The following is a 129,503-nucleotide window of genomic DNA, read 5'->3' as shown; positions in this document are numbered from 1 at the left end:
TTTTCTGTAACATTAAGATGTTCAAGAACACTAAATCTATTTTTCAAGGCCAGAAAATTAACATGATCTTTCTTCAGTACAGAATTGCATTTTTTTGTGATAGTAACAATGTCTCTCTGTCTTTGTAAACTGTCCTTTGGCCTACATTGATTATTTACTTGTGAGGAAATTTTTACTGAACTAACCTTATCTTCAGAAAGTTTTTTGATGAGTTCCAAGTCAATCACTGCATATTCCTTTATCAGTTTCTCGTTTTCTTTAGCCAAAGCTAAGTTCTCCTTCATAACAGCAGATAAAATAACTTGTAGGGTATCATAGTTTGTGTTTACCTGACGTTTATTTTCTTCCAGCAGCGCCATATTGTCTTTACCCTCCAGGCGAACTTTGCAACGCCATTCACTATTTTCGTCTGGAAGATCGTCTTCTTTTAACTTTGCACATCGAAAATGTATCCAACGCTCACACTCGTCGCAAAGAATTCCGTTTTTCACATTTTTTATTACACTTTATACACATCATAATTCTACTTTTGATGGGAGCTGACTCAGTTGTAAAAATACTACTTGTCGCCATCTTAACACAAATAGTTGCCGTAAGGAATTCGAGCCTGATACGCGATCAGGGCGCCCTCTGTGGACTGCAGCCACTCTCTAAACTGGTTTACAAAGGCTGGACCGCTTCCCCCGGCATAAACGCCACCACTGATGGTACTGTTTCTCATCTGGCCTGCTTGCCTGGAACGACTTGCGATCATCTCAACACTCTGAGATTACAAGAACATATGTAATTTCACACAGTTAGCCAGAATATCACACCACCTACGCAATAGTTGTCTAAATCAAGTGTATAGTAGTATGCTACCGATCGCTTCCACAGTATAATTCTGAAGATAAAGAGTGAAAACTATATCTCTAGAAATCCTGAGTTTTAGCGAGGTCATTATGTTGGATGTGTTGCAAACCACTGAGTAACTTGAAACTTACCTCATCTCGAAAAAGCGAATGAAAATAAGCAAAGTAGACTAATTTTCGTGTCGAAAGATCGCTTACTTCAGATACCATTCGAATATTAAAAATGACAGGATTAAGCCTTTGAACAAGATCCTGAACATGGGCTTTCCACAACAGTTTACTATCTATCTGAATACCTAGAAATTTACACTGTTCGGTTTCGCTAATCATATGCCCATTCTCTGAATTTAAAATGTCGGGTTTTGTTGAATTGTGTGTTAGAAAATCTAAAAACTGAGTCTTACTGTGATTTCACGGCAGTTTTTTTTCTACAACTTATGTCATCAACTGCTCTAATTGAAACAGAGCCAATGTTGCACACGACATCCTTTACTACCAAGCTAGTGTCATCAGCAAACAGAAATATTTTAGAACTACCTTAATACTAGGGGGCATGCCGTTTATATAAATAAGGAAAATGAGTGGCCCCAACACTGACCCTTGGGACATCTCGATTTGACAGTACCCCACTCAGACTCCATTCCACAACCATTCTCAGCACTGTGAATAATGACCTTTTGCTGTCTGTTGTTAAAGTATGAGATGAATCAATTGTAGCTACTCCCTGTGTTCCATAATTGTCCAACTTCTGGAACAATATTTTGTGATCAACACAAACGCCTTAGTTAAATACAAAAATATGCTACCTACCACTCGAAACCTTTTGTTTAATCCATCCAGTACCTCACAGAGAAACGAGAATAGAGCATTTTCAGTTGTTAAACGACTTCTAAAGCTGTACTGTACATTTGATAGCAAATTATGTGATATAAAATAATCAATTATCCTTACATACCAAGCCTTTTCAATAACTTTAGCAAACACTGATGGCATAGAAATAGGTCTAAAATTGTCTACATTATCCCTTTCTCCCCTTTTATAAAGCAGCTTTACTATTGAGTACTTTAATTATTCAGCAAACTGACTATTCTTAAAGGAAAAATTACAAATATGGCTAAGTACAGGGCTAAAATGTGCAGCACAGTACTTTAGTATTCTGTTAGGCTCTCAAATCATATGCATGGGAGCCCCTAGTCTTCAGTGATTTAATTATTGACTCAATCTCCCCCTTCTTAATATCACAGAGGAGTATTTCAGACATGAATCTCAGAAAGGCATTTTTCCAATAGATTTATATGATTCCCTTAGAAACTGAATTTTTATTTAATTCACCAGTAATGCCCAGAAAAGATTGTTAAATACTATACAATATCTGACTTATCAGTAACAGAAATATTTTTACTATTAACTGACTATATTGTCGACCTTGTTATGATGATCAGACATTTCCTTCACAACTGGCCACATACTCTGTCTTCCCGATAACATTTTTAATTACCTTACAATACTGTTTGTAACGGGCTAGTGTTGATTGATTCTGACTACTTCTAACATTTTGATATAGTTCCTGCTTGGTTCTACATGATATCGTTATCCCACAAGTCAGCCATCCAGACTGCCTTTTACTTCTAGTACCCTGTTTCGAACGTTCTAATGGAGAGCAAGTCTCAAAGAACATGAGAAATGTGTTAAGGAAAGCATTATATTTGTCATCTGTGTTATCGGCACTATTAAACATCCTGCCACTCTTGTTCCTTAACAAGGTTTAAAAACTCTATTGCTGTTGGATTAACTTTCCTACATAGTTTGTAATTACAGGGTGTTTCAAAAATGACCAGTATATTTGAAACGGCAATAAAAACTAAACGAGCAGCAATAGAAATACACCGTTTGTTGCAATATGCTTGGGACAACAGTACATTTTCAGGCAGACAAACTTTCGAAATTACAGTAGTTACAATTTTCAACAACAGATGGCGCTGCGGTCTGGGAAACTTTATAGTACGATATTTTCCACATATCCACCATGCGTAGCAATAATATGGCGTAGTCTCTGAATGAAATTACCCGAAACCTTTGACAACGTGTCTGGCGGAATGGCTTCACATGCAGATGAGATGTACTGCTTCAGCTGTTCAATTGTTTCTGGCAGTACACCTGGTCTTTCAAGTGTCCCCACAGAAAGAAGTCACAGGGGTTCATGTCTGGCGAATAGGGAGGCCAATCCACGCCGCCTCCTGTATGTTTCGGATAGCCCAAAGCAATCACACAATCATCGAAATATTCATTCAGGAAATTAAAGACGTCGGCCGTGCGATGTGGCCGGGCACCATCTTGCATAAACCACGAGGTGTTCGCAGTGTCGTCTAAGGCAGTTTGTACCGCCACAAATTCACGAAGAATGTCCAGATAGCGTGATGCAGTAATCGTTTCGGATCTGAAAAATGGGCCAATGATTCCTTTGGAAGAAATGGCGGCCCAGACCAGTACTTTTTGAGGATGCAGGGACGATGGGACTGCAACATGGGGCTTTTCGGTTCCCTATATGCGCCAGTTCTGTTTATTGACGAAGCCGTCCAGGTAAAAATAAGCTTCGTCAGTAAACCAAATGCTGCCCACATGCATATCGCCGTCATCAATCCTGTGCACTATATCGTTAGCGAATGTCTCTCGTGCAGCCATGGTAGCGGCGCTGAGGGGTTGCCGCATTTGAATTTTGTATGGATAGAGGTGTAAACTCTGGCGCATGAGACGATACGTGGACGTTGGCGTCATTTGGACCACAGCTGCAACACGGCGAACGGAAACCCGAGGCCGCTGTTGGATCACCTGCTGCACTAGCTGCGCGTTGCCCTCTGTGGTTGCCGTACGCGGTACCTTTCCAGCACGTTCATCTGTCACGTTCCCAGTCCGTTGAAATTTTTCAAACAGATCCTTTATTGTATCACTTTTCGGTCCTTTGGTTACATTAAACCTCCGTTGAAAACTTCGTCTTGTTGCAACAACACTGTGTTCTAGGCGGTGGAATTCCAACACCAGAAAAATCCTCTGTTCTAAGGAATAAACCATGTTGTCTACAGCACACTTGCATGTTGTGAACAGCACACGCTTACAGCAGAAAGACGACGTACAGAATGGGGCACCCACAGACTGCGTTGTCTTCTATATCTTTCACATCACTTGCAGCGCCATCTGTTGTTGAAAATTGTAACTACTGTAATTTCGAAAGTTTGTCCGCCTGAAAATGTACTGATGTCCCAAGCATATTGCAACAAACGGTGTATTTCTATCGCTGCTCGTTTAGTTTTTATTGCCGTTTCAAATATACCGGTCATTTTTGAAACACCCTGTATATGTGACATTTATTTGAGTACAAAAGCCTTTTAGTGTTAAACTTTGTGCATCATGGTCTGAAAAGCCATTTACCCTTTTACTAACAGAATGCCCATCTAGGAATGAAGAATGAATAAAAGTATTGTCTATGGCTGTGCTACTGTTTCCCTGCACCCTGGTTGGAAAAATGCAGTCAGCACCAGATCATAGGAGTTTAGGAGACCTACCAACATCCTTTTTCTTGCACAACCATATAGAAAATTAATATTTAAGTCTCTACATATGACTAATTTTTGGTACTTCCTATAAAGTGAACCAAGAGCCCTCTCTAGCTTGGGCTGAAATGCACTGAAGTCAGAGTTGGGGGATCTGTAAAACCAACAATTAGAAGTTTAGTTTCACTAAATTCAAGTGCCTGTGCATAACTTTCAAATATCTGTTCTGCGCAGTGCTGTGATATGTCTACGGACTCAAATGGAATATTTTTTTACATACATGGCCACTCCCCCACTCCACAAGCAAATCCTTGAAAAACAGCCAGCTAATCTGTATCCTGGTAAAGGAAACCTATGAATTGTCAGATTATGTAAGTAGTGCCCCGTATACCAATAATGTCAACGTCTATAAGAGGTAGTCATGAGTTTGTATGGTGCAGGGTACGAATTGTGTTTACTACTACATCATGGTAGAATCGATTTTGGTGAAATAGCCTGGTTGGAGGTCGGTGTCACACCGTAAAATTCAAGCTACCCAGCTATGTGCATTGTTTCTTTGCAACTCAGCTGCTAAAATTCGCAACGTCTTGTCCAGGATAGCTACATTTGATACTCAAAACATGGCTGAGCTATCTATCAGTTGCACAAAAGAAGACAAGAGAACAACATAGAACAACAATGAGGACACTTAAATGTACTACTAACTTGGTTAGAACATCAGTGTGACAGCTCCTTACGTTTCTGCAACAGATCAGACGAGTACACCATTCATTTGTGAATTGTTTTTGCGTGCTTTAGAAAGGAGCTACTTATTTCTGTTGTCTTTGTGGTTACTGTCTAGATCAGTGGCTGTCAAACTTTTTTGTTCAAGAGCCAGCACTGATATTGTCAGGCACCAGCTCGGGTTGCATGTACTATTCTTTAAATAGGTTGGTGGCCGCTGCTTCGCTCGTGTAGACTGTGTGGCCTGCAGGTTTTTTTTAATTTTTTTATTTAATTGAATTTTTATGTTGTTCACAAATTGCAACACCTTCCAAGCTTTTTACGACAGTTAAGGCCATACAAGCATGGTCTTTTCTGAATGACTTGTGAGCAGAAATCGAGTCTGGTAGCTGGAGTCCAAAGCTGTTGTTAATAATGCCTTTCATGTTGTTGTGGAGATATTTCCGTAGCAGCTTTCATCCCCCAGTTTTCATAAACTTAGCTTTAAAACTTTTTTTTTTAATGTGACGCGATATTTTCTTAAGAGTTTTCTTCCACTATTGCACTCCCTTAGGGGTTGAATTTACAGAAACACAGAACACGTGTTTGTTTGTTTTTTATTAATTTTTTCAACATCCAACTGAGAAGTCAAATATCAATTGTCATAGGTAATCTTAAAAATCCTTTAGTGGTTATTTAGTAATTATTTATTTTCAAAAAAATCTTTCTCCCTTGGTGGTTGAATTTCCAAAAACGCGTATTTTTTATATTTCCTGACTGAGAAACCGAATACCAAGTTTTGTAGTTTTAGCCTCAAAACCACAGTCTAACATGTTAGACTGTGTTCAAAACTGCCTTAATAGTGACATACTTTCAAAAAGCCTTTCATTCCCTCTTTCACCCCCTTAAGAGTGGACTTGTGGACAGTCCCTTCTAAAACGATACCTACAGATAAGATCCACACCCTCTCCAAACAGAGGATAGTCTGATTGGACTTGTTCTGAACTCTCAAACAAAGAAGACATCACGTGACTCTCAGACGTCACAGAACTTTCTGTGCGTGTAAACAAATAAAAGCTGTGAAAAAAACCAGGAAGATATACCAGAGAAAGTAATAGTTTAGAGGGAAAGAAACCGACATTGGCGCCGTGCAATTACTCTAGAAGAGGTGAAGGGGAAGCAAGAATGGGACGTTTGGAGGGTTCAATATGCCCAGTATGTTTCCGCAGCAGTAAAAAATATTAGGCTCTACAGGAAGCTCAGAGATTAAAAAACAGTACTAGTTGCATGGAAGCAGAAGGTAAAGAGAAAGGAATTAAGTTAAAGAAGTTAGCGAAAGTAATGTAAGAATTACCAGCTTCATTATTTTGTGGAAGCTCAGAGTCTGAATCAGCTGTAGTGGCTGACGAATCAAATGTGAACCGCACAAATGTAAATAAGTAAGGAGCAACGTGGGTGATACTAATTTAGGTGCCGTCGTAATTACTCCATTGGATGACAACAGGTGTTTCAAGGACGTCGAGCCTGGACCTGATGAATGGGGAAGTACATATGCCACCGAGTTTTGTATCATGCTTAGTGGAAATGCAGACAATAATTTTGTTGCTAATACTGTAGAGGATGCACAGCAAGGTATTGATCATAATAGTTACGTTGTGGAATTAAATAGTAGAGACACATTTATTTCCGGAAGGATGCAGATTCTCATTGCCTTTGATGGCGACGCCACTTCAGAAAGAGGTAAAACGCTTGTAAGGCTAATGATGAGGCCATCAAGACTGAATCCTTTCAGAAATCTGTACCTAAGGATCAGAAGGTTCATAATGTTTGAGTGTTTCAATAGTGTAAGTAATGAGGGTAAGAAGAAATGCCATGTAGTTTTTCTTCAGCAGCACACAGTTGAACTCAGGGAGACATTCTGGCTGCAAATGGTACATTGCTACAAGGTTCAATCTACATGAGGGTAGGGAATGAAACCATTAAGATTCAGTCAATGCAATGAAGTGCCGAATGGCACAACGAAGTTGATTTTGGTGAGCAAAAGTACAAGACAGCAGTAAGTAGTCAATTTTGATTTAGTGTTAAAGTAAAAGGAATAAGTCTAACTACTAACCAGTGTAATGTATGTGGTAGAACCATACATGAGTTTTGTGTGAGCATAGTTCTAAGGATGTGTCCTCTGAGGAAACTCAAGAGTAACTTTTGTTTCAAGACAAAATCCAGATGATGAACCAAAGCAGAAAGTAAGACACGAACTGACGAGCAAGGAGAATTACCAAACGTAAGAAGCAACTGAATGGAACCATTTACTGCTAAATGATGTGTTAAAGGAATTAGTGAGAAGCTTTATTTTGCTAATTTCTTACATGATGTTTCAATAGTGTTTTGGCTGTGTGTAGAAAAGAGGGAAGTTCAATGGGCTAACCATAGCAAATACCATTTAGTATTAAAGAACTGCCTATGAACCATGCTAAGAATTAGAATAAGATGATACCTTTGTACTTTATACTAATTTATAAAACGTATGTCAAGATATTTGTCCAGAAACATACACAGGTCCCAATCCAAAGACCAGATTTCTCCAAGGATGGAGGACTCCATCAGGTGCAACGAACTGCTCCTGCAACACTCAAAGCAATGTTATACAGAGGGAAGCAAACATCAGCCTGATGCCCAAACACCAATCCACAAGCAGATATGTTCGGAATCAACGCAGCTTATTTACAGGAAGCTGATTATGTGGAAGAAGCTAGCCTCTGAAGGATGAAGTTGAGCAATACTACAGCTCCAGCTACGCTCCTTAAGGAGCTGACTAAACAAGAAAAGCAGAACTAATTAAGTCACCCTCACCCAATGGTGACACTCGCTACAGTCCACAGTCTCTTCTGGGGTGGGAGTGTTGCTGTTGAGTAATTACTTGCCACCTAATCTCAAACAGACCCCCATTCTCAGATGCTTACCATCTCTGTTGTAACATCCATGAGATAAATTTTTGGCTATAGTGCAACAAGAGGAAATTATGCCTCTAACAGTTATAAACATTATGTATTCGATGTATGGAAAAACAATGAAAACTTATAAATATTAATTATTTATATAATATTCTATGATGTAATTAGACATATTGATGTGTATCATACAAAGACAATGATAATTGTAAATTCCTTTTATGATCTGCGTTTGGCTTCCTTTGTTTTTACCTTTTGTTGGTTGGCTTTTGTAGGTTCCGGACGCATATCGAACTGAGGTCTGTTAAGAAACTAATTATTTGTTAATTATTACTTGAAAATAGAGTTCATTATTATAAACATGAGCGAATAATTATTTGTAACTTTAATTCCTATCTCAGTAAGCAATTATCTGTGTTAATTATTTCTTTCCACTGCAAGGAGCGCAGCCATTGACGACAGCGATTTGAATCGCGTTTTTGTCTGTGTTTTCCTTAGAAACAAATCAAATGTTTGCTTGATGAGGTCTAAATAGTGCACAATATGAAAGTATAGTTTATAGAATTTCATAATCATTTCAAATACTTACTTATTTGGTCTAACAATAGAAAGTCTCTATCAGTTGTCTGCCGCCATCATAACAATTATCTCCGCGGCAAATTCAGATTACGCAACTCTGCAGACATAAATGCCGAACGTAATACAAATGTGTAAAAATAAATGTGCACCGGTGGTCCCGAACTCATTTGAATGAAAATAATTCTAATCAGATTGGTTCTTTAAAAACAGTGCTCATAGCACGATCGTTATAACAAACTTTTCTAGCTGATGTATGGAGCCGAAATTAATTACGCACGAGTTTCGAAGAATATTGTTTCAGGTAACATACGTCAGTGTTGTGTGCGGCTGATATTCGGTGGTTTCAATGATCATTTTGCTGAAGATAAGTGTTTCCATCATAATTCATAATTGTATAGAATCTGTTGTATGAACTGTGATTTAGTGACACTTACACAACTTACAGACAACACTTTAACTTTGAGTTCTTTAGCAACTTGACCAAATCTTTAGCCGGGAGAGAAATTATGTAGTAATTACTCAGTGTAATAAAATAAGATTATCATTTTCATTTACAAATTAGTTAAATACCAAACCACTGAATAACACAGCGAACGCCACACTGTACACGACCATACTGAGGTGTGTACATGATTGCCGACCAGCTCCGTCTCCCTCAGCTATTGATATCAAGATGGTGACCGTTGCAATGCCAGATCAAGCATCTAGTTACCTGCCGGATAATTAACACATGCTGGCAGCCATTTCCTTAGCAGTACACTGGTTTGAACCTGGGCTGGGGTCAGACAGTCTCTCCGTTGCTATACACTGGTCCCTGGAGGCCTCCATTGTCACTGGATCACCACTCAGTACAGCTTTGTCTATGGCCATTCTGGATGTTATGGGGCGAACATAGTGTGGTATGCAGGAGCAGGGGGGGGGGGGGGGGGAGAGGGAGAGAGAGAGAGAGAGAGAGAGAGAGAGAGAGAGAGAGAGAGAGAGAGGGGGGGGGGGGGATGCTAAGAGCTTAATCTGCCATTTAGGATGGAGCTTTGCTGACGCCACTGCTGTCACCGCTAGTATGTGCCAAGCTGGCTTCTGAGCTGATAGTTGCTGACCTCAGAACCTGGCACCCCAGCCGCTGCCGCCACCACCACCATTATCGAGGGCAACAACCTACAGTGAACTGTACTCCTGTCTCAGTTCTAAAATGAATAAGTTGCTATTGTAAAAAGGGATACTTCATTAATGGTACCTTCTGACAGGTAAACCCGAATCCTCCACCACACTTGGTCACATCATGACTGCAACAGAGAATTACTTTTTACTGCAGAATTTAAGTTTCAAAACCAAAGCAGAAAAGCATGAACTATTACATCATTTTCAGTATTGAAAGTCAGCTGTTGTAATGTTGGTATGTCTTTATGTAAATGCAACAGTCAGTGTCATTATATTGACCAAGTAGTTTATGATTTTTTTTCCTTTGTTGAGGACCGTAGTTATGTAGAAACTTTTGAATGGAAATTCAGCTATTTGATTGTGAATTACTACTCAATCACGATTTCATCTTTGTAGCCATTTTCAAGTGCAAAGTGAAATATCACACAATGCCTGATATAACTGCACGAGATGTCATTGTCGAAATAACATCTGGTCGTATTACAGGATAGGAGTATGCATCAGAAATCCATAATAAACTGAGACTGTGCTTAGCAACCAGAATTTAAAAACTGTATTGCATATACAACAGCCGATGAGCTGTGACCTGCACTTGTGATGTCCATGAGCGACAAATATAGGTGTCAGCAGTATACCAGCCATGGTAGATGCAATACAATAGGTTTGCTGTGCACAATATCAGCTGTATTATGTATTCTTGATCTATACTTATATCCTGCAATACAACTGGTTTATAAGGCCAGGTGTTATTTTGACGATGATATGTTATGCAAGTACGTCAGAGATTTTGTGCTACTTCACCTTGCACTTGCATGGGTACAAAGTCGAAATCACGACACACACACACACACACACACACACACACACACACACACACACACACACACACACAGTACCTCCTGCCCGTCACATCACGTTTGTGACCCATTGTGTCACGTTCACTTGTGCTACCTCCTGCCCGTCACATCACGTTTGTGACCCATTGTGTCACGTTCACTTGTGCTGGCGCAACGGCAAATTATAGTTACGTTGTGATTTAATACACATATACACATGTACTATTTCAAATCTCCAGTGTTGAAGTATTAAAAAAACAAAAAAGGCCTGGTGTCAATCCAACCATTTACCGGTTTTTCCATGTTTGGATAACTGGGCGTAGCATTTTAACAATTGCACTACAGCTTGTGACAAAGCAAGCTCGGATCTTTTACTTCCTCTCTCGTTTTGCCATCTGCCTCCTTAAATTCATTTTTGACTAATTACCATTAACATAAATGAGTATAATCTGCATTTTCATAAGAGAGAAAGTTTGGCCCTCAGTCTTAAGAAATATAGCACCAGATCTAATTTTGTGCTTAGTTCTGTCTGTTGTTGTTGTTGTGGTCTTCAGTCCTGAGACTGGTTTGATGCAGCTCTCCACACTGCTCCATCCTGTGCAAGCTGCTTCATCTCCCAGTACCTACTGCAACCTATATCCTTCTGAATCTGCTTAGTGTATTCATCTCTTGGTCTCCCTCTACAATTTTTACCCTCCATGCTGATCCCTTGATGCCTCAGAACATGTCCTACCAACTAAACCCTTCTTCTAGTCAAGTTGTGCCACAAACTCCTCTTCTCCCAATTCTATTAAATACCTCCTTATTCGTTATGTGATCTACCCATCTGATCTTCAGCATTCTTCTGTAGCACCACATTTCGAAAGCTTCTATTCTCTTCTTGTCCAAACTATTTATTGTCCACGTTTCACTTCCATACATGCCCACACTCCATACAAATACTTTCAGAAATGACTTCCTGACTTTTAAACCTATACTCGATGTTAACAAATTTCTCTTCTTCAGAAACGCTTTTGTTGCCGTTGCCTGTCTACATTTTATATCCCCTCTACTTCGACCATCGTCAGTTATTTTGCTCCCCCCATAGCAAAACTCATTTACTACTTTAAGTGTCTCATTTCCTAATCTAATTCCCTCAGCATCACCCGATTTAATTTGACTACATTCCATTATCCTCGTTTTGTTTTTGTTGATGTTCATCTTATATCCTCCTTTCAAGACACTGTCCATTCCGTTCAACTGCTCTTCCAAGGCCTATCCTGTCTCTGACAGAATTACAATGTCATCGGCGAACCCCAAAGTTTTTATTTCTTCTCCATGGATTTTAATACCTACTCCGAACTTTTGTTTTGTTTTCTTTACTGCTTGCTCAATATACAGATTGAATAACATCGGGGAGAGGCTACAACCCTGTCTCACTCCCTTCCCAACCACTCTTCCCTTTCATGTCCCTTGACTCATAACTGCCATCTGGTTTCTGTACAAATTGTAAATAACCTTTCGCTCCCTGTATTTTACCCCTGCTACCATTAGAATTTGAAAGAGTGTATTCCAGTCAACATTGTCAAAAGCTTTCTCTAAGTCTACAAATGCTAGAAACGTAGGTTTGCCTTTCCTTAATCTTTCTTCTAAGATAAGTTGTAGGGTCAGTATTGCCACACGTGTTCCAATATTTCTACGGAATCCAAACTGATCTTCCCAGAGGTCAGCTTCTACCAGTTTTTCCATTCGTCTGTAAAGAATTCGTGTCAGTATTTTGCAGCTGTGACTTATTAAACTGATAGTTCGGTAATTTTCACATCTGTCAACATCTGCTTTCTTTGGGTTTGGAATTAATATTTTCTTCATTAAGTCTGAGGGTATTTCACCTGTCTCATACATCTTGCTCTCCAGATGGTAGAGTTTTGTCAGGACTGGCTCTCCCAAGGCTGTCAGTAGTTCTAATGGAATGTTGTCTATTCCCGGGGCCTTGTTTCGACTCAGGTCTTTCAGTGCTCTGTCAAACTCTTCATGCAGTATCATATCTCCCATTTCATCTTCGTCTACATCCTCTTCCATTTCCATAATATTTTCCTCAAGTACATCGCCCTTGTATAGAGTCTCTATATATCCCTTCCTCCTTTCTGCTTTCCGTTCTTTGCTTAGATCTGGGTTTCCATCTGAGCTCTTGATATTCATACAAGTGGTTCTCTTTTCTAAAGGTGTGTCTAATTTTCCTGTAGGCAGTATCTATCTTGCCCCTAGTGAGATAAGTCTCCACATTCTTACATTTGTCATCTAGCCCTCCCTGCTTGGCCATTTTGCACTTCCTGTCAATCTCATTTTTGAGATGTTTGTTTTGTCCATGTAATCAATTTCCTGATTTATTTTGACAGTTCCTAGTTAATATCTTTTGTTACAGGGTGAAATCGGTAATTGTTTCGTGACTTAAATGCTACTGTTGACTTATAAACAAATTTAAATTCTGCACTAATTATAAACGTTTAGAAGGAAAACTAGTAGGATTCTTAAAGTATTTATTTGGCTCTATTAGAAAACATGTTTGCAAAGCCAGCCCTTAATTCCAAAATAATTACCAAATTTGTTAAAAGCATTGTTTGCGTAACTATAAGTGTTAATTTCATTATTTAAACAAATAAACCGGCCTAACCTTTGTGATAGATGGAACTGTTAAAGAGAAGAAAGTTTTTGAGGTGTTAATTAAACGAGTTATATTTTAATTGTAATTTCTGTAACTTTAAACACCGAACAGTGTGTAGTTTCAGTGCCTATTACTGTGAGGGTATATAAAAGCCCAATTTTTCGTCCCCAGTCAGTCAGTCCATGGCCGATTTTGAGACGGGAAGTCTGTATCAGTTATAGTAATGCATCAACTGAACAGTGGAATTAGTGTAACACTAATAGGCCATGTGTTAAAACAATGACAGTGGCTGTTCAACTTATTTGAGAAATAGTGAACCATGTGGTTAGGTATTTGCTGATCAGAGATGTTCAACAGCAAACTATTGTAGCAGTATGCTGATGTTTGCCAGCGAACTATTAACGACGCTTATCAAAAGTTAACCAATAGTGAACTGGCCATATAACTGCGTATTATTGGGGGTGGCGGGTGAACAGTGAATGTAAGTGTGCAACTGTCAGCTACATTAATTTGCAGTAGTCAGTGTTGAACTCCCCCCCCCCCCCTTCCCCTCATTTCACAGATTCCCGAAGCAACCAATAACAATGCACATGGCACCAGCTCATCAGGATTTTCTTGGGTAGCAGCCTTCGAAATGAAAATTCAAACAGGTTTGCTCTAATGAAACAAAACGAAAGCTGCGCCAAGCAAAGCTTTTAGCATTAACTCCAGGAAAAGGAAATGTTTCCAGCGACTTCAATGAAAATGATAGTGACGGGCCTGCAAGCAGGGAGTCTCTATCCAGAAGATCTAACAGTGATCTACAAGAGCAAGAGTCAAATGAAAACAAAGAAATGGACAAGGATAAAGATTGGCAAAAAATTTAAAGAAAATAATAAATTGTTCCAGAACATATAAGGTGAGGTGAATTTAGTTTTGAAGATATAGATGATTATCATATTGAGTAAATACTTTTCACATTGATTATGACATACAATAACTAAAAATTAATATTTGTTTGTCAAACTTTGAGAACGCAAGTGTTTTTATAGCAAAGATGTCATGTTTAATGTGTTTACAAAAATTTGTTTAGTCTAGAAATTGCAAAATTTTGTTGCAAATACAGGAATATATTTAAAAAAATCAAAACTGTGATCACATTCACTCCACTGAAAGCCTAATTCTGTTCCTGCATACAAAATACAATGCCAATTGGACTCTCACCAACTGAGGTGAAATTGACCAACAATTAACTTCAAATAATAACTGCAATTATAAACTAAAAATAATATACATGAATATATCATTATCAAGGTTGGGAAATTAAGACAATTTTTATTCCGATACCACAACAGTAAATGGACGAAATTTTAAAAAACTGCCGTTTTTAATCGGCTTCACCTCATATTACGGTAGTTATTTACATTAAAATGGCAGAAATTTTATTCAAAAAATATCAAAGGAGTGTCCAACTAAAATGGACAGGAGAGACGAGGAGGGTGGGGTTGGGGCTGGGAGGCAATCAGAGTGATGTCAGTTCGCAAGTCTCATACAGGACTAACAATACTGTGATACTTGCACAAAACAACACACAATTTTGAATATGAGCTTTGCTGTTGATAACATGATCTTGTTTAAAGCAGCAATTACATGAAAACAAGATGAGTGTTTCAGGGTATGTTCTAACACTGGTTTATCAACCCATTCCTTCTCATTGATGAATTAATATTTGTAAGAGGAGGAAAGAAGTTGCCAAACAGTAACACCCATACAATGCAGTGTGTGTGTGTGTGTGTGTGTGTGTGTAAGGTACTCTGGTTGTGCTGGCATTTTCCCAAAAGATGAGTGGAGAGGTAATTCTTTGAATATCTAGAAACAATTCCCCTTTACAGAGGCAGGATTTAATTGTGTGTTAAATTTGTAACTCAGTTTCACTACTTGCAGATGCTCGATCCTCTTCTGTTTATATTATTTTCCCCATTTCTGATTAAACAAACAAGTAAAAAATCAATAACATACAACATTAGCTCTAAAATAAAGGAAAGTCAAGAGCCAGAAAAATAGTACAAGTTCTACAAACTGAGATAACTACAGTGTGGCTTGCAAACCTGTTGCTCTTGACTTAATCTAGTGCATATATTGCAGACTTATTTTGTGCTGTGCAGCCTTCATGCCACCTTTGTAAGCCATACACAGTGTTCTCAATATCCGTATGTTATGCAGGAAGCTAATGTTAATGTTAATTGTTAACTATGTATGCTCACATGCCAAAATACACTGGAAGTTCCAATCCTTCATAGAAGGCATGTTGAGCTCACTAGTGGTGTGTCTTGGTACTGTTCAATCCGACACTGGAAAATCCAGGATGAAATAATGTCAATATTATGAAAACGGTAGATTCCTACTCACTGTATAGCAGAGTTGCTGAATCACAAATAGGCATAACAAAAAGGCTGTCAAACAAGTAAGCTTTACGCCAAAAAGGTCTTCCTCAGAATTAGACAACACACATACCTACACGCAAAGGCAAGTCACACACACATGCCCAGTCTCTGGTGAGAGGCTGCCAAGGCCAGACTGCGAGCAGCAGTGCATGATCATGATCATCATGTGTTCTGCCTAAAGGCAGGTTTTCACATGGTAGTTCTCCAGGCTGTCCGGTCTTCTGCCATCCTCTTGACGTCTGCATAATTTCCTCTCCCCTTTATGTCGTCTATCACCTTGTATCTCCTCCTTCCTCTGAGTCTTCTCCCACAAACCAATCCTTCCAAAGCATCTACTAGCAAGCACTCCCTTCTCAATGAATGTCCCAACCAGTTATTTTTCCTTTCTCTTACAACCTTCAGCAGACATCATCTCTCACCAACCCTTTCCAATACTCTTTCATTACTCTCTCTTTCCACCCAGCTTATTCTCTCCATTCTCCTCCACATCCACATCTCAAATGCTTCTAACCTTTTTTCATCCTCTCGTCGCAGTGTCCATGTTTCTGCCCCATATAGTGCCACACTCCAGACAAAACATTTGCCAAGCCTTTTCCTTAGTCCTTTATCTAATTTGCCACATAAGAGTCTCCTCTTTCTGTTGAATGCCTCCTTCGCTATGGCAATTCGAGTTTTCACCTCCTGGTGACATCTCAAGTCTTTAGTTATTGTGCTTCTGAGATATTTAAATTCACTTACTTGGCTAATGGTAGATTGTCCTATTTTAATATTGGACAGTCTGTCTTTTACTGATGACCATACTCTTTGTTTTTACTGTGTTTATTTGCATCCCATATTCCACACAAGCTTCATTCAGATCTTTGAGCATGTTATTCACTGTCTGCTCACTTTCTGCCACTAATACCATGTCATCAGCAAATCTTATACATTCTATTCTCTTTCCACCAAAACATATTCCTCTTTTCCCATCTAAACTTTTTGCGATAATCTCTTCAAGGTATACGTTAAACAGCAGTGAGGAAAGGCAATAACCTTGTCTAACACCTCGTCCAATGCTGCTTCCTTCTGACATTTCATTTCCAATCCTTATCCTTACTTTCTGGTGTAAATATAGAGTCTGTACCAGTCGTCTCTCTTTCCAATCTACTCCTTTCCTCTTCAAGATATCCATCAGCTTGTTCCATTGAACTCTGTCAAAAGCCTTTTCTAAATCTATAAAAACAGCAGAGACTTCTCTGCCCTTTTCCATATATCTTTCCCCTATAGTTCTTAGCAGGCCAATAGCATCTCGTTCCTTTTCCTCTTCTAAATCCGAACTGCTCCTCTGCAATCCCTCTATCCAGCTTGCCATGTAACCTGCTATTCAACACTCTCAGCAAGACTTTAGCTGCATGAGAAATTAGATTCATGTTCCGGTGCTCTTCACATTTTTTAGTATTTCTCTTTTTCTCTATTGGTATCATAACTGTTGCAGCGAAGTTCTCAGGCTATTCCCCTTTGTCATATATCTCATTACAGAGGTAGACTATTTCTTTTCTTGCCTTGTTTCCCAGACTCTTCAACAGTTCTGCTGGCAAATCATCTATTCTTCATCTCCTTCAGCACCTTTTCTACTTCTGCTTCCAAGATGGTAAATCAACTCACACACACATGCCCACAGTCTCCGGTGAGAGGCTGCCGAGGCCAGACTACGAGCAGCAGTGCATGATGGGAGAAGCAATCTAGGTGGTGGCGGTAAGGAGGAGGCTGGGGCAGAGATGGGGGATGATAAAACGTTGCTTGTGGAAGCATATAGTGATAAGGTGGAGAGAGGATAGGACAGCTAGGCACAGTTGGGAATTTAGATGGAGAGCTAGGGAGGGTTGGGACAACAGAAAGGCAGAGAAGCAGGAAGGCTGCAGGTGTTGGTGAAATAGAGGGATGTGTAATACTGGAATGGTAAAACAGAAGGAGTTAGGTGGGTAAAGTGGGAAAACTAATTAAGGTTGAGGGCAGGAGGATATATTGTAAGGAGAGTTCCCACCTGCGCAATTCAGAAAAGCGATGTTGGTGGGATGGATGCATATGGCACAGGCTGTGAAGTAGTTATTGAAATGAAGGATATCATGGTGGGCAGCATGCTCAGCAACAGCGTGGTCCACTAGTTTGCAAGCCACAGTTTGTCGGTGACTTTTCATGCCAACTTAGACTGCAGCACATAGGTTGCAGCTTAGCTTGTGTATCACAGAACTGCTTTCACAGGTTGCCCTACCTTTGATGGGATAGGTGATGCTTATCACCAGACTGGAGTAGGTGGTGGGGGGATGAAGTATGTGTCAGGTCTAGCATCTAGATCTATTGCAGGGATATGAACCATGAGACTGGGAGCAGCGGAGGTCTGATGGGCAGCAGAATACCAGTGTGTGACGCATGAGAATGGTAGTGGCTAGAACATTCCTCATTTCAGGGCCCACAAGAGGTAGTCAAAACTGTGGCAGAAAATGCTCCAGTCCAATGTTGTAGTGAGTCATGAGGAGAATGCTCCTCTGTGACTGAATGATGGAACAATGGGAGGTTGTGGGTGCCTGCAAAGATAGGCACAGGAGACCTGCTTTTGTACAAGGTTGGGAGGGTAGTTATGGTCTGTGCAGGCCTCAGTGAGACCCTTTGTCTATTTCAAGAGCGACTGCTTGTCACTGTACATGCAATGGCCACGGGTGGCTAGGCTGTATTGAAAGGACTTCTTGGAATGGAATGGGTGGCAGCAGTCTAAGTGCAGGTATTGCTGGTTGTTGGTAGGTACTGATGTACCCATCTTTGAGGTGGAGGTCAACATCGGGGAGTGTGGCTTGTTGGGTTGAGGAGGACCACATAAAGTGAATAGGGGAGAAGGTACTGACGTTCTGAGGGCGAGGAGAGAGATGGGCGAGGAGAGAGATGGGCGAGGAGAGAGATGGGCTCAGGAGAGAAGTTTTGGGATAGGCCTAAGGATTTGGGATAGGCCTAAGGATTTGAGACAGAATGGAGATCGTGCTGGATTTCTGGAATAGGATCACTATGGCAGGGTTTGTAGGTGGATGAATCTGGCAGTGGGAGGAATCCTTTTGCCAGGAAATCTTTGCAGCTCAAAACAGTGGTGGAGCCTTTGTCAGCAGGTACTATTATAAAGGCTCCACCACTGTTTGGAACTGCAAGGATTACTTGGCAGAAGGACTCAGACAGCTGTCAGATTCATTAACCTACAAACCCTGCCACATTCATCCCATTCCTGAAATCCAGCAGTATCTCTAGTCTCTACTCAAATCCTTAGGCCCATCTCAGAACTTCTCCGAAGTCCATCTGTCTCCTCACCCCTACCACTCCCACCTTCAACAGACTTCCGTAAGTCCATATACCCACTACCCAGGATGCCCCATAGTGGCCGGGTACTGTGCCCCCACAGGGAATCTCTGCTCTTGGAGACCAGCACTTTCAGGCTACTACCTACATCCTACCCTCCTATAGAAAAAAAAGACACCAAACATTTCCACCACGAAATCTCCACAGCTAACATTACTTTGCAATATTGGTGCTCTGCTCTTCACTACTGAAGCCAACTCCCTTTACATTAACATCTCTAATACCCATGGTCCCCGACACAATTGGGCACCGTTTTTCCCAAATCTGAGGGATTCCTACAACCCCCTTCCTGGTCACCATGACCAAGTATATCCTCAATCACAATTACTTCTCATTTGAAGGCATCACCTACAAACGAATCTGGGGTACAGCAATGGCAACCAACATGGCACCATCCTATACTAACCCATTCATGGGCCATCTACAGGAATACTTTCCAACCACCCAGAATCCCTTCCTTGATTTTGACATCCACCTCAAAGATGGATACATCAATACTTATGTCCATATCAAACCTACCAAACCCCCCAGTAATATCTCAACTTCAACAGCTGCCACCCATTCGATTCACCTGCAGTGACGAGCAGTTCCTCTCAAATATATCAAGGATTTCACAGAGGCCTGCACAGACCATAATTACCCTCCCAACCCTGTACAAACGCAGATCTCTTTGTGCACATCTCTCCCAAAGTCCCATCGTATGGCCACAGAGGAGCATTCCCCTCGTGACTCAGTACCACAAGACTAGAGCATTCTCCGTCAGCTTTTTGACTACCTCTCATTGAGCCCTGAAATGAGAAACGTCCTACCCCCCTATCCTTCCCGTGCTCTCACTGTGGTATCCCACTGCCCATCAAACTTGCACAATATCTTTGTCCAGCACTACACAATCCCTGCTCCCAACCCCTTGCCTCAAGGCTCTTATCCCTGTAATAGACCTTGATGCAAGACTTGTCTCATACATCCTCCCACCACCACACCCTCCAGTCTGGCGACAAGCATCACCTATCCCATCAAAGGCACGGCTACATATGAAAGCTAAACTGCAACTCCTGTGCTGCATTCTATGTGGGTACGACAACCAACAAGCTGTCAGTTGTCTGCATGAATGGCCACCGACAAACTGTGGTCAAAAAAACAAATGGACCAGCCCACTGCTAAGCACGTTGTCCAGCACGACATTCTTCATTTCGATGACTGCTTCACAGCCTATGCTATCTGGATCCTTCCCAATACCACCAGCTTTTCTGAACTAGGCAGACGGGAACTATCCCTGCAATATATCTTACGTTCCTGTACACTCTTGCACTTTACCGTCCTCCACCTCTACCCCACTATCCCTCCCTCTCCCTGCCGCAGCCTCCTTTTTACCCCCACAACCCAGATTGCTTCTCCCATCACGCACTGCTGCTCACAGTCTGGCCTCTGCAACCAGTTTGTGTGCGTGTGTGTGTGTGTGTGTGTGTGTGTGCGCGCGTGTGCGTGTGTTTTTAATTCCAATGAAGGCCTTTTTGGCCAAATTAAGACCGTTTCATTAAGATCTTATGATTAAAATATTTGCTCATTTCAAATTTTGAAGGAAATTACCGAAACCATTCCTTAAGTTCATATTGAAATGGAAAGAGAATCGTGAACAATGCCTGACCTTGCTGAAGAAATAAATGCCAAATGTACTTACACTTTAATTCCTTGCATATCCATTTGTTTTGGGGATAGCTGTCCCATTTCAATGCCAATTATGAAGTATTTATAAAGTCCCCTGCATACTCAGCAACTGACCAACCAACTGGACTGTATAATCACTTTGGTCAACCAACCAACTTTTCTTGTGATGTCGGTCAGGTAGAACCATTTGACAGCCTCCCCATCCCCTCCCCCACCACCACTTCACCCAACAGTGTTGTGTGTAACATCATCGTGTCCACTGCCCGACAAAAGTTCATCTTTCGTTACTGCACGCAGGGTTAAATGTTGTTCCAATACACATGATAATATGCGAGGCAGGCGAAACTTTAATGACAGAGTTTCTGGAGATATTTAAAGGCTGCAGATGTTCATGGGACACATTGTGCGGTGAGTATAGCAATAGAGATGCATGAAATGAAGCACTTTTTTCATTTGTTAAACATCCATAATAATTTCAAATGACAGAAAAAGAGCGCAGACGACATATATACGTTATGAATAAAAGTCTACCATCCTCATGTATTTCGGCTTTTAGGTTTCTTTTCCAGTACTTTTCAGTAACGATATCTTGCATCATTGTTATAAGTGTTAAAAATGTCCAGCCTATGTCCAAGCCTGTTATGAAGGATGAAGTTTGGAATTTTTTCAGTTGTAAAAGTTGCTAAATGCTTCATTTCTCATTTAACTGTCATATTTATTGGATGATGTGTGCCACCACCATTTGTAGTGTTTGTTATTATTATTATTATTATTTGAAATGAGTTTGTTAAATGTACAGGACATTTTATGCTTCTTACAGAAATAAATAAATTAATAAAGTTTACAAGATCATCTTTTGTTTTGTTTATTTTGCTTTAACATGATGTACTTACTCAGACAACTATAAATCATGTTACAGGTTTCAGGAATCATTTTCGATAATAATTGTGAGGATACGAAAGCACTGAATTTGAGGTCCTCTAAGTACCAGCAGTGGCTAGAAGCCATGATTTAGTTAAAAGATTCTCCTCATAGCTCACAGTCTCTCTCATGACTAATCTTTTCTGTAAAGAATGGTTTCAAGAATTTCTGCAGCTCCGAAATGTCTGTTTTATCCATTATTAGATAATTATAAAAATCATTGGCTCCCAGGCCATTTATTTCTTTGCATTAGCTACTTCTTTGGCCACAACTTTTTCTTCTGCCTTGCTGTCTCTGAAACACCAAGGTAAACCACAGTTTTTGTTTCTGTGCAAAACCAGGTGGGATCTCTAGAACATATAATCCATGAACTTAAGATAAACAAATCACAAAACAGGGGGGCACTGGAATTGCTGAGCACAGTCTGTCAGGATTTGTGTAGGCTGCCATAAAGCTGGTCTGGTGGTCAGCCAATAAATTGGCGAGTGTAGAGGGGGGGGGGGGGCCTTGTGCTGTAGTGTTGGAGTCCCTGAAACTACAAGACTATGAAGGAAGTGGTTGTTTAGCTACTGAGTTTTGGAAGATCTTGAAAAAAGTTTCCAGAAGAAAAATATCTGCCAACAAAAGTTTGTGCCAAGAGAACTTTAATTTTTGGACCACTAGTGTGCGCGTATTGCTCTAATCAACATTTAAACAAATTGAAAGTGAAATAATGATCTGAACTAACTGTGAGCATTTAAGTGAACATGTGGACTGTACTCACCAGTTACCAGCCAGATTTCAAATGGCCTACTGGGTGGGGGGAAGTTCAATTGTGTTAGTTTTAAAATTTAAAAATGTTCCTTCATTGATGAAATAAAAAAATTTCTTCCTTCCCGTTACTGCTTACTCTCTATCAAATGTAATTACCTTCAGTTCAGGTCCATAGGCTTGCAGCTCCCTAAAGTAAGGTTAGTGGCCACACCTGTTCTACAATTTGATCAATTCTGGCTATAAGGAAAACATGTCAACAACAGACAATACATAAATTCAAAATTCATGCAGCAACGTAGAACTTACTGCATTCACTTTTGCCTGATCAATACTTTCTCCTGGGGGTGGGAAGAGGAAAGAGGTGGGGGGGGGGGGGGGGTAGGGACTTCAGTTCAAAAGTCTAGCAGTTTACTATCATTTTTAAAAGCCTAGATGTTGCTCCATCTTTCATTTGGCGGGCAGTGACCAATATCAGTCCCTGCTGTCATCTAGTGCCAGACAACTTTATGGTGGAATTATTAAACCAGCATGGTACTGCATTGAAGCTATCCTTAACGCTTTTATGAGTGGTGAATATAACACAAGACAAATTTGAGGTTGTACTATTGATTGGACACATGAACCTAACATACAGACTATTTTGTTTGTAATGATTAACCAAAACATAGGACTTCCAAACAGTTATTTTTAAAAAAGCACCAACTTCTGACGTTTTGTAATACCGTAAGCAGTTTTAAAGAGACACCATCCAACCAGTTACTTACCAGGCTGACAACAGAGAGTTTTCAAGCTGCAAATTATGATATTCCAACTAATTAGATTATGTATCAACAAAAATCAAATTGCTTCTTTCAAATTACAGACTGTGCAAACTACAATGATATATGTAGTTACTTTACGTTACTTGCAATGAAATTTCGTACATGTACATTCTTTTATTTCCTCGTATCCACTAGGTTTTAATGACAGCAACAAAAAAAATTATTTCCAAATGATTCAAATATTATTTTGTACTATATACATAATACAGAAAACATAAAAGACTGCTATACTGAAGACATAAGTGGTGTGTTCATTAAAATTTTTATCCTCATTTTGCAAATCTAATCTTCCTGACCACACAACCACCCATGATAAATCACACTCTAGAAGACTGTAGTAATATGACACACCCTATCAAGCTCATACACAACATACAAACAATAGACTTCTTTGGCATCTCTGTCTTCAGTACCTGCAATAAGTAGGTAGCTGTATGTAACTAAATACAAAACTATTCTTCTCCATCATTAACAGGAATGTAATGCTCAAAACAACAAAAGTGCAAATGCATTCACTACTGAGCAAAACAGACACCATTGTTTTGTCCGTTTATACACATGCATTAATTTAAAAAAGAAAATTGTTAAAGTTCCTAGTGCAGTCACAAAAAATATCTTGCTTGAGTTTAACATACAAATTTAATACCTCCACTTTTTGTTTAAAGTTTCATCAATATTATTTCATGAGCAATATCTCCCACTGTATGAAATTACTCATAAAAACAGTTCTTAAAATGCTGACATACTACATTCCTGTATGTGATTTGTAATAGCACTTTTTTCAAATCTCATTTTCTGTAAAAAAAAAAAAAAAAAAAAAAAAAAAAAAAAAAAAAAAAAAAAATTAAATTTTTTATCTTCCCTCTTACAGCGAAAACTATAAAATTGGAGGCTGCTTGTGGGGTTTAACTAGGCACAAAAAATTTGTAACACATACATTTTTATCAAAATTCATATCAAATTCTGTACCTTCTTTTCTAACACATTTTAATAAACAAAATATTGCTCACAGTATCAGTAGAAATGACAGCTACACTCCTATATTCATAGTCACAAATGACAGCTATTTCCAAACACGCTGCAGAGGCCACACAGAAAAATTCATATTTCAGATTGTCCTGTAATCACTTCTGCAGTCCAACATGAGGATGCGCATAATTGAAACATGTTCATTCACAATTTTTGAATCCACACTTTACAAAATCAGTCCAAAATGCCCTCTTTTTGACATTTTGAAAAGAAACTTAAGTGCACTGTACAAAGAAACTGATACTACGAACTCATGACGATGAATGAATTACATGAAATATGTCCTATCACTTAGTGAGACCACATGTCAATTAATTAAAACAATGTACATATGGATACAATAGTTCCAACAATGTGTGAGTTTTGTGAATAAATACATAATGTGTTTATGATAAATGATAGTCGTGGCGGTGGTGGTGGCAATGGCCAAAAAGTTGCACCATAGCAGTTCACACTTTCATATGCTGCAACAAGATAACTACAAACACATGGTACAAACCAGCACTTGTACAGAAAATCACAACATCCTGTTTTAGGCAGCAGCAATACATCAAAAGCCTTCTTGATACTGGCGAGTTTCCATCTTCGCCTGGAGGATTTCAAGTTGCCTTTTCGCTTCACACTGTGGAAAGTTGTTGAGATCATAGTACTGAGGTGCAATCTTCAAAACCCACTCAGCTGAAAAACACAAAACACACAGGTTATATATCAAAAACCTAATAGCTGATGCAAAGTGATATTATTGTGGGTACTGTGGGTACTGTTTGCTTTAGCTGACAGTTGTGGAAGAGCATGCATTGCAGTATTGCTATCAATCTAACATGACATCCAATTAATTTTGACATAAAATTAATTAGAACCAAGTACCCCTGTCACAATCATAATGAAAACAACCGATGTCAAAGTTGCAAACATTTTTAAATTTTAAACAAACTGAGAATTATCGTATTAGAGACAATGTATCTTAAAGAGGAGTCTAAATCAGGATGATGATTATTGATATGACAACAGATTTTTTGGTGTCATTCATTTTTATACAGCGCACTGAAAAAATTTGAAACTTCGCCAAGAAAACAATTTTTCTCCTCTCCTGCCCCCCCCCCCCCCCCCCCCCTTTCCACTGTGATGTTATTGACTGATGGCTGCCTCCCAATCTGTGATTCACATAAATTTCCACACTCCCCATTCCCAAAAACCAGTTTTTTTAAATTTTTTTTTGCTGAATTGTGTAGGTGGGAACTTCCCCGCAGCATTTTTCAATCTATTCAATACATATATCAGGTAATCAGCATCTCTTTTATTTAAGAATAATGGTCTACCTTCTAATTCTTCTTTTAATACAAACAGTACTTACGTTTGATGTCTGTCACCGTCCTAATATAGTTTTTCGTTGTTAAAACGAATTCATTGTAGATGACCCACTCTGGTTTGTGGTCGAGACAGGTTGACGGATGTAGCTGCACAACTTGGTTATCTTTTATAGTTAAGTAATGACCTGTTCGCTCTAAATGAGCAACCTAAAATTAAAATAAATAATACCATTAACAATGATAGCATTGTTTCCCATACTGTAATGTACTATGACTAAGAAGTTACTAGAAATAAACTGCATCACAGCGATACACTGCCCGAACCCAGTAACACACATGCCTGAACTCTTGATTACTCTTTCTCTCTGTACATTGTATTGTACTCCAATCGTAATGCTGAGTCAACTTTCTTCTTTCAGCTTTCCAAAAACTGATTCTTCAATTCTATGCATTTCATGTTTACGTCAATTGATATACGAGCCTTTATTCCTCAATGGTAGTTCTTTGTTTTTACTTACAAATTCCTGATTTTGTTCGGATACCTTTCGCTGTGCTCTCTCAGTATCCACAAAAATTATTAAGCAAGTTACTAAAACAATGTCCTATCACAACTACTTTCATATCTTGTTGCAGCAGTGTCCATGTAAGAATGGATCTGCCTGAAGCGTTCCATGCAGAGAGAAAAGGAGACTATTTTGTAGCTTTGTCAGAGTGCTCTCTGTCTGGCAAACACCTCATACTCCAGCCACTGCCTAACCTGGTAACTGGCTGGCTGTTTCTGCTTCCGATTCTTTCTAGCAGAATTTATTTGCTCTGAAAACTTGTTGCTTGTTAACAAAATACCTAATGTGTTTGCTTTATGCCTGCCCTAATGAAAATTACATTAACTAAGCAACCTCACCATACCTAAAATAATATGAAAATTAATGCTAAATATATGAAGTCTTCACAGGTTGTCAGCTGAGTAGAATCGTCGTCTCGCAGCAACGTTTCGATGGAGTGTGTCTCCATCATCTTCGCCTGAAGATGATGATGATGCATTCCATCGAAATGTTGTTACGAGACTATAATGGACAATGCTACTCGGCTGACAACCCGTGAAGACTTCATATATGGAATTCGCCAAGAAAGCCTGCACTCGCATTTAATGCTAAATGTTCTACGCACACCCCAAAGCATGCAACAGAGGCTGAAGTCTAAGAATGACGCTACAGTTTGGAGTGCCACATGGTACAATGCTCCTTGCCACTGCACATTACCCCACCACCCACCTTACAGCACCCGTACACACAATTTCAGTTCCGCAAGCTTCACAATGACTATCTGAACGAAATTCTCTCCATAATTAATTGGATATTTTGTTATACGTAGTGTTCATTACAGAATTATCTTCAGATACTGCTGAAGATACATCTACAATGAAGTATAAAGATAACAAATATAGTTCTTCAACAACACTTCTTGAAAAAGTAATTTTTAAAGCTATGTTGTGTTGCTGCTTCTTATGCAAGAAATTATTCACACAAACTGACTTTGAAAGTTTATTATAACCTTTTTTTCCACTTTATATCTGCATGACCAGTAGCTGGTCAATAAACAGCAGTATTTTCCCAACCGTAGAAAAATTCTATCTTAAAAACTGTATGCTTTTAAGCATATGAACATCCTGATCTATCTGTAATACAATCTTATTGCTCAATTTTCTTTTCACGTCCGAGGTTGTAAGTACAATTCTACACATCCTGACTCTTCCTCTTATTGATGCCATTACAGTAAAATTAATACTGGGAAAAAAATTACATACCTGCATAAAAAAACCAGCAACGAGTGCTTTCCGAATATTTATGTAGTAATCTTTAGACGTAAAGTCCGTTGACGTCCTTTTTAGGTTGAACCTGTCCATTATGCGGGACAGCTGTTGTCGCACATTATCTCCTGACTTGAGAGACCTGTAGTTGACGAAGTTATCGTAACACCATTGAGGGTCCTCTGAATCTGTTGGAAAACAAGACACTTACCACAAAACTCACTTCCATTAACTACTCGTAAAGTTAATATCAAACAATGGAAAATCCAAGAATGTAATGGCTCCAGCTGCCAGAGACTGATCATGTGTGACAGTTGCATTTGCGTTTGCACACGCGCATCATGATTAGGCAAACTGTGGCAATTTATATCCACCAATATTAGAACAAAATGAGCAGTCGAAAAGCAACTAAAAGTCGCCTGTAAGTAGGAAATTGTTGTATCTTTACACTGTGCTACGGAAATTTTTCTCCTATAGTCTGACTTCTATGACTCCTCAGTCGCCACTCACAAAAAATGCTCAATAAAGCATGCTGCTTTCTCTCTCAAATATTTTAGTGTGTCTCCCCATTTTCAACTAAAATGTACATTTCCAAGATTGCAGCAAGATACAACACAATTTTTTTCACACAATGTAACCAGAATATGAGCTTCAAGACAGGGATCAATCATTATGAAATCGGTACCAATTAAAGAATAAAATAATATATTACAACAAAGTGCACCAAAAGTGAACAAGGTTTTCTCATTTAAACTACATATACATATGACAGTTGGAGAACCTGACATGAACAAAATATTCTAAGATATACCTACAAATAATAGTGATTACTGCCTCATTTGTGTATCAGTTGCTGTGAAAATAAAAACTGACATCCTGTACACCTCCTTCCACTTTATTTTTGATGCGATGCAATTATAGATAAATCCAGTTAATAATTACAGACACATTACAAGTAGGTGTTCTATCCTGCTGACATTTCTTATTAGTTTTGGTCTTTGGAATGCATATCCTGCATTTTTGCTCAAAATGTTTGGGAATTCTCTTTTCTTGTAGATGTTGTTTCTTATATGAAATTTTCTTTTCTCCAAATGGCTTCAATAAAACTAAGGACACCAGCAGTTTATGGAGCTTTACAAGCTTTCAGTCTTTTTAAGATGATCAAATTATTATTTCATAACCATTGCACTAAACGTCTCTGTCAACCTAATGTTATCCAGAATGTTTTTCATCATAATTCCTCTGCACAACTCTGGCACATTTTGTGTTCTTCATTATTACCCTGTCCTTTGGAGTCACATTTATTCTTTCCAAAAAAATTGGGATTTTTTTATCTTTTGATGTGGATATGAATGTCCTGATAGTCTCTGTCTATGTTACCTGATAAAAAGTTTTCATCTATTTCTTTACAATTGTTTGGAAAAACATTTTGCTAACACTCATCTTATATCAACAGTGTGTAAAGTGAGCATTTTCTTCTGTCAATTCTTAATAGTACGTATACTATTTTAACACTATTAAATATTCTGTTGAATCAATGCAGGGGTAGTAAGACTTTCTAGGTTTCACATCCTAGGTAATTGCACTCGTGCTCATTCTTTTATAATTTGGTCCCAAAGCCTAACCTATCAGTATAAAAATGCACTGTTTTAAATCTATTTCTTGGCAACCTATTGTATTCCACTATTAGTTGGTAACTTCGGTTAGTGCTCAGAATGAAGCTGCGAAGACTATGACACTGACTGAAATGTTCTTACATACAAAGAAAATTTTTAGCACCAGGAGAAAGGTTATGGTCTGCATCTGTAGCCAATGGCATACTATGTACCCAAATGCTAAGTTGTTCATATCAGTATTGCACAGTTGTTTACTAGTTGGCCTCACAAGATCTTCACCATGGAAGGTACATTATCAGTGTGACATTGGATCAGTTTCATGATGATATCTCCAGTAATCCCCCCCCATGAACCATGGACCTTGCCGTTGGTGGGGAGGCTTGCGTGCCTCAGCGATACAGATAGCCGTACCGTAGGTGCAACCACAACGGAGGGGTATCTGTTGAGAGGCCAGACAAACGTGTGGTTCCTGAAGAGGGGCAGCAGCCTTTTCAGTAGTTGCAAGGGCAACAGTCTGGATGATTGACTGATCTGGCCTTGTAACAATAACCAAAACGGCCTTGCTGTGCTGGTACTGCGAATGGCTGAAAGCAAGGGGAAACTACAGGCGTAATTTTTCCCGAGGGCATGCAGCTTTACTGTATGATTACATGATGATGGCGTCCTCTTGGGTAAAATATTCCGGAGGTAAAATAGTCCCCCATTCGGATCTCCGGGCGGGGACTACTCAAGAGGATGTCGTTATCAGGAGAAAGAAAACTGGCGTTCTACGGATCGGAACGTGGAATGTCAGATCCCTTAATCGGGCAGGTAGGTTAGAAAATTTAAAAAGGGAAATGGATAGGTTGAAGTTAGATATAGTGGGAATTAGTGAAGTTCGGTGGCAGGAGGAACAAGACTTCTGGTCAGGCGAATACAGGGTTATAAATACAAAATCAAATAGGGGTAATGCAGGAGTAGGTTTAATAATGAATAGGAAAATAGGAATGCGGGTAAGCTACTACAAACAGCATAGTGAACGCATTACTGTGGCAAAGATAGATACGAAGCCCACACCTACTACAGTAGTACAAGTTTATATGCCAACTAGCTCTGCAGATGACGAAAAAATTGAAGAAATGTATGATGAAATAAAAGAAATTATTCAGATTGTGAAGGGAGACGAAAATTTAATAGTCATGGGTGACTGGAATTCGAGTGTAGGAAAAGGGAGAGAAGGAAACATAGTAGGTGAATATGGATTGGGGGACAGAAATGAAAGAGGAAGCCGCCTGGTAGAATTTTGCACAGAGCACAACATAATCATAACTAACACTTGGTTTAAGAATCATGAAAGAAGGTTGTATACATGGATGAACCCTGGAGATACTAAAAGGTATCAGATAGATTATATAATGGTAAGACAGAGATTTAGGAACCAGGTTTTAAATTGTAAGACATTTCCAGGGGCAGATGTGGATTCTGACCACAATCTATTGGTTATGACCTGTAGATTAAAACTGAAGAAACTGCAAAAAGGTGGGAATTTAAGGAGATGGGACCTGGATAAACTAAAAGAACCAGAGGTTGTACAGAGATTCAGGGAGAGCATAAGGGAGCAATTGACAGGAATGGGGGAAATAAATACAGTAGAAGAAGAATGGGTAGCTTTGAGGGATGAAGTAGTGAAGGCAGCAGAGGATCAAGTAGGTAAAAAGACGAGGGCTAGTAGAAATCCTTGGGTAACAGAAGAAATATTGAATTTAATTGATGAAAGGAGAAAATATAAAAATGCAGTAAGTGAAACAGGCAAAAAGGAATACAAACGTCTCAAAAATGAGATCGACAGGAAGTGCAAAATGGCTAAGCAGGGATGGCTAGAGGACAAATGTAAGGATGTAGAGGCCTATCTCACTAGGGGTAAGATAGCTACCGCCTACAGGAAAATTAAAGAGACCTTTGGAGATAAGAGAACGACTTGTATGAATATCAAGAGCTCAGATGGAAACCCAGTTCTAAGCAAAGAAGGGAAAGCAGAAAGGTGGAAGGAGTATATAGAGGGTCTATACAAGGGCGATGTACTTGAGGACAATATTATGGAAATGGAAGAGGATGTAGATGAAGATGAAATGGGAGATACGATACTGCGTGAAGAGTTTGACAGAGCACTGAAAGACCCGAGTCGAAACAAGGCCCCCGGAGTAGACAATATTCCATTGGAACTACTGACGGCCTTGTGAGAGCCAGTCCTGACAAAACTCTACCATCTGGTGAGCAAGGTGTATGAAACAGGTGAAATACCCTCAGACTTCAAGAAGAATATAATAATTCCAATCCCAAAGAAAGCAGGTGTTGACAGATGTGAAAATTACCGAACAATCAGTTTAATAAGCCACAGCTGCAAAATACTAACACGAATTCTTTACAGACGAATGGAAAAACTAGTAGAAGCCAACCTCGGGGAAGGTCAGTTTGGATTCCGTAGAAACACTGGAACACGTGAGGCAATACTGACCTTACGACTTATCTTAGAAGAAAGATTAAGGAAAGGCAAACCTACGTTTCTAGCATTTGTAGACTTAGAGAAAGCTTTTGACAATGTTGACTGGAATACTCTCTTTCAAATTCTAAAGGTGGCAGGGGTAAAATACAGGGAGCGAAAGGCTATTTACAATTTGTACAGAAACCAGATGGCAGTTATAAGAGTCGAGGGACATGAAAGGGAAGCAGTGGTTGGGAAGGGAGTAAGACAGGGTTGTTGCCTGTCCCCGATGTTGTTCAATCTGTATATTGAGCAAGCAGTAAAGGAAACAAAAGAAAAATTCGTAGTAGGTATTAAAATTCATGGAGAAGAAATAAAAACTTTGAGGTTCACCGATGACATTGTAATTCTGTCAGAGACAGCAAAGGACTTGGAAGAGCAGTTGAATGGAATGGACAGTGTCTTGAAAGGAGGATATAAGATGAACATCAACAAAAGCAAAACAAGGATAATGGAACGTAGTCTAATTAAGTCGGGTGATGCTGAGGGAATTAGATTAGGAAATGAGGCACTTAAAGTAGTAAAGGAGTTTTGCTATTTGGGGAGTAAAATAACTGATGATGGTCGAAGTAGAGAGGATATAAAATGTAGGCTGGCAATGGCAAGGAAAGCGTTTCTGAAGAAGAGAAATTTGTTAACATCCAGTATTGATTTAAGTGTCAGGAAGTCATTTCTGAAAGTATTTGTCTGGAGTGTAGCCATGTATGGAAGTGAAACATGGACGATAAATAGTTTGGACAAGAAGAGAATAGAAGCTTTCGAAATGTGGTGCTACAGAAGAATGCTGAAGATTAGATGGGTAGATCACATAACTAATGAGGAAGTATTGAATAGAATTGGGGAGAAGAGAAATTTGTGGCACAACTTGACCAGAAGAAGGGATCGGTTGGTAGGACATGTTCTGAGGCATCAAGGGATCACCAATTTAGTATTGGAGGGCAGCGTGGAGGGTAAAAATCGTAGGGGGAGACCAAGAGATGAATACACTAAGCAGATTCAGAAGGATGTAGGGTGCAGTAGGTACTGGGAGATGAAAAAGCTTGCACAGGATAGAGTAGCATGGAGAGCTGCATCAAACCAGTCTCAGGACTGAAGACCACAACAACAACATCTCCAGTAATTCCAGAAAACAGTGCAGTTTGCCTCACCAAGTTAACTTCAGGCACAAAGATTCAGGCTGATCATTGGTCACTGAAGAGAATATTGCTGCAGTACAGAAACTGGAGGATAAAGTCTGTAGTCTTTGGTCCAAGGCTCATTCATGTGCCTAATGTTTCGTCTTCTAGTGCTGGACGTAACATGAGAGACTATAAAGACTCCTAACAGCAATGGACCACAGCCTAATTAACATAAAATAAAATTCATGAACAATGAAAACACTGGATGTGAAAGCTTACACTGTCCATCACAAGATTCAGAAATCACTGGCTCCAACTGCAGTTAACACCATTCTCAAAGGTTACATGAAATTGTGGAGCCTCATCAATAGCTGACACAGTAGTAGATTACAGGTTGTGCATCAAAACTTTGGAGGTGGCGGCTCTCCTATGTGGAAACTACAGCCACAAGCAAAAAAATCTGGCTGTATTACTACGATATTCTGAGCATGTTTTGTATCAGGAACTGATTATATGAAGATGACAGTAAGTACAAAAACTCCAGTCAAGAAGGTGCGTAAGCAGTTGCAAAATAATGAAATAACACTGGCCTGAAGCATTTCAACTGTCCATCTCAACCCAAGCAGCTAAAGATTGGTTCTTTCTTAACATTAACATACGAACACACACGTCAAAAATCTGTTCGGATATTATACCTGCAACTGGATCTGTAGTACTTTAGAAGTTCTCATGACCACAATCCCCTTGGTTCCACAATAAAGACTACATTTCAAAATTTAAGTAAAACCTTTCACACACACTATTCAGATATACTGAATATCCCATTCAGGTGACAGTTGGGAGGGAGGGGGAGGGGATGGGGGCAGAGAGCAAACTGGTATTATTTCATATACGCTAAAAATACTTGTAACCAATAACCACTCTTTTTTTTACAATTTGGGCATTACGGTGTGCAATACTCAAAAGTAACAAAGACAATTCATTTTTTCCTAAAGCTACACATTTTCCTGTGTTTTTAATTCTGTTTTATTTGTACCCAATATTAGGATTAACTTAATGGAAGCTAAAAAACATATGTCAATACTTACTCTGCTTGAAGGCGTGGTAGACATTCAGCAGCGTGAGGTGGTCCCCGTCGATGTGGGCGAAGCGCATCTTGGCATCGTCAGCAGCCTTCTTGGCCTCGTTGGGCCGCACAAAGCACTGCGGGACTAAACAGTGGAGGAGAGGGGACAGCCCGCATCCAACCAATTTAGTAGTGCCCAGACACACCGCACTAGCACCGAATATGCCAGTGGCTGTTTCAACCTATGGAAGCTACAACAAGTTAGAATCCTCCGCAACATTGGTATTGTTGTCTTTAAGTCATGAGTCTGTTCAACTTTTGCCCCAAATGTAAGAAGCACAATCATTCAAGTGAAAAAGAATGATTGTCATCATACCTTAAGAAGAAAATATTTAATTTGTAACTTGACTTTGGGGAAAAAATTGGGCACTAGGGAACATTCTTACAAATCTATGATTCCAACTTGTTGAAGCTTGCAAGTATATTCTATGACAAAAATCTGTAGTGCACTCTGGTGCTTCATTTATTTGACAGAAAAACACACATTTTTAATATCATTTAGCCTGGTGGTTAACATAAAACAATGTTTATTTTACAAAACATTTTTTTGTTACTGAAGAATAACAACACTTTTCCTTCAATCATTTTTGTATCAGAATGTTTCGCCAACATTTAAACAACATTACAGGTTCTCTCTTCTTCCAATCTTACATTGAGAACAACTATCAAGAACTGTTAGCATTTTATTACCGTTTAAGTGGTCAGGCATTGAGGAATTAAACTTTTAGCAAAACTGTGATGACTATTTTCCACAATCGAAAATCTGACAATTTTAAAAAACTTTTTTACTGCTGGAGTCTATCAGCAACTGCTGCAGTTAATTCTGTCCCCATAGCATGGAAGTACATATTACACATATCTCTTAGTTTTCTACTAATACAGGACTAAGTTCATCAAAATAACCTGATTAACTGCTGCATAGTAGGTTTCTGCAGAGGAATCTTAAAACAAGCCAGTTACAATTGCACCTTTATGATGGTTAGTTTTGATACATGTAGTAAAGCGTATTGACACATGTAAGGAGTACTAACTAATTAAACAGGTACGCACTCTCAGAGTAAAGCGAAGAAACAATGGAAACTGGTACAGAACGGTATATTGAAAATCTATAAGTTGAAAGACTATTAATGGGAAATATGAACAGTTGGTGACTAACACCAATAAAATCCCATTACATGGAAAGTTTAACAGAGCAGAAGGAAAACACTACAGACGGAATACAGGACACTTCCATCAGAAACCTTCACTAAATACCAATGGAAAATCTTAGTGGCTTCAGGACTTAACATGAGAGGCCAACTTAATAACACCTATCCAGTTCAAAAATATACACAAGTGTGGAAGTATTACACCAAATAATAAATACAGCACAATGTTACACTGACAAGGGAAGTCTAGGAGGTGTCCCTCTCCGATTTTCTGGAAACTTTGCATGTAAGTAGAGCACGAAAAAGTATTAGACACGTGTTTTGTTTTTTTTTATTATTATTAAAAGCTGCTAATACGCTGATTTACAGGGTAAAATACAACCTTAAAGTTGACCCTGCAAAATACATTTTTAAGATATCTTCACCTGAAATCAATATTTTTGAACCAAATCAAATCAAAATTGTTTATTATAATAAACTACATTATACAGTAGTGAAATTTACCACAGGGGCTGCTTTCCTTATCTTGCAGGGGGTAAAATCGTATTTTATGAAGTACACTATCATAATAAAAACTCAAACTATAGAAACAAAAAAAACAAAAAATATTTTTACCAACTACATGATCAAATAAAGTTGACACGTTTTTGAATTTTTCTTAAAAGTGCCCCAGCGTAGGGTAAAATACCCCTAACGCCACTGAATTTTCAGTGTCTCAGCTAGCAGTTTTCCATGATATTTCGTATAATAGTAGTTTTAGAAACTAGACGATGAAATAAAGTTGACATACTTTTTTAATATTTTTAAAAGCGCCCCTGCATGGGGTGAACTACCCCTAACATATCATTTAAATCCGTTCAATAGTTTATAAACCTTTTAAATCTGTTTTATAGTTGCGAATGCGAATTAAAAAATGACTGCAATTTTAAAATGTGCTTTATTTTAAAGATAAATATAAAAAAAAAATAAAGACTGGAACTTATGAAGTACAGCTAATTTTATTTTGTATACTTCCTTTGCATGAAACTTAAATCATAATTTTTTGTTTAAAAATTTTAATTTACATAAGTGGAATTTGTACTAGGACTTTGATGTAGATTCTTTCATTAATCTTGGGTATACTTTGTCTCCTCCATTTTTTAGGGCTAGGTGCAGCAACCTGTCCCCCATGAGGGGTGCGACAGTAATCTTAGGATGGTGTAGAAATCAGGAATATATAGTATTTATTAAAAGAATTGAAAATAAGTAATAATAGAAATACAATGCCTGTTAATGCAATCGTAGTAACAACGTTATTATTAAGAACCTTCAATCTGTATAATGCTGAAGAAATTAAGTTTCCAGTTAATGAACAAGAAAAGCAATTACACGATTTACTGGTAGAAATAATAAGACAACGCATAACAACTTCGGAAATTGATGTACAAGAAGAAGAAACACTATATCTTGACAACGATAATGAAATTCATCCACAAGGTGTTGAATACAAAGAAAGTGAAGAGTCTGAAGCGGTACTGACAAGTAAGTAGCGTGAAACAACTTCGACGATGGAAAAAGCAAGTTCAGGCAGGAGGCAACAGATATGAAAAATTATAGATGATATTGATTTGAAGAGATGTATTTTACAAAAGAAACTTGAAATAGACATGGCTTCTTTTAAAGCATCACATTCGTGGATACAGGAAAAACACAATATCGTATCTCGAAAAATTACTAAATTCGTTACAAAAGCTTCATTGATGAAGATTAATGAAATAGAAGACAAGTGTGAAATCTTTGGAACTGAAGTCCATTACAAAATACGGAGCAGAAAATGTATTTAATTCAGATCAAAGTGGATTCAATTTGGAGATTTGTGCCTGTAGAACACTAAATAATAAAGGGATTGAGGAGGTACAAAGCATAGCACAATCACTACCTTCTTTAACACACAGTTACACTATTCAGCCTACTATATCAGCAGAGGCTACGTTGCTTCTGCCTTCATTTTTAGTATTAAGTAAGCAAGTGGAGCTCTTGAACCCTGGGTTAGGGAAACACTATTTACTCCAGAAAATATATCAATATGAATTTCGAAATCTGGGAAGCTTTCCAACGAACTCTTTCAGAGGTGGATAAGAGAAATATTTTTGAAAAATACTACTAATTCATCTGTGCTACTTTTGGATGCCTGGAGTGGCCAGTGACAAAGTATCATACAAGGAGTTGTACCAAAATAGGTGAATTTAAAACTAATGACGATACCTCCTGGCACAACTGGGAAAATTCAACCTTTAGATGTGTACATATTTCACTTCTGGAAAAACTTTGTAGGAAAATTATCAGATATAATTATTTTTATGGATTATGATAACTTACATGAGAGAAATAATATCATTAAAATGCAATCTCTCGTGCATAATCAGCTATGATCTCCAAGATCTCAGAATACTTTCACGTATTCATGGTTCAAAAGTGAATACTTAACTGACAGGCCTCTGAAGAACCTATATGTAGCTTCCAGGACAATATTGCAATCATAACTTGTGGATGGTTTACGAATCAGTTGTGCATAAATCATTTTCTATGGAATACCACTATTGCAATAATTATAAACCGTAAAAATATAAAATAAAAGACAAATGTATTTGTCAACAATTTCAAATATTTAATTGATAAATCAAATTGTACTGTATGTAAATTATTGTACTCTTATATTTAACAATGAATATCAAAATCAAAAAATAATATAATACAATTATTATCAAATTAAGTGGGGTCACATATATATTTTTTAACCATTAAACTGAACTGCATGCATGAACTTTGATTGTTTCTGTTATCTTTTTTGAATTCAATTAATTCTAGAGACTAATCCAAATGAAAATCAACAATATCGTCTGGAAATGAAGCAAATTGGGGCATACTTAAGATGTATGTTAGATGACAAGACTTCACTGTATAATAATTCGACATCCAAATGTAAATCAGTACCAACATGATTTTCCAAAATTATTAATTCTGAAATGAACTGATATTCAACTGCATTAAGAAAACGCCTCATTCTTTTACCCAAATTTTAAAAAAAATTTTCCATCTGCCATATTAGATACCCCAAATTAATGCTTTAATTTTTATGACTGAATCGTTATCATCAACTCAAACAAATCCAAAATATGAAAGTTAATGAAAAACTACTAGTCAGGGCACTTATAGCTCATTTGCATTAGGGGTAGTTCACCCCATGCAGGAACACTTTTTAAAAAATATTAAAAAACACATCAACTTTATTTGATCATGTAGTTTGTAAAAATAATTTTTTAGTTTCTTTAGTTAGTTTATGAATTTTAATTACAAAAGTGTACTTCATACAATACAATTTTACCCCCTGCAAGATAAGGAAAGCAGCCCCTGTGGCCAATTTCACTATTGTATAATGCAGTTTATTATAATAAATGATTTTGGTTTCATTTGGTTCAAAAATATTGATTTAAAGTGAAGATATCTGTAAAAATTTATTTTGCGGGTTTCAACTTTTGGGTTGTATTTTACCCTGTAAATCAGCATATTAGCAGCTTTTTTTTTTAAAAAAAAAAACCACATGTCTAATACTTTTTCACGTTCTACTTACATGTAAAGTTTCCAGAAAATCGGAGGGGGGACACCTCCCAGACTTCCCTTTTAAGTCATCAGATGACTGTTATTTTGCTGAAAGTTCTATATGCAAAAGAAACCAAATCCACTGGTGGTTTCCATGAACTGAAAAGTGTGAACAGAACACTTTGGAAAATACATGGTCCACAACAGAAAAAAGAATATGAAACAGCAGCAGATCTACACATCTTAAAAGTTTCATTGAGACAAACATATTTACATAATCGATACATGCCAAAATCATACATAAAAATTGTGGAATATTTATAACACTCCTAAATAACCAAAGATCAATGAAGAAACTGACAATGAAAACTTGTTTTTATTCTCATGAATGGTCTCACAACACACTGATATCATGAAAAGATTTTATAAGGACAAGAAGGCAGAAGCCACACCAATAAAAAAATTAATAACACTTCTAAATGGGAGAAAAAGAAAGGGAAGAGCAACAACCTGAAACGAATATTACTCACTGAACAACACAGCCATTGAGTTTTTGACAGGCACACACGAAGGGGAAAGAAAACTTGCTCAGCATAATTCCTTTGTCGACATACAGTGCACACACACACACACACACACACACACACACACACACACACACACACACAAATGCACAAACCTCTGAACCTACATTGTGTCAGCTGGATGCACAATGCCAGGAGTGCAGTAGCGTGGTTAGAGGAGTGGGCAGCAGGAGGTAGGAAGGAGCGTTAAGAGTGGGTAGCTTACAGCTAAGAGGAAAGCGGCAGGTTTGCTGGCTTGGAACATGGGAGAGAGATGTGGAAAATGGACAGGCTAGACATGTGATACACCACGTATGAGAGCCAGTGGAGTGCGGAGCAGAATGAAGGTGACATGGGTTGGGAGGAGACGATAGGACAGAAGAAGGGGAAGGAGAAGGGTAAACTTTGGTAGAGTGTGTGAGAGCAACGGGTTGAGGGAGATAGAGGCCAGGAGAGTTGCGGGAACAAAGGATGTGTTGAAAGTATAACTTCTACCTGCATAGTTCAAAAAAGCCAATGGTGGGTTCCACAAATGACTGTGTGAAACTTAGCTCTCTCTGTCCATCCACGAACCCTAGAAAGCAATAGGTACAAGCACCCAGGTAGATAGTGTGATCCTTGACTTTCAGAAGGTATTCGATGAGTTCGACACTGTCACCTAACGAACGGAATATGAGTGTATGGAATATCAGACCAACTATGTGACTGGATTGAAGAGTTTCTAGCGAACAGAACACAGCATGTCACTTTGAATGCAGAGAAGCGTTTAGACAGAAAAGTACCTTTGGGCATGCCACAGGGGAGTGTATATGACCATCACTTTTCACAAAAATGACCTCTTAGATATCATCACAAGTTCCACGAGGCTTTTCACTCCCAACAAATTTACCATATTGTGAATATATAGACAAAGTCCCATTATTATATGATTACACAATAGCAGAACAATCACTGGAAGTGGTTACTTCCATAAGACTGTAGGAGTGTGCATACAGGGTGGTTTGAAGTGGAATGATCACATAAAGTTAACTGCCAGTAAGGCAGATGCCAGACAAATTCATTGGGAGAATCCTCAGGAAATGTAGCCCATCAACAGAGGAAGTAGCTTTAAAAACATTTGTTGACTATTGCTCATCAGCATGGGATCCAAACGGGATAGGGCTGATAGAAGAAACAGAATATCCCAAGAGGGGAAGCATGTTTCGTTACAGGTTCATTTAGTAAGGGCGAAAGCATCACACAGATGATCAACTAACTCCAGTGCCAAATGCAGCAAGAGAGGCATCCTGCATCACGGTATGGTTTACTCTTAAAGTTCCGATTGTGTACATTCCTAGAAGGTGGCTTGTGGAGTATAGATGCAGATGTAGATGCCGAATCCAGATGGCCCAGACTGTGAAGCGGCCACTGCACACTCATGTTGTGCTCAGCTGCATGCTCTGCTACTGACTGGTCCACTTTGCTCTTGGCCACAGTTGGGTGGTAGCCATTTATTCTCATGACAGCCAGTTGGTTGTCATACCAGCATAAAAAGCTGTGCAGTGATTACAGCACACCTGGTATATGATGGCTGCTTTCACAGGTGGCCCAGCCTCTGATGAGATAGGATAAGCCTGTGGCAGGACTGGAGTAGGAAGTGTCGAGTGGGTGATTAGGTATTCTCGCACATGGGTCTTCCACAGAGATATGATCCCTGTTGTAAACCCTTGCCAGAAAATTTTTCAGAGGTATGTGAACTACTCATTTTGAAGATAGTTAAGTTGCAATGGGAGAGGTGTGAAACTGAAACAATGGCATTAACCAAATATTTTGGAAGCAGCAGGACACATTACCATGTCAAACGTGACATACCATATGATGATCTCACCCACAAAGCAGAAAATGAACTGTGTGATAGCTGGGTCAATGGCATACGACCAAAAGAAACAAAGCAGTACTTTAAAGTGCTAAAAACTGACATCTAAAATGCAAGATATCTACCCACATTAAACAAAACTATTATTATAATTTCTGAGAGGAGCTGCTGAGATTGCCTAGAGGGTTAATAGCCAATTAACCTTGTCACAGAAATTGTAATAGCACATTGTTTAAAATTCATATTATATTAACATAATGCTGAATATTCTTGCAAATAAATGCTTAAAAATAAAATAACCACAATAATGAAAGTTTAAAAACCTGAAGGCTGCAAAACCTTAAGCTTTCTTCACTCAGACGTTAAAAAAATCTGTAAGCGGAGTGGTTTGAGTTTTGAGATACAGCTGTGTGAAATTACACATATTAAGCGCGCGCGCGCACGCACACGCACACACACACACACACACACACACACACACACACACACGCAAGTGCAAACCCTGTTTTCACTATGGAAGGAAAACTGTGTTGAAGGTTAGCCATACAAAATTTCTAGGCATGCATTTTCTGAATTGGGAGGCATACCTAAACAATTAAATAAGAGACTGAATTCACTAGCTTCCGTTGTTAAGCTCCTCACTCAGAATACAAGCTGTTCATCAGTGCTGATAATGTACCATTGTAGTACACAGTTGCTACTTATGTACGGAATGATTTTTTTGGGGAACTTCACAAATTCTACAAAAACATTTAAAATACAGAAAAAGATTATCAGGGTGATAAAAAAGCCAAATGCAAGGATTCCTGTAGGCCCCTTTCTAAAACTCTCTAAATATTGCCACTGCCTTGCTTGTATATATACAAAATACTAATTTTCACAAAAGGGAGCATCTTAAAAAAGGAACCTCCTCAAGGGACACCGCCTTACAGTAGCACTGTCCGTGCAGGCGAGGTGGTTTGCGTGCTCTGGATCCTGAGGTTTATGCCAGCGGCAGCTTAGCTACCAGCAGGGTCACCCATGCTGGATTGGCTGAGGGGGAGGAGCCAGACGAAGTGTGTCCCACAACAGCCCACTGGTCCTTTTCACCTATCCCAAACCTGTCCTTTTCCTGCCATCTCAAATAATAATAATAATAATAAAGGGTATGGGGGACTCTTAGGCATAGGAAAGCCAGCCGACCTAGGGAAGTAAATCCTTAAAAGAAAATCGGGCAAGTCTAGAGGCTCTTAGGTGGCAGCCTCACTACTAGACTAGGCCAGTCACCGGCACTCCCAAAAACAAATGGTTAAAGAAACAGCAGAAAAGAACAGCCGGATGGACTCAAATATGACGACCTTCGGCATGAGAAAGACAACGAAAATAGGTTTTTGGAATATTAGAACATTGAGAGAAGCCAGCAGACTGAAACAAGTTACAAAGGAGATGACGAGTTACAGGTTGACATTCTCAGACTTAGTAATGTGATATGGCTAGATTTTGGAGAAATCCAAACACAAGATGGATACACCTTTTTATACTCTGGACCCGCTGGACAGGATGCAGAGCACAGAAATGGAGTTGGACCTTTGTTAACCAAAGGCGCAAAAAAGAGCCTTATGGAATGGGAAACAGTTTCAGAAAGACGATTTAAGACAAACATTTGAAATGTCACAGTCATCCAATGCTATGCTCTTACAGAAACCTCGGGGGGGGGGGGGGGGGGGGGGGGGGTTAAGAGAGAGAGAGTTAGTTTTACCTCTCCTAAAGTGACACCATTAAAAGTACCAGTAAGAGAGACATCTTGATTATTGTGGGAGACCTAAATGCAAAAGTGAGAAAGAACAATTAAGGCCTAGAGCATGTAAAGGGAGTCCATTGTATTGGAGAAATGAATGAAAATGAGGATATGTTTTCAAATTTCTGTGCCAGTCACGATTCGGAGATTGGAGGTTATTATTCCCACACAAGAATTGCCATAAGGTTACAAGGGTATCCCCTGATCACAGAACGGAAAACCAAATTGATCATATTGCGCTAAGCAAAAAATTTAGAAGAACACTGATGAACGTGAGAAATAAACATGGGGCTGATGTTGGCAGTGATCACCACTTTATTGTTGCAAATTTTAGACTAAAAATCATGGCTACAAATAGAAAGTTCGAACAACAGAACAAAAAATATGATGAGAGAAAACTTAAAAACAGCAGCAAAACAAGAATCTTTCTGTACTGAGCTAAAGAACCGCTACAAGGCACTCCAAGAAGCACAGGAAAATGATGAAAATAGTGTTGATAATAGATAGACTTAGATTAAGGACATCTATTGCAATGTGAACAAACAGCTCCTTGGCCTTAAAAACCATTTGAAAAAAGATTGGATGTCTGAGCTTACATGGAATTTGATCAGCTGTAGGAAGGAGATTAAAGAAAAATTAAATATGAGTAAAACAAGACAGCAGAAACTCTAATACAAGTAGAGTATGCAGCTACTGACTCTCAAAGAAGAGTGTGAGGAATGATAAGAGAAAGTGGATGGATGAGCAAGCTCAGAGCAGAGAGAGCTGCAGTAAGGGGGTGATGCAAAAGAGCTGTACCGCATCGCTAGAATGCTGTCCAAAAACGGTTTCAGCAAGAACAGACGTGTGAAAAGCAAGGTGGGTCGACTGTTGACAGAAGAAGACCAACTTAGAAGATGGAGAGAACATTTTTCTGAAGTCTTAAACAGAGAGCAACCTGAAGAGAGCGAGGCAACAGAATTTTCCAGATGCCAGTGACAGAATCAATGTAAACACACCAACTAAGACTGAAATTGACATAGCTCTCAAACAGGTAAAGAACGGGAAAGCTCCAGGAATGGATAATATTGCACCCGAGGTGCTAAAAGCAGACATTGACACCATTGTAAATCTACTGCATCCATTGTTTAAGAAGATACTGTCAGAACAGAAAATACCAAAGGACTGGAAAGAAGGGCTGATTATTAAGGTGCCAAAGAAAGGGGACATTACCAACTGTAATAATTGGCAAGGCATCACCTTCCTATCTGTACAAAGTAAAGTATTCTGTAGATTGATGCTAAATCATATCAAGAACTCAGTCGAGGCATGACAGAGAAAAGAGCAAGCTGGGTTTAGAGAACACAGAAGTTGTGTCGATCTCATCAACACACTGCGTATAATACTTGATCAGAGTGCAGAATGGCAGAGCACACTCTACCTTACATGTATTGATTTTGAAAAGGCATTTGACTCTCTTAATAGGAGAGTTATGTGGCATACCTTAGAAGAATATGGAATACCATCAAAGATAATAAATATTATTAAAACCATGTATCATGGCTGCTACACAATGGGAAACTTACTGACTCTATCCAAATAAACGCTGGGGTGAGGCAGGGATGAATTCTGTCCCTACCTTGTTCTTGTTGTTACTTGACAGCATTATGAAAAGAGTTGTTGATGGTAGGAAAAAAGGTATTCAGTGGGGAATGCAAGACAGGCTTGAAGACCTTGACTTTGCTGATGATATCTGTCTGCTCTCGCTAGGATTGCGTGACATGGAAGAAAAGTTGGAAAGACTTAAAGAAGTAATTGTTGTGGTCTTCAGTCCTGAGACTGGTTTCATGCAGCCCTCCATGCTACTCTATCCTGTGCAAGCCTCTTCATTTCCCAGTACCTACTGCAGCCTACATCCTTCTGAATCTGCTTAGTGTATTCATCTCTTGGTCTCCCCCTACGATTTTTACCCTCCACGCTGCCCTCCAATACTAAATTGGTGATCCCTTGATGACTCAGAACATGTCCTACCAACTAAACCCTTCTTCTAGTCAAATTGTGTCACAAACTCCTCTTCTCCCCAATTTTATTCAATACCTCCTAATTAGTTATGTGATCTACCCACCTAATCTTCAGCATTCTTCTGTAGCACCACATTTCGAAAGCTTCTATTCTCTTCTTGCCTAAACTATTTATCGTCCACGTTTCACTTCCATACATGGCTACACTCCATACAAATACTTTCAGAAACGACTTCCTGACACTTAAATCTATACTCGATGTTAACAAATTTCTCTTCTTCAGAAATGCTTTACTTGCCATTGCCAGTCTACATTTAATATCCTCTCTACTTCAACCATCATCAGTTATTTTGCTCCCCAAATAGCAAAACTCATCTACTACTTTAAGTGTCTCATTTCCTAACCTAATTCCGTCAGCATCACCCGATTTAATTCGACTACATTCCATTATCCTCGTTTTGCTTTTGTTGATGTTCATCTTATATCCTCCTTTCAAGACACTGTCCATTCCATTCAACTGCTCCTCCAAGTCCTTTGCTGTCTCTGACAGAATTACAATGTCATCAGCGAACATCAAAGTTTTTATTTCTCCTCCATGGATTTTAATGCCTGCTCCGAACGTTTCTTTTACTGCCTGCTCAATATACAGATTGAACAGCATTGGGGAGAGGCTACAACCCTGTCTCACTCCCTTCCCAATCACTGCTTCCCTTTCATGTCCCTCAACTCTTATAACTGCCATCTGGTTTCTGTACAAATTGTAAATAGCCTTTCACTCCCTGTATTTTACCCCTGCCACCTTCAGAATTTGAAAGAGTATTCCAATCAACATTGTCAAAAGCTTTCTCTAAGTCTACAAATGCTAGAAATGTTCGTTTGCCTTTCCTTAATCTTTCTTCTGCGATAAGTCGTAGGGTCAGTATTGCCTCACGTGTTCCAATATTTCTACGGAATCCAAACTGATCTTCCCCGAGGTCAGCTTCTACAAGTTTTTCCATTGATCTGTAAAGAATTTGCGTTAGTATTTTGCAGCTGTGACTTACTAAACTGATAGTTCGGTAATTTTCACATCTGTCAACACCTGCTTTCTTTGAGATTGGAATTATTGTATTCTTCTTGAAGTTTGATGGTATTTCGCCTGTCTCATACATCTTGCTCACCAGATGGTAGAGTTTTGTCAGGACTGGCTCTCCCAAGGCTGTCAGTAGTACTAATGGAATGTTGTCTACTCCCGGGGCCTTGTTTTGACTTAGGTCTTTCAGTGCTCTGTCAAACTCTTATGCAGTATCGTATCTCCCATTTCATCTTCATCTACATACTCTTCCATTTCCATAATATTGTCCTCAAGAACATCACCCCTGTATAGACCCTCTATATACTCCTTCCACCTTTCTGCTTTCCCTTCTTTGCTTAGAACTAGGTTTCTACCTGAGCTCTTGATATTCATGCAAGTGGTTATCTTTTCTCCAAAGGTCTCTCTAATTTTCCTGTAGGCAGTATCTATCTCACCCCTCATGAGATAAGCCTCTACATCCTTACATTTGTCCTCTAGCCATCCCTGCTTAGCCATTTTGCACTTCCTGTCGATATCATTTTTGAGATGTTTGTATTCCTTTTTGACTGCTTCATTTACTGCATTATTGTATTTTCTCCTTTCATCAATTTAATTCAGTATCTCTTCTGTTACCCAAGGATTTCTACTAGCCTTCGTCTTTTTACCTACTTGATCCTCTGCTGCCTTCACTGTTTCATCCCTCAAAGCTACCCACTCTTCTTCTACTGTATTTCTCTCCCCCATTCCTGTCAGCTGTTCCCTTATGATTCCTGTCAGCTGTTCCCTTATGCTCTCCCTGAAACTCTGTACAACCTCTGGTTCTTTCAGTTTATCCAGGTCCCATCTCCTTAAATTCCCACCTTTTTGCAGTTTCGTCAGTTTTAATCTACAGTTCATAACCAATAGATTGTGGTCAGAGTCCACATCTGCCCCTGGCAATGTCTTACAATTTAAAACCTGGTTCCTAAATCTCTGTCTTACCATTATATAATCTGACACCTTTTAGTATCTCCAGGGTTCCTCCATGAATACAACCTTCTTTCATGATTCTTAAACCAAGTGTTAGCTATGATTATGTTGTGCTCTGTGCAAAATTCTACCAGGCAGCTTCCTCTTTCATTTCTTAGCCCCAATCCATATTCACCTACTATGTTTCCTTCTCTTCCTTTTCCTACTCTTGAATTCCAGTCACCCATGACAATTAAATTTTCGTCTCCCTTCACAATCTGAATAATTTCTTTTATTTCATCATACATTTCTTCAATTTCTTCGTCATCTGCAGAGCTAGTTGGCATATAAACTTCTACTACTGTAGTAGGTGTGGGCTTCGTATCTATCTTTGCCACAATAATGCGTTCACTATGCTGTTTGTAGTAGCTTACCAACATTCCTATTTTCCTATTCATTATTAAACCTACTCCTGCATTACCCCTATTTGATTTTGTATTTATAACCCTGTAGTCACCTGACCAGAAGTCTTGTTCCTCCTGCCACCGAACTTCACTAATTCCCACTATATCTAACTTCAACCTATCCATTTCCCTTTTTAAATTTTCTAACCTACCTGCCCGATTAAGGAATCGGGCATTCCACGCTCCGATCCGTAGAATGCCGGTTTTCTTTTTCCTGATAACAACGTCCTCTTGAGTAGTCCCCGCCTGGAGATCTGAATGGGGGACCATTTTAACTGCGGAATATTTTACCCAAGAGGATGCCATCATCATTTAATCATACAGTAAAGCTGCATGCCCTCGGGAAAAATTATGGCTGTAGTTTCCCCTTGCTTTCAGCCGTTTGCAGTACCACAACAGCAAGGCCGTTTTGGTTAGTGTTACAAGGCCAGATCAGTCAATCATCCAGACTGTTGCCCCTGCAACTACTGGAAAGGCTGCTGCCCCTCTTCAGGAACCACACGTTTGTCTGGCCTCTCAACACATACCCCTCCGTTGTGGTTGCACCTACAGTACGGCTATCTGTATCGTTGAGGCATGCAAGCCTCCCCACCAATGGCAAGGTCTATGGTTCATGGGGGGAAGCAGAAATTGCAGGACTTAAAATGAATGTTCAGAAAACTAAGGAAATGAGAATGTGATCCTAAAAACAAGCGAAGATAACTGTGTATAGAAAGGAACTGGAACAAGTAGACTCCTTTGTATATCTAGGCAGTACTGTCTGTAAAGATGGAGGGGCCGAGAAGGATGCAAAAAGCCGGATATGGATAGTAAATGGAGCCTTTGTACAACTGTACCCTGTCTGGCGTAATAAGAACATCTCAAGATGAACCAAACTGCACTTGTTCAATAGCAACATAAAGTCAGTCAGTCCTGTATAGTTGAGAAACATGGAGGATAACAAACATGATTGTAAACCAGCTGCAAGTCTTCATAAACCCATGTCTTTGGCGAATTATAAATGTGGCCAGATGTTATATCAAATGACAAATTGTGGGAGATGACAAACCAGCGACCAATCCGTGAACAAATAAAGGAAAGAAAATGGAGGTGGATTGGTGACACAATATGCAAACAAGGAGCTGTTGAAAAGGCAGCACTGAATTGGAACCCACAAGGAACATGTAGACACGGCCGCCCAAAAAAAGACATGGAAAAGAATGGTGGAAGAGGAAGCTCTGAAAGCTGGTAAAACATGAAGCGCACTGAAATGTTTGGCTGCCAATGGAACCAGATGGAAGGTCTTTACTGCTACCCTATGGTCCAACAGGAACAACAGGGAACAAGTCAAATTAAAAAAGGAAAATCTCTTCAGACACCACTATGATCTATGCACATATGAAACTAGGCAGAATATGAACCTACACATGAACACAGTAAATACAAACTTATGCAAAACAGAAGTGTATCATACTGGAGCTAAGTTATATAACCATTTGCCTTCTTACCTAAAAGGAATACCAACATTAAATGCATTTAAAATAAAGTTAAACAGTTCTTGCTTGACCACTGTTTCTATTTTTTGTCTGAATTTATGGAACATTGTAATAAGTAAACCTCGTTTACCAAGTTTTACTAATTGTCAGTTCATAATATAGTTTAAGTTGTGCTTATCATGTAATTTCACTTAATAACTGCTATTATCACATGTAGAAGGAATGAGGCACACCGACCTATATTAGTATGCATTTTGATTATGACAAAACTGTAGTCAAAATGACTATTACGCAACTTAATGTGTCACCCTCAAACTGGTAATACAAAGTTTCAGGACTCAGTCCTTCAATGGATTATGTTCTGTTCTCTTTCTGTTGCTCCTGGCAAAAATGTGGTCACTGTCTCATTGAATGTGTGGTAGATACATAAAAAGCACGATGAATTGTGGTTCAAATTTCACTTTAGTCTCTGTAGTGTGTCATAAAAAATTGTTTTTAGAGTTGAGCATGAGAGAGGCGTATTACCCCATTCAAACTTTAATAGGAAAGAATTAAGCTTAGAATTTGTTTGATCTTGAAGAAAAACTTAAGCTGCAATCAATCGGACAACAGAAATATGGAGTGTAGGCATCTATTTCATATGCAGCAAAATTGAAACAGAGGATCAGATGCTAAAGAAGACTGACAGATCAAACAGTGATAGATGCCAAAGGAACCTGTTGCAGAGAAGAGTTAGTGTAGTGAATATAACTGGAAATAGTACTGGCTACTTTTGTGAAGAAAAAGAATGGAAGCAGGAGTAAGAAACACACAACAATACTCCACATGATCGATGATTCGTCAATGAACAAAGATCTATTTGTCATGTTCAATGCTACTTTTATTTACAAAAAAATAATGCCAATTTATACATTACACTGATAGCTTGCCAATAATACTCTATTAGAGAGAGAATTTGCTCTTCTCAAACATCAGACTACTAATGAACTCCGTCAGCGAAAAAAACTGAGGTTTCACAATTTACCATCCCCAAGATTTTTTTTACCTAATTTAATCTCCTCATTTTCACTAATAAGAATCTCTCTAAAACGCAATTAAATTCTCACTGCTGGTAAACTGATAAAGCATATTCTCATCATATAATGAAGGTTTTCCAAAACTGCCGTCTTAGCTGCTGGTGAGTTTTCTGGGTTCTGTGGTAGGAACCCTTTAAATTTTTTTTGTGCCTGACATTTCTTCCAGAGCTGTTTTGATCATCATCTAAGATGCTCCTGGTTGTGCTGAGTCTTGAACAAGACAATCAAGAACATCTCCAAAGATGTCCAAGGCAGTTCTGGATAAAACATCAGGATTCAAAAAGTTTCACGGACCATGACAATATTAACTGAAAATTTATTAGCACTTTTGGAAATAGCAAAATTGAATCAAAGAAAGATACACCCAAAACCGAACACATCACTTACATGGTTTGTGCTGGCACTGATGTTCATGAATCTGCTTATTTAGATCATTAGAAGTGTTCTGTGATACCCCCCAAAACACACTGACAACAGTATTTTCTCCTTTTCAACTCCACCACCTTCTCTCTTTCCCATCAATTATTGACTTTATATTAATTTTAAACCCAATACAGCCAACTTCAAAGGGTGAACACTCCCAATAGTTTAAGTTTATAACAGCATATGCTCATATGGTGTTCTAGGACTAATTCCACAACACGCATTAAAAATATTTAACACTACTTACTAATGAAGTAGACAAAGAAAACTCTGTAAATTACATTTGAACCTGATTTATATGGATTCAAGGGAAAGAAAAGATCACTTGTAATTCAGAATTACTTAGAATCGGATATAAATACAGTAATACAAATCATATTTTTTGCTAGGGGGAGGACACATACAATTGGCCTACAGGTGTACACTTTACAAACAATGAATATACTGTACCATATTAAAAGGAAAACTGATATTCAGTCATGCTTTAGAGAAATTAGATACTGTATTGTAATTTAGCACTGTGCCCTGTGCAATCAACAAATGTGCAGTTTTAAAGAGAAAATACGTTATTTTTAACTTGAACCTGCTTTAAAGAAATCAGATAATTTGGCTTGTATCACTTTTGGCATATTAAGTATATAACCTCATTTTGCAAAATTATTAATGAATTCTGAGCTTCTTCACTATTACTTTTCACCCTGATGTAATGCCTATACACACTAATTGCACTTAACACTTCACTCAGTTTAGGTGTCCCACGATTCAAGTTGTAGTCTCCAACTCTGTCACTTTAAGTTGGTCCATCTTCCCGATCTTCACCACACACAACTGGCACACATTAGCAATTATCTCCTCATCCTGTAGTTCTGCATACACGGTGAGATCATCATCAAAACGTACAAAACTGCCGAAATCTGCATCCTCCAGTACAGCTATCTCATTACCAGACACAACTTCACCATCACCACCATCAGTCTCTTCCAGTAAGGTACCAGCTTTATGGAAACAGCTGTTGATTGAGGAGGATGACACTAGCTGCCAGACAGCCAAAATAAATTATATGTAGAAAGTTAATGAAGAGAGTTTAGTTTCCTGCATCAGTCAGAGCTATCACATATTGAACCACCTGTAGAATACTGGTACAGTTTGGAGATAAAAATTCCACTCTTAATATTTTCCAAAACTACTTAGGATGGATGTGCTGCACATCGATCAGAAGAATGATCCTCTTTTTTTTATCATTCTTATGTCCAGTTTCTTAACCACTGTTCCATTAAAAAGCTTAATCACCCATATCTTTACACCTTCAAAACACCTCGGATTCTCGTATTTTCCTATCACACATGGGGAAGCTTGTCAGACAGATCTGCATTTGTGGCAAGAAGACCTGTCATCTAATTTTACTTTTCTTCCCTCCATGGCATAAGTCAGTTATCAGCTAAAGTTTTATTAAGAAGCAGCTCATAGAATATACTGGTCACATCACAGTTATAGATTTTTTGAGGTTTATAGTCCCTTAAGATAACCAGCAGAACCACAGTTTTCTGTTCGCTGGAAATTTTTCTCCCTATTATTCCATGATAATTTTTAAATCCTTGTAACCATGCTGATGAAGCACTGAAATCAGCAGTCATATTCATACTTCCAGCTAAATCTAACACCTTTGGTTTCAGCATGTTGCCACTGATCGGCAGAGCAGCAGCCTATTTTTGCTGGAACTGTATAAAAAGTGTCTTTTCCAAATCTACGCATCTCCCTTCTTGCTGACAAAAGCACTTCGTTGACTTTCGACCCAATTAAAAAAATTCATTCAAAATACTGTTTCTTTTGCTGATGACTGTACATAGTGTAGTATAGGCATTGCTAAGTCCGAAGCAATTTCAGATTCCGTTTTCTGTGTATTAACATCCCCCTCTCATATGAATTTTAATTTCTGATCTAGTGTAACTTTTACTTTTTCTGTTCTCCAAGGGTGATTGAAAGCAAATGAATGATACAAAAGAAATTCTTGTACTGAAAAGAGTGCCTGGAATGTGTGTGGGTGTTTCCATGCCGCTGGCTCTGGTTAACTGTGTGTCTGACCCTTGTCTCTGCAGCACCACCCACTATCTGTACTTGCTTAAGTCAATTAAGTTATACAAAATATCACAGGGCTTCTTTCCAAACAGCACTCACTCATTACAATTATGCAAAACTCAATTTATTTCACTGGAATTTGTTACGTATAACAGCAAATTATGTAAAAATGTATTACATACAAGTAAATGTTTATGTAACATGTTTTTAAACTATATTTTGTCAAGACTGACAAAACTTTACAGACAAATAAGAATTACACAGGACAGTGTTACGTATAAATCAGGTTCAACTGTATTGAAATAAATTTTTAATGTACACATTTTTAAATCAGATTAAAAAAAAAATTCTCCTAGTACCACACATATTGCCCTGAAACTTTGTGCTTGTGTATTTTTAATAGCTATGACAACAATTGTAAGACTGACAATGAAAAATGACAGGTACATAAAATTGATAATAGTTAGCAGGTGAACTATTCATGCATCAATTATGTATTGTAGGTGCCCACATTTTTCATAATAAATCTTACAAAATTCGTCACAGCTATTAAAAATTCACATTCACAAATTTTTGGGACTGTGACTGGTGTTATGAATCTTTACAGGATCAGGGAAAATTATTTTATAATATTTTGTCCCATTCAAAGTTGTGTTATATTCCAAATTTATCTACTTTTTGTCTTACGTGTGTAATATTTCTCAATGGATTGTAACATCTCCTCTTCCTCTCTCTGTCTGCTCAGCCATCCCTCTCTGCCTGCCTATAGCCTGGAATGCATTCTGATACTAACTGCACAACATGCCAGTCTTCCAGAGCACCAGAGCAGTCGAGTTGTCAGGCATTACCAATCTTTTTCACAACCCCCCCTCCCCCCATAAACCAAGAAGTGAGTTATGTTTAAAATTTCAAGTCACTAGCTCATTGGGAATTTGCTTAAAATCAACTGCAAAGTTTGTACACTACAGACAGACAGACAAGACAGTGACCTAATAAAACATATAAAAAACTGATAAAAATCAGAGTAATGTACACGAAACCAAATCCACCACTGTGCATCGTACAGAGAGTGTTTCGTTGCAAAAACATTAGTAAATGATTAATATCTTGCTGAAAATCTCTTCTGCTAGCAAATAAATGATTTGTGGAAATTTTAATAATAAAAAGCACTACAGTTCGCAATAAATTAACTTATTTGTGATTCCAGCTTCGGTCCATACAACTATCTCGAAACGAGACTCCAGATTATTTGTGGAGCTGATTCATGGGAGTGCTGTGTAGCACCAGATGGCACCTGTCAAGCACTGCATAACACTTTCAGCTGCTGGCTCGAAGATGGTCATACAGAGAGAAACCAGTTACCAGAAGAAAATATAAATAATTTACTGCGATCACTGTGGTTGCTCTAGGGCATAAAAAATTAATGGTTCTTTGAAATAAACAGATAATAGAAATGACAACATTTTCTGCCTGGAGTGTTATGAGATATATATGTTTGCAAAGGTGATTTTAGCTATTGTGCCATTATCAAGCAAAAACTAACAATTACGAATGGGTAATACACACATCAAACAATGTTTTGCATCACCTCGACTCCGAGATTTCTGGAACCTGTACAGTAAATTGGAATAGAGATCAACATAGACATCATTTCTGCCCTTCTTATTGCTCATGAAAACCACACATTGCATGTTGTACCATCATACAGAGATACCTTCAGAGGTGGTGGTCCACACTGCTGTACACACAGGTACCTCTAATACCCTGTACCATGTCCTCTTGCATTGATGCATGCCTGTATTTGTCATGGCATACCACTTACAAGTCCATCAAGGCACTGTTGGTCCAGATTGTCCCACTCCTAAATGGTGATTCGATGTAGATCCCTCAGAATAGTTGGTGGGTTGCGTCATCCATAAACAGTCCTTTTCAATCCATCCCAGGCATCTCCCAAGGGTTCGTGCCTGGAGAACATGCTGGCCACCCAAGTCGAGCGATGTTGTTATCCTTAAGGAAGTCATTCACAAGTCGTGCACGATGGGGGCACGAATTGTCATCCATGAAGACTAATGCCTCGCCATATGCTGCTGATATGGCTGCACTATTGGTTGGAGGATGGCATTCACAAATCATACATTCGTTACAGCACCTTCCATGACCACCAGCGCGGTACGTCAGCCCCGCATAATGCCACCCCAAAGCAGCAGGGAGCCTCCACCTTCCTGCACTCGCTTGACAGTGTGTGTATGGCGTCAAGACTGACCGGGCTGCCTCCAAACAAGTCTCCGACGATTGTCTTGTTGAAGGCATATGAGACACTCATCAGTGAAGAGAATGTGATACCAATTCCAAGCGGTCCATTCGGCATGTTGTTGGGCCCATCTGTACCGCGCTGCACGGTGTCGTGGTTGCAAAGCTGGACCTCGCTGTGGGAATTGGGAGTGAAGGTGCGCATCACGCAGCCTATTGCACACAGTGAGTCTTAACACAATGTCCTGTGACTGCACAAAAAGCATTATTCAACATGGTGGCATTGCTGTAGGGTTTCTCCGAGCCATAATCCATAGGTAGCAGTCATCCACTGCAGTAGTAATCCTTGGGCAGCCTGAGCTAGGCACATCATCAGCAGTTCTTGTCTCTCTGCATCTCCTTCACGTCCGAACAACATCCCTTTGGTTCACTCAGACGCCTGGACACTTCCCTTGTTGAGAGCCCTTCCTGGCATAAAGTAACAATGCAGACAGAATTTAACAGCGGTATTGACCGTCTAGGCATGGTGAAATATAGATACAGGTCGTGCACCTCCTTCTTGGTGGAATGACGAACTGTTCGGCTGTCGGAATCCCCTCTGTCTAATAGGCACTGCTCATGCATGTCTGTTTACATCTTTGCGTGGGTTTAGTGGCATCTCTGAACAGTCAAAGGGACTGTGTCTGTGACACAATATCCATAGTCAACATCTATCTTCAGGAGTTCTGGGAACTTGGGTGATGCAAAATTTTTGTGTGTGTGTATTTAAGAACTATTACAGTAACACTGTTACCGAGTCGTACTAAATGAACAATATGCTCCACACCGGACTCAAATTTCTAATAAGAAGAGGTTAATCAACACTAAAGTAAATTTTTTTATCAATCACTTTTTCACAGCAACGAGGAAACTACTGAGTTTTTATCACAATGCATTTCTTCTTGCTATTAAAAGTTCAGTAAATTTTAAAGAAATGGATACTGTTCACGTCTTGCCACTGTAATAGGCAATTTCAGTTCTACTTCGCAACCTGTTGTACACCGACAGTTCCATGCAGTCAGTTTATTCCTAAAACTATCGTGCCTCCACACATCAACCTTGACTGGGGCTGTATGTAAATTCTTGTTTGATATTATTTATTTCTTTACTAATAGTTAACCAAGGCAGACTGCAGAGTGCACAGTCTTTCTACTACAGACATAGTGCCACTATTCCAACTTGGAAGCTGTGATATTTTCAGCACCAAGTGTGCCGTGTGCTCTTGACTGCAGTCCTTTACTCAGATATATTGGTCAAATATGACAATGTATTTTCCATTGTTTGATTTAATCAAATATGATATAATAGTGGAAAGTGAAGTAAATAAGTTGTGGTTGGCAACAAAAAGTAAGAATGAATTATTTATTTGTAGGGTTGTTTTCTAGTAACAACATGTTTCTAACCGGCTGCGAGAAACCTGAGAAAAAATCTGGGGCAAGACATCCACCAGCAAGTTTATCAATTCACAGAAAAAGTGCAGTAATGCAAACTATTTTAAAGGTTTCAATGTTACAATGTTGTACACGGTACCTATTACCTGAGTAATAAGTTCCAAAAACCAATTTCGTGATTGGAATGGGAGCATTAAACTATTACCCAGATTAAGAGTGTACAATTGCTAAGAAATGAATGGCACAATAGCTGAAATTATGATTGTAAATAAATAAAATAGTTAATTTAATATCAATCCATGTGGAACAACTTGTCATTCCTAAAATACTAGCATTTCTAAAATGCTACATGACATCAGACACAAGTAAACATAAAGCATTTGACTGATAAATCAGATCTTGGTTGTGCTCTTCTCGAAAGTAGCAAGAAGCAATACTTTTAAATTGTACATGTATGAGTGTAAACCTACATTTTAATACTGCAGTTTTTTATACTAGTAATTCACTATTTTGAGTGAAAGTTTGCTTTGATCTTAAATGTGATTTCAAACATAAATAAAAACAACTTGCAAAATAACTTACAAATGTTTCCTGCTCTGCTCAGTCTATGAATTATCATTAATGTAGGACATAATTCAATCTGTGTAAGTGGTAAACTGCCTGAGCAAACCCACAAGCCCACTTGTCTAACAGATCACAGCCATTACTTCCAACAACAACAAAATTTAACAACAGATTTTGTGCCTAAAACCACAGCTTTCAGAAACTTGTGACTAACTGCCACAAACACAAACAGATTGTTGTAATTTAAAAGAAGTAAATAAGATGGCACTTTCTACCATGTCCTGCATGTTACCTGACAGCATAGCTGTTATGGAGAGAATCTCATTGGAGCAGTTGTGCTGACAGCTCGCTATCAACATCTTCGCCAGCTGAGGATCCAGAGGAAATTCTGCCATGACCGCACCCAAATCTGTCAAGTTGCCGTCGTCATCCAATGCAGCCAGATAATTTAACAGCTCCAATGCACGCATTAAGGTTTCTGGAGCTGTACCAGAAAGTTAAAGAAAACTTTAAAAAACAACATGCAACAGTGAAAGACAAAGCAATAACTATACTGCTTCCATGGTTGACTCAGCGAAGTAAGGAAAGACTCAGACACAGACTGCACTACAGAAGATACAAGCAAATGTATATCTAGCATTCCAGTTATTACCAGTGAATCATGGAAGTTTTAAATATCTTCAAAAACCACAAACTAAAAACTGGATTCTTTACATCTAACATATAACAAAAAAATGATATGAACATAATAGAGGGAAACATTCCACGTGGGAAAAATATATCTAAAAACAAAGATGATGAAACTTACCAAACAAAAGTGCTGGCAGGTCGATAGACACGCAAACAAACACAAACACACACACCAAGCCCCCACAGAACGTATCTCTGCCTACGTAGATCAACACCTTCAACCCATTACATGCAGTCTCCCATCCTTCATCAAAGACACCAACCACTTTCTCGAACGCCTGGAATCCTTACCCAGTCTGTTACCCCCGGAAACCATCCTTGTAACCATTGATGCCACTTCCTTATACACAAATATTCCGCATGTCCAGGGCCTCGCTGTGATGGAGCACTTCCTTTCAAGCCGATCACCTGCCACCCTACCTAAAACCTCTTTCCTCATTACCTTAGCCAGCTTCATCCTGACCCACAACTTCTTCACTTTCGAGGGCCAGACATACCCGCAATTGAAGGGAACAGCCATGGGTACCAGGATGGCCCCCTCGTACGCCAACCTCTTCATGGGTCGCTTAGAGGAAGCCTTCTTGGTTACCCAGGCCTGCCAACCCAAAGTTTGGTACAGATTTATTGATGACGATCTTCATGTTCTGGACTCACAGTGAAGAACAACTCCAGAATTTCCTCTCCAACCTCAACTCCTTTGGTTCCATCAGATTCACGTGGTCCTACTCTAAATCCCATGCCACTTTCCTTGACATTGACCTCCATCTGTCCAATGGCCAGCTTCACACGTCCGTCCACATCAAACCCACCAACAAGCAACAGTACCTCCAGTATGACAGCTGCCACCCATTCCACATCAAACGGTCCCTTCCCTACAGCCTAGATCTTCGTGGCAAACGAATCTGCTCCAGTCCGGAATCCCTGAACCATTACACCAACAACCTGAAAACAGCTTTCGCATCCCGCAACTACCCTCCCGACCTGGTACAAAAGCAAATAACCAGAGCCACTTCCTCATCCCTTCAAACCCAGAACCTCCCACAGAAGAACCCCAAAAGTGCCCCACTTGTGACAGGATACTTTCTGGGACTCGATCAGACTCTGAATGTGGCTCTCCAGCAGGGATACGACTTCCTCAAATCCTGCCCTGAAATGAGATCCATCCTTCATGAAATCCTCCCCACTCCACCAAGAGTGTCTTTCTGCCGTCCACCTAACCTTCGTAACCTGTTAGTTCATCCCTATGAAATCCCCAAACCACCTTCCCTACCCTCTGGCTCCTACCCTTGTAACCGCCCCCGGTGTAAAACCTGTCCCATGCAGCCTCCCACCACCACCTACTCCAGTCCTGTAACCCGGAAGGTGTACACAATCAAAGGCAGAGCCACGTGTGAAAGCACCCACGTGATATACCAACTGAGCTGCCTACACTGTGAAGCTTTCTATGTGAGAATGACCAGCAACAAACTGTCCATTCACATGAATGGACACAGGCAGACAGTGTTTGTTGGTAATGAGGATCACCCTGTGGCTAAACAAGCCTTGGTGCACGGCCAGCACATCTTGGCACAGTGTTACACCGTCCGGGTTATCTGGATACTTCCCACTAACACCAACCTGTCAGAACTCCGGAGATAGGAACTTTCCCTTCAGTATATCCTCTCTTCTCGTTATCCGCCAGGCCTCAACCTCCGCTAATTTCAAGTTGCCGCCACTCATACCTCACCTGTCTTTCAACAACATCTTTGCCTCTTTACTTCCGCCTCGACTGACATCTCTGCCCAAACTCTTTGCCTTTACAAATGTCTGCTTGTGTCTGTGTATGTGCGGATGGATGTGTGTGTGTGTGTGTGTGTGTGTGCGCGTGCGTGCGTGCGAGAGAGAGAGAGAGAGAGAGAGAGAGAGAGAGAGAGAGTGTATACCTGTCCTTTTTTCCCCCTAAGGTAAGTCTTCCCGCTCCCGGGATTGGAATGACTCCTTATCCTCTCCCTTAAAACCCACATCCTTTCGTCTTTCCCTCTCCTTCCCTCTTTCCTGATGAAGCAATCGTTTGTGTGTACGTTTGTGTGTCTATCGACCTGCCAGCGCTTTTGTTTGGTAAGTCTCATCATCTTTGTTTTTAGATATATGTAACAAAAAAAGATATAAAAATGTGTAATCAGGACCAATACTCAGATTTGAACAAAGTGAAATGGTTCATTTCCTCAGATGCTTTGGGAGTATACTTAAACAGAAACCCTTAAAAAAAAACACCCTCAACCTTCGTTAGTCATGGTCCTCACCCATCCAGCACTTTCCCTGTTCCCATTCCAGCACTACACAGTCATCATTCCACCACCACACCCAGTCTTTTTATTTCTCTCCGTACCCGCTACTTCCCTCCCCCTTCCCACCTCTCCCCGTCCTTCAGTCTAACATGCAGCACTTCACTGTCTGCCACCCCCATCATACTATGCCTCCCCCTCCCCGCTCCAGCCTCCTCCTTACCCCCACACAGTCGCCACTCCCATCATGCACCGGTACTGCTGCTTGTAGTGTGGTTTCAGTTCCCTAACACTGTGTGTGTGTGTGTGTGTGTGTGTGTGTGTGTGTGTGTGTGTGTGTGTGTTGTTGAAGGCCAATAGCCAAAATCTTTAATTGTGTAAGTCTTTTTTTGTGCCTATCTGTGACTCAGCATCACCGCTATATGGAGAGTAGCAACTTTCCTTCTCATAATATTGTTACATTCCATCCTAGATTTTCCATTGCTTGGTAAATGAAAACAGAAATGTACCGACATAAATGTCATTATAAAAATGTATAAGCAAACAATGATAAAGATTATAAGATAAATGACCTCTGTATGCAAGTATATCGTACTCATGCATGGGCTTGTTGTCTATATATAGAAATATTGTCAGACCTTTTCAAACAATAGAGAACACAGGATGGAATGTAACAATATTATGAAAAGGAAAGTCACCACTCACCATACTGTGACGCAAATAAAACATTCTGCCATTAAGGCCTTCATAAAAATATACAAAACACACACACACACACACACACACACACACACACACACACACACACACACAGTCTCCGGCAACTGAAGCCACACTGCGGGCAGCATCACCAGTGCATGATGGGAGTGGCGATTGGGTGGGGGCAAGGAGGAGGCTGGGTCAGGGAGGGATAGTAGAGTAGGGGTGGCGGACAGTGAAGTGCTGCTGGGGCATGCAAGGATGAGGTGGAGAGGGGAGGGCAGCTGAGTGCAGGTTAGATGGAGGGCAGGGGAGAGGGGTAGGGGACAAGGTGAGAAGTAAAAAGACTGGGTGTGGTAGTGGACTGAAGGCTGTGTAGCACTGGAATGGGAAGTAAGAAGGAGCTGGATGGGTGAGAACAATGACTACGAATGGTTGAGGCCAGGAGAGTTACGGGAACGTAGAATATATTTCAGGGAGGGTTCCCAAATGCGCAATTCAGAAAAGCTGATGTTTGGTGGGAAGGATCCATATGGCACATGCAGTGAAGCAGTCACTGAAAAGAAGGCTATCATATTCGGCAACGTGCTCAACAACTGGGTGGTCCACTTCTTTATTGGCCACACTGTCAGTGGCCATTCATGCGGACAGACATCTTGTTGGTTGTCATGACCACATAAAATTTAGTACAGTGGTTGCGGCTTAGGTTGTAGATCACTTGACTGGTTTCACACTTAGCCCTGCCTTTGATGGGGTACGTGGTGTTTGTGACCAGACTGGAGTAGCTGGTGGTGGGAGGATGTATGGGACAGTTCTTGCATCTAGGTTCATTACAGGTGTATGAGCCATGCGGTAGGGGGTTGGGAGCAGGGGTTGTGCAGGGATGGACAAGTATACTGTGTAGGTTCGATGGACGATGGAATACCACTGTTGGTGGGGTGGAAATGATAGTGGGCAGGACATTTCTCATTTCAGGGCACGACGAGCGATAGTCAAAACCTTAGCGGAGAATGTAATTTGGTTGCTGCAGTCCTGTGTGGGACTTGAGTTACGAGGGGAATACTCCGATGTGGCCAGATGGTGGGACTTTGGGAGGTGGTGGGAGACTGGAAAGATAAGGCAGGAGAGATTTGTTTTTGTACAAGGTTTGGAGGATAATGCAGTTTGTGAAGGCTTCTGTGGGACCCTTGGTATATATCAAGAGAGACTGCTTGTCACTGCAAACAGGATGACGATGGTTGGCTAGGCTTTATGAAAGGGAATTCCTGGTATGGAATGGATGGCAGCTGTCGAAGTGGATGTATTGCTGATGGTTAGTAGGTTTGTATGGAAGGAGGTACTGATGTAGCCATCTTTGAGGTGGACGTAAACATCTGGGAAGGTGGCTTGTTGGGCTGAATAGAACCAGGTGAAATGAATGGGAGAGAAGTAGTTGAGGTTCTGGAGGAATGTGGATGGGATGTCCTCACCCTTGATCCAGATCACAAAGATGTCATCAATGAATCTGAAACAGGTCGAGGGTTTAGGATTATGAGTGTTTAGGAAGGTTTGCTCTAGATGGCCCAAAAATAGGTTGGCATAGGATGGTGCCATGCTGGTGCCCATAGCCGTACCCTGGATTTGTTTGTAGATAATGCCTTCAAAGGAGAGAGAAATGTGGCTGAGGATAGAGTTGCTTATAGCGACAAGAACGAAGGTGGTTGGTTTGGAATCTGTTGGGCGTTGGTAAAGGTAGTGTTCAATAATGGTAAGCCATTCGCATCAGGGATGTTAGTGTAAAGGTACAGGAACTGTGGAGAATCAGTGGAGGAAATGGTTGGTATCTTTTACATAGGACGGTAAGTTCCAGATATTCTCTCATTGAGGGCACATTAACTGGCAACAATAGGGCATCCTAGGCGATTGCGTTTAGAAGGTAGGAGTGCGGTAAGTGGTTGAGTAGAGAGATGGACTCTGGGGAGAGGTCCTGGGTGGGACCAAGGATTTGACGAGTGACTGGAGATCCTGTTGGTTTTCTGGAATGGGGGTCATTGTGGCAAGGTTTGTAGGTTGATGTATCTGAGAGCTGGAAGAGTCCTTCTGCCAGGTAATCCTTGCAGTTCAAAACAACAGTGGTGGTGCCATTGTCCGCAGGGTAGGATTAGTTTTTAGATGGTAGAGTGCGGTTCTTTCAGCAGGTGTAAGGTTTATTTGCTTGTTGAGGGATTTGGGGAATGATGGTGAGGCAAGGTTCGTGGTTAAGAAATTCTGTAAAGTTAACAGGGGGTGATGTGGGAGGAATGGAGGTGGATCACAGATGGATGGACAGGTGAAATGAGTTAGGCACGGTTCAACATTGGTCTTTGGTTGTGTCTGATTGGTATAAAAGTGTTTCCACTGTAGGGACCAGAATAACAAGAGAAGGTCATCAACCAGTCCTGCATGACTGAATTTGGAGAATGAGGGTGGGATCAATGATGAGTCCTTTGGAAATGATTGATATTTCTGTGGGGCTAAGGCTTCTGGAGGAAAGGTTCATGACTGTGTTTCAGGTCTGTTTAGGTTCTGGATTTTGTTTGGTGGTGCATTTTTTCCACCACCGTGGATCCTTGCTCCTTCCACCTGCGTCAACCCAGAAAAGTTTCCTTATCCCCAGCCAGAACCCAGTCCCACATACTGTTCCTGCTTTGTTGCCTAGCTCAAGGAATTCCCCCAAACAGTCTTACCAACAAATTACCCATCTCCAGCTGCCAACCCTCCTTCCACAATGACCTCCACCTGTTGAGATTCTGCCAATCCTCAGCCCTCACCAACACAGTCCTGCAAAACCATATCAACCAAGCCCAAACCTCCTCGCAGTACCTACTCTCCATCTGCAAAATTATCCTACTATGCAATCCCAAATTCCTGGAACAAGTAACACACATTGAAACTCTTGCCTTCCAGGAACTAGAGCAACATGCACACCACCACCTTAAAAAGCTCTCCACCCAGCTCACTTCCTACTCCCACCTTGGAGTACCAATATCCATCACCTCTACAACAACCACCAAACCATTCTTCATGTCCCCTCTAGCTCACAAACCCTGTCTTGGTGACCATGGATTCACCATGGATCCGCCATCATTCCCCAAATTCAATTATGCAAGACTTCATAAAGACCACCTCTCTTTCTCCCAGTCCATACACTGGAAACCTTTTTGCCACCAACCCTACCAATCAGACTCAACCAAAGACCAATATTGAATCTTGCCTAACTCCATTCACTCATCCATCCAACTGTGATCCACCACCCACTATTCCCAAATCACCTCCTTAACTTTCCAGAATTTCTTAACCTCGAACTTTGCCTCACCATCATTCCCCAAATCCCTCAACAAGCCAACTAACTATACACCTGCAGAAAGAACCGCATCTTAAAGCTGATCCTGACCATATAATTCTCACTGCAGACAATGACTTCACCACTGTTGTTTTGAACTGCGTCTGTCAGATACATCAACCTACAAACCTTGCCACAGTGACCCCATTGCAGAAATCCAGCAGGATCTCCAGTCATTCATCAAATCCTTAGGCCCATCCAGAACCTCTCCCCCGAGTCCACCGCTCTGCTCACCCCTACCATTTCCCACACTCCTACCTTCTACATGTCTCTTATAGTCCATAAACTCATGCACCCACAATTCCCCATTGTGGCCAGTTACTATACCCCCACTGAGAGAATCTGTTCTCTCCTAGACCAACACCTTCGACCTATTAGCCGGATCCTACCCTCCTATTTAAAAGATACCAACATTTTCTCCACTGACTCCAGTTCCTGTCCCTTTACCACACAGTGCCCTGCTCATCACTATTGATGTCACCTCCCTTTATACTTAACATCCCTAGTTCCGACGGCCTTACCACTACTGAACACTACCTTTCTGAACAACTGACAAATTCCAAACCAACAACCTCCTTCCTCGTCACCATGAGCTACAACATCCACACCGACAATTACTTCTCCTTTGAAGGCATTACCTACAAACAAATCCTGGGTATGGCTATGGGCATCCATATGGCACCATCCTATGCCAACCTATTTTTGGGCCATCTAGAGCAAACCTTCCTAAACACTCATAATACTAAATCCCTCAATTGGTTCAGATTCACTGATGCGATCTTTGCAATCTCGATTGAGGGTGAGGACATCCCATCCACATTACTCCAGAACCTCAACTACTTCTCCCCCATTCATTTCACCTGGTTCTATTCAGCCCAACAAGCCACCTTCCCAGATGTTTACGTCCACCTCAAAGATGGCTACATCAGTACCTCCTTCCATACAAACCTACTAACCATCAGCAATACATCCACTTCAACAGCTGCCATCCATTCCATACCAGGAATTCCCTTTCATAAAGCCTAGCCAACCATCGTCATCCTGTTTGCAGTGACAAGCGGTCCCTCTTGATATATACCAAGGGTCCCACAGAAGCCTTCACAAACTGCATTATCCTCCCAACCTTGTACAAAAACAAATCTCTCCTGCCTTATCTTTCCAGTCTCCCACCACCTCCCAAAGTCCCACCATCTGGCCACATAGGAGTATTCCCCTCGTAACTCAAGTCCCACACAGGACTGCAGCAACCAAATTACATTCTCCGCTAAGGTTTTGACTATCGCTCGTCGTGCCCTGAAATGAGAAATGTCCTGCCCACTATCATTTCCACCCCACCAACAGTGGTATTCCACCGTCCATCGAACCTACACAGTATACTTGTCCATTCCTGCACAACCCCTGCTCCCAACCCCCTACCACATGGCTCATACACCTGTAATAAACCTAGATGCAAGAACTGTCCCATACATCCTCCCACCACCAGCTACTCCAGTCTGGTCACAAACACCACGTACCCCATCAAAGGCAGGGCTAAGTGTGAAATCAGTCAAGTGATCTACAACCTAAGCCGCAACCACTGTACTAATTTTTATGTGGGCATGACAACCAACAAGATGTCTGTCTGCATGAATGGCCACCGACAAAGTGTGGCCAATAAAGAAGTGGATCACCCTGTTGCTGAGCACGCTGCCGAATATGATAGCCTTCTTTTCAGTGACTGCTTCACTGCATGTGCCATATGGATCCTTCCCACCAACACCAGCTTTTCTGAATTGCGCAGTTGGGAACTCTCCCTGAATTATATTCTACGTTCCCGTAACTCTCCTGGCCTCAACCATTCTTAGTCATTGTTCTCAACCATCCAGCTCCTTCTCATTTCCCATCCAAGCACCACACAGCCTTCAGTCCACTACCACACCCAGTCTTTTTACTTCTCTCCATGTCTGCTACCCCTTCTCCCCTGCCTTCACTTAGCTGCCCTACCCCCTCTCCACCTCATCCTTGCCGCCCACCACCCATACCCTACTATCCCTTCCCTTCTCCGACCCAGCCTCCTCCTTATCCCCACCCAATCGCCACTCCCATTACGCACTGGCGCAGAGAGAATTTTTGACAAGGCCCTTACTGGCCAAAAGCTTTATTTGTGACAATCTTATTATTGTGCCTATCTGCAACAACTCAGCATCTCCACTATATCATCAGATCTTTTTACGTACGTTTAATACTTTCGTTGTGTACTGTGCATAGAAAATTGTGCACATTTTAATGTGTCCGACCTTCTGCCCAAGTGGACCACAAGAAAACCAGAAGTATAACGCTACATAGATTTTTATCATTAATTAAAATGTGGCACACCTGCATACATTATAGCAACAGAACAATGGAGGACCTCACAAATTTAAAACACCAGGAAAAAATTGCAGAGCACATGGAAAATGCACTTGAAAATTGGAGTCATTTCTTGAAACGTGGCAAAGAAATTATAAATAAAAAGTAAATGTCAACCAGTAGCAGAAAAAGTTATTTTCTAACAAACCCATTGAATATTTATATCCTTTTAAGATTCCAATACTACCCACAAGTTATGAAGTGTTTTGAAATCTTCAAGTAACACTTCATGAAACAGGTGCAAAAGCCTGAATGACCTAGTCATTCACAAGTATATTTTTGTTCATAAATAAAAGTATGGTGAATGTATTATACCACAAAACTGTACCTGGTGGATCCATGAAATCAAAATGTACCAGGTCATCAATTCCCAATTTCTTAAGCTGCAAAACAACAGATCCCAAATTTGACCGCAGAATTTCAGGATATGTGTTATCCTGCATTTCTTGCTTAAATGCCTTTTCTGTATAAAGTCTGAAGCATTTTCCTGGCCTTGTTCGACCAGCTCTACCTGCTCGCTGCTGAGCTGAAGCTTTACTGATGGGCGATACCAGTAAAGACTCCACACGTATTCTTGGGTTGTATACCTAAAGTTAAAAATAAAGAAATCTCAGTTCACACTACAAAACTCTCTGAAGACAAAGTATGGAGAAACCATTTCTGTTAAATTTTCTTGAATGGGGTTCACAGTTAAGTAGTACATTTTTAAGTACATCACTATCATCTTCGACTGTTAAAATTAGTTGATACAAAGGTCATGACGAAGTCACTTAAAAACAATTTCTATGTTGTAAATATACCTTCCGAAAATAAACAAGGAAATACTAAAACAATATTATGCTACCACAAGATTTACAGAAATTAATTAAAATGAAAAAATTTCTAGACATCCCTCGACATCATTTTGAGCACGAAAAAGCTAAGGAACACAGTTTTACACCCACTCAAATACATCAAGAGTTCATTCAGATGAGTAACTGCTTCACTGTAATGGCCAACAAATTTCTTTCATGCCATCAGTGAAAAATAGTGACCATTTTATAACAATGCTTTCTTGCTAACCCAACACGTTAAAAATCAAATTTTCTAAGAGGAACACTACAATTAGTTTAGTTTTGTATGTACAGTAAGTTATTGATAAACAAATTAATTAAACTGACTTACTTTTTGTTTTGCAAATCCAGGGTCTATCACAAACACAACACCATCTATTGTGAGTGAAGTTTCAGCGATATTTGTTGAAACAACAACTTTTCTGCCAATAGCTCCATTTGGTTTATTTGGTGGTGCTGGCTCAAAGATCCGTTGCTGCAGGTTTGGTGGAAGTGTAGAGTACAATGGAATACACTTCAACTCACCAACTTCAGGCCCCAGATTGTCAATTTCTCGCTTAATTCTCTTGCAAGCCTCTTCAATTTCCTGTTCAGAAATATATGGGAAGTATATACAAACGGAAGGAAAATTATAGAAATGCAAGCCACATATTTTTACTGAGAGATCGATTTTTTTCACGGTAATTTTATTTTCAAACATGCCCATTTTCTCCCACACTTTAGTTAGCAGCTAAACAGCTTGTACACAAGAATAAAGTGTTACCAGCTAGGCAGTCTGTGAGTTATCAGTCACATCACAAAACACAAATCCCAAACCAATGTGTGGGATCACAAGCAAGATGTAACAATAATTTCCATTTTTAGCAAAAATAATGCCAATGGTAGGTGGCATATGAAACAGTGAATGGTTGTCAATACATGGTGGTAATTTGTTTTTAAATCTGCCACCAGGTATGAAGGTTTCTTTGGAATACATATAAAAGTTGTCAGGCAGATATTTGCAATTTTGGTTTCGCAATGTGCATCCCAAACAAATATCGTACATAAAGTTTCACACAACGTCCAACACCTGCTACAAACAAAATTACTTTTATATCAAAGAGGAATGTTTCATGCCCATTTCATAGTGGTACCAAATTAGCCAAGTGTGATATTCATATAGCAATTTGTACTAACAAGGGCAGCAGAACACAGAAAACAAACAGCCTATACCCCAGCAGCAACTGAACAGCTCTGCTGCATGGCGACAGCAGACAGCACAAGACAGGACGGCTCGCGAGATGGACAAGTCAGGCAAAGACTGCTACTGAAGTACCAGTTAAGCCCTGTGTTGCCTGTGTTGCAGTGCCTGTCAATAAATATCGAAAAAACTAGTAGCAGAATAGACTAATTTGGGGTTGCTTTATCAAATGGGCTCGAAAAATTCAGCTTTAAAATAATTTTCTTTGCAATGGGCAACAACAACCAACCACTTTACATTCACATTGTGAGTCACATAAGAGCTGTGGTGAGTATAATTTACTCGGAATGACTCCAGCTACACATTAAAAAATGAAATTGCAAATATCTGCCGAAAAATAAGCAACAGTGTTCAGTAAATCTTACAGGGTGTGTACGCAGACAAGAAAAAATTCTTTTTGGAAAGATCTTTGATGTGCAGCAATGTGTACACTGTGTACTTTGATATTATGAAAGTATAAATATGAATTCCATCAAATACAGTATGCTAGCTTTCTAAGCACTGAAATCAAAACTGTATTGCACTTCTGTCAGCCAATCATAGCTCAAGTCACATTGATCTCACCAGCCAATGACAGCAATGACTCAGAACACAGGACACATGACGCAGTCAGCCGCTAACACCACTGTTTAGTAGCATGTTCACACAAATAGGAAAAGTTTAAATTACTAGGCACCAGTGTAGCTACAAGGAAAGCTAAGCTTTCAAACACAATATTGGTCGTCAAAACTTTCTTGCCTTTTTTTTTCCACGGGTATGGTTAGGCAGGATGCGAAGAGCACAGCTTAAATTGCATCAGCTGAATATTTCTGACAAGCATGGTGTAGTGACTCAAGAATTTCGGTTTAAATTCTAGAAACACCCAGCCCTCAACTGCCTCCGACACCCAATTTTTTAGGTACGAGTGCAGGAGACAGAGAGAACGTTTCTACCGATCCGCCTGTTTCTACGTTAAGGTCTGAAGTTTGTTATAAGAAGACTGTAAGAGGGGCAAGTCACCAACGACAAGTGTTTGGCGCCAGCACCACAAAAGATGTGAGGAGAACTCAACAAATAATTATGTCGTATTCTTTGATGTATTAGTGTCTGTGATGATTGTAAAAAGACTATTGAACAGTTGAAAATATATTGCTATGCACATTCATTTATTGGACTTGCTTGAGAATAGATACTTTTGAACTACTACATGTTTTGTCCGCAGCTCGTGGTCGTGTGGTAGCGTTCTCGCTTCCTGCACCCGGGTTCGATTCCCGGCGGGGTCAGGGATTTTCTCTGCCTTGTGATGACTGGGTGTTGTGTGATGCCCTTAGGTTAGTTAGGTCTAAGTAGTTCTAGGTTCTAGGGAACTGATGACCCTAGATGTTAAGTCCCATAGTGCTCACAGCCACTTTACTTCATGTTTTGGACTCTGAGAAGTCAAGACGCATATTCATAATGTTTTTAAACCAACTCTTATGTCTCAATGTACTTAATTATTTATAAAGCTCGAGATACGAGCGAAACGATGAAGATATTTATATGCCTAAGAAGAGAATTTTGTTATGCATAGCAGTTCTAGTACATCATTAATCAACGAGTACGTTGACACTAAAGTTCATATATGTGATCAATAGATAAGATCGACAGATAAGAAGATATTATTTTCTGTCAGCGAAAAACATTATAACATGGTGACTTCAGTGACAGGATCCGAAGAAAATGGGAATTTAAAGACAGAAATGGAGAGAAATATTAGGTGTTGCCATAGCAACCAAGCCTAACAACATATGAGAACTGTTTCCAGTAATTGTATTGAGTACAATAAACAAATGGAAGAAAGTTGCGAGTGCAAAGCTTTAAAAGACATGAGAAAGTAATAGCGGAGAAAACTGGAGAGAAGACCAACTTTTCGACTAAGAAGATCAGGTGTGGAGAGTAAGCAGTCTTCACACACGTACATCGCGCCGCCGCTGTAACCAGCCACCGATGCCGACTGCACCAGCTGCTGCTCACCAGTGCTGACTCCGCGTCCGCTGAAAGCAACGTCCGACACTGCTGGCACCAGTGCTGTCCACCGGCACTGATTACATATCTGCTCACCAACGCAGCTAGAACTCTACGCCGAGTGAGCGGAAACCAATAATTATTTGATAAAAGTTGAGGAGACGAGTGAATGATAAACTTGTATTATAGTTATTGTACTCAGTGGTGAATTTTCTTTAGATGATTACCAGGTCTAAGATCAATAAAATTATGGATCATGAACAGTAACAAATTTCAGAGCCAACCAGACTGGACTGAAGTAGCAAATTTAATTAAAGCACTAAGTCTTAAATTAGATAACCAAAGAACAGAGTCAAATGCTCAAATTGCAGCTATAAATGAAAAATTAGATGCACAGAGTGCAAATTCAATCACTTTGAGACAAGAACTAAATGCTAGATTAAATGACCAGAAGGCTGATACAGCCACTCTAAGTGAAAAATTAAATGCTCAGAATGAAGCTCTAAGGAGAGAAATAGGTTTAGTACATTCTAGTTTAAATGTTCAGAGTGAAACCTTGAACAGTCGTGCAGCATGGTTCTATTAAAGACTGAATTTGACTCTTTAAATGATAATGTAAAAAACCTGAAGTTAGATATAAAGAGTGAACTCACTAGTTCTTTGAATACTCACGTTAATCAACTATTTACTGAATTTAACCAGAGACAGGATGAGCAACTTCAGGTTTTGACTAAAAAATTAGAATTTGACATTGAAGATAAATATAACAATGCAGAAATGGAACTTGACGAAAAATTAGGATAATTTCAAAGCTTATGCAATGTTACCTTCAATGTTGTAAATCAGAGGTTGCACACCCTGAAGGTGAGTATTGATAAACAAGATAAGCGAATTCCTTTCGTCCAATTGCAAATTGCAGATGTCAACACTCGAGTTGATACCGTGGAAAGAAAAGTGACCGAGAGTATAATCTCCGGAAACATTTTGACAGTTGCTTTTTCCGAACTCTATGATGCCAACAAGGTTATGGATGATTTGTGCGAAGAATTCAGACTTGTACATGACAAAGGAGAAAACAGAATGACTTTACCTAAAGTTGTGCTTCCTTGTAAAGCAGTAATTGTTTTGCTGTGGGGAGGCTTTCACAAATAATTTAACCAGAAGTACTGGTTTGCACTTACTCAAGTGAGGTTAAGATCAGATCCATGCAATCCGGGAGGAGTCACAACTGTTCCCCAGGGACGTTAACATTCTGCAGAGTGACGACCATCGGATCCCTAGTTGTTTTCAGTGTTTTTTCAAAATTAGTTTTCCTGCACCGAATTCCCTTCAATTCTTCGACTATTCTGTAATCTGTGCTTGAATTCTTAAACTATCCATTAATTTCAGTATGTAGGAAACCAGATATGACTACAAGATTGAGACCTATTTAAGAGAATCACGGATAAACAGTGATCTCTAAACATGGAATGAAACTAATAGAAAATAGTGTTAGTATAAACATAATATCAAGGTACTATTCAGGCAGAGTGATATCTAGACGACATAAAATGAATAGAGGATTGTGTGTGTGTGTGTGTGTGTGTGTGTGTGTGTGTGTGTGTAAAAGTATAGAATAAACTAAATGACTAGCCAGCTACGTTATGGTAATGTATAATTTTCTATTTTTATAGAATATTTTATACCTTTTATGAGATGTAATGTAAATAGGAGGGTTTGTATCATTTTTGGAAGGGGTGGGTAGTGTAAGTACAAACATGACTAACACTAATCTCACACCCCCACCTTTCAGACAAGTGTAACTGATTCTTCATCATTTGCCGTTCCATAGGTGTTGCTAAGATTTTTCTTCGGGGGCTTCAGAGGTGAAGGTGAGACTGTCCTTTCTGTAGGAGACGTTTAACATCATACCTCCTCCAGCTTTTCACTCAAGTACTGGCGAAGTAGGGACCCTGGGAAAGGGGAGTGGGAAGGGCTTTCCTGTCTTTCGGGCTATCTTCTTTCTCTTCTTCGATCTTAGCAAGAAGTTCTACTTTTTCCTTTCTTACTTCTCATCTGAGTACTGGTCTATCTTTCCCTCTTTCCATATGCATATACTTTTATCACTGAAGTCCCTCTTATTTTCTGTGGTTTCCAATAACCTTCAACTTATTTCATAGAAGTAGGCCGAAGAATCAGGTTACACAAACACACATCTACATACAAACAAAGATATATTTAAGCACAAACAGAATAATTACGAATTAGGAACCTGAAGTGATGCCAGAACCGCCAAGGGATGTAGGGGAATAAAAATACATGTACATCTGACTCGATGCACATATTACAATGTTGATATGTGACGGTTCTGTATCATTATTTTTTGTCGGTCTCAAATATATATTTTCATGTGCCGTGCTAGTCCTTTGAGAAAAGGCATAGTATCTACTGTGAGTGGGTAAATACAGTTACACACAGTAGATACTATGTGTGGACATGATACCTGTTTATATGATAAAAGTGAGGAGTGACAGAGGACTCTAGGGTATTAGATGAAGTATTAGAAAGTGGGATAGAAGTGTAAAGCAGATTTGTAATTTTACCAGAGAATATTTAATAATAGTATTCATAAAGATGTGTGCTAGGGCAATGACCAGGAGGCCTCCTTAAGAAGCATACAGACGGCACACTCAACATTTATTGGATGAGAAAAAGAGCTGATAGGGAGACCTATGAAAGGCTGACCTATACTGCGCGGACAGGGGCACCAAGAAGGGATTGACCTGAACCATAGGAGGATAGGAATAAGAAAGGGGCGTGCCTACCAAAATGGAAGGAGAGAGGGTACTCCTAAGATCAACCCATATAAGATATAGGTACTGTTCCTAAAGGGGAAAATGGCAGTATCATGAGAGAAGTCACACGTTTAAAGGGATGAGTCTGCTAAGTTTGAATTCTATGCAGCACTAGCATTTTTACATTTTAGATTTACAAGCGTCAGAAAAAGGGAACACTTTATTCTATCCAGAGTTCCTCCAGATTACAATTAGTAATGAGTAAGTACATACTTAGGAAAAATAGTATGGGACGTAAGAACAAAGCAGTAGAGTATGCATGAGTTATGTGCACCTGGAATTTGCGATTGGAAGAGGAAAAGAAAACAAAGATTTTTTTTTTGGAGATTTAAAAGAACTAACACGCAAAATGGATTAAAAGATTCACATTTTGTAATTGTGGTAAAATATGCACAGTACTGTTAAAACATAAAGAATTATAATCTTGTGTAATATTATTGTACGTGATGAATATTTATAAAATATCGCATGTTCAAGCTAAGGGGAGGGATATGTAGTGACTCAAGAATTTCGGTGTAAATTCTAAAAACACACTGCCTTCAACCGTCTTGAACACCCGATATTTTAGGTACAAGTGCAGGAGAGTGAGACTGTTTCTAGCGATCCACCTGTTTCTTTGTGCAGGTCAGAAGTTTGTTATTAGAAGACCGTAAGAGGGCCGAGTCACTGACGACGACAAGTGTTTGGCACCAGCGTCACAGAAGACATGAGGAGAACTCAACGAGTAATTATGTCGTATTCTTTGATGTGTTAAGAGTCTGTGGTGACTGTAAAAAGACTATTGAACAGTTGAATATAGATCGCTATGCACATTCATGTATTGGCCTCGCTTGAGGATGGAAACTTTTAAATTATGTCATGTCTTGGCTATGAACGAAACAAGACACATGTATGCTATTTAAATATGTGTAAATGAGTAACGTGTAAGGAGTAAGTTAGCTTGCAGAAGATATTATATTTGAAAGTTGAAAAAATAAAGTGACTGAACTAAAAGTATTATATGAGTACCTCAATTATTACAAAGATAGAGAAGTATTTTAATAAATTCCCTTAACCAGCTATAGTCTTCAGAGAAGAAACTTTTGACAGATTGATGTAGCTGATTACCCAGAGAAGAGGATCGGCTAGACACAACATCAAGTTAACTGAATTGAGAGATATTTTCTACAGATGTGAGCTAAAGTAAAATACTCTGTTAGAGTACAGTTCTTACCAGTCAAAATTACAAGAATTTAACTGAAATCTGAAACTATGAAACTCAATTCTACAAAATTCCAGGGTTTTCACCAAATGAAAAAATTCTTGTGTTTTTCCCAATTTCCTGGTGCATATACACCTCCTCTTAGGAGTGACACCAAGTATATTACCTGAACTGGTCAGTATAATCATTCACTCTGCCTGTCAGAGTATCGTGGATTTAAATCTTCAATTATACACAACATACATTAAAAAGAAGGAGCTGAATGCATATTCCTCCCAGTCTCACTGAGCTACACTATGTGATCAGAAGTATCCGGACACCTTGCTGAAAATGACTTACAAGTTCATGGTGCCCTCCATCAGTAATTCTGGTGTTCAATATGGTGTTGGCCCACCCTTAACCTTGATGACAGCTTCCACTCTCACAGGCATACGTTCAGTCAGGTGCTGGAAGGTTTCTTGGGGAATGGGCACCCAATTTTCATGGACTGCTGCACTGAGGAGAAGTATCGATGTTCATGGGTGAGGCCTGGCACGAAGTCATCGTTCCAAAAAATCCCAAAGGTGTTCTATAGGATACAGATCAGGGCTCTGTGCAGGCCAGTCCTTTACAGGGACGTTATTGTCGTGCAACCGCTCCACCACAGACCGTGCATTATAAATAGGTGCTAAATCATGTTAAAAGATGCAATCACCATCTCTGAATTGCTCTTCAACAGTGGGAAGCAAGAAGGTGCTTAAAACATCAATGAAAGCCTGTGCTGTGATAGTGCCATGCAAAACAAGGGGTGCAAGCCCCCTACGTGAAAAACACAACCGCCCCCAAATTTTACTAGTGGCACTTCACACGTTGGCAGATGGTGTTCACCGGGCAAAAACCATACCCACACCCTGCCATCGGATCGCCTCATTGTGTACCACGATTTGTCACTCAACACTATGTTTTTCCACTGTTCAATTGTCCAATGTTTACACTCCTTACACAAAGCAAGGGATTGTCTGGCATTTACCGGCGTGACGTGTGGCTTATGAGCAGCCGCTCGACCATGAAATCCACGTTTTCTCACCTCCCGCCTGTCATAGTACTTGCAGTCGATCCTGATGCAGTCTGGAATTCCTGTGTGATTATGACCCTCTTTGACTGTCGGTTGTATCTATAAGTCAACAGATGAGGTCAGCCTGTACGCTTTTGTGCTGTACACGTCCCTTCACATTCCAATTCACTATCACATCGGAAACAGTGGACCTAGGAATGTTTAGGATTGTGGAAATCTTGCGCACAGACATATGACAAGTGACACCCAATCGCCTGCCCACTTTCGAAGTCCGTGAGTTCCGTGGGGAGCCCCATTCGGCTCTCCCATGATGTTTAATGACTAATGAGATTAATGATATGGAGTACCTGGCAGCGCAATGCACCTAATATGAAAAACGTATATGTTTTTGGGGATGTCCAGATATTTTTGATCACATAGTGTAATTCTGGCGATGTGGATTAAGCTAACATCAACTGGAACATTCACCAATAACAGAAGGACCTACAATAATCGTGTAATGTGAAACCCTAAACTGAACACCCACTTTAAGAGAGATACCGCCTATACTCATTGCAAATTCAGCTTTAACAGGGAAGACTACTATTTATTAACATGTATTATAATTTTCGACACTGCTTTATCATTATCAACATAATACACAATTTATGACTGAATTGGTTGCAGCACAATACCCTACAGTAACTGTATATTGTTGCATATGAAAGCAGTCTACACTGCAGCAAATTACTGTCTTCTGACATGTCAAGCATTCAATAATCAAAACAGTTTCAGTGATATGTGGCAAGAGTGCCTTAAATTACTAGAAATGTACAATTATTTATAAGAACTGTCATACTAACTATTACACTTAAACACATTACAACTGCTTAAACCAACAAAATTGTTAAAACTGACTGACTAGAAGCTTTAAAAATAGCTTAATGTCATGATTTTGGTTGCTATTTAGACTTTTACGACATTTTATTTATACATTATTACAATACTGAATGTAAGTTTATGAACTGTATGATCAAAGATTTAATAATAATTTGTCATACCATGGAACTTTAGAAGAAAGCAACAGTTTTCAATTATTGTTGAGGAAATCATACCTCTTGTCCTGTGAGAAATAGAAGAACATCTCCTGCAATTTCTTCACACATGTGGATTTGTATCACAGTCCTTATTGCAGCTTCCAAGTAGTCTCTCTCAGGTTCAGGGGTGTAAAAGATCTCTACTGGATGAGTTCTTCCAGGAACGTTCATCAATGGAGCATTGTCAAAATATTGCTGAAAGAAGAGGATTGTTATATCATCAGCAACTTTCAGAACACTCAAACGGAAATTAGTTCACAACTATGACAGTAACACCGATCAGAATGAAAGGCTAAAAACTGTATCACGATAAAGGGTGTCCTTGCAGGTGCCAAAATAAACTGCAGTGTATAAATGTAGTTTGCTCTAGTTTTATCACAATAGCCACACACCTTCAGTGCCCTTATTTTTTATATGTACCCCTATTTGTCTGTCTCTAAAAGCACCCTGCCCACTCTACTTTACTTTTCTCCTGCTTCTCCCATTGCCAAATAAACTATTCCTGGTGGCCACAATATTATGTCTCATTAAGCAGTCCCCACATAACAACATCAATTTTCCACAGAACTCATTCATCTTTTAATTATTTCTTCCATTTGTTACGGATTTGTCCACCATATTTTAAACATCTATCAGTAGTACTAGATTCCAAAAATTTTCAGTCGCTCCAAATTTTAATCCCCTACCACAGAATACTTACTATTGCTGAAACTTATCCCCCCCCCCTCTCTCCCCCCCCCCCCCCTTCATTGTTAAATGCAAACACTGTATACTAGTAGAGTTTGTATAAATAGCTTTATAGACATCTACGAAACAGTTTCTGAACTCTAACTTGCTTCAGCTACATTATGTAATCTTGCTTCTGGTATGGCATAAATTATTTTTGTTATGCCATATGGCCCAATCCTAACATACAATAATACTCTTTCTTCTACATACAACTCACCACTTTTTTTTGCTTTCTTAACCCAAAAGCTTTGCCAAATAGTCTATTAATTGTGTTCAACAATAAAATGTGTATCTAGGAACTCTTAAGACCACTACATTGTCAAGTTTGGGAGACCACAAAGTCTAATCAAGTCCTGAATAGAACATGCACCTGGGGTGAGAGGGGTCTGTACCATGCCATAGGAAACACGATTATTTTATATTTGTGTAATTACTAATATCACACCATGATCAGATGCGTGAATTAAGTAGCGTGATATTTTGACTACCTTACACTTTAAAGTTGACAGTGCTGGCATCAAACTAATGATAATGCTCTTAACTTAAACTTTAACAGTATGTTTTGAACTTCTGTCATGAACGGAGCAATGTATGAACATTTTTGTTTTAAATTGGGTTAAAGTGCCACGGCACTTATGAAATGATAAAAAAATTTTATCAATGTGCAGTAAAAATGTTTTTAAGTGATATGCAAGGTTTTGTGATATAGAGCGAGCATTGAAGACTCGCAAGCAGAAGCTCCATCAACAGTTCGAGTTGAAGATAATGTTTAAAAATGGTTGAAATTCTTCAAACTGATCACTGTGCATCTACCAGGTTAATTGAGGACCTCACTGGAACTAGTGGAACAACTGTGCATCACATTCTAATTAAAAATTTGGGCGAAAAGAAGAACTGCTGCTGCTTTGTGCCCCCCACTCTTTCACTGACTATGAAAAAGATTGCCGAGTGGAACACTGTAGAGACACAAAAAGATTGCCGCTAACGATCCAGACTTCATGTCTTGGATCATAATAGGTGATGAATCACGTTGTTTTCAGTGTGAGCCACTAACAAAGAACCAAAGCTTGGTATGGAAAGGTCTAGAACTTCCAAGACAAAAAATGTGCATGCTGAAAAGCTGTGTCAAGATACTTCTCACAGCTTTCTTTGATTGAATAAGAAATCATCCATAAAGAGTTCTCTCCAGAAGGTCAAATGGTGAATGCAGATTACTACTTGATTGTTTTAAATCGTTCATGGGCGATGACTGTTTGGGTTCATCTTGAATATTGGAATCATCCAACACTGTGTTTGTTGCACGACAATGCGCCAGCACACAAAATCCACATCATACATAATGTCTTGGCTCAGAAGTGTGTTGTGGTGCTTGAGTACCCTCATTCACCCGCTGTCTCTATGTGACTTTTGGCTATTTTCAAAACTTAATATGACAAGAGAAGAAAAGCATTTGACACAATTTCAGATAGCTAGAAGACTGGCCATGGTACTGCTAGCAATTTCAAAGGCTGAGTAACAGAAATTTTTCAAACCATTTTTCCAAAAGCTTCCAGTTGAGTTCTGTTTCATAACTAGCCTATTTCGAATAAAAAGTCATGTAAAACTAAAAATAAATAATGTCTTATTTTATTTCACGTCTGTCACCTTTCCTATCGGACGGACTGTGTATCCACTACAATTATTGACAATCTTTAAACATTCCAATAACGTGACAAAAATAAATAAATTCACCAAACTTCTCCAAAATCAATATTTATGACCTTTTTGTGAAGCACAACTAAGAAATGTTAACATCTTATACAGCATTACGTAACTGGTTATGAATTAAATGCGCGCACACACACACACACACACACACACACACACACACACACACGAGACTGCAACTTGGGCCAGAATGCATCATCTGTGGAATGGAAGCACCAATCTGGAGGGGGTGGGGAAGGGGAAAGGAAAGGGATAGAAGTGACAGGTGCAGAGAGAGTCTAACGCTGTCTGGTGGAGAGTGTAGTCTTGACCTACGGTAATATACTGTCGCCAGACTGTTCCTCTCTCCTCATCCGTACACTACTATCCCTTCCAGTTCCCCCTGCCCCACTCCCTCCAGATTGCTGCTTGCATCCCATGTGATGTTGCAATCCGGCTCAAGGTGCTGAAGTTGGTGGTCATTGTGTGTGTGTGTGTGTGTGTGTGTGTGTGTGTGTGTGTGTGGGCGCGCATGTGCGTGTGGGCATGTACCTGTACATTAAGATAACAAAAGAGAAAATATTCCTGTTATCGGGTGTGATCAACTTGTTTTTCCAAAATGAGCGGTAACGAAAAAAAAGACATTGTGTTTCATACTTCATAGTGGAGTAAGCATTAAAAAGGACTTTATGAAGTTATGTCTGAGGAATTAAGATTTGCAGATGAACAGACTATAGCAATTTAAAACGAATCTCAGGATTATAATGGAGTAAGATTAGAATATACGAACTTCTGTGAAGTAGCAACTGCTACACAAATAGTAGATAAAATGACTAGGGTATTATCCAAAGAATGCACAAATGTTAATATCTGCAGTAAAACAATAATGGAAGAACTTAAGTTTATGGAAAATGTTCACTGAAGTAATTGAGAGTATCAAAAATGTCACTGGTAATTTAAATTCATAAATTAAGGATATGTGTACTAAAAAACTTGGATAAAACATAGAATCTGTAAAAGTGTTTTGCAAATAAGTTAGATAACTGGATTCAGAAATTTCGATATTAGTAAAAATGTAACTGAAAACCAATGTAATATGAAATGGAAGTTTCTGTTGGTTCCTGGCAGGATGAATTAATAGAAGTAGTGGAGTTATGTTATTGTGATGATGATAATGAATTAATTTCAAAAGTGAAGCATATAAACACTGTTCATGTACAGATCTCGGGGCTTGAGCAGGTAACTGGTAATGTAAATGTTGATATATTGGATAATGTTGAAGCAGACTGTGTGCAGTTAATGAATGACTTAAAAGTTTGTATGAGAAAGAGAGTAAGAAACTATTCATTAATGTAAGTAGAAATGGGATGTAATTAACAGACCTCATGACAAAGTGTGGCACTATTGAAAGGAGAAAATTTGCAAATTGAAAGAAGCATTTTGTTAAGCTGCTTAAGTTACTAGAAATTATAGTAGAGCATCAATTATCCGAACTAATTGAGGAATTTCGAAAAACTGGTTTATTCGGATAATCAAATGTATAATTTTATTTACCAATAAAAATGACATATTTATAACAACATGAATCCCTTTTATTATAACAAAGGCAAGTAGCATAGGAATTTATGTAGTACAGTAATGCACAAAAAATGTTATACATATGTATCTTGCATGTGCAGTAGATTTGAATAGAATTAATGCTTAAAAAACCTTAATTTTGGTCTGTCCAAGCAAGCCTACCCACTTTTTTTTAAGCCTTTTTTTCCAGGACAGATATCTGAATCTGCTCACTTTCACCTTGAGCTTCAAACCAGCAGAAGGCAACATCTGTACATGTAAATGTTTCAGAAGCAGCTGGTGTATTTTCACCTCCATTTTCTGGGCCACTGGTTTATGAGATGCTGGCAGCAGCAACTGTATCAGTGACAACGTTTACTATTTCACTATCCTGCACGATTTGATGCAGACATTCATCCATTCTTTAACACCTCTTCCATCAGATTCACGGTAATTTATTTCTTTTATCATACTGAAAACAAAGATGAGGTGACTTACCGAACGAAAGTGCTGGCAGGTCGATAGACACACAAACAAACACAAACATACGCACAAAATTCAAGCTTTCGCAACAAACTGTTGCCTCATCAGGAAAGAGGGAAGGAGAGGGGAAGACGAAAGGAAGTGAGTTTTAAGGGAGAGGGTAAGGAGTCATTCCAATCCCGGGAGCGGAAAGACTTACCTTAGGGGGAAAAAAGGACAGGTCAGGTATACACTCGCACACACGCACATATCCATCCACACATACAGACACAAGCAGACATATAATATGTCTGCTTGTGTCTGTATGTGTGGATGGATATGTGCGTGTGTGCAAGTGTATACCTGTCCTTTTTTCCCCCTAAGGTAAGTCTTTCCGCTCCCGGGATTGGAATGACTCCTTACCCTCTTCCTTAAAACCCACTTCCTTTCGTCTTCCCCTCTCCTTCCCTCTTTCCTGATGAGGCAACAGTTTGTTGCGAAAGCTTGAATTTTGTGCGTATGTTTGTGTTTGTTTGTGTGTCTATCGACTTGCCAGCGCTTTCGTTCGGTAAGTCACCTCATCTTTGTTTTTATATATAATTTTTCCCACGTGGAATGTTTCCTTCTATTATATTTTTATCATACTGATTATTTTAGACATATTCTGTTCAAGAATTCTGTCCGTTTGAGAATTTTCTGTCATACCCAAAATTTTATACCAGACTTTTCTCAAAGTCTGTTCCTTTTCACTATCCCACATTGCTCCCATTACGTAGGACATCTTTTAAATCGATAATTCTTTTCTGTAATACCATATGAAAGTCTCCATAATGCCGCGATCCACAGGCTATAATTAGGTGGTTACGTTAGGTGGAAGAAATATCACTTCTAAGCTCATCATTTTTGTTTAAAGTATCACATGCTGGACGATTTAGTGCATTGTCAAGGAGCATTAACATTTTCTACTGTTTGCCATTCTTTAACTGATGAGCTTTTACAAAGGGTACAAAAACTTCCATAAAGCATTCCATGAAAACCGCACTATCCATGTAGTAGTAGTAGTAGTAGTAGTAGTAGTAGTAGCAGTAGTAGTAGTAGCAGTAGCAGCAGCAGTAGTAGCAGCAGCAGCAGCAGCAGCCATAATAATTGTTTTTTTTTATTGTAACTGCCTCATCCTACTTTCACTGACATCACTACGTAATAGATAGTTCACTTTCACCTAAATATAAGGTGCTCTTTCATGGTCTATACAACAATAAGGTAAGTCACTATCACATAAACATTTTCATTCCACTGTTTGTTCCACGTCATGCACATTGACAACTGCACTCTCTGTAACACTCTTGTCACACGTGGTAGTGATCTACTGGTTACTGGACAGTGCTATCTTTCCGGCATTGCTGCTTTGCAACGTTTCAAATGGATTGGTGTTGAGAGATCTGCGAGCTGATGTCACTAATGGGGCATCATTACTATTGACTTTTCTGATATATGACTTTCCTGGTTCTAAAGAAACTGCTACTTTGTTCAGCATACAAACATAGCGTAACTTTTCAGAAAATTAGTTACAAAATTCATAAAGTTACCTTTGTTTTGGCTTAAGTGTTTCATGATAACGGCACAACACATTATCCCAGGAGATGTAAAGTTTTTGAAGAAGGTTCTTTACACCACAACTGAGTACCCAGCATTTCCCAGGTATGTATTTATGCCCCCCCCCCATGCACGCGCGCGCGCGCGCACGCACGCACGCACGCACGCACGCACACTACTTCTTGCTCTGCTTACAAAGGATTTCAACAAAGCAGTAGATTCACTACTTATGTTACCTGTACTGTTTGAGAAGTAATGAATTTATTAATACAAACTTACTTGAAATTTGCCTGCATCAAGAGTAGCAGACATAATGACCAGCTTCAGGTCAGATCGCTGTTTTATAACCTCCTTCAGGACACCCATTAGGATATCAGTTGCCAGTGTCCTTTCATGTGCCTCGTCAAGGAGAATTACTTCATAGCTCTCAAGCATAGGATCTGACATTCCTTCACGTAACAACATACCATCTGTCATGTACCTAATTGCACATTAATATTTTAGTGCACACACAGGTGGATAACTTACATGATAAAACTAACATTAGACAAAGAAAATTAACAGCTTGATTTATATTAGAGTCATTCAAAAGGAAATGAGAGGGAAACTGTAGAATGGAAATCACTGAAGGGATTGTAATACCACTGCCTACAAAAGAAGCTGTGCTCCCGTAGCAATGCTGAGGCCCTGAACTCACTGCTACGGATATGAGCTCACACCATGCGACAAGAGCAAGCACATGCATAAGACGACCATCCACTGCACTCAGTCATGCTGAAAGCAGAGAAATGGAGGCTTCAAATGAAGAGTAAGGGAGTGTAGTGCATTTCCTAACAGCAGAAGGCACGCAAGGAACAGAAATTCTTCAAAGAATGGCACTAGTATACAAAGAGAACTGCATATCTGTTAAAAGGGTCAAGGAATGGCTCAAGTGATGTAATGAAGATCAGATGTCACTGGTCAACGACGCACAATCTGAAACAACACTGCATTAACAATACCCTTGTTCAGCAGATGGAGGTCCCTATTACTGAAGGCCATTGCGCAAAAGGCCGGACTGAGTGTTGGAAATGCAACAGACATGCAGTGCTCTCCAGTACTTATACCATTGTTCAATAAATTTCCATTGCCCGTATTCCTCCCACTGTAAGGAAACACACTACATTCCTTTGTTCTTCTTCTGAAGTCTTTATTTCTCTGTTTTCGGCACTACTGCATGCAGTGGAGAGTCGATGTGTGCATGTGCTCACACTCTTGTCTCATGCGAGTGTGCACCAATCTCCCTCTAGCAGCAAGTTTGCAGCCTCAGTGTTCTTACAGGGACGACACCTTGCTTCATGGGCAATTGCATTACAACTGCTACAGCGTTCCATTTTACGACTTCCAGTTCATTGCTTTTTCAACGACCACAATACGTTCGCACAGAGTACAAATAAATAAAGCATAAATGTACTCCAAACAAGGTCCAAAACTGACAAGACTGGTAGAAACATTGAAGGATGAATACATAAAATAAAGGAATCAAGAAGGGAGAGGACAATACACGTAACAATTAGTCAAGGTTAAAATTAATCAACTTTTTTTAGGAAGGGGAAAAAGGAAAATATCAAGAATATAATTCAGAATCTTAAGTGATAGCATTATAAATCCTGCTAGAAAAAAAGGCTTAAGTTAAAAGATTATGAATTTAAAAATAATACCAACAATAATAATAGCAAATTGAAGAGCTAAAGCAATGCTGCTAATAGTAGCAGTGCAGTAAAAAACTGAAATATTGTCTAAATATTCTGAACAGATTACTACTAAAAGCGCGCCCACACACACACACACACACACACACACACACACACACACACACACACACACACACAGAGAGAGAGAGAGAGAGAGAGAGAGAGAGAGAGAGAGAGAGAGAGAGAGAGAGAGCGCCCACAATTACCAAACTACTGACAATTACCAAACTACTGCAATACAATCTCCCCTTACAAACTACAGTACAAGCCATACATTTCTACCTACCTTTTCCTCTTAATTAACAGCTACTCAATCTCCCACTTGTATATCCCATAATATGTAACTGCAATTTAAATTAGTTAACATTTGCCTATATAAAAGGTCTGAAGTTGCAACATTGCCTTAACAAGTATTGGCTGGAGGCAAACACCACACCACGTTTCTTTGCAACCATAGAAAATTGCTTTGCACTCTACCCCCTACAAAAGTGATTAACAAATCCTGTATTCAAGTGGTCATGTCATATCTCTCTCTCTCTCTCTCTCTCTCTCTCTCTCTCTCTCTCTCTCTCCTCGTGTGTGTGTGTGTGTGTGTGTGTGTGTGTGTGTGTGTGTGTGTGTGTGTGTGTGTGTGTGCGCGCGCGCCATTCAACTACACTGTTCAACCTATCAATCTTGTTTATGTGCCCGCCAACAAAGTAACGTCACAGTTATAAGATGAGCGGTTATGGTTACTAATTTTAAAACATTAGTAAAGCCAATTAAACGAGAAGAATGTGAACTGTGTAAATGAAATTTATTCTTCTTTACGGTAAGGCTCAAAAATATTTATTATTTAATCATCATCTAGACAGAGAAAATTAGTTGAATACAAATGAAATAACTTTAAACAGAAAAGTAATGTCCCTAATACAAGACTATCATAATAATATGAATTTCAACAGTCTACTTACTTCAGTAAAGTTTTTGCAGAGGAACAGTCCTCGAATCGTATGCTATAACCCACTTCCTGTCCCAGACAAACGTCCATTTCTTCAGATACTCGCTGAGCCACAGACATGGCAGCTACTCGTCGTGGTTGTGTGCAAGCTACACCTCTTTTACCTTTCGTCAAAGCATACTCAACACACCTGAAAATTTTACATTTTTACATTACAACTTTTTAACACGTATTAGGTACAGTTCTCACATAATAATTACAACACGGAAACAATTAATATTTGATTCTATCAGAATGTGAGGCATTAACTGAAATGTTATCACTTCTAAACAAATACTTGGTTTTTTAAACATTTACCAAACTTCAGTAGTGTGAAAATGGCAAAGCTTAATAACAAGACAATCTACAGTTAGTCCAATACCCTCCCCCTCCCCTACCAAAAAAAAAGACATTCAAAACAGAGAAATAAAGAGAAGTGCTTACAAAACTGGTAGGCCTTTTACAAATTTCTTGCTTATGAAATTAGAAAAATGTTTCACATATGTAAAAAAATTGGTATCACAATATTTTAATATCTTAGGACAGTTAATAATGCTATGTTAAAACAATAGATGACTTAAATACAGGACAAATGAGGAACTAGTAAATGTTTGGTACACCACGTGAACTTCAGTAATGTTACCTTAGAACCAAAAAGCTGCAGTTTTTCTCAATCCCACTTAAGATTTATCTGATGTGCTCTTAGATACTGGAGGAGGTGTCATGTCATGATGTCATGCAACAAATGACTCATTATGAAACATCTGTTTGTTGATGACAAGAGAGTAAACAGTGGTGAGTCTAAGAACAATGACATGAGAATGACACGATAAGTAGCTTATACTTCTGCCAATTGAAGAGTCAAGCAGCACCATACAGGCACTTTCATTGGCATCTCACAAATCCAATGTGAGAGCCCATTCAGTGCCCACAAGTGGGACGAGAATATATCATCCCAAACGACAGGTTCGCAATAAGCACTCGTCCACACACTTGTTTCACAGCTAAGCTGTTGAGCTATTGACCATTGTGGAACGTGCTTTCATCATTGATGAGCTTCCTATTGCGGTCTTCGGTGAGCTGCTCCCATCTGTCATAGCCACCATTAAATGTGTTCATATCACAATTGGTGCACTTTTTAAAGTGCAATGTAGGTCTTCAAGGTGATCTCTTGCCAAGTCCTATCCCACTAATTTATTTATTTACACATCAACATCCATAGGACCAAACTGAGGAGCAAATCTCCAAGGTCATGGAACATGTCAGTACATGAAATTACAACATAAAGGTAATAACAGATTTAAATAAAATGTTTATGAACCTGAAAAAAGTCAATCCACAAGTTGAAGTAAATGCAATCAACAACAGAACAAGAATCAGCTAAATTTTTCAAGGAACTCCTCGACAGAACAGAAGGAGTGACCGACGAGGGAACTATTCAGTTTCCATTTGAAAGCGCGTGGATTACTGCTAAGAGTTCTGAATTCAAGTGGTAGCTTATTGAAAATGGATGCAGCAGTATACTGCACATCTTTCTGCACAAGAGTTAAGGAGGTCCGATCCAAATGCAAGTTTGATTTCTGCCAAGTATTAACTGAGTGAAAGTTGCTTAGTCTTGGGAGTAAGTTGATATTGTTAACAAGAAATGACAGTAAGGAATATCTATATTGATAGGTCAATGTCAAAATACCCAGACTCATGAACAGGGGTCGACAAGAGGTTTGTGAACTTTCATCACTCATTGCCCAAACCGCCCATTTCTAAGCAAAAAATATCCTTTTACAATGGGAAGAGTTACCCCAAAATATAATACCATATGACACAAGCAAATGAAAATAAGCAAAGTAGATCAATTTTCATGTCAAACGATCACTCACTTCAGATACCTTTCAAATAGTAAAAACGGCAGCATTAAGTCTTTGAACAAGATCCTGAACGTTTATGACGGTTTACTATCTCTCCGAATACCTAAAAATTTGAACTGTTCAGTTTCAGTAATCATGTGCCCATTCTGTGAAATTAAAATGTCAGGTTTTGTTGAATTGTGTGTTAGAAAATCTAAAAACTTAGTCTTACTGTGACTTAGTGTTCGTTTATTTTCTACAAGCCACGAACTTAGGTCACGAATCACACTATTTGAAACCGAGCCAATGTTGCACGCTACATCCTTTAACACCAAGCTAGTGTCATCAGCAAACAGAAATATTTTAGAGTTATCCGTAATACTAGAGGGCATGTCATTTATATAAATAAGGAACAGGAGTGGACCCAACACTAATCTCTGCCCCCCCCCCCCCCACTTGACCATATCCCTCTCAGACCCCACATTACAGCCGTTTTCAACATTGTGAATAATGACCTCTTGCTGTCTGTTGCTTAAGTAAGAAGTGAACCAATTGTGAGCTACTCCCTGTATTCTGTAATGGTCCAACTTCTGGAGCAATATTTTGTGATCAACACAGTCAAACGCCTTAGAAGGGGACCCTCCATACCGTAAATCACGGATTTTGATGCACATCAAATATGTTGTAAAGGCACTTACCCTGAGTACCTGGCTATCCGTTTTTTAGCGATGGGCCTTAGTTTTTGAGAAAATCGATTTTGAAGTTCATAATGGTCTTTGTGTACCTGTATCATTAGACTTATTTCAAGCAAGTCAGCATAGTGCAGCGACAACGGTTCACGGTTACTGCACTGGATCGGATCGACAGAATTTTCAATTTAATTTCAAAGAACATCAAAAACCAGTGTAAGAAGTGTGATATTATAAAGATGTATTCAGTTAATAAATTTTTTAAATATTCATTCTGTTTGTGGTTCACAGTTGAAGTTTGAAATGTTCGTACAACTTTAGCTTCTTATGTTACCTGAAATCGATCTCCGCCCATTATCGTCCCCTCTCCCATGAATACCCTTATCCATAAAGGGAACCCCAGCTCATAGGCCAAAGAGGATGCGAGTTGCATTCCTTTACGTTCGCCTCTAACTACAGCGTTAGTCGCTCGCAAAACGTCTCTAGTACTGTGTGTTAGAAAAATTCTGTGAAATGGAAGAACCAAGTATTTCTGCAGTAGTGCACCCAGAAGAAGATCCACAAGTAGAGGAGTTGAACGAAGGATCAAAAGGCAAAATCACAAATGCCATTAAATATGCCGAAAATCTACTCCGCGACTTGAATCTCGTAACGAATACACCGCCCAGCGTGATCTCTGCCAATTCCGTAGCAATTGGCGATGAGATATGTATCACAAGCAGGATCTCTTGGTCGAAAGACGGATCATTATTGATGATGAATTGATAGATTTCAACGAAGAAGAGGGATTGGGAGAATGTGATGCAAACCACAAACGAAATGAATATTTGAAAAAATTAATAACTGAACATATCTTTATAATATCGCACACCTTACACTGTTTGTTGATATTCTTTGAAATAAAATTGAAAAATTCTGCAGATTTTGGAGGGGCGCGCGGGGGGAGGAGGTGGGGGGACAAAGTACATGAGCAGGATTCAAAGATTCAAATAGCCGTGAACCGTTACCACTGTGCTATGCTGAGTTGCTCGAAACATATCTAATGATACGGATATACAAAGACCACAATTAACATCAAAATCAATTTTCTCAAAAACCAAGGACTGTTGCTAAAAAACCGGATTGCCAGGTACTCAGGATAAATGCCTCCACAACATATTTGAAGCACATCAAAATCCGTGATTTACAGTTTGGAGGGTCCTCTTGTTAGTCGAATCAAAAAACATGCCTAGTGTTTGAAACCTTTTTTCAACCCATCCAGTACCTCACAGAGAAACGAGAAAATAGCATTAACAACTGAATTGTTAAACGACTTCTAAAGCCAAACTGTACATTTGATAGCAAATCGTGTGATATAAAATGATCAATTATCCTTACATATATAGCCTTTTCAATAACTTTAGCAAACACATGGCATAGAAATAGGTCTAAAATTGTCTACATTATCCCTTTCTCCCTTTTTATAAAGCGGCCTTCCTACTGAGTACTTTAACTGTTCAGGAAACTGACCATTCCTAAAGAAAAAATTACAAATATGGCTAATACAGCGCTACCATGTGCAACACAGTACTTTGATGTTCTGCTAGGCACTCCATCATACTCATGAGAGTCCTTAGTCTTCAGTGATTTAATTATTGGCTCAATCTCCCCCTGTCAGTATCACAGAGGAGCATTTCAGACCCCAATCTCAGAAAGGCATTTGCCAAGGAAGTTCTGATTCCCTGTAGAAACTAATTTTTTATTTAATTCACCAGCAATGCTCAGAAAATGATTGTTAAATACTGTACATATATCCGATTCATCAGTAACAGAAATATTTTTACTGCGAACTGACTTCGTATCGTCAACCTTGTGCTGCTGACCAGACACTTCCTTCACAACTGACCATATAGTTTTAATTTTATCCTGTGAATTAGCTATTCTATTTGACTACCACATACTCTTTGCATTCTTAATAACATTTTAAGCACCTTAGAATACTGTTTGTAATGGGCTACTGTAGCTTGACTGTAACTACTTCTAACATTTTGATATAATTCGTGCTTTGTTCTGCATGATATCCCTTTCTCACCAGACAGCTACCCGGGCTGCTATTACTGCTAGTACCCCATTTAGAACACCCTAATGGAAAGCAACTCTCAAAGAACATGAGAAATGTGTTAAGGAAAGCATTATATTTATCATCTATGTTATCAGCACTAAAAACATTCTGCCACTCTTGTTCCCTCACAAGGTTTAAAAACACTATTCCTGTTGGATTAACTTTCCTACATAGTTTGTTATTATATGAGACATTCGTTCGAGTACAAAAGCCTTTTAGTGTTAAAATTTGTGCATCATGGTCTGAAAGGCCCTTCACCCTTTTACTAACCGAATGCCCATCTAGTACTGAAGAATGAATAAAAATACTGTCTATGGCTGTGCAAGTGTTCCCCTGCACCCTAGTTTGAAAAAACACAATCTGCATCAGATCATATGAGTTTAGGAGATCTGCCAACATCCTTTTTCTTGCAACATCATACACAAAATTTATATTGAAATCACCACATATAACTAATTCCAGGTACTTCCTACAACGTGAATCAAGAACCCTCTCTAGCATCAAGAAAGATGGGACTGGTCCACAAGATGTAAGTGTCCTATCCACCACAGGCTGTGGTTCTCGAGAGAGAGGGTGGTACTCAGCAACTTTGCTAAGTCAGTTCCTTCTCATCTGATACACGATCTCTCCGTTTTACCCCTGGGATACTTGGTAACCACCGCAGAGCAATGGTGGGGAGCTAAACCTCTTATGTAGCATATGATGCCCAGATCCAATTTCCATACAAGAGGGTGCACAGCACACATGCTTAATAGACGAGCATTTTTAAAATCATCATAAGATGCTGTCCTATATACTTGTGTGAAGCAGACAGTATCCACCACTTTGCTGATTCTCATATTTATTTTGTCGTCCTAGGAGAGACCTATTGACGCTAACGAGCCCAGATAGCACGATAAATCAACTACATTCAACAAGGAGTCATCCGGTACTCAAGATGGCCTAGCTGCGTTTTGTATCCTAGCTCAATAATGCCAATCTCATTTATATTCAGTCACATAAGAGAGTGCCTATAGCAGAAAATTTGAATCCAAGCCTTCGAAGCTCATCCTGAGTATGTACCACAAATGCTGCATCATCTGAATAGAAGGTTGCTTACAATCAAGTCTTCACGAAGCACTTGCCTCTGAATAGCGAGATGGTAAGTTTCCTGTCGGGCCTGGTACGTACATTAGAAAAATGTACGTACATCAATGGTCAGCTTTGTTTCACTGAAAGCAACTCTGAGCAAATAACAAAAGTATACCACCAAACAAGGTAAGGCGGCAAGTACACTGCCTTGACTAACCCCTCTTTCTACAGAAAATGGATGTGGTGTGCTCCCTTCAAATATCACAGCACTCTACATATAGCAATTAGAAGCCCTGATTATCTTCAGGACACCCTTTGTTTATTAGCAAAACACACACACCCTCTTTGCTGGTGGAGTCAAATACTCTGTCAAGCGAAGGAAAACAATGAATGGCGTCTTCTGCTCCTGGCACTTTTCCTGAACTTGTCAACTGCAATCACTCATATCACTTTTACCTTTGCATAGAGTGACGATGTTGGCACGGCACGTCCTGTGGCACCATACTCTCAGCCCAACACTACAGGGTACTGGAAGGAGTGGTGTCAGTTTGACAAGTTCTGTTTGGATGTCCCCTTTACCAGTGCATTTTGCACATTTAAGCCCCGCAACAGCTCTCTGAAACTGCTCAAAAACATGGCATTCAGCTTGTGTCAAGTTGGCAATTGATAGTTTCTCCTTTTGCTTTTGTGCTGATGTTTGCTGGATGTGAGTAGAGGCTGGAGTAGTGCTCCACCCTTCATTGCATTTGCTGATTATAATTCCTTAGGACTGTTCCACAGATCTCCTTAAGTGTGGCACTCTTCATAGGGATGGGTCCAATTGCCATTTTCATACCCAAGTATACTCTATCAATGTTCCCAGTATAGACAGATGCCTGTATACTTCAGCACAGCTTCTCCAAATATTTTTTAATGCAGTTACAGACAGTGTGCTGAACAATCCCCTTTGCTTTGCTTTGCTTCGATCACTGCAGGTAGTGTTCAAAGGGTTTGAGTGACAGTTGACACTTCATGATGCTTGGAATCTAGAGGGTTTTCAGGACACGAATATTCTCGAAGAACCAATCTTGCAATTCTGCTTTCAAATTACCACATATACTGTCAGCTGTAATGGTAATATGTGACTTCATTTGCTGGTCTCAGCAATCTGTGTATTTACGTCCCCAGTGTCAACTTCTTTCTGGACTGTCACCAAATATATCTACTGTAACAAGATCCTTAGTTTTGCAAATATGAATCTTGGTTCTACAATGTGTTTTAGCAGAATGAATCTTTCTAGGCACCGAAGTGCACTTTTGTCACAACTACTATTTGACTAGTGTCACAGTTGGAACTTTGGAAGGAGAGCATGTGCATAAGACAGCAGAGATCTTTTTCTCGGAGTTAAAATAAGGTATAGTTGATGCCCGTGTTTGGAGCAAGGGTGCACGCAGGAAACTTTGTTCCTCAACTTTCCTTTAAAGCATTTGGTAGCTGCAGCTGCGAGAAGTTGTTTTACAATGTCACAGTTTTTTTTATGGGAGCATTAAGCTCAGTGGTGCCTTTGGTGTTATTCAAAAGGACTGGCTTCCTCTCATCACCATCAACACAAATACCTCCCCCCCCCCCCCCTCCTACCAACCAATATTTTATTATATATTACAGTAGGTTACATTCAACCTGGATATCTATATTTCATATAGGAAAGGTGGCTACTTGCATGAAAGAAAGAAAAATCTTTCTGACTAGGCAGCTGAATTCACTCCTTGGGAGATCCCCAGCAATTATGTCATGTGATTAATTTAAAATGCACTGCATCATAAAGTATATGGAATTTTCAAATGACAAAGTACATAGTGTTATAATAACCGAACCACTTGATGCTTGCATATGCTACTTTGGCATATTGTACTGAGACATCTAGGCGAAGGAAGCATCATCATCAACTCCCCCTAAAAAATTCGAAGCTGTGCACTCAGCAGGCAGCTGATTCTTGCAGTCTTTTTCAACATCCAATGTCAGATACTCGTCAAATTCCTCAATCACAGAAAAACCTCTATTGAAGACGTATATTGTGAGACACACTGTAGCCTATCCAAGTCCACCAAGAGAAACAGCCTGAGCTGCTCCTAGGGGGATCAATTCCCCTCCACAATATCAAACATCCACATGTCTCCAAGGTCACACAAATGTAATGGCCGAGTTCAAGTGGGAACAACTTTAGCAACTGCCCCACAGCCTGGACATGCTGCCCCACGATTTCCACGACTCCTCCACTACAGAAATATCTCAAAGGGAAGCACTTCAAATCCAACAATGAACTGAAGGACACTGTGAAGGAATGACTTCTGTACAGTCACAGGAATTCTGGGAACAGGGAATCCTTTGGCTTGCGAAATAGTGAGAGTCGTCGTCGGGCCTCCAGTGTTTACTTTCAATCGTAGCTTTTCTTTGGAACACCACTCGTATATATCACCGACAATCAGTTCTCTGAACAAATATGAGCTGTTAATGAAAACAGTATGTCAACTTTCAAGACATGTAGCTCCTATGTCTCCATTCACAGGTTTTTGTATTTAATCTACCAGAAAATAACTGTTAGTACAAACCATTGAGGAATTTGTGTAGTTTTTCCAGAACCTGTTTCACCAACAAGTACAATGCACTGATTCTCACTCAGCAGCTTCATGAACTGTCCTCTGTACTCCCATACAGGAAGAGTTACACGTTTTCTTAGAAACTCGTGATACCTGCAAAATAAAATTTAAAAAAATTAATAATTACATCATCTGTTGAAAGGGCTGACTACTATTACCAAATATGTAAATACACTGAAGCAAATTTTCCTATCCATTAAAACGAAAAGGTACAACCTCTTTTTAATGCAGGTTTAGTAAAATACAAGTGTGAGGGCAATGGAACTCAAAAGATTTTACAACTTTCAACAGTACTGCCCGAATGAAAGTATCATTATGAGCATTTCAAGTAACCAAATGAATATATAATTACACTTAAAATTAAATCAGCAGCATACAAAAATTTACACTATTTACAATTACAAAAAAGGATCATTAAATTACACTTCACAAGATACACTGTGCACATTTTAAACACCTTGTCCAAAACTTACAACTTCATTGTTCACCAGAATAGGATTTAATAAATTATTAATAATGCCATCATTTTACCTGGGAGTGTATGGTAATCCAGTGAATGGATTAACCTGGACATTTGGTTTTGGGTAACTTGCTACTGGTGTTCCACCAGTCAATTTCTCCCTGAAAGCAAAAATCACATCATATGTTAATTAAATAGTATGAACATATCTGAAAAATGTGCCACATTTCATTTGAAATCATAAGAGGTTACATTAAAATGATTTATCTCACTAATTATTGACATAACTCACCGATCTTTATCAGTTTCTTTGGTCTTCTCAGGATCGTATCTGTAATAAGAAAACCCAATTTAATGTAGAGAAAGTGATTTCAGTAGTTTGTTATGGCATGTCTGCCACCAGACTCACTAACAGATGTAACCAAAAACTTTAGAGAAACCCTCAACTCTCTAATATCTATGTACCCCAAACACACTGTTATTACTGGATGAAACTTTCATCATCAAACAACTGACTAGAACACTTAGTTTTATAAGGCTTGGGCTAGAAATAACTTCTCTGAAAACGGTTTGGATCAAATAGTTGATAAGCCCGCTCATAATGAAAATGTATTAATTTAATGGCAACAAAGAGAGCTCACCTTTTTGGGGTTATCAGTGACCACGAGACAGTTGTAGCAACAATGATTTCTAAAGTACAAAGAGCAACTAAAACATGTAAAAAAAATCAGTTCGGTAAATTAAAAAAAAGAGTACAGTCTTCTGAAGGAGAAACTCTTAAATCTTCAGTTACGGACATGAGCATGCACAGGAACTGACATTAAGTTTATAATAAGAGTTGACCAGTACCATATAGGTTTGAATTAAGTAGAACATGGAAGAAACACTCACTACGGAAGAAAAGCTCTTAGGAATGCACTCTATACAGAAATTTCTGTACATAGACAGCAACTACTGAACACTGTGGAAAACAAAACACAGGGCTACAAATAGAGAAAGTCTCAATGAAATGTTGTTTGCTGTTACACGGTATGCCAAGTGCTCATGCGACTGATATAAAGCACTGTCTGGATTTGCCCCTCCACAGCAATTAACATACCTTGCCTGGCAAGACTTGACATGTACCTGCAAAATAGGCAACATGGCAAACAAGTGGAGCCCAAGCAAAGAGCTGTGGTTGGTTGATGCTGGATCCCTATTACTACTAGACACTGAACTGAACATCTCAAAGTCATTTTTATCAAAGTACAGCTTATGTGCTTGTGATGTGGTGCAGATTTAGCCAATGTTTATCACACCACATGACAATAACATGCCTGAACTTTTCAGTAATTTTTTATTAATGTTTCATGCAGTAACACGACAGATATACATAACGAAATTTACTATGTCAGCTGAAGATTATGGTACCACCCATCTGCTTCAACCCGTGATGGGACTCTCTTGCTGCGTGTCATCACGGTGGTATAGTGTATTTTAGATGGACTGTGTTTGCAGAAGGCATGCTTGAGTATACAGTGGCACGCTCTAGTGTGGGATGCTCACGTTTCTAAAATGTCTGCGAGTGCTATTAGTGATTTAGTGCACTTCTTGAGTTTTGTAGGTGAGAATAATGTTGGCAATTATAGGCAATAGATTTGTTTTCAAGTTGGAATTAGTATGATGTGTTAGAGATTTAATATTAATACTTAGTTTTTTAACATAAGGATGATATGTTAAACTGTGGACAAGCACAATTAAAAGACATTTACATATAAGCTTTCAGCTACAGCCTTTGTCATAAAACGAGAAACATATACTATTCATTCACACAAGCAAGCACACCTCGTGCACACGTGACCACCAACTCCGGCTCACGATAGAATCGTCTGCAGCCCAAGCTGCCGGAGTTGGTGGTCATGTGTGCATGAGGTGTACTTGCGTATGTGAATGAATAGTGTGTTTTTCTGTTTTTCCGACAAAAGCGGTAGCCAAAGGCTTACGTGTAAGTGTCTTAATTCTGCCTGTCTGCAACGTAACGGGTCATCTTCACGGTAAATAGCAATCTATCTTTTCTTACACTGTTGATATGCCTTTCTGGAGTTTCCATTGTCTGATACTCTGTTTTTTGTTAGTTATGGATATGACAAAGATGTTCAGGAGTATGTCAGTGCATGTTGTAATGGGGGACGATGTGCTGACCATGATTAAATTTCTGCAGTTATTCTGTTTAACTGCAGAATATGTATAGTGTTATGTTTATGGAAAAAGTATGTGATGACCCAAGTTGCTGCATCTCGGACCAGCGACCAGTATATATGGCATTGTTGGAAGGACAATGTACAGAGTTCTATCCTGGGAGTGGGGGTCCTGGTTTCAGAATCTAGGCTGGCCATTCGAGAGATTGTGCTTATATATTTTTGTTACCATTTGATTTGTGTGTTGTCTGACTTTGGTTGATAATTATGCTTTTTATTTTTTTATTGTGGTACATATGGTACTTGTGTTTATGTGCATGACTGCACGTTTCTTGTACAATATAACCCTCCTAATCCATCACCTTTGGGGACAAGGGTACAGGTCAGAATGCAAAAATGGTTGGATTATAAGAAAGTACAGGAAAATACAGATATACATTACAATGAACAATCTCTGAATCAATCAATTTAGAGAGTAAATAACTTACTGGCAATATTTTAAGCTAGTTTACTGTAAAGAACACCACTGGCAGTCTGAATAGGAGGCAATGGACTAGGCTGTGCCATGCCCCCCCCCCCCCCCCTCTCTCTCTCTCTCTCTCTCTCTCTCTCTCTCTCTCTCTCTCTCTCTCTGTGTGTGTGTGTGTGTGTGTGTGTGTGTGTGTGTGTGTGAATTTTTCCCCCTATACCATTCCTATACTGTTTTCCAAGATACACAACAATGGGTGTATACAATACTGTTCTGAACAAGATGATATTTGGTTCGAGCAGGATTAGTTAACATGCAGCAGTAGCTTCTACAAGTTAATGGAAACAGTTTCTTTCAAGTATTCATCAAACTTGACACTTGCTGAAAGTTTTTATCACAGTTGTAGAAGTTTGGTGCATTCAATACCAGCACCAAAATATCAGTGTTGAAAAGGAGAATGTAGTAGACACAGATGAACTGAAACAAATAAACCAGTGGAACCCTTAAACATGCGTTCAATGTCTTTGAGGGAGGGGGGTTGGGGAATTCCGGAAACGGAACTTTACAGGTTGAAAGGTATGTGATTATTTCACTTATTACAAAACAGAGTCAAATTTACAAAGAACTTGGCAAAACGAGATCACATATCAGTATGGTACCAAGATACTGTTGTGTGGGATGTAATACGTGCGAAGAGACACTAAGTTCACGATGTACAATTACTCCAAAAGAGTTCCTCAATCTACCACCCACGACTAAGTCACCTGATGGAACCTCTGCCACGACACTAGGAGTGACAATGCTGTGTCCCTCCAAATAACCAGAGACCTCTTCGCATGTCACCACAATACCGTGAACACAATGTAAAGCCCTTCATCGGCAGTCCACACTTCCTGGTCCTGGCACCACTCCAAACACACCTGTTTGTGTTGTGGTGTGGTGTTAATCCTTGAGTGGGCGCGCCGTTTTTCATAACAGGACCGGGCACGCAGCGCACTTTGTACACATGTAAAAGGTCTATGTTAACACGGTAAACATGTATGAGCAAAATCACAATTTAATCTCTGTTTAGTTACGCACCAATAAAATAAACTTACATGAGCTAAAGCACTGTTTAATTAAACAATAATGAAAAACTCATATCAATCTCATACAGGTGTTACCCCACACTAATGACCCACTCAAAGCATTAGACAGCAATGTTGCATCAGATCCCAGCCAACCACTTATTCAATTACTAATTATCTCATAGATAACTGCCTCGTTGTGGGTTTGTGCTGCTAGTTTGTAATTTGAGTCATTTTCAAGCACAGATCGTAAATTTTTCTCACCTAGTTTGCTGTTCACTTTATATTACTGCTGCTCACTCTGACATATGACAATAAAATATATTACTTGAAGCACTGATGGAGGAATAGGTAATGTGCTCACATTGAAACAACAATGAAACGGAGCAAAACAACTGTATTTGTGGTTGGTGCACTTTAGAGGGAGGCACACACCCTTGAGTATTAACAGCTCCTGAAGTGTGAGACAGTAATACCCTAGGCCGGCTGCTGCTAGTCTCCAACCAATGGTGCAAGATGATGCAGAATATTGCAGAGTGTACATCGCTTGATCTCAATAGCACACACAGATGTATGTATGTATGTTTGTGTTTGCTTTTGTTTTTGTTTTAGGACACAAAAACAACTAGGGCCCTATGCACCCATATTAGAAGCGTACAACACAATGACAAAAAAGGAGTTGAAAAACAACTACATGTTAAGCACAATCGGTGGAAGAAAAGACAGCTCAAAAGGGGATGTGGAGAAAGAGGCCCTGAACTAAAGACTAAATGTCCTTCACCATAGTTATGCTGAATAAAAAGTAAAACGCAGTTGACAGCCTGCAAGTCATTCTCTAAAACGACCGATAATTCAGATGGCAAACATACATGAAAACGTAAGTGGTTAAAAAAGGACATTCTGACAGGAAATGTCGAACCATCAAAGGCTGAGTGCAATGAGCACAAAGTGGTGGGGGAGCACCACTTAACAAATGGGGATGGCTAAAAAGACAGTGCCCAATATGCAAGTTAGCTAAAATGAGCTCCCCACAGCGAGAGGGCTGAGAGTTGGTCGTACAAGCCATTGGGAGAGGTTTAATTCTCTGGAGCTTGTTCCCATGAAGGAGGAGCAGTGATGATGGCAAAGTGTCACCCCCTGCTGACAGACGGCAACACAGATATTGTCAGACAGAATGGAAGAGCTAGCAGTCCGAGATGACTGCAGCCTTGGGAGTAGCAGCCTTATTTCCTGTCAGACCGATGTGACCAGGAATCCACATAAACATCACGGTGGCTCCATCAAAAGTGAGCAAGTGACAGCTTTCCTGAACCCATTGCACTAAGGGATGGACAGTGTGTAGCACACAAAGGCTTAAAGGGTATTGAGAGAATCAGAGCAGATGACAATTGAAAAGCCTGTGTCGCTGGATGTACTGCATGGCCTGATACAGGGCGAAGAGCTCTGCTGTAAATACTGAGAAATGTTCCGGAAGCTGATACCAAAAAACATTGGTGCCAATGATGAAGGCATAACCGACACCACAGCCAGTCGAAGAGCCATCAAGGCACATGAAAGTACTGTTGCAAAGTCTGTGCAAAGGTTGTGAAACTTACAGTGAGTGATAATTTAAGCTGCTGGAGCAAGAGCCGAAAGCAAACTACAGTAGGTAACGGAGAAGAGGGATGCGCCCCATACTGGCAATCAAAGGAGTCATTGAAGAGGGAGGCGTAGGATGGATGGCCAGGCATGGCAGACACACAGATGTCAAGGGGCTATAATGTGTTTGGTGTACAATATGACTATCCTCTTTTGTGGTGGTTAGATATGGATGACTGGAACACCGACAACATGGCTGCCCTCAACATTCCCATGCAGTACAACACTGGGCCATGGTCGAAATTCGACCAACCAGAAAAATGAAGAGACATACTGCCAGGCGTTGATAATGCTGTCTCACATGAGTATGTGGCATCTCCATGCTCTTCATCATGATCACTGAACATTCAATGCCATTCAAGCCCCTTATATACACTAATAGGCCCGATAAAGCTAAACACTAATAACACTAATGCACTGACTGCAGTGGTCTTTCAACATGTCACAGAGAATTGCAACTCTGATCGTTCACACGCCAATCAATGGCATGTATGTGTATGAAGTTAGTTACATCTGACCATGAACCATGGATCTTGCCGTTGGTGGGGAGGCTTGCGTGCCTCAGCGATACAGATAGCTGTACCGTAGGTGCAACCACAACGGATGGGTATCTGTTGAGAGGCCAGACAAACGTGTGGTTCCTGAAGAGGGGCAGCAGCCTTTTCAGTAGTTGCAAGGGCAACGGTCTGGATGATTGACTGATCTGGCCTTGTAACAATAACCAAAACGGCCTTGCTGTGCTGGTACTGTGAACGGCTGAAAGCAAGGGGAAACTACAGCTTTACTGTATGATTAAATGATGATGCGTCCTCTTGGGTAAAATATTCCGGAGGTAAAATAGTCCCCCATTCGGATCTCCGGGCGGGGACTACTCAAGAGGACGTCGTTATCAGGAGAAAGAAAACTGGTGTTCTACGGATCGGAGGGTAGAATGTCAAATCCCTTAATCGGGCAGGTAGGTTAGAAAATTTAAAAAGGGAAATGGATAGGTTGAAGTTAGATATAGTGGGAATTACTGAAGTTCAGTGGCAGGAGGAACAAGACTTCCGGTCAGGTGACTACAGGGTTATAAACACAAAATCAAATAGGGGTAATGCAGGAGTAGGTTTAATAATGAATAGGAAAATAGGAATGCGGGTAAGCTACTACAAACAGCATAGTGAACGCATTATTGTGGCCAAGATAGATATGAAGCCCACACCTACTACAGTAGTACAAGTTTATATGCAAACTAGCTCTGCAGATGACGAAGAAATTGAAGAAATGTATGATGAAATAAAAGAAATTATTCAGATTGTGAAGGGAGACGAAAATTTAATAGTCATGGGTGACTGGAATTCGAGTGTAGGAAAAGGGGGAGAGGGAAACATAGTAGGTGAATATGGATTGGGGCTAAGAAATGAAAGAGGAAGCCTCTTGGTAGAATTTTGCACAGAGCACAACATGATCATAGCTAACACTTGGTTTAAGAATCATGAAAGAAGGTTGTATACATGGAAGAACCGTGGAGATACTAAAAGGTGTCAGATTATATAATGGTAAGACAGATTTAGGAACCAGGTTTTAAATTGTAAGACATTGCCAGGGGCAGATTTGGACTCTGACCACAATCTATTAGTTATGACCTGTAGATTAAAACTGAAGAAACTGCAAAAAGGTGGGAATTTAAGGAGATGGGACCTGGATAAACTGAAAGAACCAGAGGTTGTACAGAGTTTCAGGGAGAGCATTAGGGAACGATTGACAAGAATGGGGGAAAGGAATGCAGTAGAAGAAGAATGGGTAGCTTTGAGGGATGAAGTAGCGAAGGCAGCAGAGGATCAAGTAGGTAAAAAGACGAGGGCTAGTAGAAATCCTTGGGTAAGAGAAGAAATATTGAATTTAATTGCTGAAAGGAGAAAATATAAAAATGCAGTAAATGAAGCAGGCAAAAAGGAATACAAACGTCTCAAAAATGAGATTGACAGGAAGTGCAAAATGGCTAAGCAGGGATGGCTAGAGGACGAATGTAAGGATGTAGAGGCTCATCTCATGAGGAGTGAGATAGATACTGCCTACAGGAAAATTAAAGAGACCTTTGGAGAAAAGATAACCACTTGCATGAATATCAAGAGCTCAGGTAGAAACCTAGTTCTAAGCAAAGAAGGGAAAGCAGAAAGGTGGAAGGAGTATATAGAGGGTCTATACAAGGGCGATGTACTTGAGGACAATATTATGGAAATGGAAGAGGATGTAGATGAAGGTGAAATGGGAGATATGATACTGCGTGAAGAGTTTGACAGAGCACTGAAAGACCTGAGTCGAAACAAGGCCCCGGGAGTGGACAACATTCCATAGGAACTACTGACGGCCTTGGGAGAGCCAGTCCTGACAAAACTCTACCATCTGGTGAGCAAGATGTATGAAACAGGCGAAATACCCTCAGACTTCAAGAAGAATATAATAATCCCAATCCCAAAGAAAGCAAGTGTTGACAGATGTGAAAATTACCGAACTATCAGTTTAATAAGTCACAACTGCAAAATACTAACACGAATTCTTTACAGACGAATGGAAAAACTAGTAGAAGCCGACCTCGGGGAAGATCAGTTTGGATTCCGTAGAAACACTGGAACACGTGAGGCAATACTGACCTCACGACTTCTCTTAGAAGAAAGATTAAGGAAAGGCAAACCTACGTTTCTAGCATTTGTAGACTTAGAGAAAGCTTTTGACAATGTTGACTGGAATACTCTCTTTCAAATTCTAAAGGTGGCAGGGGTAAAATACAGGGAGCGAAAGGCTATTTACAATTTGTACAGAAACCAGATGGCAGTTATAAGAGTCGAGGGACATGAAAGGGAAGCAGTGGTTGGGAAGGGAGTAAGACAGGGTTGTAGCCTCTCCCCGATGTTGTTCAATCTGTATATTGAGCAAGCAGTAAAGGAAACAAAAGAAAAATTCGGAGTAGGTATTAAAATTCATGGAGAAGAAATAAAAACTTTGAGGTTCGCCGATGACATTGTAATTCTGTCAGAGACAGCAAAGGACTTGGAGGAGCAGTTGAATGGAATGGACAGTGTCTTGAAAGGAGGATATAAGATGAACATCAACAAAAGCAAAACAAGGATAATGGAATGTAGTCTAATTAAGTCGGGTGATGCTGAGGGAATTAGATTAGGAAATGAGACACTTAACGTAGTAAAGGAGTTTTGCTATTTGGGGAGCAAAATAACTGATGATGGTCGAAGTAGAGAGGATATAAAATGTAGACTGGCAATGGCAAGGAAAGCGTTTCTGAAGAAGAGAAATTTGTTAACATTGAGTATAGATTTAAGTGTCAGGAAATCATTTCTGAAAGTATTTGTCTGGAGTGTAGCCATGTATGGAAGTGAAACATGGACGGTAAATAGTTTGGACAAGAAGAGAATAGAAGCTTTCGAAATGTGGTGCTACAGAAGAATGCTGAAGATTAGATGGGTAGATCACATAACTAATGAGGAAGTATTGAATAGGATTGGGGAGAAGAGAAGTTTGTGGCACAACTTGACTAGAAGAAGGGATCGGTTGGTAGGACATGTTCTGAGGCATCAAGGGATCACCAATTTAGTATTGGAGAGCAGCGTGGAGGGTAAAAATCGTAGAGGGAGACCAAGAGATGAATACACTAAGCAGATTCAGAAGGATGTAGGTTGCAGTAGGTACTGGGAGATGAAAAAGCTTGCACAGGATAGAGTAGCATGGAGAGCTGCATCAAACCACTCTCAGGACTGAAGACCACAACAACAACAACAACAACAACAACAACAACGTCTGACCATGTCTTCCGAGTGCTTCGCGTTTTTTTGTCAGATAATGTGATTGCCAATGAATTGGGAAATGAATATAACTTTCTTTTCTCCACAAGAATGGATTTAGAATGGTGGTCTTCAAAATTTAGCTTTTCTTTTTACTGTTCACACACACAAATGAATTTTTCTTCTTTTAATCACTTTCAAATAATAGCAGTATTGTTTGCAAAATTTGGAGAGTAACTAAATGGTAATTTTTGGTGATATAGCTTGTACATTTTTAACCTGTCCTTGAATACCTGATTGTGCAATAGACAGATGTTTGAAATCTGCATACCACATACTTGGAAAGTAAGTAGGCAAAGTTCTCTGATTTTAATTCTAATAATAGCCAGCCATTTCTTCAACAGACAATAAATTATCGAAGTATTACTGGAAAATAGCCGAACCATCTTCATTTCGCATGTAATGTTTGCCCATCAGCACAAATTAACCCTTAACCAGAATCGTGGGTCATTTTGGACCCACTGACAACAATAAAACAGTCTAACAATGGAAACGCACGGAGTTTGTTTCGAGCGCCAGTGTAATCTCAGTACATTGTGAGGTGCACCAGGGTCAGGGAGCTCGCTGCTTGAAATTTACTAGAAGTGGAGGCAAGTGCCATCACTGGGTCCAATTTGACCCACGATTCCAGATATGGGGTTTTTGAAGTCAGTGTATACAGATTTATTTTGTGGTGTTTCAGGCACTTTGCCACAATGCAGCGGGGCCTCGCTGAAAAGAAAAGAAATCTGTAAATTATTATTAGACGAAAATTATTCAAACACAGAATCTTTAAGTGATTTTCAACCTTGTGATGAAGAGAACATAAGTGACGAAGAAAATACACAACAAATTTCTTCTGATTCAAGTAATTCATCATCTGATGATTCAGTAGAGAGAGATGGCTGGCTGTCAAGTAGTGCATATTTCCGTGGCAAAAATTGATGCAAGTGGTCTACTCATCCACCAGCTAGGTCCAGAGTCAGAAGCCACAACATCACTTACCTGCCTGGTCTCATCGGTACACCTCGTGAAAAATGGAACATGTCACCAATTGAATCATGGCAGTTGCTGATATCAGATGAAATGATCGCAATTATCTGCACTCTCACTAATCAGAAAATAACAGAATATTCAGAAAAGTATAAAACTAATGCTACTTACACTGACCATGTGAGTATTATGGAAATGAAAGCATTCTTTGGGTTGTTGCTATTATCAGATGTATTCAAATCTGGCCACGAAGACATAGAAAGTTTATGGGCAACTGATGGAACTGGCCGAGATATATTCAGAATAACGATGTCAGTAAAGCGATTTATGTTCCTGTTATCTGCTTTGAGATTTGATAACGTGAATTCTAGGGAAGAAAGAAGAACTAATGATCGCGCTAGTCTCATCTCAGAAATATTTGGAAATTTCATTCAGAACTATCAGAAAAACTATAGCTGCTCAGAATATTTGACAGTTGATGAAATGCCCTTTTAGAGGGAAATGTTTTTTCAGGGTTTATATGAAATCAAAGCCTGCTAAATATGGCATCAAGATTATGTACCTCTGCGACGCTAAAACACACTATTTATACAATGTTTTTATCTGTACGGGCAAAGCTATAACTAATAAAACAAGCCAACTCTCAGTTCCAACACAGAATGTACTGCAGCTTGCAGAACCTTTATTTGGAACAAACAGAAATACAACTGCTGATAACTGGTTCCCTTCTGTGGAGTTGGTTGACAGACTGATTGAAAATGGTTTGACCTATGTTGGAACGATGTGCAAAAATAAAAGGGAAATACCACCAGAATTGTTAGACAATAAACGACAGATAATAGGATCTACATTATTTGGTTTAGTGAAGAATGAAACATTGGCATCTTTGTCCCAAAAACGAATTGAAGTGTAGTGGTAATCTCGTCAATGCACCATGACAATTCAGTCAATGAATACAGTGGAAAACCTGAAATAATTGAATTTTACAACAGAACAAAAGGTGGTGATGATACATTGGATCAGAAATGCGCCAATTATTCAGTCTCTAGAAGAACTCAACGATGGCAAAGTGTCATTTTTTCAGCAATATTGAATATTGCAAGTGCAAATGGATTCATATTATGGAAGGCATCAAATAGTGGAAAACGTATGAAACGTAATCATTACATAAAACAAATTGGACTGAATTTGATAAGGCCATTTATCACAGAAAGGAAGATGGAGTATTATTCATTTTCAGTAGATTTGAAGAGTAGAACTGATAATTTTCTAGGGGCAGCTGATGAACCACAAAATGACCTATGACTAGAAAATTCATATTGCAATCAAAGTGGCTCACGAAAATGAGGAAGATGTTATTTATGTGGTCCTAAAACTGACAGCAAACAATCACAAAAATGTGACAGATGTCTTAAATTCATCTGTAAACAACATGCAGGAAAAAAAGTGTTGTGTACCAAGTGCCATTCTTAGTTCAGGTACTGACATAGATAACATTTGGACACTTCCAAGTTTCATTGTCATTATTTTTGTTTCTAAATGATGGCATAAAGAATCCCAATTTATGTTAAGGGGAAGTTATGAGAAACCCCATGTTATATCTAGGTTTTTTAATCTAAGCCTTTTTTGTAATCATGTAGCATTCCAAAGTAAGGTACTAAAAATTCTTTTAAAATATGAGACGTAGGACTTAAAAATTAAAAAATAATACTATGAAAAAGTTTTGCTCAATAAAAGTTGATTTATGTTTGAAACAAAACTTATTTTAATACAATCATTACATATGAATTATATCTTTTATGGGAATTATGTCGAATTCTTATTCAAGGGACCAATTGGACCCACGATTCCAGTTATGTTTGTCAAAATATCCATTCTGGTTAAGCGTTAATAAAGTCATGGAACAAAATGACAGAATTTTGTATTTACAGAAGTTCAAGCTGCCTGGATGGACAGGAAAAGTAATAAACAGAAGAGGAAAAATGGCAAGAGGAGTGTTTTTAGTAAATTAAATATTGGTTTAAAAACTTACCTCCCAATGTGTCTGGAAAGGAAATTTAACAGTTTGGCATTTCAAGTATTTTTCCACAGCCTGTTCAGTAGTACTGAAGGAAACAACACAAGACTTACTGTGAACCAAGGCCATGAATAATGTGCTTGGTAGCTGGCATTCAGGAATTCAGGCAAAAGCAATTCTCTGAAAGATGACCTACGCCAAAGTGAAGAACTATGGTACAGAGGTTGCAAACACATTAGCTTCATTCAACCAATGGGAGGATAACTGCAGCTTAAGTAAATTCCTCAGCCTGAAGTGCTGCAGGTTTATGGCATTGCCTTCCTGTAACACACAACATGACTTACCAAGCCAGTAATAGGGGGGGGGGGGGACCTACAGTTTATATGTTTATTTGTTCATCCTGGAATTGTCCAATGACACAGGATTTGTCATTATAATACAATGAAAGTAAGTAGCTGTAACATAACATACACCATTTTTTTCACATTCGAGCTGCTCGAGAGGAACAAAAATGATAAGTGTGAAAACGGGAATTTGTAGATACAGAGGATTAAAGTTTGCAGCTGATCCACAAACGGAGTAATTTACATCTATATTATTCCATACAAACATAAAAAGAATAAGAAAAAGACTACAACACATGAAATATACAAATATAAATACATTAGTGTGGTGTAGACACTATGTAACATTCTGATTTGTGGATCTAGTGCAAACTTTAATCCTCTGTTTCTCCAGACTCCCATTTTGGCACTGAATTTCTGTTGACTGTCTCCCAAGTGAAATTACTGGGAGATTCTCAAATATACGTGGAATCTTGACACACTCAGAAATACGAGGAGATTGACGTACCAGCAAAGGGGTTGACAGTATCACATAAACATGGGACAGATAATTACTGCAACGAATGGAGATGATGGGTACTTAGAAGTAACATTCCACCTGCATGCATTCCTCAGGCTGACAGCCAGATGCATTCTGAACATCCGAGTCCTTAACTTGCCAGATTGTTCTGAATGTTTGTCTTGCATGACTCCACTACTTTCTCAAAACATTTAAGAGGACAGTGAGAGTTAGGTCATACTCCCTTCTTATCTGCAGTCTCTCCAGATTGAGATACACATTCTTCACCTGCATAACACCTCTTCTGCTTAAACTTCCATCATGAGATGCATCTTTGTTTTCCTGCCACTAGGTGACAGCAAAACTGTCGATATCAAGGTCAACTAAAATTCCTTCACAGATTACCTGACCAGCAACAAAGTTTACTACTGTTATTACAATCATTATTGTTGCTATATGATTATTACGTACTGGTTCAAATATAAATGTACAAACACGCATATACACACGACCAAGCTTACAACATCAGCCAACCAATAACCACTCTGTATTTTCTGTATTACAGGAACATAATTGTATATACATGCACTTTGAATGTGACTATAATCTTGGAAAACGTACATGGGTCTCCCTTTGTGCCAGCCATTTTACCTGTCATTTGCCGTTACGTTCCTGTGGCAGACAGCCACGGGTGTTTATCATTAAATGGGTCGACAGAAGCGTCCGATCCCACCAGTCGGCTTTGACCGTGACGTAAGGGTTTTGTGGTGTGTGACGTCATGACGGCGTGGAGTTTGGCTTGTGAGTGTGGCGTGTTTGTAGATGTCATCGTGTTGTGGTTTGTTGTGCCCTCTGGTGGTGTGTTCAGGGCTTTCGTTTGTGTGGTGTAATGGGCTCAGTTTGGTCTTGCTCATTATACAGAATTGTTCGAGTGTTGGCTGTGTTTCTAGTGGAATTCGTTTCAGTGAGTTGACGATTTAGTGGTTTTGTGTGGAGGTTAATTTAGTTTTGTTCGCTGTGATAAGAAATACCATGTTGAAGCTGATAAAGTTTATACAGCTGTTTGGGAAGTGTTCGATCCCAATTTATGGGATCGGGAGCTTCTGTTGAGCTATATAGGTCAGGGAAAGTGTTCGATCCCAATTTGTGGGCTCGGGAGAGAGTTGTTGTTGAGCTATATAGGTCAGGGGAAGTTTTCGATCCTAATTTATGGGATCGGGAGCTGCTGTTGAGCTATATAAGTCAAGGGAAGTGTCCGATTCCAGATATTGTGTTTAGTGGAATTTGGGGAGTTTTGTGTTGTCGGTTTTTTTCTTGGTTCTGTATGGGGGTGGGTGTCTAAATTTGTTTATATTTAGTTTGTCCCCACCCAAAAACCTCCAATTTCACGCGCTTGTCCCGTTAGTGTCATTAGGCTTTTTGTGGAACTTGTGTGTGTTTCTTTTTCGATGTGTTTTCGTGTTTATAATGTGTACGTAATGACTTTATATGCGCCATATTGGAATCGTGGTTTATGGTTGTTTCCCCCATATTTGTGAGGTCATGGGTCAAAGCAGACGGGTGGGATCGGACGCTTCCGTATTTCCCATTAAATTGCCCTGGCATTTGAAAAAAAATAGAACCTTTTCCTGGTGGATTATATTCTGCTGCTCATAGGTAGTGCCGGTTGCCCTGTAACTGTAAATACACGGCAGTCGCACTTACCATTGTGTTCTCAGAGCTGTTCATTTATCAATAACTACCTCAGGTGAGAGAGAAATCCTAGGATCAATTGGAGATTGAAACCTAGAACTTTACAATTGCTGTCTGACTTGTACAGTGTTACCCAGCACATAATAAGATGAATAAGTTAGGCACTTTGAGTAAGAAATGTGAAATCATTCCATACCTACACAGATTAATGGAGAGTGATGGAAGGCTGCTTTAAATGTCGTCTGCCAAATTTGATAACTACCTTCATTGCTTTTTTTATGGTGAGTTTTTTTCCACATCCTTGGAAACCATCTCACTTGAGACGTGGGGAAAAAGTAGGTAACATATCCATTGTATAAGTATTTTTTCCAAATAGTCTAGATCCTTGAGTATCTCGTTGTTATGGATCTATTTTTTCCAAACAGTCTAGATCCTTGACTATCTCATTATTCTGGATCTATGGCCTGAACAGTATCTAATCTAAACAATTTTCTGCTGGAAGGTGATAACTTGATCATGAGTGGGTGGAGCCAAAAAGCTCAAATTACAAAACCTTCCAAATAGTGAGTCGTACCACAGGCAGTCATCAGAGATATCATACACACCATTATTTTGTAAGTACAGTAATTCCAGCTGCATCATATAAGATAAAATTATTTTCTTATAGCAAACATCTAGCCAACTTGCACTCTGATCAACCAACTGTCCATCCGTTTCATCAGTTTTTTCACTGTGTGTGTGTGTGTGTGTGTGTGTGTGTGTGTGAGAGAGAGAGAGAGAGAGAGAGAGAGAGAGAGAGAGAGAGAGAGAGAGTTTTGACATATTGATCTCTCATGTAGACTGTGGTCAAGGTAGTCTAATGTTGGTCGTAAGTCGGCAAAGCCAATGAAAGTGACTGCCAAATAAAGGTGATTAATTTTCCCTTCACCTGTTCATAAATGTTCACTACAACTGTACACACAGTGGACCGAGACACTTGCTGCCCTTACATGCACTTCCATTGTCCAATTGGCAGCTGCCCATTCAAGATTTCAACCATCAGTTCATGTCTGGAAAGTTAGCATTTGGTGAAGAACATGTTACTCCATTCAGTTTTATTGTAAATGTATTGACAACTTATGCTTGAAAACAATGCATTTTGGGACATCAAAATAATGGTGTGTTCCTTAACTAATTAATATGGCCCAGATGCAGCATCTGCAGTCAGGTACATGGATCTTTCTCGATCACACTTTCTTCCTTTCGAACAAGTAAGAATATCTGTAAAATACGTGTGCATCATGGTGTGTTCCTTAACTAATCAATATGACCCAGTTGCAGCATCTGCGGTCTGGTACATGGATCTTTCTTGATCACACTTTCTTCCTTTTGTACAAGTAAGAATATCAGTACAAGATGTGAGTGCAACTTTTTTTTTTACGGGTGGACACTTCGCCACAATCACATTTTATGAAGACCACAGAATGGTTTGTTGAAGTAGTTTCGTCTTATTACGAACATTTAGTAGTGCTGGCCAAAATTAGGGCTGCAAAGGATTTTACTGGATCACAACCGAACTGATGAAAAACAGAAACAGGATTCTCTCCAAGACATGACCAAGAAATACACGATTTCAAAATGAAACTTCGAAAGCTTTTACTATTACTGAATAAAAATCTAGTAAATAACAACAAACATATCAAATGGTAAGTTTAACTGGTGTAAATGAAACCACGCAGATTTACAAATCGTGCGGAAAAAATTAAAACAAATCCATGAATAATATATTTGATTGCGAGATAAATTTGCGAGGGCAGAGGGACACTACGAAACTAACTAAAATGCCAACCAGTGACAAACTGCCCCTTACACAGTGTATAGCGCTAAATGATAACCTAACCAATTTCACAAATAATTGCCTCTGTCCAAATATTTCTACTCAGACACACGGGTGTTTATTTCTTGTTGAAAGCTCCACACTATCCTAATAATATAAATTATAAATTTCTGATAAGGGAACGAGATGTTCGAATAATAACCCTAAACACGCATGAACAAGTTTTAAAGACTCTTGCCTACGTCGTGTGTATACGACATAATCAACATACAAAAAAAGCAATCCAAATTTACAAATCGGTTATGACGGTATACAATTTCCTTCATAAAAACATTAATAACAGTTCATAACCAAACCATTTTAATGCGGACTTGCACGGGAACAGAAATAAACATTCGTCCAAGGAGCAAAATTCTGTGCAATTACTTACGGCTTTTTCTTGACATATGGGTCAAGCACTTCCAATCTCCTCTTCGACATAATGTCAACTTAACACCTTAACAGAATAAAGAAAAACCTTAAATAACACGGAAACTAGTTACTCATGCACAATAGCGACACCCCAATGCAGTTTTCAACGATACTACGCGCAGGAAACGGAATTACAACATTCCCTGCAATTCACTAATCGCGCTCATCACCGATTTATCGACAATACTCGACATGGAGACACTTTAATTAATTACGCACTCATAAATCCTTGGCCAATCTGACTCGCATGGATGGCCTCATTATACTTGTAAACGTACACGATTTATGAAAGAAGTACAGCAGAGCAGAAATAACGAAAGGATTGATATGCAAGTGTGCTTTTTGATACTCAAGACTGCTCAGGTAACACACAATTGTTTGTAATTACAAAAATTAATTTATGTATCGTGTTTAATACAGACAAGTATTAATTTTTTTATCAATCTCAATAGTTATTTACACTTTCCACAGTTTTTATTGAGTGTATGCAGCCACCTCGATGGATCATGTGCTGTATCGTGGTTCCACAATTTTCGCAGTTTTGAGTCAGGAAAGCTACTGCTAGAATATTCAGCTCTAGAATGATAACGTATAAGGTTTCGCTACTTTATGTAAGTAAAAAATCCATGCATATAAATAAACAAATGACAAAGAGAGAATCCACGTGCGTCAAACAAATTCGCTCCGAAATTTTCCACTTTACTGTTGGTTTAACTTTCGGTAAAGACAAGACTTGTGCTGAAGATACTGGCGTTTCTGCTGTGTTCCTACTTCCCACAAATGAAGAGATTCTATCTGGGTCACCATTGGAGGTGGTGTTCAAACACTGCCTCTCGGGGTGGAAGTTGTTCTGTTTCTCCAGAATTCTGGATTAGGTCTTCCTAGAGTTGATCAGTTACTTCAGATGGAAGAAACTCCTCTGAAAACACATTGGGGTTGAACAGATGTATACCTTTCCCATAGAAGGAATGCTTCGCCTTCTGCAGAGTGGTAAACATTACAAAACACCAGGCAGAAGTCACTCAGCGTAATTGCAGTGCCTGGGTGGTTGTGGATCCATTTGTCAGCTTCACTGGTCCAAAGAATCCGTGGTCTAGCGGCTGAAGTTTATGACTGGCATGTGACAGTAGGGACAACAGAGTTGTGTGATGATCTCTGCAATAAGAGGACAGCTTGAAGACTGCAATGTGACATATGATTGCCGAGTATGAAGAGGACTGGGTAATCTTTACTACCTTTGGCATAGTCACTGAAGTGTTTTAGCCAGTCGCCGAAGAGATCAGAGTTCATGAAACTGCTGTCTAAGACCATGGGGAGAGTGCATCTTCGATGGGCTCATTCTTCATCCTCTATCACAGAAAGATTATGGCTGGTGGTATGAAGAAGCCGACAGAATTCATTGGACAGACCACTCTGACGGATTGGACTCTTTCTACTGACACAGCTTTCCCAACCAAACGTTTTCCTTTTGGGATTATGACCTTTGGGAACTTGTTAGGAACAGAACATTTTCTTGTGTCACCCATTTTATAGGTGCAATGAGCAAGAAACTATTTCTCTTCTATTACCCGCTTCAAATTTTTTTAAAAATTCTCATTTTGCGATTTACTGAAACCATTACTCATGTCTAACTGCATTTCTCTGGAGTCTGAAGTGTAATATGGCGCCTTTTGCAGAAATCCTGATTCCGGTGCTGTCCAGCTGCCTTCGTGTCTTTATTGAAGCGGTGATCCAACTTGTTAGCTTCAGTGTACTCATATGCCAGTTGCATGAGTTGCTTCATACCGTAGTACCAAGATTCCTGAGGTGATTTGCTAATTCTTTTTCCAGCTAATCTGAGAAAATCCTTTTTAAACGACCCAGTGACGTTGGTGCAGCGCCCTAAAAGAAAACGCAACCTGTATTCGGAATATTTTAAACACAGCCTATGTATTTATATGTAGAACACTTAAGAAGGAAGCGCCAAAAACTGTTTTTTTCACTCACAGTTTTCAGTCTTTTCCTTAAAGTAGACTCTTTCATATCAAGAGCAGTGGCAGTCTTTCATTTGCTTTCTCCAATTTCGATTCGTTGTCTGGCTTCTTTGAGCAGTTCTGCAGTGAAGATGAGCTTCTTGTCGATTTTCTTACAAAATCTGAAGTCATATCCTTCAAGCTCCACAACACACTCAAGATGTTACAGCTTTGCGGTTATGCCCTAAAGGTTACACATACCTTTTGGGGATGTTATATACGTGCTTTTCCGTACAGTATCAATGATTCCTAGCAAAGTCAAAAGATGGCAGCAGACAGCACGTTTGCAAAACATGTGGTTACAATATGGTAGACTGAAAGGCAACCTTTCACAATACATTCGAGAATTAAATGTTATTGCTCGCATAATCTGTGAATAACTTATGCAACAGAGTGCCAGAAGTATATTAGGAAATTAGAAAAAAGGTTCTTATCTGTTTCACGTCGGAAATATGGAATTACTTCACACAACTTCTACGTGGTGTTTCTGGCACCACTCTGAACACAACTATAACAGTGGCGAGCTGAACAATTCAGCCAACTGTCAGAACACAAGCTGCATTTTATTTGGGACTACACATTCTTTTGTATGTTTGCCCTATGACAAAAGTTACTTAAAGGCTGAAAAAAAAAACAACGACGTCAAGAACGATTATGGTGCAAAAGTTACTCGAACATCGAGCAAACAGTGACACAATGTACAGTTACGTCGTTAACGCGCTTAGAATTTCAGTTGACATCATTCACAATTTTCAACACTTGTGTCTTTGTTGCACTGGATACATCACTTTACTCACCAAATTTAAAAACTCAAGTGACGGTTATGACACTGACCTTCCGAACCTAAATCACACATTCGAAATTTTCAAGAGATGCAACCACCCTCTATCAACATTATGTATAACAGCAGTTCTGACGATGTTTCACTTTATGCGCTACCTCTTTCTCAGATGACCACAATAAGGTCAATTTGTCGAATTTTGCAATTGCGTCATTGTTCTCGGGAATGGCGATGTGCTCCATAGAAATTCCACAGAATTCTTGGATGTGTACTGGTTCGACGATAGATAGGGTTATGTAAGGAATATATTTTGGACTTATCAAGTCTACGATAAGGAATGAATATGACGGAAATGATTAATAAATTAAAACATTCAGATTTGTATGGAAGAGAAATACTTTTGTTGAAGTGTTGGTATAGAATTTACCTTATTGCAAGAGATGTAGATCGGTAGGACAGAGCTACAGACAGTGTGACAGTCTAACTGTTATCTGGAGGAAAGTGAAAACTGTGTGAATTTTGGTACCCATGAGGAATGGTTGAGAAGTGATCAGTTGTGACAAAGGCACCCTAGGGGTTCACCAATCTTTAGTGAATATGTGCATTCATGGTGCCCCAAGGTGTTGCAGTGCTATTTCTTTCTTTATTTTCTTCACTGTTTCCTACACTTCTGCTATACTTTTGCATCTGTTGAACATCGCTTCAGCTAACGAACTATCTAGATTAAGAAGCAAGTATATTTAAACAGATATGGTAATATTCTCCAAATGAGATGGAACTCCTAGTGATGATGAATAGATAAATTAGTGATAAATGAAAACAACAAGAACAAGTTAAATGTTAGTGAACAGCTTTATGTAGAAAATTGGACTGCACTGATAAAAAGCAAGTCATTTACTCCAGTGTAGTAATATACATAAAATTTGGTTAGGGCTTTGTAGTTCGATCGGAAATAATACAGAACTTTGAGTATTTTGTTACTGCATAAAAAAAATCATTGTAGATAGGAAGGATCTAATGGTGCAAAATAGGTATGTGGAGGAGAGCTGTTGTGAAGTTTGATTATATTGCTGGTGTGTATGAATGAAAGACTGGGAAGTGATTTATGGAAGTAGTGAGGAACTTCGATGGGGAATGATAAGGAAAAGTCTTAAATAATTAGTAAATGAAAAAGGAGTGAATCGGAATAATATTCATTGAAGAAATAGGTAATCTGGGATGAGAAATGATGATTATTGGAATATACGATAAACAGAAATAGAGAAATGCGAAATAAGATAAAATAAGAGGAGAAGTAAGGAATATAATACGTTAAAGTTGTCAGGACCTTGACATAATGTAGCCAGGAGGAATGATTCAAATCAGTAGAAAAGTAGATTAAATATCAAATATATTTCATGGGGTCACTAAATAACATGGAAAGTGATGATTAGTGTAGCATTGCGCATCATGAGAAACTGAATAAACGGGAGTTAAAATGAAGCATGAGAAGTATACATAGCAATAATGAAAAAAAGTAACATAAGAGTAACCTGAGAAAATAAATAAGACAGAATTTTGCAATGAGTGTAATTTTCACTTTTAAAGACAAAAAATGCGAATTTGGTGAATACGGCAGTTACTGAATGTGGTACTTGTTATCCAGATGGTGCATACGTTTTCAATATTGATGACTTAAATGAGGGAGTTATTTAAAGATGTGTTCTTATATATTTTGTAGCCCAGTGAAATCAAATCTTGATTTATAATTGTAAGGAAGTAGTCATCAATGACAAAGTTTAATTAGCTGAGGGAGATGTTTAAAGGATAATTTTTTGTTTCTTTTGTTTTTTGTATGATTGGTTAGTGCAACGATGCCATTTTCTGTGCCACAACTTCCCATTTGCTATCCTGAAAAACTGAGACAGCATCCCTCCATAATGAGTGAGACGTTGAGCTCAGAAAGAGGAAGAGGTGTTAGTATTATGTCATGCATAGTTTGAGGATAAGCATTTCTAGAAAGGAAAAAAAGGAGAAGGGAAAAAAAACATAGTGTGAAGGTGTTATGTGGAATGTTGGATATTTTGTAATCGTCATTATTATTATTTATTTGTATAACATTTTTTACCAAACCTCCACTCTGTTTTAGCTAAATAATCCTCCAATGTATAAAATGTATTGTATAACAGGTACTTTTTAACTGCCTTTTTAAATAAGTGTATTTTTGTAATTTCTTTAATCTCTTTTGGTAATTTATTGTACATTTTTACTCCTTGGTAGAAAACGCTGTTTTGAGTTCTATGCTTATTTTTTCTTGGTACATGTAAGTTGAGTTTATCTCTTGTTGCATGGTTATGGACAGAGCTGTTTGTACAGTAATTACAATGTTATATTTTATGTGTACCACTGACTGATAAATGTATTCACATGGAGCAGTTAAAATCTCCAGTGTTATGAACAGATCTTTACAATGAGCTCGACTAGTATTTTTGGTTGTTATTCTTATGGATCTTTTTTGGAGTTTGAAAATTGTGTTCATATTTTGGGAATTGTTCCCCAAAAAAGAATGTCATAGCTAAGAATTGAGGGTACATATGAATAATATGTAAATAAAAGACACTGCATGTCACACCATAATGATAGGATTCTAAAGGCATAACATGTTGCTGACATTCTGTTTGCAAGTACCTTTGTGTGTTCACACCACTTCAACTGAGAATCCATATTCGTTCCTAGAAATTTTGCATTTGTTACACAGTCTATAGAGGTGCCATCTACACTTAATTTAACATTGACATTTTTCCTCTTCAAACTGAAATTCATGGCATTAGTTTTCTTTATGTTCAATTTCACTTTTTTACTTATTGACCAGTTATAAACTTCCTTGGGAGTTTCATTTGCTTTCTCGGCAAGGAGTTCTCTTGTTTTCTGAGTGACTATAATATTGCTGTCATCACCAAAGAGATTTTTTTCACCATGAGTACCACTACTGGGAAAGTTATTAATGTATATCAGGAACAGTATTGATCCTAATATGCTACCTTGTGGAACCCCTATATTAATGTATTTTGGTTCTGAGAAGAGTTTTACAAATGTTTAAATCTATTTGAAGTATGTGTTGTCTCTACTCTTTGTACCCTTTCTGTTAGGTATGATCGAAACCAGACACGAGCTACCCCTCTTATTCCTAATGCTTCGAATTTATTTAATAGAATCTTGTGGTCGACTGTATCAAACGCATTAGAAAGATCCAAAAATATGCCTGTGACACACTCATCTTTATCAAGAGCATCAAGTACAACTTAAGTGAATTCTACTATGGTTGGCTCCATATTTTTGCCACTGTGGAAACCAAACTGTGATTCACTTAAATGATTGTATTTATTCAGGTAAGTCATTGATCTGTCTTTCATAGTTGCTTCTATTGTTTTTGAGAATGCTGACAGCAGGGAAATTGGCTGGTAATTTTCTGTGTCTTCTGCATTACCTTTCTTAAGCAAAGGTACAAATATTGCCTGTTTTAACTGCTCTAGAAATGTACCTGATGTGAAGTATTAATTTATTATATTGTTAAGGGGCCTTGTATAATCCCTATGCATTGTTTCAGTACACACATTGGTACTTCATCTAAGCCTACTGACTTTTTATTTTTTATTTTTTGAATTGTTGTACTGACTTCATTGTCTGTGGTTGGAAGTAACATCATTGTATTTACTGCAACATTATTTACAGGAGTTATATTTGTCTGGGGGAATTGTTGCTGTAACTTCTCTGCAATACTTGAAAAATGCTCGTATACATGGTTTGCTAAGTGCTGTGGATCATTTATTACTTTATCCCCCTCCCTTAGCAGTATGTTATTCTGCATTTGTTTGCCTCTCCCTGTTTCCTTTTTTATAACATCCCAGACTGCTTTGCTTTTATTCTATGCATTATATATTATTTTGTCATTAAATTACTTTTTTTCAGCAATCAGCGCCTTCCTACACATTTTTTTTATTTATGATAGAAATTCCGGATATTTGCGAATCTTTTTCATGGAACTGAGGTGTTTTCAGTGTTTAGGAGGACTTCTTATTACCTGCTGGTATCCATCTATTTTCGTGGGATGTTGATACAGAAATGCATCCTTTTGGAAATGCCTTTTCAAAGTTCAATTTAAACAATGTGGAGAATTTTGAGAATTTCGTATTCACGTTGGTTTTCTTATACACTTCATCCCAGCTTTGTTTTTCTAGTTCCTCTGAAAAATCTTTTATTTTGATTTCTGATAGATGTCATTTGTAGGCTTGTAGTTTAGAGAATGATTCGATGCCTAACTTTACTGTTGTTATTTGACAGAGATGGCTGATAGTTTGGGATCTTTTACAGCTACATCACATTTTTCCCTGTCCATATCTGTGGCCACATTGTCAATTACTGATGAAGTCTTTGTGGTAACCCTTGTTGTACTATTGACCAATAGGGACAGGCAAAACTTTGAAGGATGTTTATGAAGGTGCTGCTGGAATCATTTATGATGTTAGTGGTGATGTTAATGTCCCCACACAGAATTATGTTCACCTTTGTACTTGAGACTTTATCTAGAACTTCTGTTAACTTATTGAAAAAAGTGTCCACTATTCCACTTGGAGATCTGTACACACACAAAATGATTAATTTCTTGCTGGTATGACGCCCTGTTAATTCAATAGCTGATATTTCAAAGTGTTTGTCTTCACTTACGGTACTGAGGTCATGCCTTGATTTGAACTGTGTTCCTTTATGATATAAATGCATGATCCTCCACCTCTTGAAGTAGTTCTGCAGTAAGAATTTGCCATTTCATACAATGATAATACTACATGTTGGATTTCCGTGTCTCTACACCACTGCTCAGTTGTACAAACTATTGTGCAGGTCAAAGGTTGGAGCTCAACTTGTAATAGTTGTATTTTATTTTTTATTGATTGCATGTTTTGATGGAGGATTGTCAAGTCTGTGAAGTGTCCCATGTTACTCTTTCCAATGGTCTGTTTTCCTTGTGACATCCGGTATATATGATATTTGAGGTGTTAAAATCTTGTGAGTGGTTGTACCAGTATTTTTTAAAGTGCTGGAGATGCTCTTTAGGCAGGGGAACCTGTTGTCTGGATTTATCCTAAGAAAGACCTACTTTTTCTACTTATGACAAGAGGTATTTGACCATGTGTGGGCTGAAATCCACCCCCTATACTTTCAAGAATCAGCTGTACCAATCTTCCCTTCCCAGTCCCGTTTAGGTGTAGGCCATGCCTAGTGAAACCCCATTTGTTGATAGTTTAACAGGCACCAGATAAACATGAGCAAAGTTGGCTCTCCTCAGAGCCATCCCTAACCCCACATTGATTAGGCTCACTGCTCCATCAAGGTGTGGTCGATCATGGCAATGGAACAGCTCAACAAAGTTTACAGTGGTGCCATGAGTCAGGGAAGTTATCTTGTCCAGGTCACCACCTATGTTATATGCCCCATCCCTGTCCAAACTGTTTCCCACTCCACCCACTATGACTATATGGTTCTCTTTTGTAAAGTCCTTACATAAAGACTCTAGGTCCTCTATCACATGACTTAGCCCTGCATTTGGCTTGAAGATACTGGTGGCCTGGTATACTGCCCCTAAAGTTTCCTGTAGCTGACGGCCTACACCTCGCCCATGGCTACTACCTAGTAGCAGCACTTTCTTCTTCCTAGCACTTTGTAAATTCCTAAGATTCTTGGCCTCAGTAGAAGTGTGCTGCACATTTCCTGCTCCTCGTTCTACCTGAGGCTCTTCTCCACTTAACTCTGGCAGTGGTAGATACCTGTTTTTGGCGTTGATGATAAAACTATCAGATCGCGTTCTTTTTCTTACTATCCTCCTACCAGCTGCCAGTTCCCAACCACCCTCCTCCCCCCTATTTCCCTTGATCCTTATGAGCTCATTCCTTGCTTCCTCCAACAGTACCTGAAGGGCACAGATTTTCCTTTGCTGTTCCCCAATCAAAATGTTCCTTCTGCATACTCTGCAGTTCCAGGAGGGAGCCTCTCCCCACTGCATCCCCCCAGTGAAAATATTTCCTACAAGATTGGCAACAAATCCCTCTACTCACTACCTTACAATAGATATTTGCAGTACTACATGCACTTTTTAGCAACGTCTCATTTATTTTTAGAACCATCTGTTCCTCTTCCTTTCTCGCCCCAATTGTCTCTGTCACCACTATATCCCACACAGTTTTTATTTTGTTACCTGATGTAATTATCTTTCTCTCATAATAAAGCTTCTTAGATTTCTGCATTACGTTTTTCTATAATCTGGAGTACTCTTTGTAATGCATTACAATGCTGACATTAGTGCTGTTCCTCGATAATAGTTACAGTTTCCTTTTTGTCCCATTTGATGCCTTTATTCCTTGCGCAATCCATGGTTTATTTTTAGTCTTCTGTTATATTTGAGTTAATTTTACAGGAAAACGGTTTTCAAATGGGCAAGTGACTTCATTAATGAAAGCTTTGTATTTTCCATTTAATCAGAAGTATCGTTGTCATCTATCCAGTTCATGTCTTTGAACAATCTCCTTAAATTCATATTTTTCAACAATTTATTACCTTATCATACTCATTTATGGTCACTCCCTTCAGCCCACTGCACCGTGTGGCATCTTGGTTTGTGCGAAGAGTACACAAGCAAGTTCAAGTACGCAATTCATAAGCCTACCCAGGAATTCCATTCTGTGGTATATATAATCTGCAGCATATACAGCAAAGCTCAGACTATACAGAGCATGCAGATCACAGTTGGAAATTCACATTAGCAAACAGTATATACATCGCCACTGGTATATGCTACTATTGTTATGTAAGCTGGTAAGCTTAGTCAAGTGCTATATATGCATACTTTGTGATGTATTTGTAGAATGATGATTTTTGAGAGCAATGTGTCAGCAGTATTGGTTTGTTATAGATCACTAACATCACTGTAGACCCCCTTCCTGATGCAGTCAAATCGTTTACAGCATATGAGAATTGGATGACAGATATCAGTTTCCTACCACTCAATTGCAGCAGGTTTTACTCATTGTATTAGAACAAAGTCTAGTGTTTCCTACATTTCTATGCTGTGACTCCCATCAGCTCAGCTAACATTGGGTTGGAAGTCCCTCTGTTGTTTGTCTACTGGCTTGCAGGTAGACCCTTAACTATATTCTATCAGTATACGCTATAACAAGCTATACCGTCGGCGGTACGTGTGTCTGTCACACATACCGCGCAAATTGCGATTCACTTATCCCATTAAATATTATTCGCTGCCTTTTTTTACAGAATATGCTCGGACTCTATTAATTTATACAAACCGTGTGTATTCTGAATCACGAAACTATACTACAAAAAATGAAATGAAATGATCGTGCCGCATTGTTGGCCGGCAGGCCAAATCCGGGGAAGATCAGGAGCTGGGTGCAAGTCTTATTTCAGATTACGCCACACTTGGCGAGTTACATGTTGGTGATGATGAATGATGATAAGGACAACACAACACCCAATCCATGAGCAAAGGGGAGGCAAGCACATAACCACTCAGCTAAGGAGGCAGACACTACACTACAAATCGACATTAAATAAACCAGCCTGTTTCAGTAATTCTGTAACGTTTTTCCTAGGTGGAGCATAGTGTTCGGATGGAGGTGACATATTGCATGTACATCGACACCTAGGGTATCGATAAGGCAGTAATATTTTACTGTTTAACGTGGTTGAACTCCAACTGTAGAGTTAAACTTATATAATATATTTATTATATATGTCAAGAAGATTGGAAATGTGCCCTAATACATCCGTTACATAAAAAAGGGGATAAATCGGATGTGAACAACTATAGAGGAATCTCCTTACTTGCCGTCACATACAAGATATTATCAGCTTCTCTTCTTGAAAGAACACAAAAACTGCTAGAACCCAAAATCTCAGATTTCCAAGCTGGTTTCAGACCAAACAGATCATGTCCAGAACAAATTTTAAACTTGAAATTGATTACAAGGATGAGACAAATGCGAAGGAAGCCTACAGTATATGTCTTTGTCGACTTTAAAAAGGCATATGATTCAATTCACAGACCCACACTATTTAAAATTCTTGAAGAACAAGGACTGGATAAGAAGACACGGAACATCATAGAGCAGACATTAACAAACACAAAATGCAAAGTGAAATTCATGGGAAAACTTTCAAAATCATTTGAGATAAAAACTGGGGTTAGACAAGGTGATGGATTATCACCTCTGTTATTTAACTTAGTTCTGGATAGAGTCATGGCAGAATGGGAAAAAGAACTCAAAAAAGAAAAGTACTGGAAACCAATATCACTGGGAACCAAAAAAGATGACCTACAAATCCCCTACTTAGCCTACGCAGACGATCTTGCAATAATGGCAGATTCTAGTGAAATGGCAGTCAAACAGATAGAAACCTTAAAAGAGTGTGCAGGAAAAGTTGGCCTACAAATATCTTTTGAGAAAACGGTGTTTACAACAACAAATCTAGAAATTTCTAAGTTACAAACCAAATATGGAGAAATTAAGAGGGTACCATACTTTAAATATTTAGGAGAGATAATTTCTGAAAAATACTCACAACAAGAAAGAATATTAAAAGCTCGTAGGGGTCTAGGGCTGGTCCAAAACATTTACAATAAAAAATGTCTATCTATAAATACAAAAATTAAACATTATAAGTCGGTAATTAAACCAATAATGCTATATGCCAGCGAAACCTTGACACTTAAAAGGAAAACAGATATGGAAAACCTGAAGAAAGAGGAAAGGAAAATCATTAGGAAAATTCTGGGACCAAGATGGACCAAAGAGGGGTATAGATTACAGAAAAATTCTAAAATTGAAGAATATTCTAACATAGAGATAGACATGAGGAAGAGGCGTCTAAAATTCTATGGCCACATAATGAGACTTCCCGATCACAGACTTACAAAAAAAATAGTAAGATACGTAGCATCCCTTGTTAATGGAGGAGAATGGATCAAAAATGTAAAGAAAGATCTGGAATTAGCCAACATTACTACTGAAGACATGAACAAAAGAAACAATTTCAAACTTAAAGTTGACAAATGGGAGGTCAAACCAGAGACAAAAGCGCCGAGAACTGGAACAAAATGGAGCGAAGAAAGAAAAGCTGAATTCTCGCAAAGAATGAAGACCTGGTGGGCAAACAAGAAGAATAAGAAGCCTCAGAAGTGAACCATCTTTACTTAGCGTCTTCCATGTTGGGAGCTTTACGACTAATAATAATAATAATATTATATGTCAAGTCACAAGCCCATGAGCGAGCAGTGTTATAGGTAACCACCTTATAGATTTTTATGAAGTAACCAGCCTCGTGAGTGAAAATCGTAGAACCCAGCTGTAGACAACTATGGAGCAGATCATGTGTTGGTTCCTCGTGTAGGCTGTTTAGGTATGTACTTGATGACTTGTATCTTTAACTACTCTGTTATGGAATATAATTACGTCACTTTGGCAGTTATAGCTAATGCCTCACAGCTGTTGCTGCTGTAATTACATTATCTCTTCTCTGTTTTCATTGTATTACTATATCGATTTCGTCTCTGGTTACTGGCACTGTCGCGCTGTTACATTGCGGTACTGAGGTATCATATCTCATAATATTTAACGTCAATTTTTTTTTAGCTTTGCTTATTGGAAGTCCTAACATCGATGATGTGTTTTAGGGCTTGATATTAAGTGTACATTCCAGCTGGGGCAGTGTCATTAGCTGGCAGAATCTCTAACGTCATGTCCGTTTGTGATCCCCATTTTTTTTAACACAACAATTTTCACTTCTACATCTACATATCTATACTTTATAGAGAAGAGCATGGCTTTAATGCGAGTTGTAGCAAGTATTACGTTTAGCATAAGCGTCTTATGATGGCTCTTTGTGTCTGCAAGGCATACAAAATCGATTTTCGGTAATGATGAACGTGTGTTTTAGTGAGTTATATAGACAATTTAAATGCTGTCATGCTCTAAATTCCTCCCACCGATAATTATTCATTGTTAACGTTTCCTCCCTATTTGCAATAGATTCTGATTAGATCAGCCAGAGACAGCGGTCATGTGGGTGAGTCTGATGATTACACATTGTTCACATTTCCTCCCTCTTTAAAAAAGTTTCTGGTTAGAAGAGCTGGATACAGATGTCATCCGTGAGCGATTTGTCTGTATGACTGAATGAATGTGTGTGTGTTCTTTGCTTTCTTTCTGAAAACAGCTTTGGCTGAAAACTAACGTGAACACTCTTTTTGTCGTGCGTGCCTGCTGCTCGGCTTCACGGTATACCTATTCCATCGTAAAGTGTGTTGTAGATAAACCAAAGCCTTTCAACAGCAACAACAGTGATGCACATTATTACAATACCAGAAGGACAAAAATCACATTCATTACGCCACACCAAGATGTTCACAAGGCTGCAGCCAGAAGTTTTGATCACTTACCCAGTCATATAAGATGCCTGACAGACAGCAAAGTAAACTTTCAAACTAAAACGAAAACGTTTCCCTATGACAAAACCTCCTGTTCCATAGAAGACCATTATTGTAGTTGGTGATGGGTAGGAAGTACATTGTCTGTATTTAATTAAAAAACAAAAGAGAAAACTATTCAATGACCAATATGGAATGCTGTTAAAATAAAGTGACATGAGCCACATCATTACACTGTATTGTGCAAATGATACATGGAACATTGTCTATCTAGCTAATTACTGGTATAGCACAAAGCGTGGTATAGTCTTAAGTCTTCAGAAATTTCAAAATGAAATTAAAAAGTAAAATTAATCAAATGATAAAAGTAGATGCACGTTTCAATATTTATATATTTCGTCATTATTGAAAAACTGGCACAGTTACTGGTGAGAAATATTATGGGAAAAGAAGCAAACGGGCTGCTATCGGAAAGGTAGGCCTATATGTTACACAGCTTAAGCTATCATTACTAAAATTGACTAACTAACGAGGGAAACTAGTGAGCTGGGCCAACTCTAGCAGGATTTGGTCCAGTAACAAAAATCTGCAACAAGTAATTAATACACAAACGAAAGTTCACTCAAACAGCAATACAATTAAAGACAAACAAATGTTAACAGTGTTTCATCAGAACATAAGAGGCCTATACTGCAAGCTGGATCAGTTCACAGCAAATATAGAAGACACAAAAGGTATAAACAGTGCCCACATCCTGTGTCTAACAGAACACCACATCACCACTGCTGGTATTGAAGTGGTCCCTATTCCCAACTATGTTTTGGCAACATCTTATTGCAGGAACTATATGGACAAAGGGGGAGTAGCTGTATATGCAAAAAACAATGTCTTGTTCACGGCAATAGATGTACAAAGATTCTGCTTTGAGCTACATTTTGAAGTATGTGCTATAGAGGTGCCAGACACTGTCTCCAGATTAACAGTTGTGGCAGTTTACAGGGCACCAGCTGGAAATTTTAAAGTGTTTGTTAAACAATTAGATACTCTTTTGTTGTACTTAAGTAGAAAAAATAGGGGCATGGTAGTTGTTGGGGATTTTAACATAGATTTCTTGGTTAATTCTCCCTGCAAGGTGAAGTTTGAAAATCTCATGTGCACGTACAACCTTGTTCCCGTGGTTAGCTCACCCACCAGAACCACAACCTCTTCCAGTACTCTCATTGATAACGTTTTTGTTGATCAGAGTAAAGTCAACCATATTAATATTGAAATGGTTATAAATGGTCTGTCTGACCATGACGGACAACGAGTTACTTTCAACAGCTTGGGAATTCCTCTGCGTGACACCTCACTTAGATGGAAAGCAGTAAGGAAAATAAGTGAGGAAGCTATTCAAACGTTCAGATCATGTCTTCAGCATACTGACTGGACTCCTGTTTATCTAGCAGAAACTGCTAATTCAAAATACAATTTATTCACAAATGAGATAGCAGGTATCTTTGAAAGTGTATTTTCAAAAACGTCATACAGAGTCCAACCTGCAAGGGCTGCAAAAAAACCATGGCTCACTAAGGGCATCATAGCTTCGTGTCAGAGAAAAAGACAACTCTACATAGCATCAAAGACTTCTAACAACCCTGCTCAGCTAAAACATTATAAACTCTACTGTAAAATTCTTGCCAAAGTAATTAAAAACTCTAAAAGTATGTGTATAGCATCTGAAATTACTAATTCTGAAAATAAAATTAAAACAATCTGGAATGTGATAAAGAGAGAAACAGGGACTGTCAACTACACCAAAGACAAAAATATTGTTTTAACTGTTGACAACTCAGAGATAACTAATAGTGAGGAAATTGCTGAAATCTTTAACCAACATTTTTTAACTGTCCCAACACAGATAGGTTGCCATGGTTCTGTAGATAAAGCTGCCCGAATAATGAAAAATAATTTTCCAGAACCTTTCAGTCAAATAAGTGTGCTTCCCATTACTGCCAATGAAATAAAAAAAATCATACAGTCTTTGAAAAATAAACATTCTGCTGGTATCGACGATATTTCAAGCAAGCTGTTGAAGGCTTGCTGTAGTGAAGTGACCGAAGTTTTGTCTCATATCTGCAACACATCCATGCAACAAGGAGTGTTTCCAGATAGAATGAAATACTCTGTTGTCAGGCCCCTGTACAAAGCAGGGGATGCTACAAATGTGTCAAACTATCACCCTATCTCTCTATTAACAAAATTTTCAAAAGTCCTAGAAAAAGCTCTGTACAACAGGATTGTGGCACACCTTGGTGACCTGAACATCATTAACAGTCAGCAGTTTGGTTTTCAAAAGGGAGTTTCAATAGATAACGCAATTTTCTCATTCACAAATGATGTTCTAGAGTCTATAAACAGCAAGAGGCTGCCAATTGGTGTCTTATGCGACGTATCAAAGGCGTTCGACTGTGTAGATCACCAGATACTCTTCAAGAAGGCCTGTCATTATGGAATTACAGGACCTGTAGGGAACTGGTTAAAATCGTACCTCGAAAATAGGAAGCAGAAGATTATTCTAGATGTTTCAGATAGTGTATCACAATATACAGTGGACTCTGTGTGGGGAATTGTGCAGCATGGAGTGCCACAGGGATCAGTGCTTGGGTCCTTGCTGTTGCTCATATATGTTAATGACCTGCCTTTATCCATCAATAAGAAGTGGAAATTTACAATGTTCGCTGATGATACGAGCATTGTGGTGGATAATGTGTCAGCTACTGACTTAGAATCCGAGGTCAATGATATCCTTAAAGAAGTTCTGGGTTGGTTTAGTATTAACTCCCTTTCAATAAACCTGAAAAAAACCAATTTTATCCAGTTCCAGACAACCCACAAAAACCCAAAAGAAATAGTTATCACACAGAATGATCAGATGATAAAGCAAGGGTACTTATCAAAATTCCTAGGCGTGTACGTGGACAGTAGGCTGAACTGGGAACATCACGTTCTACAAACACTGAAACGGCTGACGTCGGCAACATTTGCTTTACGAATTTTGTCACGCTTCAATGACATCACCATTTCAAAGTCAGCTTACTTTGGCTATTTTCATTCAGTCATGTGTTATGGAATCATCTTCTGGGGCAATACACTTGCCGCAAAGAAAATCCTCACAGCACAAAAAAGAGCAATAAGAATCATTTGTGGTGTACCCCCACGAACCTCATGTCGAAGTCTTTTTAAACGACTTGAAATACTGACAGCAACATCTCAGTACATATATTCACTGATGTGCTTCATAATAAATAACCCCACTCTGTATGAAACGAATTGCCTACATCATGAACATAACACCAGAAGAAAAGAGGGTTTCCACTGTGAGTTAAAGAACTTGACACTTATTCAGAAAGGGGTAAAGTACGCTGGAACGAAAATTTTCAATTCCCTACCCAACAGCATCAAAAGTATAAGGAGTAGTACATCAGTATTTAAACGTAGCTTGAGAAATTATTTACTTGAGACCTCACTTTATTCACTAGAGGAATTATTTAAGAGAAATAAGTAAAACCCAGATTGGAAAGATGTTTTTAAATTTTTTGACACTGTTTACTGTTAAACTAATGTAATAATGCCCTAATGTAAAAATTCCTGTTTTTCTCATTTCCATTTTTGGGTCACTTTTAAACCCAAAGTGGGGAGTTTTGATTACTGTTCAAGGTTAAAATAGATGCAATAATGCCCTAAATATGAAACTGCTATCTTCACATTTATGTTGACTAGTTTTTAAGCTAATAAGTGACTTTTGTGCACTGTTATTAATACTATAACAATGTCTTTATTCTATGTATTTTATTATGTACATTGACATGTTCCACATCTGAGTGACTTGCTCACATGTACAGATCTATGGAACAAGTATATAAAAAATAAATAAATAATATTGCACAATGCTGGAACATGTTTTAAAAGTTATATCATTTTGTACTCTGTAAATTGTTATTATTGGTCACATACTGAATGACTCACTGAAAAAACCAACTTTCATCACCAGCAATAACACAACTCAACACTTCCGGATTTATTTCCATCTGCTCTAACATATCGGCTGCCACATTTTTCTGTGTTTCTCGCTGTTGTGGTGTGAGATTTTTGGGGACAATTTTTGCACAAATCTTCCTCATACGAAGATCTTAGGATATTATTAGACGAACCGTTACTCCATTGATGTTCAGTTCTTCTGCAATCACTTACATGGATAATCTTCGATCAGATAGTACGAGTACATGCACCCTGGCCAAGTTGACATCCGTCCGTGAGGTTGATGATCGTCCACTGTGGTCTTCATCTTCAACATTCGTTCTGCTTTCACTAAACATTTTATGCCAATGAAAAACTTGAGCTCTTGACATAACCTCTTCTCCAAAAGCCTTGTGAAGCTTACTGTAAGTTGTTGTCTCGTTTTCACCTAATTTAATGCAAAAAGAAATGGCATACCATTGAGCAATGTTATGCGGTTCTATTTCCGTGACAAGAGAACAAGCACATATAAACTTATTACATATATATATATATATATATATATATATATATATATATATATATATATATATATATATGTATGTATGTATGTATATCAGGGAGTATACATCCCTTCAATACATAAACTTTCTCAAGTGTTTGTGTAGGTAAAGGACCTTATACCTTATCTTTACCTGTGTTCATGTGTAGCATTCTGTATGCTCCCAGGTAGGGAATTTTAGTAATTATGTATGGTGCGGTGGATAGTAGTTGCCACTTATGGTTCAGTTTTCCAATTTGGAATGTGTTCTAAGTAACATCTTTTTCCTGTATAAAACTGTGTTGTAGCTCTTAGCTTTCTGTCGTAAATTCCTTTCCTATATTTAGCCCAGGTTTCAAGGTTGATTACTGCTTGTCATGTTTTATCATCCACTTGGTATGTTTACGAGTATATAGGTCCTCACAAACCTGTTGAATTCCTTAAATAGCCTTTCGAGGGTGGATGCTTTGGGATGAAATTTGAATACTAAAATGTGTTTGATTTAGTTGGAATCTAAAAACTCTTTCCATTTACATCCAACAAAATATGAAGCATTATCTGTTAACATGACTTCTGGTTTTCCTACTCTTGTAAAGTAATACTCTTTAATTAATTTTATAATTTAACCAGCTGTAGCATTCTGTGCAGCATACAGTTTTACGTGTTATGTGAAAATATCATACAGTTTTACAATATAATTTACTCCCCTTACCTATGTGATAGGGCCCAGCTACATCTAATGATTCCTTTTCTAGAGTTTTCTTAGAAACAATGGGTTGCAGTTAAATTATTATTTGAGAAATCTTTCACCCAGGAGGATCGTACAAACATACTGCCATTTGAGTCTAGTACAGATTCCCATATGGGGGACATATTGATAGACATCCCTGGGGTTGTGAAGCAGCTGAATGGGTCGAAAATAAATAAATCACCATGTCCTGATGGGATTCCAGTTCGGTTTTACAGAGAGTAATCTACTGCATTGGCTCCTTACTTAACTTGCATTTATCGCGAATCTCTTGCCCAACATAAAGTCCCGAGCGACTGGAAAAAAGCACAGGTGACGCCTGTATACAAGAAGGGTAGAAGGACGGATTCTCAA

General features: G+C 39.1%; 1 protein-coding gene across 1 annotated transcript; it reads right to left on the bottom strand.

The window, feature by feature from the left end:
• Positions 1 to 24,194: 24,194 nt before the first annotated feature.
• Positions 24,195 to 110,715, bottom strand: LOC124782087 (putative pre-mRNA-splicing factor ATP-dependent RNA helicase PRP1). The gene is made up of 14 exons (XM_047253913.1): positions 110,554 to 110,715; positions 93,889 to 93,927; positions 93,668 to 93,757; positions 93,089 to 93,229; positions 84,770 to 84,946; positions 82,363 to 82,564; positions 76,075 to 76,251; positions 67,000 to 67,254; positions 66,164 to 66,422; positions 56,726 to 56,917; positions 33,714 to 33,836; positions 27,368 to 27,558; positions 25,608 to 25,770; positions 24,195 to 24,931 (listed from the first exon to the last, which is right to left on the bottom strand). Exons 1-14 carry the CDS (start codon positions 110,601 to 110,603, stop codon positions 24,804 to 24,806), a joined length of 2,187 nt encoding a protein of 728 aa, XP_047109869.1. The 5' UTR covers positions 110,604 to 110,715; the 3' UTR covers positions 24,195 to 24,803.
• Between the last annotated feature and the right edge of the window lie 18,788 nt (positions 110,716 to 129,503).

The sequence above is a fragment of the Schistocerca piceifrons genome, chromosome 1 (assembly GCF_021461385.2).
Source record: "Schistocerca piceifrons isolate TAMUIC-IGC-003096 chromosome 1, iqSchPice1.1, whole genome shotgun sequence".
Classification (NCBI taxonomy): domain Eukaryota; kingdom Metazoa; phylum Arthropoda; class Insecta; order Orthoptera; family Acrididae; genus Schistocerca; species Schistocerca piceifrons.
Note: the sequence above shows the minus strand (reverse complement) of the source record. Positions and strands in the feature narration are given on the sequence as shown.

Bases quoted from the DNA above. Each gene is read 5' to 3' on its own strand.
- LOC124782087 (XM_047253913.1), bottom strand. From the start codon at position 110,603: ATGTCGAAGAGGAGATTGGAAGTGCTTGACCCATATGTCAAGAAAAAG. The intron at 66,423-66,999 runs GTAAGTCAGTTT...TTTTAACTTTAG, and splicing joins CTGGATTTGCAAAACAAAAA to GTATACAACCCAAGAATACG. The intron at 25,771-27,367 runs GTATGTAATTTT...TTTTAATTTTAG, and splicing joins TTGCTGGTTTTTTTATGCAG to GTTGCTCATTTAGAGCGAAC.